Source organism: Grus americana, chromosome 4 (assembly GCF_028858705.1).
Source record: "Grus americana isolate bGruAme1 chromosome 4, bGruAme1.mat, whole genome shotgun sequence".
NCBI lineage: Eukaryota > Metazoa > Chordata > Aves > Gruiformes > Gruidae > Grus > Grus americana.
The window spans coordinates 55392492-55536670 of record NC_072855.1 but is presented as its reverse complement, the minus strand read 5'-3'; the positions used below and the strand labels follow the sequence as shown (position 1 = coordinate 55536670).

General features: G+C 38.0%; 3 protein-coding genes across 7 annotated transcripts; all 3 read left to right on the top strand.

Annotated features, from left to right (window-relative positions):
- Positions 1-79255: 79255 nt before the first annotated feature.
- On the top strand, positions 79256-86711 carry LOC129205960 (radial spoke head protein 6 homolog A-like). The gene is made up of 6 exons (XM_054824474.1): positions 79256-80023; positions 80529-80760; positions 82430-83179; positions 84321-84465; positions 85255-85372; positions 86037-86711. The coding sequence occupies exons 1-6, from the start codon at positions 79305-79307 to the stop codon at positions 86275-86277; spliced, it is 2205 nt and encodes a 734-aa protein (XP_054680449.1). The 5' UTR covers positions 79256-79304; the 3' UTR covers positions 86278-86711.
- A 333-nt stretch (positions 86712-87044) lies between these two features.
- On the top strand, positions 87045-127131 carry CENPE (centromere protein E). Its single transcript, XM_054825666.1, has 44 exons — positions 87045-87167; positions 87506-87597; positions 88443-88532; positions 89201-89319; positions 90930-91049; positions 91999-92080; positions 92279-92346; positions 92422-92493; positions 94054-94105; positions 94920-95007; positions 95200-95326; positions 96011-96130; positions 97431-97589; positions 97953-98097; positions 99386-99480; positions 99777-99833; positions 99911-100078; positions 102306-102380; positions 102640-102762; positions 103126-103260; positions 103872-104049; positions 104505-104659; positions 105559-105873; positions 106726-107037; positions 107238-107396; positions 108672-108878; positions 109743-110027; positions 110139-110297; positions 111173-111394; positions 112013-112171; positions 112384-112605; positions 113641-113778; positions 114683-114883; positions 114967-115113; positions 116615-116827; positions 118034-118243; positions 118765-118974; positions 121215-121436; positions 122066-122269; positions 123252-123364; positions 123858-123955; positions 124522-124684; positions 125051-125313; positions 126207-127131. Exons 1-44 carry the CDS (start codon positions 87112-87114, stop codon positions 126302-126304), a joined length of 6696 nt encoding a protein of 2231 aa, XP_054681641.1. The 5' UTR covers positions 87045-87111; the 3' UTR covers positions 126305-127131.
- Positions 127132-129101: 1970 nt separating this feature from the next.
- BDH2 (3-hydroxybutyrate dehydrogenase 2) lies at positions 129102-143066 on the top strand. Of its 5 annotated transcripts, none has more exons than XR_008577161.1 (11): positions 129102-129134; positions 130831-130911; positions 132452-132530; positions 135654-135750; positions 136275-136383; positions 137585-137645; positions 138339-138452; positions 138982-139040; positions 139708-139800; positions 141046-141736; positions 142190-143066. XR_008577161.1 is itself a non-coding variant. In XM_054825672.1 (11 exons), exons 2-10 carry the CDS (start codon positions 130840-130842, stop codon positions 141097-141099), a joined length of 738 nt encoding a protein of 245 aa, XP_054681647.1. In that variant the 5' UTR covers positions 129102-129134; positions 130831-130839; the 3' UTR covers positions 141100-141146; positions 142190-143066. The 5 variants fall into 5 exon arrangements, 3 of the variants coding, with proteins under 3 accessions (XP_054681647.1, XP_054681645.1, XP_054681644.1); XR_008577162.1 differs by lacking the exon at positions 142190-143066 and adding an exon at positions 138850-138881 and having other exon boundaries at positions 141046-141090; XM_054825672.1 differs by having other exon boundaries at positions 141046-141146.
- The last annotated feature ends 1113 nt before the right edge of the window (positions 143067-144179 follow it).

Genomic DNA, 144179 nt, shown 5'->3' with positions numbered 1-144179 from the left:
GAGGAGAGCTTGTGATGCTTAACATTCATAGTCTTTTAAAATGCTAAGGTGATGCCTGATTTCATACAGCCTTCTGCCCCTTTTGATCATTTACAACTGTTTAAAGAAGAGGTAAAGTTTTAGTATGCCAGAATGAAACACTAATTCAAATGGCAAATTTCAACAGAAACCAGATTTCACTGGGTATCCAGTATCTGCAAAATCAAAGGTGATGAAGAACCAGGCCTCATATTTTCTCAATTACTACCATAAAACCTCTAAAACATTGCCATTTTCTTCAAAACCTTGGCCAAGTTACAAAAGATGCTATTCATAAAAAATTAACAATCTCTGATGTGGCTTACGTTGACATTTGTATACCGCAAAATTAAATGTCCAGATTAAAGAATACAAATCAACAGAATTTCATAGTTTTGAGACTCGCTAAAGGTCACCTTGTTCAGAATTTAATGCAAGAATGAAATACTGGTGAAAGTTTTCTTATAATTAATATCCATATTGAAATCAAGAAGCCGGAACGTCTGCTTCCTTTTCATGAAGTAGAAAAATACAGCCTGTGGCTGGGAGTCAGATCGATTCGTGCAGTGTTTTTACCTCTGCTGGATCTAGTATCAGGCAGAGTTATAACACTATCCCCAGCCTCATCTTCCAGGCTAATTAAGATATTACTTACATATCTAGATAAAGAGAGTGTTATTTCAAGATGAAAAAAACCCCATGCCCTGAATGAGAAAGAGGATAGAAGGGAGGAAGAAAAATAACACAGTCTAAAGATGTTTAGGTTTTACAGCTTCCTTCACTAAATCCCTTTCCATCAGAAGTTCTTTCAATACTTTTTCATAATGTGGACTGTATCTAAACAGAGGAATGCTGAATACCAAGCTATCTGCCCATTTGTCATCATGTGACACCTCTGCTGCAAACTAAAAAAAAAAATGAGAAGGAAAGTTATTTCTATGAGATCAGTCAACTTTCACTGAAAATCTAAATTTTTATCCGTAGTCATCATTGTGGTAGCTGAACCATTGCTCCAAAAACTTAGAGACCCAAGAAACACCACAGTTGATTGCTGCAACAAAAATGAGAGATCAAGACAAGTGAGAATTCTGGGAAGTTTTAGGTCTAGGTGAAAAGGTGTTCTTTTTCAGGTTACACATAAATATACAGCAAATTGTTTTTCTAATATATTTAACTTATATTCTGGAAATGCATGCACACAAAAAGTAGAAATAGTCTTTAAAATAAATCTCTGCCTCTGAATTGAAATAAAACACTGTGAATATTGCAAACATTAATGTGCTAAAGCCTCAAAATTCCCGTTTGTATGTTGTTCACATTCAGTTTTCAACTTTCTAGGATCTTCTTTAATTATTACAAATGATTTTCCAAATATTTTATATGAACAATTATTAGTCATTACATCACTCCCATTTAAGCATCTCCATTAGAAAGGGAAACACAGAAGGTATACTGGAATCTGTGATGGTATTTTAGAGAAAAGAATGCTACAAAGTTTCTTGCTGAGAGAAGATGAAAATAGAGGTGCAGTTGCATCATAGGTCAAATCAAAACAGTTTCTGTGCAGACAGTGCTATGAAAGCTAGTGTTTGCTTATTTAGGTATGGGCAAAGGAAGGGAAATTGAGTATCAGGAAGTTACCCACGTTAAAATGCAGGGAAAGTATATAGAAAATCAGAAACAGAAATGAACTGTTACCACTATCTCTTTTACCCTGTTCAGACTTTAGTCAAGCAAACTCCCACTGACTTCACCACAACCAGAATTAGGGGAAAGATAATTAGTCGAGTCAGTGTCCCATCAGCACGGTATATGTTTTCAGATGAAGGCCCGTGGCTGGCTCTCACAAGCACAGGCTTTCACCAAGCATCTTTTCTCCCAGGTTCCGAGCTGGCTTCAAGAGAGCTTTCCGCTGGTGCCCCTTCATTGAGGTGTCCAGCTACGATGAGCTAGAGCTCAAGGCAGCTAGGTTTCATCCCACCCGGCAAAGTAGCCTATATGCTGTGTCTAGAATGGAGTCCAGCATGACAGTGGTGTTTGACACTAATGATGGAGACAACACCCACGCCAGCCGTAAGAAAAGAGCAGCTCCAAGGGATGCCAGTTTCAATGGCTGTTCACAGAGGAATTCCAAGACCATCTCCACAGCCTCAAGTCTCATCAGTTCACTGCACACATCAGTAGATGATTATTCCTACGCATTTCATGGTGACAGTTGCTAGAAGGGCAGCACCAGACAATGCTCTCCGACTTCGGGACTAGATATCCATACCACAGGAAAGCAAACAATTCCACTGATGAACCCAAGCTATAAACATCGTGAGACTTTTAAGCATTGCTTACTTTTCTGCTCTGGAGAGAAAGAGGAACTTGAAGACCTATGTACACATCAGTCTGAAAGCATAGTTGCACCTTATACACGGCAATGTTTGTAGGGATTATCTAAAATAAACCAACAGCAGAAAAAAAATATTTTCAGCTGTATCTAACCTGTGGCATTGATGTTTCACTTACTGAAATGTAACAGGCTTCTTATTGGAGGTGAAATGTATGATGTTTTCTGAGTGCATTAATTCTACAATAACAAAATTACATAAGATCTGATAAAAAAAATTCTTTATAATGAAGACCTAATGAGCCCCCAGTCCATTCAATTGTTTTACAGTTTAGCCCTATTCCCACACAAATACACAAAATGAACTTCACTTGAATGAAGTTCAGCTCTGTCTGCAACAGTACAATTTTTCAAATACATATGAAAAATGTTTTTTTAAAAAGGATAAAATCTCTAAAAGACTATGTTAAATTCTACTTTCTATATTACTGAACATTAGACTCCAGTGGAATGTGTACTTCCAGGAGGATGTATTGCTTAGATGAATGTCCTGTAGCTTTGTATCTTAGTGCTAAGGGTAAGATCTTCCTCCAGTGACCCTAACAGGACCTTTGTGATTGACTTTAGAAGGATCAAAAGATTTTAAACTGGAGATTCACATATAAGAAAAATGCCACTGTGGCAATGAACTCTTCTCTGCACAAGATACAGTAGCATGTTTCACTATGAAACAACTTCCCAAGGAAAAAAATATTTGGGTTATTTTCCTAAATTTTCATAGCTAGATACATGTAAAAATACTCTTCTGTCTGCATCTGAAAATATATTAGGCATTATTACACAGTTTCCCACCCAATTCAGTCAAAATCCACTGACTATCACTGTTGCAAAGAAAGCTGAACTTAATGCAAAATGGACCAGAGGGCAGCCCCTGGTTTAGGTAAATGGCTATATTAGTTGCATGGATCAACTGGTTGTATGAATGTTTGTTCTCAAACAGTTAATCAAAACTTAAGCAAAAGAGCATGAATGTCTTCCTCAGTTAGTGAGACCAGCACAGGGGAATGTATATGCGATTCAACCAAATACAGCACCAAAGCTGAGGAATTAAAGAGGAGTTTGAAGAGAGAAAGGCTTGAGCTGGATTTAGCCCACATTCCTTCCCAGGGATGCCCAGCATTGTGATGGTGAGCATATCATAAGAGACTAGTAATGAGAACCGTGTTTGTATTGTGATTCATCCGTATAGTCAATTGCTATATTCTGCTAAGTGTAATTTGTATTTGTATTGTGATTTCAGTGCATTGCTGTATCACTCTGCTAAATCACAATCCTGCGTAAGGTCAAATATCCTCAAATAAGTAAATCTGGTATTTAACACCCTCTACGTGTGGAATAACTGAAGAACCTGGTCATAGAGTATTGTACTCTGATAAAAATGTATCACAATTCCAGATTCACACTTTTCCTATCCAAGGCCTGATCTTCAACCTACTGAAGCAAAGAGCTCTGTTCATTAATGGCTTTCTTTTTAAATGCCAGTTCATGCTGTTCAACAGTCTGCATTTCTGAAAAAACAGTTCTATTTTCCATCATGCCATAGTTGTACTCTCACTTTTCCTTTTAAAAAAAGCATACAGTATTCCAGCAAGTGTAATGCAATGCCTATGAAAATATTTTTCTATTTTTTCCGCTGAAATACTCTGTTTTAAGAACTTAAAATCTGCACAGGTGTTTAACAACTCTGCTGAGAAGATTCAGGACAGCCGCACACACCAAAAAATGAACCTAAGCATATTAACCTGATGGTGATATATTAAAAATACACACTGTAAAGTCTGTAAAGTCCTCTGTCTGCTTTTGTACAACTTGTGAGGAACATACGTACAGAAAATGTATAGTTAAGTAAACTCTCTTTTCTAAGAATGGCTATTACAAAATCAGTGTTGATAAACATCAATACATGAATGTAAGTTTGAACAATATGGTTGTAGTGAGATTATTGTTTTTAAATGCAGAGTATAAATCTTAGAAAACTGTATATAAAACTGTATAACCACAAATGTACAAAACATCATCCTCATATTGCTTTTATGATCCTTGGTTGACAAATATTGAGGAAGCAATGGTGGCTTCCTCACACCTGTGTATTTAATTAGGGAGACAATTTCACTTTACTGAGTGTTTTAGGATATGACATTCTGGACAAATAATTCATTGGTAATCTCACTATATTTTGATGGGGTGGGAGTGTCGAAAATACTCTCACTAATCCTGTAGTTCTCCTCTGAAGTTACAGGATATTCCTGTACAACAAATGAAGAAATCTGTGCTCTTATTCACAGCATTGCTTTAACAAAACATTATAATGATACATCCTGCAAATCCATCTCTGTCTCAGCCTCAAAAACCAGGAAGGATTGCACAGTTAAACAAGTAGCACAGCAAAAGCTGTGACGGGCAGCAGGTTGCATTTGAATGACTGTTTCTGAACAAACATTTCACTAAGTGTCCTGGTCACTGTAAAACTCATTATAGGCCTCCTGACACCCCTCAGTGAAGGCAGAGGAAATAAGGTCATCCTCAGTTTGTGCCAATAAGATTGCTCAAAGTAGTAGCCTGCATGCAGTGCACATGCTTCTGCGTGATTGCTGCATCACTGCAGCAGTCTTACATCTGGCAGCAACCTTCAATCCACATGCTTTACTTTTGCTGAGAGGTGAGTTAAGGATAACATACAGACACAGAGCTAGCTTCCTACTGAGAGGGGCATACTAATACTGTAAACCAGCTACAATTCGACAGCCTCAGGAAAGCTCTTCTGATCTTAAAGATCTTCTGAAACATGAGTCCTTTGCACATATGAGTTCCGACTACTTCAGCCCAGGCTCCTACTTGAGTCTGTCTCCAAAATGTTTATCTGATGAAAAGACTTCATTGCTCCCTGAACTGCCATTTTGCAGTGAGGTTCCCTTGATATAAGACAGCTTTAACTTTCACATCTCCAGAGACAGTATGTTCAGCTTCATTTTTCTCTGTTGCTCCCTTGACATGGGCTAAACTTGTAAAAAAATTTTTAAAAAAAGCCAGAGTGACTGTTGTGGTTTTACCCCAGCCAGAGGCTGAGCACCACGCAGCCACTCGCTCACCCTCCCCACATCAGGATGGGGGAGAGAATTGGAAGAGCGAAAGTGAGAAAACTCATGGGTTGAGATGAAGACAGTTTAACAGGTAAAGCACACAAGCAAAGCAGGACAAGGAATTCATTCACCACTTCCCATGGGCAGGCAGGTGTTCAGCCATCTCCAGGAAAGCAGGGCTCTGTCATGTGTAACAGTTACTTGGGAAGACAAACACCATCACTCCAAATACTGCTGCCTACCCCACTTCTAAACTGAGCATGACATCATATGGTGCAGAATATCCCACTGGTCGGTTTGGGTCAGCTGCCCTGTCTGTGTCCCCTCCCAACTTCTTGTGCACCCCCAGCCATCCCGCTGGCAGGGCAGTGCAGAAGTAGAAAAGGCCTTGGCCCCGTGTAAACACTGCTCAATAACAACAAAAACATGTCTATATTATCAACACTGTTTCCAGTGCAAATCCAAAACATAGCCCCATACCAGCTACTATGAAGAAAATCAACCCTCTCAGCTGAAACCAGGACAGCAACAAAAAGCTAAACATGGCTACGTTTAAACGCAGATCTTCAAAACTCATTTCATGAACACAGATTTATAATACCTTTGTCTCAAGTCTTCCATATAAAAGCACGACATTGAGAGGAGAAATGAACTCTGAGTATGCTCAGGGTACTCATACAAGATGCTTTCAATAGATTGCAGACTGTAGCTGTTTGGCAGGAATCTCTTGACAGCCAAATCCCTTCCAGTCCACTGAAGTCTTATTGTGAAGGTGAGGAGGCATTGGCAGAACCGCATGGCATGAGCTATTTGCAGCACGGTTATGTCGGGTAACTAAAAGTGTCCATTGAGGAAGGTTATTGACCAATACTAATATACATTTTTCAAAAATAACATACAAAAGGAACTAGTATAGAAAAGGAGAGCAAAACACAAGTTTTAGAAGTTGCCCTCTGATCTAGATAAAAACATTCAAATCCTTCAGATGTGGATGTTTCTCCTTTCATACTGGTGAATTTCTTTCACAGCAGTAAACAAAAACCTCCTGTTTCACGCACATAAATTGCAAAAGCCTTTCAAGCTGTTCTCTCCAGGAACTACAAAGTTTATGAACACATTTGTTTCTGTTGCATTTATTTCAAGACTTTTGAAGTTGCCCCAGCTCACGTAGAAGTTTAAATCTGCTGTACTACTTCCTCTAGTTCAAGATGAGGTTTAAATTTAGAGTATCAATTACTATGTGCTGGTTGTTAATTAATACCTCCGCATATTGCTGCAAAAGATGCAGGAGATACTGCTTAGGATACACCACTGTTTACAAATGGTGCATGAGTTCCTTGTACTAAATAATGCATTCGGTTCAATTTAAGTCTTCCTGTTCATGAGCAGATTCAAGTGGTTCTATGTTCATAATTCAAAATTATTTATTTGTGGAGTGCAGTCAAAGATAATTCTTTATCAGTCCATGAGCATTTGCTGTGGGTATTTAAATCCAAATTGTTTCAGATAGGTTCATATATCATATGGCATACTGTTATCGGCTAATGGGATTGCCTCCCTCCTATCTATAACACTGAAACATGCATATTGAATTACAACTGGAATCAGATTTCCCAATACAAATGGTTACATTTACAAATACCAAACTTGCCTGTTATGTCTGTAACATAGCCTCTGGAGTCACTATTTCCAAGTTTCCCAGCATTAAGTTTTTCACTGCAATATTTGTGATACAAACAAAAAGGGACACCAGCAGTCACATGAATTGTATTTCCAAAGCACACTCGCTTTGAAAATTCACGTTGCTCAGCCTGCTTGGACTTACATGCTTTAAATTATTAAAAAATCTAATAATTTCATCAATAGGCATTCACCAACTGAACGCTACAAATCTGTTAACACTTGAAATAGCAGCTCTTCCATGACATTGCCCACAAATACATATACAAGTGAGAGTAACAACGGATCAAGTCTGTAGATACTATGCACACTAAGCCTTCAGGCAAGCTCCTTTCTGAATGCAAGGGAAAATTTCCTGCAGAGCTGCTCCCAGACTGGCAGAGGTTCTGCCAGATGAGGTCTGACAAGCCGAGAACAGGGGAAGCTTCCAGCATCAAAGGACTTCACAGAGCAGCCCAGCCAGCAGCTCGTTCCTGTCTGCAGTATTGAAACCTGCCTGAACAACTTGAATAATCGTAGAAAGCCTTGGTTATAGTTATATCTAATTATTGTAAATTCGTGTCACATAAAATAGACATATTTCTCCTCACAGCAGACATTTATAAGCCTCCTTTTTTCTCCCACCAGATCCTGTGGTTCCTCAATAGTTTTCCTATATTATCCTAAGATCCCAGTTCCTAATCCCTTCCTCCTAGTCTGATCCTGAGGCAAAACACAGGAGGCACTGAGGGGACTCTTCTCTGAGGTAGCCTTCATTTAGCACAAAATTTAGCCCAGCTTGCTCTATGTCAATCTCTCACATAGCGTGATCAGAGTACTCCGCCTTCTGGCAATATTGGATGGTTTCAGGAGACTGTAGATGTTCCCTCATCACAAAAGAGATCAGCCCTCAAAATACTCTGGTGCCACTGGTCAAACATCCTCTTAGCACTTCCTCGCAAGCCCTGATAAGACATCACAGAAAGACGGAAAGAAACTACAAAGAAACCACAGACCGTCAGTGTCAGAGGATGTTGCGCGCTTGACTTCTCAGTCATCATGGCAGCTTATCAAACTGCACCTAAAAAGGGATAACTGGTGGCAATACCCATGATGAGTTTGGCTATAGGTTGCAGAGGCATTGACAGCCGCATAACGTTGTCCAAGGAAGAGAACTAATGGCTTTACATCCCAAAGAAGAAAGAGTAGTATCCCCCACTGGGACTCCAGATACAAGTTCAAAACCAACTATTCAGGTAAATGGGTTTGACAGACATAATTTGCAAGTGTAGTGTTGCAGTTTACTGATCTATTCTGCAATACCTCAGACTAATTGTGCAGGCACCTTTTATACCTTGTACAGAAATTAAAAAATATTATCAAATGGCTAAGGTATATATGTATGTGAAGTTTGACTCTTTGGCCCTGAAAGGCTGAAAAATTATTTAGTAGAAAACCACCATAATGCATTTTGTCTTTGGAAAGCAATGTCTCTGTCACTCAGAGTAGTCAAAGATGAGTTAAAATGCAATAACCCAAGAACAATAATTGACTCTTCCAGGAGAAAAGGTTGACAGTAATAGTTTTTCACTAGCATTTAAGTAAACAGCTTAATAAACTAATCACAGAGTATCAAGTAAAGTGATTTTTTTTTTTAGTTGGACTATATCTTGTCCTTGAAAAAATCTGTGGAAAATTAATTTCCTGAAAAAAAATCTTATTTTAACATGCCAAATATCTAGTAAAATTGTCCAGCTTCAGAGTCCAGATTTAGCAGAGCTGTAAGTGAAATAGACTGATAAACAGAATTTGTCAGAGAGTCCCACTAATATATTTGCAAATCTGGAAAAATAATTGTCCTAGCTCTTATGAACTGCATTTTTGTTATCTGAATGCTGAATTCACAAACCATAGAATGGTCTAAATTTTGGCACAAATTATTATATGTCTGAAAGATCATATCAGAAGCATGTTTCCATGCCCATACTGTGCAAACCACTATGATGAACATCAAACACTGAATCAGCTTAAAAACAACAGTCTACAAGTATATTACCATACAGGAAACATTTTTAAATAAATGGTTTTTAAAAATAAAATAACATGAGCAACTGAAGAAAATAGAAAATTATTACCAAACAAATCCAACAGCCTAAAAAAAAGCTTCTAATGTGTTCCTGTTATTTATTTTTGAAGATAGTCCTTTTCAAACAGTCTAAGCACTAGTGCCCTGTATTCCTAAGTATCAGGCTGGCTGATTAAGAAATTATCTTTAATTAGGTGTCTGTAGCAAGGCTGTCTGTCCTACTAGGCTAACATGATTAAGTTATGCCAGTTTCTGTAGACAGCAGCATGCAGGGAAGAGACGTAGCTAACTTTACGCCCGGCCAGCTCCCACTCCCAGATCACACTATGTCACCCAATACAACAGTGGGATCAACTGGAAGTCTGCTTGTTACAGCTCTATACAAGGCACAGGCTCACAGGGCAGGTCAGGAGGATTTAACCAATTTGCTATGTATCCTGACTGCACGTGCTTGGTTATTTATTGTTTTCCTTTTAAAATCTTAGTATAAGTACATTCAAAAAATAATGAGCATTAGAGTATCAATTACCCTACTATTGGAGGCTGTATAGGAGCTAGTGGAAATACCAAAATAAGTTACAATTTATTCACTTTCTGAGGATATGCCCATAGGCATGAATGGAAAGGTTGAGTTATGAATGACAATGAAAGCCAGCAAATGAAAGGCCAGTTACAGTCCACAACAACTTAAGTTATTATTAAACTATTACATTTACATTTAACATTTATATTTTAAACCCCTTTGGCTCTGCCTCTTCCAAAGGAGATGGAAAAACTCCTCACACACCCTACCCACCTCCCATCTACCTGTCATAAGAAGATCTTTGGGGAACCTCTCCGTGTTTCAACTCAAAAGAAGCCTGACCCTGAGACCATGAGGGAGCTGCAATGCAACCTGACAGGTTTCCCAGCATGGCTGCACATCTGCAAGCTCTGACACAGAGCGCTCTACAACTTGTCTCGATGCAGACCTAGAGACCTGAATGAGGCAGGAGCAACAGGTCCTAATTCTAATCGCTTTCTACCAAGCAATTCCATTTGCCTTGCCTGCCACAGTGACATACCAAGGTGGGTGTTACACAGAAATTCTTTGAAATAGAATAAATAATGCACACACACACACACAAGTTCCAGGGAAGGAAAAAGACCTTGAATGAAATCTATGGGTTTCATCCACGGAGAAGAACTATGCAATTTCTCAACGCACCTCGGCTTCTCAGTGGTGGCTCTGGGGCCCTTTCGCAGAGCTCAGATCCTTACAAGAATTTTCGAGTGATATAATAAATACCCAACAGGAATGCAAGGCCCACAGCTCCTGCCTGAAGGTGAGGGCAGAGAAAAATGGAATAGAATAGATAGGAATAAAAAGCTATCTTTTGCCTGCCAGCCATGAATTTGAAATTTTGGAAAGCGTTGCCTCTGGACAGATGTACACTGGTGCTGGGGAATACCAAAGGTAGCAATTCTAACATACCGCTCAGAATGAGGAGCCTGAACGCTGACATGCTGCAGAGTGCTAAATCATGAGGCGAGGAGCCGGATTCTGCACCATGGCAGAACCTCAGCTGGAGCTACTTGTGTGTCCCTAGCAGAGATCCAGCAATCACACTACCCTAGCTGGTGCTCTCAGCTGTAGTAGTGCTACCGATCCTCAAGCCATTCTCCCAGTTTTTACAGAGCCTTTTATCTTTTTTTTTTTAAATGTGATATAGTTTCCCCAAACTAACAGGAAACTTCATCTGCTATCTGTTCATGGGGAATATTTAATCAGACTGAAGAGGAAGGCACAGGATTTTGTTGTCTGTGCTAGGATCAGCTCTTATGAGTCAGCCAATCCCCAAATAAGTAGCATAACTATCCTGAGAGCAGCTGACACTTGTAACAGCTGACATCAGCTGGATGCTTTTAAGAGCTCAGCACTGCACACACAAATTAAATTAGCATATGTCATTAACTTGTTACCACAAGTTATTGATGCACAGGGTTGGACTTTACCATGATATAAATAATCAAAATCTACTTTGCTCTCTTCTCTTTCCATTTAGCTTGGCTGAGTGCTTCACAAAATCACACTCCTGCAGTGTAAGAAACTGATGAAATTAAACCCTTGCAAAAATCTGAAGTTTCGTGCATTTCTCCAATAGATAAAATAGTGTTAGAGCCATCAGTTTCGTGTTTCTGCCTGTATATCTAAATTCCTCCTATTTTATCTTGCTCCACTAGTTGGCTATTATGTGTAGACTGTATTGGCAAGGCAGCCTGAAAAGGGTCCTACTGAATTACTGAGACCTCCATAAGAAGAGTGTGTTACATTCAGGCCACTATAGCTGAGAAACATTAGTCTGCAGCTCTTCCTCCTCTTTGGTAAGAAGGCTTGTCTCAAACTCTGTAGATGGGAAAGGGATAACTTGGTTTGTTCATAATCTTAAAGATGAGAATTCCAGAAGATGGTTTGGTACTCAACAAGAAAAAAACCCATTACTCTAACACAGACTCAAAACAGCAAAGAGCAGCTGATGGTTATAGTCATGTATCTGTATTATGTTTCTCCCAAAGTGCATTGTGCCCTTAAATGATTAATATAAATGCTTTTAAATAAGACTCTAAGAAATATCTGCTTATTCATTTTATTTCAGAGACTTTAAAAAAAAGGGAAGAAAAAAAGTGGGGAAAGGGGCAGAACAGGGTAGGAAAAAAGGGTATTAATCTTGCTTACTCTGAGAGAAAGCACTCAATCTCTGAGCTACAGAAATCACTAAATGTACATTTTTAAAGCTCAGCATTTTCCTCAATAAACACACCAGAAAATCTTTTACTGGAAATAGAAAAGAAAAAAAAAGCATATATCAGGACCACTTGGTTTCCCACAAATGCCAATAAAGTTGTTTTTTTTTTTTATTCCCCCTCCAGGTCATCTATGTCCTTATACTATCAAAGTACAAACATGTCTATATCCTTCTAATATGGAAAAGCAATAGGAACCCAAAAAATGCTTAACAGAGATACTTCTTTTCCTATATCAAACTGTGTACCTGCAGAAGGCGCTGGGTAAACATGACACTGAAACCTATGATAGGCAATTGATATGTCTCATCTCATAGATGGTAGCATGATAAATTATTATTTCATAATCATAATATATAGGCATTGTATTTATTTCTCTTACATTAGTAACATAATACTGCCAAACTTCTTCCCATGGAGAAAGACCCACTGTGCTGCATACCTCACACAACAGAAAACAAAAACATCTGCTACTTCAATGAGCTTACAATTTAAATGTAACACAAGAAATGATGGGCAGATGAAAATAGGTTTGCTAGTAATACTAGTCAACTTGATTAGAAAAGGCTTTCAAAATGTCTCCTGGTTCTCTCAGTGGAAAAGTACAATGCCTCTTCCCATTGCAAGGTTAACATTGAATTTACAAGATGATCTGAGGGGGAATCTGGGACCAAATACTGTATTCCTTTCAATTACATGCAACAAAGTTAATCAAATTACACAGGGTTCACTCTGATATAACTGAGGAAAATCCACTCAGATATTTTCATTATAGAAGTTCATTTGTATTCGTTCAGGTAGAAAGAAGAAAACATAAAGCATTATTTTTCTTAGTTTTGCTCCTAAGGCATCCATTTACATGGAAATTGAGAATTTGTTAAAATTATAGCGTTATAAATGACACGATTTTTGGAAAGAGATGAAAGAAGAAAAAGCACTGCTAGCATCCAATCATTTATGAGAGTTTAGGCATTTTCACTAAGCTCTTCAAATGATTTAATTTACTGAATGTAAGAGGAAAGGCTTCTCCTGATGTGCAACAATGCATGTTTGTAGAGAAACCTTAGAATTATCAGAAATGTAGCAGCCGGGGTCTGGTCTCAAAACCTTGTGACATTTTGAAAACACAATGCATGTTAAGGGTGGAGGCAAATCCTTACTCGTGGACACAGAACACAGCCAACAGAGGCAGCAATTTGCACAGCAGTCTTTGGGCTTCTGCTAGAACAATTTTGTCTCTGTTTCATCCTGCCTAAGTCTCTTGGAACTACTAGCTTTTAATGCACTTTTTACCTTATTGACAGAAGTTCTACGATCTTTCTCAAGTGACTTTTGTTCTACAACTATCGGACATTTATCCTTCAGTACACACTAATACTAGCATCATGCATGGAAATTTGATTGCAAGGCAACACAGACACAGTCCTAATATTTCAAAAACACAAGCCCTGCTTCCTAGCTGCATAAAAGCAAGAACATGTAATAGGCAAAAATCACTTAAATAGACAAAATAATTAAACACTTTGAATGTATTAACAAGCAAGAAACCTGCTTTTCTATGTACTCTAAAAGCTATTAACAAGCATTATTCTGCAAATGGTCTGCAGTGTTTTGAGTTCAGTATGGCATTGATATTATTAAGAAGATATAGAGCTTCTCAAAGTACACCTGATGCCACAGCTGACATGGGAGAGCACTTTTAGTGGCTTGAGTGACATGGACTTACTACAGCTGAACTTAAACAGAAATCCTCACCATTACAGTTGGAACTCACTAGCCTCTCCTCAACCAAGCAGCCAAGGGTTGAAACAAAAGTTCTAAACCATCACACACTTTTTCTTCTGTATTTGAGTTGTTTAGTTCACACCAAGGAAGGTCTTTTCACACTACAGAAGAGCTTCATTCTCTAAAGTACTGAGAAGTTCTGATTCCTGACAAAGTCAAGAGGGATGCTTGTAAAATAGTTCAGCATCCTGCCATAGACGTTTGACACTGCACATCCTTGATCTTAAAGTGGTATAAGTTGTGACATTATGAAATAGAGATGAAAAGGAAAACATTTCAGATCAATCTGCTTTTTGCCCATTGAGATATTTTGCAAATATGAGGCAAACACACAGAAAGTAAGCTGTTACCTCAATGACTTGGCTATAGACTGAAAAGTCATAACATAGTTGCTTTAATCTCTGTGAAACAGCTTTCAGGCGCACGTGTCACAAAATGGATTCAAGGAGCCATTCATTCTTTATTCTCATCCACACAACTGTTCCTCTGCAAAAGTATCTAAATAGAAAGAGGGCTGAGTGAGAGGTTTTCTCTCTGTATAAAAGTCTAAAAAATGGCTTGCCTGAATGACCATCATATAACTGGAACATTCCGTTTCAGAGGGAGAAAAAACCACTACTACACGTGATAAAACCACTAGCACCAGAGTAAGAAACAAAGAGAAACAACTCATCTAATGCTACAGACTGGAAAAGTACTCCTGTCTGAAGGATGTGAGAGTCTTTTCCATTTGTCTTACCAGATAGCCATGAAAGCCTCATGAAAATAAAGTCTCTCTATAGAGACAGCAAGATAAATTGATTTTACAATTAAATACCCATTGAAACCCAGTGCTCAGGTTATCCATTAAGATTAATGTTGTTCACTTTTCTGGGAAGGAAAGGATGACCTTCTGAAACACAGGATTACTATTTTTGAAGCAACACTTTCGGGCCATTAAGAAAATCACTAATTTTAATGGCAGGGAAACCTCTTATTTCAAACAAAGAGTATGAGAAGGTCAGAAGAGAAATGTAAGTAGGTCGGAAGAAATACTACACTACTCAAAAACCTTTGGGATTTTTATTTCAGCCCCATTGACCTGTCAATCAAAAATCTTGGCAAGATGAAAATCCCTTCCTTCCCAAAAAAATATTTTAACAGTGCTTAGCCAAAAAAGAAGCCTTGCTTGATACCTTTGAACATTTTTAGTATTTTTTATGAGATATGAATAATTCTAAAAAAAGTAATTTTGAGGAAAAAAATACATTTTACTAACAGAAATACCTGGTTTACACATTTCAAAACTTTTCAGTATTTTTAAATTAGAATGTTTATAACAAATCAGTGTTTTCTCAAAATATTTTTTACATAAAACTTCTGTCCTTCTCTAACCAAAAGATGAAAGAAAAAATTAATCTGAAATTAAAACAACTAAAATTTCGCTGATGACATAAATTAAGCTTAACCTCTTTAACTGGTTGAAGCTTCCTCTGATTAAAAATTATTATTCCTCAAGAGGCACTTTATCTATATGATATGGAAGCATAGAGCTGTGAAGTTCATTAGTAGAGAGAGAATTGGAAAAACTTTGAAAGTTATCCTTCTCTTTCACACAGGAAGGCTATGAGCATCTGGAAAGTCTGTGTGCAGGAAAGCCTGCCCTAGGAAGAACTGGAAGGGGATTGATTAAACCAAAAAGAAAAAAAAACAAACCAGTTTTTTTGCATAACAAGGTACTGAATAATGAAATCTGAGTGTATTGGGTTTGCATGGCAAGGTTTTGGTAGCCGGGGGTGCTACAGGGGTGGCTTCTGTGAGAAGCTGCTAGAAGCTCCCCCTGTGTCTGATAGAGCCAATGCCAGCCGGCTCCAAGATGGATCCGCCACTGGCCAAGGCCAAGCCAATCAGCGCCTCTGTGATAACATATTTAAGAAGAAAAAAAAACCAGTTAGAGAGAGCTTTTGCAGCCGGAGAGAGGAGTGAGAAGATGTAAGAAACTCTGCAGACACCAAGGTCAGTGCAGATGGAGGGGGAGGAGAAGCTCCAGGCGCCGGAGCAGAGATCCCCCTGCAGCCCCTGGTGAAGACCATGGTGAAGCAGGCTGTCCCCCTGCAGCCCATGGAGGAAGGATGAGGGGGTGTAGAGATTCCACCTGCAGCCCGTGGAGGACCCCACACCGGAGCAGGTAGAGGCACCTGAAGGAGGCTGTGGCCCCATGGGAAGCCCACGCTGGAGCAAGCTCCTGGCAGGACCTGTGGACCCGTGAAGAGGGGAGCCCACGCCAGGGCAGGTTTGCTGGCAGGACTTGTGACCCCGTGGGGGACCCACGCTGGAGCAGTTTGCTCCTGAAGGTCTGCACCCCGTGGGAGAGACTCACATTGGAGCAGTTTGTGAAGGACTGTAGCCCGTGGGAAGGACTCACGTTGGAGAAGTTAATGAAGGACTGTCTCACATGAGAGGGACCCCATGTTGAAGCAGGGGAACGATTAAGAGGAGTCCTCCCCCTGAGGATGAAGAAGCAGCAGAAACACCGTGAGATGAACTGACCGTAACCCCCATTCCCCGTCCCCCTGTGCCGCTGAGGGGGGAGGAGGTTGAAGCCGGGAGTGAGGTTGAGCCCGGGAAGATGGGAGGGGTGGGGGGAGGTGTTTTAAGATTTGATTTTATTTCTCATTCCTCTACTCTGTTTTGCTTGGTAATAAATTAGATGAATTTTCCTCTCTCAGTTCAGTCTGTTTTGCTCGTGATGATAATTAGTGAGTGATCTCTCCCTGACCTTATCTCAACCCACAAGCATTTCATTATACTTTTTCTCCTCTGTCTAGTCAAGGAGGGGGACTGATAGAGCAGCTCTGGTGGGCACCTGGCCTCCAGCCAGAGTCAACCCATCACACTGAGATATACTTATTATATTTTTCATTCATGGCAAAAATGTTGCTCTTTTATCCACTCACATTGTTGTGAACATCATGCATGTATTTCATTTGCCATGTCTCTATATTACATCGTATTTTTATAAGGCAAACTATATAACTGGTAACTTGAATAGTTTTCAGGAAGTTTTAACAGTTCTACTCCTTCGACAATGCTTACGAGTAGCTTAACAGTTGAATATTTCCATCAGATATAAACCTGCCCAATACGGTGCAAGAATAGATTCCTAACCTGCATTTTAATTTTATTTTAATCCAGATTTGATCCCAGCTTTCTCTCACACCACCATAGATAGAGTAAAACACGACGTGCCATACCTATGTCTGTACCCAAAGGTGTTTGAGCAGCTCACCAAATACCACCTTTAAAAAAAATCAGAAACTTATAAGTACGTGTAATGGAAAGCACTATATCACACAAGACGAGGCAGAAAGCTATCTTAATCTAAATGTGAAGCTTAGAAGCTGAACAGTATAATGCACATTCTCTGCGTAACTCAGATACTGAAATGGATGAATCACAGGCACAAAAGAAAAAAGCTCTCTAACAAAAGTATCACTGAAAATTATTCTTGAGCAGGTATCTTACAAAATGCACACACCCCATCATTATAAGAACAAGAAGTACAGCAATCACTCACTGCCCTTATGTACCAAGAGTTATTAGTTCACATGTGCATGTCTAGGACATACTTCTCTAGCTAATGAGCATCAGAGAAAGCATTTATTCAGCCTCAGCTATTCCCTTATGATTGCCAGCATTCACCATTTAGGTCAGGGCATCATTTCACAACTAAACAAAAGTCAAAGTCATCATTACAGAGTATTATGTAGCAGAACACCTTACAATTACAATGCAACTAAAAGAGCATGAAAAAAACATAAGGATCAAATCACAAACCAGCTTAGAGAAGCACAAAATACCTCCAAAGAATCTGAGACACAGACTTTTCCATGTTTCTAAGAAAGCTTTGATTCATCTACCAACTAAAACCATATGTCTGTGTAGCTATTTGGGCACATAGCTAGGTGCTCTGAGACACAACTAAGTAGCTAGATAACTAACTAGAACATCTTCATTCTTCCCATTGCAACCAAAACTTTTTGGCCTCAGTAAATTGGGAACAAAAGTTAAGAACAATTGATAAAAGTTGTTCCCTTTTCCCTTAGGAGCTGGTGCAACATATTGAATCTTTAAACTAATGTTTTTAATTACAATGACCTACCACAGGCAAATGCAAAAGTTTCAGAGGCTTTGAACCAGAAACTTCACCGGCACCCATTAAAAGTTTTGTTGTAGCAAATAAATTACTTCCCCATAGCATTTGATTAAAGTATTACAGGGAACAGCAGGACTCAGGGAATTCTTTTGAAGTGTATGTTACTTTGACAGAGATCTGTAAGTTTAAGCACACAAGATGAAAGACAAAAAACCCAACACACAGATTCACAGAGCAAAAGGAAATACAAAGCTTGTAGGTGAGGTGGAGTACCATACATCACTCTTCTCAGCTACTTGTTCACCCTCTGCACTTCATTTATCCCCCTGCTAAATTAATAGTATCATACTCCATGGGAAAGAACACATTGGCAGGCTCCCTAGCAACAACAAATACTGTAGTTTTATCTGCAATGCATTACAGATGACCACTGCTGGTTTTCTACCACAGAAATGTGTCTGAATCAGGCAATAAATAGTCAGGAAAATAAATAAATCCTTAATAATCTCTTTTTAGATTCAGTTCTATCCAACCTGACTGGATTGGTTCACAATTTTTTCTTTCTGATGTGTAAGCTACAAACAAAATCAAAAGGTAATGCAGATTTTTCATACACACTAAATCAAAACAACAAGAAGCAGCGGAATTAATATTATGATGAAGTCATTGATTTATGAATATATATTAATTATAGAGCCACTAAATCTCCCAGCTAATAGGTTTGCTAGAAAAAAAAAAGTTATTTCTTACAAGAAAGCTGGAGAGGGACTGTTGACAAGGCCCTGTAAAGATAGGACAAGGGGTAATGGCTTTAAGCTGAAAGCAGGTAGATTTAGATTAGATATTAAGAAAAAAATCTTCATTGTGAGGGTAGTGGTCTTCACTGGTGAGGTGGTTTTACAGATTCTTTTGAGGGAAATGAAGCTGTATGTTGTCATTTAATGTTTAAGAACTTTTGTGGAATATGAGTCAGGATGTGTTGCAAACATATTATACCAATTATTTATTTCTGTTTCCAATAAATATCTAGGTTTAATTTTAATTCTCGCAAAAAATGCATATCCATGTAATTGGTTATTTTCAAAAAAGTCAAGAACGATATCTCTGCAAATTGAGGAATAAACTGTGTTCACAGTGATGAGGTTTTTTTATAATCATACAAGTCAGATTAATAGATATGTCATCAAGCTGTTGCTATTATTTTGCAACAGGTGAACCAAACATTAGTAGATTTGACAGTGGTTTACTCACTGAGATGTCTTATTGTTAATGTGACAGATTTCAAGCTGTCATTAACGGTTGCTAAAATATCATTCAGAAATCAGCATCAGGCACTAAACTTCAAAGTGAGTCCTGCTGTTCAGTGATTACCACCTCTGGAAAACTTCCGTTTTAAAATATTTAACTTACCATTAGATGTTTAACATAACTTGCAGCAACTGAAAGCTTTGCTTGAGTCCCTAATCTCATTAATTCATAGACAGATGCTACAGTAAACACGCGCCATCGTAAAAAGCAGTAACTAAAATATCAGTGTTTAGGACTGTCATTCTGTCGTGATAAAGAAACTTGAAATGAATCAACTGTTGGACCACACAGAGCAATGCAGAGGTACTGCTATACCAGGCTGAGTGTGAAGTAAAGCAGTACACCATAAGGATTCTAAAAGAAAATGGGAACAATGCCCATGTCACATTCGCAGTGCACGTAATAGTGAGGCTCTTGTGATAATACAGTACTCTAGTAGCCAGTGGAAGAACTCATGTCACAAACATTTTGACTTTCAGCTTAAATGACTCTGACAAAATAATCTGCATTCTGAAATTAAAAGGAAGTCTTTCCTTGCCCAGTGGAAACAGTCTACTGGTCTATGCTTTTGGCTGGATACACAGGAAGAAGTGTCTGGTCTGGGATTTCCCTTATGATCTGGCTTTGGCAAAGAGCAAGCCAAAATCATCTTCCAGTGTTACTGGCTTAACTATGGGCGCTATGTGAGACACTGCTTCTGTTTCCTTACTACTTTTTCTTTTGGGTGCTAATAAAAGACTGGTGACTTTGTGTGGCACTATCTAATGGGAGATCATTGACTGCCCCCAAGAAAATTTTATACTGTCTCAATGTCTGTTAGAGATGCACAGACTAAGAACTGTAGCTGAACTGTATCTTCCTATCAGTATGCATTCACATTTTTGCTAGCAGTATTTGCTTTTCATCTAGTCAGTAGAGTGCCTCTCTTCAAAGACTTGATAGATAAAAAGAGGCTGAACTTCTCTTCATTGTAGGCTAGATAGTGAAAGAAACCCATATGGTGTCCAAAGGCTTCTTATGAAGATCCCAGAAATTATCTCCTCTGTTTCTCACTGACAGTGAGCACTTGCTCACTTCTTTAAAGCAGCCTATCTGCATTACTGAAGACTAACCCACACTCACACCTGAATATCATAAAAAGACACAAACAGAAAGCTTACATGGTATGTGAACTACTGTATTGGGTTTGCGTGACAAGGTTTTGGTAGCGGGAAGGTCTATGGGGGTGGCTTCTGCGAGAAGCTGCTAGAATCATAGAATGGTTTGAGTTGGAAGGGACCTAAAGATCATCTAGTTCCAACCCCCCTGCTGTGGGCAGGGACACCCTCCACTAGACCACGTTGCCCAAAGCCCCATCCAACCTGGCCTTGAACACTGCCAGGGATGGGGCATCCACAACCTCTCTGGGCAACCTGTTCCAGTGCCTCACCACCCTCACAGTAAAGAATTTCTTTCTAACATCTAATCTAAATCGACCCTCCTTCAGCTTAAACCCATTACCCCTTGTCCTGTCACTACACTCCCTGATAAACAGTCCCTCACCATCTTTCCTGTAGGCCCCTTCAGGTACTGGTAAGCCACAATTAGATCTCCCTGGAGCCACCTTTTCTCCAGGCTGAACAACCCCAACTCTCTCAGCCTGTCCTCATAGGAGAGGTGCTCCAGCCCTCTGATCAGCTTCATGGCCCTCCTCTGGACTCTCTCCAACAGCTCCATGTCTCTCCTGTACTGGGGCCCCCAGAGCTGGATGCAGTACTCCAGGTGGGGTCTCACCAGAGCCGAGTAGAGGGGCAGGATCACCTCCCTCAACCTGCTGGTCACACCTCCTTTGATGCAGCCCAGGACACAGTTGGCTTTCTGGGCTGCAAGCGCACACTGCCGTCTCATGTTGAGCTTCTCATCAGTCAATACCCCCAAGTCCTTCTCCTTGGGGCTGCTTTCAATCCATTCCTCGCCCAGCCTGTATTTGGTACCGGGGGTTGCCCTGACCCATGTGCAGGACCTTGCACTTGGCCTTGTTGAACTTCATGCAGTTTGCATGGGCCCACCTCTCCAGCCTGTCAAGGTCCCTCTGGATGGCATCCCTTCCCTCCAGCGTGTCAACCACACCACACAGCTTGGTGTCGTCAGCAAACTTGCTGAGGTTGCACTCGAACCCATTGTCCAATGTCACTAACAAAGATGTTGAACAGTGCTGGTCCCAGTACCAACCCCTGAGGAACGCCACTCATCACCGTTCTCCACTTGGACATTGAGCCGTTGACCACAACTCTTTGAGTGCAACCATCCAGCCAATTCCTTATCCACCGTGTGGTCCATCCATCGAATCCATGTCTCTCCAATTTAGAGACAAGGATGTCGTGTGGGACAGTGTCAAATGCCTTGCACAAGTCCAGGTAGATGACATCGGTTGCCCTTCCCTTATCCACCGAAGCTGTAACCCCATCATAAAAGGCCACCAAATTTGTCAGGCACGATTTGCCCCTAGTAAAGCCATGTTGGCTGTCACCAATCACCTCCTTATTTTCCATGTGCCTGAGCATAGACTCCAGGAGAGTCTGCTCCATAATCTTGCCAGGCATGGAGGTGATACTGACCGGCCTGTAGTTCCCTGGGTCTTCCTTTTTACCCTTCTTAAAAATGGGGGTTAGGGAAGCTTCCCCTGTGTCTGACAGAGTCAATGCCAGCAGGCTCCAAGACAGACCCGCCACTGGCCAAGGCCAAGCCAATCAGCGCCTCTGTGATAACATATTTAAGAAGGAAAAAAAACCAGTTAGAGAGAGCTTTTGCAGCTGGAGAGAGGAGTGAGAAGGTGTGAGAAACTCTGCAGACACCAAGGTCAGTGCAGATGGAGGGGGAGGAGGTGCTCCAGACACCAGAGCAGAGATCCCCCTGCAGCCCGTGGTGAAGACCATGGTGAATCAGGCTGTGCCCCTGCAGCCCATGGAGGAAGGATGAGGGGGTGTAGAGATTCCACCTGCAGCCTGTGGAGGACCCCACGCCGGAGCAGGTGGAGGCACCTGAAGGAGGCTGTGGCCCATGGGAAGCCCACGCTGGAGCAAGCTCCTGGCAGGACCTGTGGACCCATGGAGAGAGGAGCCCACGCCAGGGCAGGTTTGCTGGCAGGACTTGTGACCCCGTGGGGGACCCACGCTGGAGCAGTTTGCTCCTGAAGGTCTGCACCCCGTGAGAGAGACTCACATTGGAGCAGTTCATGAAGGACTGTAGCCCATGGGAAGGGCCCCACACTGGAGCAGGGGAAGAATGTGAGGAGTCCTTCCCCTGAAGAGGAAGGAGCAGCAGAGACAAAGTGTGATCAACTGACCGTAACCCCCATTCCCCGTCCCCCTGTGCCGCTGATGGGGGAGGAGGTTGAAGCCGGGAGTGAAGTTGAGCCCGGGAAGATGGGAGGGGTGGGGGGAGGTGTTTTAAGATTTGATTTTATTTCTCATTCCTCTACTCTGTTTTGCTTGGTAATAAATTAGATGAATTTTTCTTTAAGTCCAGTCTGTTTTTCTCGTGATGATAATCAGCGAGTGATCTCTCCCTGTTATCTCAACTCACAAGCATTTCGTTATACCTTTTCTCCTCTGTCTAGTGAAGGAGGGGGACTGGTAGAGCAGCTCTGGTGGGCACCTGGCCCCCAGCCAGGGTCAACCCATCACAGCTACATATTGGCATCTGTCCAGCAACTGCCATTAAATCCACATCAAGAAAAATGCCTCTTCTTCCTGTGGGAACTTAAATATTTGACATGGGGAAAACATTGTTATGGTTTGTTGCCTTTGTTACCTTTCATACTTAAGAGAAAAAGAGCAGTATATACTTCAAGGTTGTTAATCTTACACTTTTTTGAGAGGGTATGTGTGTCACTTATCAAGCCTAGCTAGACATATGAGAAGGAAAGATGGTCAGGAAGACTAGTTGAACTAGCTGAAGCAAACAGTATGGGAGACAGGAAGGGTTGGTGTGTACAGAAGACAACTGTCTTTCTCAGGTTGATTTCTAAGGGCCAGTCTTGTGTTTTCCGTTAGCACTCTAAGTTGTACATATGTTAGCCTAGGTAATTACACCAAGATTGTCAAACAATGAAACTAATACAATGTATTGTGTCTTTAATGCTTTTGCCAGTATGCACTTTTGTTTAAGGTGAACCAAAAGACATAAAGTGATTAAGTGTAACAAGAAATTTCTTCCTTTCAACTGAATTTAAGGTGTGTACATGTGAAGGACAGCAGGAACTGAGTCTGAATAGAAAGATCAAAGATAATGAACGTATCTGTAAGACAACAGTAGGCCAGATCTCCAGTAAATACAGGAGCCAGTTCTAACTACTATTCAACTACTAAGCCAATTCACTCCTGTAAAACAACTAGCTCACTTCCTAAGTGATAATAACAATTTCAAGAAGGTTTCAGTCAGACATGCTATAAATGGAAAGAAATTGTACAGGTAAGAAATCTTACTCTCACAAGCATATGTCTATATTTGCTCCTGCAGTGAAGCTAGGAAAACTCTTCCTTGCTGAGGCACAGACACTTCTGCTAAGTCATGTGTTAATGCATACCTTAATATTACTCAATAGGGACACTAAAAATAAAGTATCACAGAAGGAAACTGTCCACTATACCCAGCCTTCAGGCTTTCCCCTACCAATATACAGCTTTGTTCTTAGTTATATATGCTGACCTAACAACAGCTGGCAACAAATACACTTGGGATCTTTTTCCACATGAAAATCAATTAACATCTGTATTAGAAAATAGGCAAATATATATGAACATAGGAATCACTAGAGATATCTTAGAAAAATCATCTACCTGCAGATTCCTAGACTACATTATAATACTGAGAAAATATCAGAAGCAGTTTTGGAGCAGAAGTGAAAGATAAAAGTGAAAATTTCTGTACCAATGTCATTGTTTTCCACTTGCATCAACTGGCTGCCTCTCTGTAATAGAAATTTCATTGTTTGTTCATAACAAAAAAGCTATTCATGTCCCAAAGTTACTAAAAAAAGAAATCACTGATCTTTCAAAGCTATCGCAAAAAAATTCAATGTAGTTTACATAGGATTTTTTGGTTTTAAAGATTCATATGAATATTTTTCAGCCTTCTCCTTGCCTGGATGAATACACAGTCCAGTTTGCAAAAGGAGAATATATTTTCTCCAAGCAGGTTGTTAACAAGAATCTACTTACTCTTCTATAGGCTTTGCTTAGCTTTCAGCTGTTAGAACAAAGAATATTTGTCAAATCATCAATTTAAAAATGGTGACATATTTTACTTGCCCATTCCTCTTGTAGAAAATCATGATGTTCTATCGTAGAAAAACAAGTGTTAGCTAATCCACAAAAATTTGAACATTAGAAATTCCTAAATGCAGGCAAAACATTAATTTGTGTTGAGGGGTTTTTCTCCCCCCGCCATTCACTGAGGAATTTTTCTGCTTAAATCTAAAATGGGTCTCAAGCTAGACTTTCTCTCAAAGCCGCTAACCAAGCAAAACATTTTTGGAAGTTTAATTTTATAAACTTCCTTTTGCTATTCTGATCATATCAAGAACACTTATATGACATTACTTAATAATAACAAACAGAGCAGCTGGCTAGCATTATTTGAGGCATATTGAGTAGCAATAACGATTCTTTTACAAAATCAATTTATCAGCTTTAGACCAAGTACTATCTCATGTTGCTGGAATTTTACTCCTTTTTTTTCCCCATATGTGAACACAAACTCCTTCATATCACTGTTCCAAAGATCAATTTTTCTAACAGTTTCAGCTTATTACTGATTCAAACATCTGCCTGCTGGCTTCGCTCCTTAGTTACCTCATTTACAGAGTGTATTATCTACTTTTTTATCATGAAGTCAGATCTCATCTTTGCTGTGAAAATGCTTTCTGGTTTTTTTCCTCCAAGAGGGATCTTACGGTTTCTCTCATGTTTCCCTTACGCATTGCCCCCATATAATGCCCCAAACTTAATATCATTGTTGAACACCTCCTTCCACTCTGTCACAATGCCTACAAAGGGCAGGCATCTAAGTACACGATCATTTGCTTATACTCAATAAATATCTTTGTGCTTTCTTCATGCCTCACCTGTTTTTCTTTTGTTTTCTTCAAAAGTTCTGAAAATCCCATCAAGTAGAATCTGCAATGCCAAGCAAATACTCTCAAATCAGCTTGAATGCACCAGAGTCTTTTTGCTTAGTTAATATAACTGCAGAGTGATATTCCACCCTGGATCCTGGGCTGGGGCTTTACTATAAATAGCAAAACACACAATTGTAATGCTGCCAGGAACTAGATAACGCATGCAGAGCTAAATCAGCACATGTCTGCAAAGCAGTGAATTGCATTGACATAGCTTCAGTTATATTTTATGCAATACTTAAGACAGTCAAGTATTTATCTCTAGACCAAAAATGAAAAAATTAATTTTATTATTCTGCAAAGCAGGCCTTTCCCAAGGAAACTGGACTCAATCTCCATTCAATACCATTTCATCACCTTTTGTTTACAAGCTTTCCCCTGACTATTCTTCACGTATGTTTTCACTTGATTCTGATTTGCATCAAAAAAACCCTTTACTTGGACATTAAAAGAAGCCTATGTCACTTCCACCATGTGCCATCTTTAAATCTTTCCTATCAGCTGTCTTGAATGTGGCATACTGTTAATAGTAAACAGATTAGCAGAATAATGAAGAGTTCAAATTATAGCTGTACCAGTAGGAAAAGGTGTAAAGGCTGATATGAGAGCAGTATCTTGACAGTTTTGACTCTGAGTGCAGAGCAGCTGTATAAAACAGGACTCAATAAATAACAACAGCAGCAGTCACAACAGAGCAGAACTACTGTGAAATAACTATGTTGAAGGAAGAGAAAATACCTTGACTTACAAAAAAGGAGGAGCTGGGTACTACTGAGTGCATAGCATCCAGGATAAGAGAGGCTGTGGATGACACAAAGGAATTTCTATTCAATTTTCAGCTTGAGGGACAATTGCAGCAAATAACTTACTGTGTTTCTGTGTGAAGGTATGTGCGCATGTGCAGAGATGTTGGTCAGGAACATTTTGTCAAGATTTGTAAAGTGTTGGGAAGAGATGAGAACTGAGTGAGGGCAGGCATCAATCAACTTCTCAAACACTAAATTTCTGTGGTTTGAAAGGGTTCTCATGAGTTGACTTCACTCATTTTGGCTTCAGAATAACTATTCTCTTACATTCTTCATGACATAGGCACAAGTCTGTGCCTGAGGTCTCATTCTTAAGTGAATTTTACAGCTGAAAGTTGTTTTTAATATAATTTTTAGTCATTTAATAAAGAGCAAACATGGAAATCACAAGTAAGGCAAAATTACCAGCAATGCTAAAGCCTAAGCTAGCACTGTAGAGTTTGCCACAATGATTATTAAAACCATGAAGTAAAAGCTAAGTGTTGAACATTATGAAATGATTATGTAGAACAACATGGTCTGTACTTATTTGACCTAATCAAGCCTTTGTTCTTCAGGACATAAAATGTTCACCTTTAATGCCTATGAAAGTCATTAAAGCTATGGAGTTTTATACTTACAGATTTTCATATAACTACACGCACTTATTTCTCTTTTTGGCATCCATACCTGGCTCTGTGCTTCCAAGAAAGCAGTATGAGACTAGAGAGACACTACATTTTATCTCATGTGAACACCTTCATGCTTCTGTATCTCAAAAAGATTTTATATATACACATATACAAACATGTAAAAAGATATTTGTTCTTGCTGCAATAGGCACTCTGAATGTACTGTCTCCCAATCACTTAAACTTTTCTTCTGCAAGAACTCATTAAAAATTCAGATTTGTGTGTTCTAATTTTGATAATCAGCATTAGAGTTGAATATTATTTCTATACAAACTGAATCAAAGTCAAATATGTAAAGCTTGTAATATTTATGTTTGCCTACTGCTCCTGCCTGAAATTACTATTACCCCATGACTGGCCTGATCACAATTACTGTATATTATATCTTCCTTCATTAGTTAAAATGACTTACATTAAACGCCGCATAAGATTTGATTCACATTCTGCTTTCACTTTGGGGCATCTGAAGCTGCAGTATTAAAGCAGAGCTTTTCTGTATCATGATACAATTTCTATAAGCTTTTGCATAATAAATACATTAAGGCTTGTTTCTCCATTAGTCATGTATTGCAAATAAACTCCCAAGAAAATGAAGAGTGTATTATAACTGACTAAAGTCAGAATATCTTTTCTTTTCCAAGCCTTCTGCTTACTGCTATGGCTAATTGGACTAGTTGCCAGGCACCTGTATGGTGCCTAAACTTCCGGAGTAGCAGGGGAGCGCACCACACACATTCTGAGCATTGTTAGTCCCTATCAGGATACAAAAGTGAGCTTCACAATGCTAGCAAAAAAAAAAAAAAAATCCTTGAAGTCTGCAGACATATCCCATTTTCTTCAATAAACTTGTAGGTGATGGTTGGTATATCAGACATTCTGGTAACTTAATAGTGCAGCAATTAACAGTTTGGAAGGAAGTAGCAGTTCATAATTGAACTGCTCCCCACTTTCTGATGGGCTGAAGCTTGCTTTGTTTCCTGTTTAAGAGCAATCACAAGCATGACCATTCAGGAAATGCTTCTTATTCAGGTGTTCAGGAAATATATAATCATCTAGGGCTTTGTGACTGCCCATAAATGACACAACAAATTTTCTGTTGACACTAGAAGCAGGCCCACTTGTTACCTACAAAGCATCAGGGCACAGCCTTTGTGACTACAATCATATAAAGCACCTGAAAGTCTCCTCCTCCAAAAGTGTTAGAGACTTTAACCCCTGTTTTGTTAAACAGAACAAAAGTAACAGCATTTTCTTGAATATGAAGCCAGGATTTCCTACAAATCCAGGATTTCATTTCTGAGAGAAAACAAAAATCTGTTACTTGAGTTTGCCCCACCTGGGAGAAATTGGAAAGAGGACCAATATTTACATAAACAGTAAATAAGAAAAACACAGGAAGAATTCAAACAAATGTCAGAGCCCTTATCAGAATTCAAAGCCAGCCAGCCCTTGGAATAAAGTGAGCAGGGTAAAAGTTTAAGCTAATTGAGTTTCAACATCTTTACAGAGTGGATGGTAATAACTCCTGGTTTCCATTTCCAGAATTCTGCCACAGAATATTCTTGTATGCTGATTAAAGTTGATCCCAATGAGTAGCACGGAGTGGAAGGTGTCCTAGAAGATCTAGCTAATGTGTTTTTAAAAAAAAAAAAAGGAAAAAAGTACGCAAATACTGCCACAGAAGTACCTGACAAGCTTCTCTAGAAAATAGTTTTACTACTGAACAAAACACACTTGAGAAGAATTATAAGGAAAAAAAAAGTTCCTTTCCTCCTCACCACCTTACTGTAGCCCACTCTCCTCAAGTATGAATCCACAGTCTGCAGACTCCCTTACTACCTCTGCTTAGCTACCACTTTCTGTTTCAGAGACCTGTTCTGTCCTGTACCATCTACAGCACTGGAGAACTACATCTTGGCTTATGAATTTACATAACAATGAGATGAGCAAGACCTGACATCCCGCATAATTTGCATCCAAGAAGGGTGGAGAAAAAGACATTGCTGATGGTGGTGAAGTAGGAAAGGGCTTGTCCTATGAAAAGTGATTTCTTTACACAACAATAGTAATTATGGGACAGGAAGCAAAAAATGGTGAATCCAGCAGGTACTTTAACCTGCTGTCCCAGAATACAGAAATATGCTTGTTGAGGGAAAAAGTGAAAAGTGTGTGAAGAAGGAAATGTGGCAGTCTAACAAAGAAACAGGTAGGATACCCTACATATCCAGGGCACGAGTTCTTTTAACTTACCTGTAAAAGTCAAGTTTAGCGATAAGCTTCTTAAAAATTATGTCTTTGTGTTACTGTAAAACCAAAGAAATTCTGCAGTAGACCACTAATGACAATGCTGTCTCCCATAGCCTAAAGAATCTTTATAACATGTAAATAACCTTATAAATAGCCTTTTCCTATCTGGTATATCTTTTTTCAAGCTTGAACCTGCATGAACAGCATCTTCCTCAATATGTTGTCTCTAATAGTGAATTGCAGACTCCAGCCATCTAGTAGATGTGTAGCCTCTTATACCTTCAAACCCTGTTTTCTAAACTCATACAAAAACATCAGTTAAAACTGTCACTAAATAGCTTATACTGAGGAAAAGTTAATTCTCATTGCTGGAGAGTGTAAACAAACTTCTTCAATCAGGAAACATTTCACAAAGCTGAGATTACTTCCAACTTTGTTTTTTTCTCAAATGTAAAGAAAAGGACTTCTAAGATTTCTCTATATCTCAGCATCCACTATCACTGGCTTTCCCCCAGAAATGTCTTTAGCGCATTTTGACGCACAAAATCCAACAAACACTCTTCAGACAAGACTTAGTTAACAATACAGTCTGAGTTAATGCATTACTGATCGAAATCTTTTTACTGTGTATTGATTGTCATAAAATTAAAGGCATGTTCTTACAATAAACCTGAAGTTAAGTCCATGGAACTTAATTATATAGAAAAATAATATTCTACTGTGTTAGAGCTTTTTTTCTTTGCAATCTGTAAAAGCAATCCTTTCACTTTCCTTGTATTATTTCTTTATATTATAGTGTCATTGCTGAGCCTAGATGACATCTAAAATCAATAGTAAAACCATGTTACTATAGTCTTAAGAATGCACCTAAGGGCCCAGTCAGTCTTACAAGCAGTTTTAATTAACAAGGATAAATTGATGTCAGTGCAGTTCCTCAGGACAAGTAAGGGTTATCCATATAAATGAGGACTTTGAATTCACCAATGTTAAAAAATAGAAGTATACCTGCAGCATTTCTTTCTTTAAAGTTTTGTCTTTAATTTCATACATCTCTGGACACAATTTTTTTTTTTTCAAATCTAGGTTTTAGGAGAGAGGGAATTTTATACAAAGAACAAAACAATTTGCTACAAATGCTTACATTATTTACAAACTATTACGATTTCCCTCACAGAATCTTAATCAAGTTTGCTACGTACTGCATTTTACAAGCCAACTCGTCAAGACCATAGCAAACTTGGACTCTGACACCTAACAGTGACTGATATCAAGCCTAAACTGACAGAAAACTTGCAAGCATTCAAAGGCTTGAGCCTCTAAATCCTAGTTTGAATCAAGGAATGACAACTTTTTCATTATTTCCTCTTAGCTTGCAATTCTGAATTAAAGTAATTAAGTTACTGTTGCAATTATACTTCTATGGTTACGTGGTCACAATTAACAGGACTCTACATTTATCCTGTTTCATTGTGTAGTATGGGGAAATACTAAAATGTAAGAGAAAATGGATTATATTTCCAATGTCTAACCATGAAAAAAACCCTGATCATCCTTTTGTTTCACTGAGTCAAAGGTCAAATTCCAACCAAGAAATAACTTGTATCATTCACACTAAATGCTTGACTTGCATTTGAGCTACTACTATTGCCAAAAAAAAAAGTGGCACCTACCTCTAGATACCCGTTCTAGAGGAATATTTCTGCAGATATCTTCCAAAACAAGCAGTACTAGAGAAGTGATCAGATTGGGGAAAAAAAAAAATTGAGCAGGATTTTTTTCCCAAAGGAAATATTGAGTCATTGTGGAAAGATTAGTTCCATTAATGAACAGGTGATGGAACAGAGGCAGGAACAAAAGCCATGGAGCAGCAGTTGCAGGGTTAAGACAGCTGAAATAGCACTGTTGTCAAAGCTCAAATCACAATCCCCAAGTCAATGTTACTAGATGTCAGCTTTGGATAGCTGCTGTCTAAATCTTCTCATAGTTACGTACTATGCTTCCATTAAATCCCCAGGACTGCCTTCCTCCAGATTTTTATCCAGGTAAAAAGCACACCTGACATATGAGGGACAGAAAATGTAACCTTCTAAACCAAAATCTGGTGTTTGCTGTAGTCAGTCAAGTCCACTCTTCTTCCTGAATCGTTAAATTTTTAAAACTGTTCCTTCTGCATATTTCTTGTATCTTCTATAAATATGGCTTCCTACTTCAGAGGTTACTTCATGTTTAGTTTGTCTGGCTTTTATACACTAATCAGTGAAAAAGATTAAAAATAAAAGAATACTGACAAGTGAATTCATTGAATGAGTAGGTACCACTGTGTGTTGGGTTTGCATGGCAAGGTTTTGGTAGCCGGGGGTGCTACAGGGGTGGATTCTGTGAGAAGCTGCTAGAAGCTTCCCCTGTGTCTGACAGAGCCAATGCCAGCCGGCTCTAAGATGGACCCGCCGCTGGCCAAGGCCAAGCCAATCAGCGCCTCTGTGATAACATATTTAAGAAGAAAAAAAAAAACAAACCACAAAACAGTGAGAGGGAGCTTTTGCAGCCGGAGAGAGGAGTGAGAAGATGTAAGAAACTCTGCAGACACCAAGGTCAGTGCAGATGGAGGGGGAGGAGGTGCTCCAGGCGCCGGAGCAGAGATCCCCCTGCAGCCCGTGGTGAAGGCCATGGTGAAGCAGGCTGTGCCCCTGCAGCCCATGGAGGAAGGATGAGGGGGTGTAGAGATTCCACCTGCAGCCCATGGAGGACCCCATGCCGGAGCAGGTGGAGGCACCTGAAGGAGGCTGCGGCCCGTGGGAAGCCCACGCTGGAGCAAGCTCCTGGCCGGACCGGTGGACCCGTGAAGAGGGGAGCCCACGCCAGGGCAGGTTTGCTGGCAGGGCTTGTGACCCCGTGGGGGACCCACACTGGAGCAGTCTGCTCCTGAAGGTCTGCACCCCGTGGGAGAGACTCACATTGGAGCAGTTCGTGAAGGACTGCACCCTGTGAGAGAGACTCCATGCTGGAGCAGGGGAACGATGAGAGGAGTCCTCCCCCTGGGGATGAAGAAGCAGCAGAAACACCGTGAGATGAACTGACCATAACCCCCATTCCCCGTCCCCCTGTGCCACTGACAGGGGGCGGAGGTTGAAGCCGGGAGTGAAGTTGAGCCCGGGAAGATGGGAGGGGTGGGGGGAGGTGTTTTAAGAGTTGATCTTATTTCTCATTCCTCTACTCTGTTTTGCTTGGTAATAAATTAGATGAATTCCCTCTCTAAGTTTGGTCTGTTTTGCTCATGACGATAATTAGTGAGTGATCTCTCCCTGTCCTTATCTCGACCTACAAGCATTTCGTTATGCCTTTTCTCCCCTAGTGAATGAGGGAAGTGAGAGAGCGGCTCTGGTGGGCACCTGGCCCCCAGCCAGGGTCAACCCACCACACACTGCTGTGAATTCTCTGACTCACTGGCTACACATTTATTCTTGACAAACTGCTTGATTTTGGAACCCAAAACCTGGACTATTTTTTAAAGCAAATCTGCTTTCTGCTAGAAAATTCTGTTGGTTTGCAAGCCCTAAAGATAACCCTGCATATGTAGAGCCCTGTATGGTTTGCTGTCAGGTGTAACTGTTAACTCTCAGTTCAGCAACCAGCCTCAACAAGGCTTATACAGCTGCAAGAACATAGTGCAAAGAAAACATACCGGGTTTAGAGCACAGACAGGCCTACATTGAGATGAAGAACTACAGACCAGGAGCTGGCAGTGCAGAAATGGGTAAAACAGATTAGGAAACGGGATGGGAATGGAGATTGCTGGTGAATGAATGCAGTGCATCAGAAATCATACATCCTCAGAACTGCAGGAGGTGGCGACAGGGACAGGTAGAGTAGTTGAGAACTGTTAGGACACATAGGGCAAAAGTTCTTTGGGCTCTTAATCATCAACAAAAGATAAAATTTGTGTTGACAAGCACTGAGGCTTTGCACTGCCTTGAGTTAGTGTGGTAACCCACCTCTGTCACCATGAACCACATAAAACAGCCGTATGACTGTTCCCTTCTGGCATCGAATGAGGCCAACGTTGCAGCCCCTGATCAGCACTGCACTGATACAATAGTGGTGGATGGATTAAAAATTATAACATCATTTAAAAAATATACACAGCATCTTCACATGCCACTTGGCTTCTCAAATTCTACCTTATTTACCTTTCCTCAAAAAGCAGTTTGGAAGCTGGTAACACTCCTGAGTTCCTTTGAACAAACATATTTGATACATTTGAGCACTGATTTGGGCCTATGCCCTTGTCTGATGCTTTTGTTTCTTTACAAAACTTCAGTAACTACTATACTCGGACTGTTCCATGTCATAACACATTTTGCCTATACTTTTCTTCTCTGCTTCACAGCTTAGTTTCTGGATTAGAGTCTCTAGAGAACCACAAAGTCTTCTTACCCCCTATAATATGATAGAAATAATTACACTGCAGACTAAGGCATGCTCAAGAAGTTGATATTAGTACGTTCCTATTTTGAATGAACATGGGACACATAGCAGAGACAGCTGTTGAGCAATTTGTCTGGAAAAAGATTCTAAGAAAAACAGCAAAGAAATTCCTATAGATGTCTCCTGCATAACGCACAGGAGAAAACGTTATAAAGCATCTCCATGAGAATAAATTATTTCCATAACTTGAAGGCTAGTTTTCTGGGAAAATACATTTTCATTGACTAAAAGTAGCAAGTTCTTTCTTGCTCTTGTTCCAGAATTCCCAGACAAGTAACAGCCTAAAAGACAGAACAAATACACTAACTTGACAAAAGTTTCTCCAGGATATGCTGTCTTCCAAGCACAGCAGTAAAAAGGCAGAATTTAGTTGCAATGCTTTATCGTTTAAATGATGAAGAAATCAGAACTTCCATCAGGCTGTTAAAAGAGGTAAAGCTTGAAATATTTAAATCAAAATGAAGAAAAAAATGAAGCCTGCCTTTAGACTCATCCTAGCACAGAACAAGGGCTAGAGGATTGTCACAAAATCTGCATATATAGAAACTTCATTAACAAATTATTTTTTTTCCCCCCACTGTTTGCTACATGAAGTGTTTCAAGACCACGGAGTAAAGGGTAATTACAAAAAGAAAAACCCCAAAAGCTTCTTCCCTGTGGACTACAGAAAAGCTACTGGCAGTGAATCTGTCTAAATTTCACATGGAATAATTGAATATAGCAAAAATAATTAACTGAAAAGATGCACCTTGACTGAGATGCCCCATAGTAGTACACATGATTAGTGAGATCAGCTCCTGTCTGCATGCTGCAAATTAAAAATTCCTCCTGTGAGTGATGCTTTTAATACGCTGTTTACTTTTCCTCTTTTCATCAGTAGATCAAAGAAAGGTTAAAGATACCAAGAGAAAAAATCTAGTATATACGATCAATATATTTACCAGTCTCTCATCATCAGATTTGGAAGTGTGACAAAATGTCAGATAGAAAACAACTTTTGCAATGAGTTCTTTAAAGCAAAACAATTTAAATAATCAGAGCAAACTCTGACATTCTTTCCAGAGACTGTCACATTGTTTATGCTCAATTCTATTATAGCAATATATAGATAAGGCCATCTTGGAGTGTAGTCTTTCCTTGTCCTTAAAAAGGACAATACTAAGTTATTAAAATAACTAAATAATCTAAATTTATAACATACATATTTTGAAGAAACAAACAATTTATTGAGATTCTTTCATAAAAAAAACATTGTAGATGTTTAACTATGGATACCTTCTGTATTAAAAGTGTTCAGATTTTCTGAAATCAAGGTTAATACTACATCTTGTCTAATACTTCTTGCTTTCTTAGGGCTATTAGTAAATACAGTCTATTGAGGATGGGACATACTGCCTGTGTGTTAGAAGGGAGTGGAGTCCAAGGTACCTGGTGCAATTCAAGAATGTTCAGGCAATGTATTTAATATTTATCAGACATTTATTTTGTAATTGAAGTAGCAATTATTAAAATAGACTCCAAACTAAAATCATGTTGCTTTTACAGGAGTAAAAGCAGACCAAAATCTTCCCTGGCTTTTTGTTTTAACATAACCAATCTTGAGTGGTTGTATAAACGCTTTACTAAAATTTGTAAGAATCATTGCCAGCAACGGCTTTCCCACCGAGCTATAGGTGTCAAAGAAAGCCTGTAAAAAACTGGTTTTCATCTGCTTACTAAAAGTTTTTTTCATAAAGATGCCTCAATAATATTATTACATGTAGTTGGTTTAGTCTATGAAAATTCTCCCAATAATTTTAGACTGATGTAGATGTTCAAACTCAGAAACATCCCTGGTGAGGGCTCTTTGTGAATTAACTCCTATCAGCCCTAACTTGACTTCAGCTTCCATCCATATTTGTATAAAGAACAGTTTAGAACAGAGAAATTACTTTGACCAGAGCCTTTTCTGATGTATATGACCAATTTACCTCTTAATTTAGAAGGGCTGTACTGCTATATAGTAAGTGTGATTTTATCCTTTTTGCTTTGAACAACATTAAAATATTGTTCAAAGTCTAGAACTAGAGACAGTTAAAAAGTTATGGAAAGTCTCTATGTCAGTTCTCCATTGTTCTGTTTCAGTGACTGCAGCAGAACTAGAAACAAGACCTAGCTTCCATCAGCTGTTCCCTGACCCACAGCCTTTTCTCTGAGCATTCTCTAACACCACCCATCAGTGCAAGACCCTGATTTCTCCATCTGCCTCCACCTTGCTGAAAAATACTCCGTCAGCTACTGGCATGTTTGGAACGGAATTCCACAGTACAGACATTCAGCATTTGTTTAAATAGACATTAAACAGACTGTTCTATATGACAGTTTTGGATGCACTAGCAGATATATTTGGATATATTAGCAGGTCATACACAGGTGTCATACACACATGTACATACTCTTGCTGAATTAGGGGCTTGAAATATTTCTATTTTTACCTCTGATTTTTCCAGTATCACATTTAAGGTATTTGGCATCATGCAGCAGGCAAACACATCATAGTCATCTTTATCAAAAATAGTCTGCAAAACTGTTATGCAAATGTATAGGAAAACCTATTTTGTCCCATCCCTTAAGTTTCAGAAACATAATTGTCAAGATATATATTTAAACAAAATAGCTAAGCACACTCTGCTGGGGAAAAGCTGAACAGCCCTATTTCTATCTTAGTGAAAGCTATATACAGCTGAGGAAGAAGGGAGGAAATCCACGTAATGACTGAAAATCAGAAAAATGTATTTGTCTGAAATATAGAAAATACTGAGATGGAGATAAGGACTAGCCTGAAAACAAACAGGAAGACAGAAGCACAACCAATACAAATCTAGTTCCTAAGGGGCCTGATAAATTCTGAAACATATTGCCCTACAACAGGAAAAGTCTAATAACCAGAGGAAAGTCACATAGCATACAATCATTTCAGTCAAAAAACCCAAAAAGTGTGATAGTACATCAACTGTTACTTCTCTTCATGTCTGTGTTTGCCTCAGCATCAATTTCTCTCACAACATGAAACTTGACACATCTGTTTGTTTCGTTGTGTGCTTTTTTTTTTTTAATTGGGCACAGTAGATTTCAGATAAACTTGGAGAGGAATACTATTGAATGGACTTTCTGATCAGAATTACTTTCATGAATTTGTTATTTCACTTGTTTTAGATGACTTTATCTTGCTTCGAAGTGTTTGAATTCTAAGTGAATGCCATGAAAATATTTTAAAATCACTGAGCCCACAGGTTTTTTTTTTAATCTGTCATTAACATTTATATCATAATTAATAATACGACTTTAAAACATATAAATTATACCCTGCTAGGCTAATCTAAGTACTAAGACACATGAACAAGTTATGACATAAAAACTTGCCACATGTGTGGCAGCTAAGCACTACACAGCTGCTCACTCCCCCCATGGCAGGATAGAGGAGAGAATCGGAAGAGCAAAAGTGAGAAAACTCGTGGGTTGAGATAAAGACAGTTTAATAGATAAAGCAAAAGCTGTGCACACAAGCAAAGCAAGGAATTAATTCGCCACTCCCCATCAGCAGGCACACCTCCAAAGGATCTTAGTTTTATCTTCCAGAGAAGATTAATCCAAAGACACACTCCAAAGACTAGCAGACATCCCATCAACAGGACTAGATTAAACCTACTCCAAAGCAGCTCCCCACCTCTTAAAAACAAAGGATGAATGTCAGGTCCTCAGCACCAGAAATGTGTCTCTACAGATCTCTTGCTCATGTAGACATAAGCGATGTCTGCTGAATGGCATCTTGTTTCTTGACAGCAGTGACCAGCATTACCTTAAATTACTTCTGCCTCTATAAAATTATCTATTATCTGACCTTTACGTAACTTATGCAACTGGAAATCACTCAGTAGAATGTAGCTTAGATTGGTGATAAATCCAGGCACTTTCAGGCAGAATTGTCTTATAATACTCCTGAAAAAGAAATATTGAAAGCCCTTTAAAACTCCTGACTGTGCAACATTGCATCCAATTGTAGTAACTTCTGCACTGTGTATGGACATCTTACTGCAGTTTTACATGGTCTTGTTTGAAGCATTTATGAAAACTAGAATAGAGGGTGACAAAGTCTAGTCAGAGAGGATTATAAAGATATTTGTAGCCTGATAGTCAGCTTTATTCTGGAAAGCCAGAAAGGGTTTGTATTTCTAGAGACATGTAAGGTTGTGCAGAAGTTGCAATGAAAAAGGATCTCAGACATATCTATTCAAGAAAAAAAGTAGATTTTAGAGTGGTCACAGACATAGTACTTTAAAATATTTCACAGATCAGACAAATGCCAAGGATTCATGCACATAATCCATGAGATCTTTTCCTGAAATATGGGTTAAAGAGAGTAAACTGAAAACTCTTCATAGTACATAAAGTAATGAGCTTCCAGGTCCTCTACATAAGTGTTAAGCGCTAGTTTTCAGAAATCAGGGATGAATTCTATCCCCCCAAAATGTAATTCTTCTAACATAAAATACTTTGTTACATTGTGCTGATCTCTACTTGATTTTTAATATTAAAATTCCAAAACAAGTTATTTCCAAGACAATTTCCACATAATTTTGGTAAGTACAGCATATTTTGTTGTAACATCATCTGATTTTTGGCTCATGTAACAAATTTATGACAAGAGTGACAACAGGTGACAAATGTTGCAATACTAGTGAAAGCAAAATTCCATTTAGAAAGAAAAACATCTGTATTGTCCAATTTTTTTTCATTTCATACCTCAAGACTCTGATCTGATTTTAAAAAAATAATAATTTCTCCATATATTTTAGTGCTTAGGAGCCTCAGTCATGGCATTCATTCAGTACACATTACAGCATCAGAACATTGTTACCAGATCAACCTCAGAGAGACAGAAGGAGCTCTCCAGAGACCTTTTATTTCTGCATGGAGAATGGTTGAGACAACTGCATTCCCAGAATGGTGTTACAAATTTCTTCAACATGGAGTTGGATGGAAAGACTCACAAACAAAATGTCCTATTCCATTACATGTTTAGAGGAACTCAAGGTTAAAAGTAGTCAATGTTTTTCCCTTAGCTTAGCTAATGAAAATTCATGATTTGCAATCTAAAGACCATCTTCTGACACCTGTTTTACAGCTGTGTGTACTGATAAAAGTAGGTAAAGGCTAGACCAAAAGGAAGAACAGGGAGATTATGCTGTCTGCCTGAGCCATAATTGACCTCACAGGAAAATTCTGTAACAGAGCATCTATATACTGCCTCCCACTCACAGATGTTTGGTGAAGGAATGTGCAATGCAAGGCACTTTGAACTGAGAAACGAGAAAAACCTCATGCCTTCTTCGCCAATTATTTTATTATTAAAAATACTAAAAGAAACTAGCTTTGCCTTTCACGTATTCATACTTTTGTTATCCCTACTCATTGTGTCACACCTAAAATGAGATCATCCAACTGACTGAAGCAGGAACTAGGTTCTCTAGATTTGGTCAGCTTCCCATCTCATTCAGAGTGCAACAAAAAATAACAATAACCTCCTCTGAAGAAAGAGTTACCCTCAGAATCACAGAAGATGAGCAATCAGGTGTAAAGAATTTCAACAGATGTTTTTCTGAGGTTTAACTTCCCTTTGAAACCATACAAAAAAGTTAAATCTGCCTGTAACTGGAAGAGATCAAATGTACTAATGCATCCTAAATTTAGCAAAAAGTTGGATTTATTTCTGTGAGCCAGAAAACAACAAACTCACATGGTTCTAAACACCTATTCCCCCACCTGAAACAATTCCACTGGGACAAACAACTGTTAAAGGCACTCTTCAAATGTATAAAACTATAAATATGTTTATCCTACTGTTAAACAGCAGGTGATGTTCAGCTTTAAAGTTTGAGACTGTCATTAGATACCTTCTGCTGGCACTTCCTGTCCTCCTCTTCCGGAGATATCACCTTGTAGAGTAAAATAGAGCTGGAAGAAGAGTGGTACCACCTTCCTTCTCCCTTACAAGCTCCTCTGCCTCCCTTGCTCCAAAGATGCAAAATAGAACTATAAGGGCAACATTATTATTCTTTTTCATTAACCAATACCTTAGGTCTTCATCCTAGCTTTTGGGATTTCACAAAATTCATTCCTGCCTATCTGAAAATAGCAGATATTAAAGTAGTCACACATGTAATCCACGCAGGAAGTTTCCTGACAATGTGCTTGCTGCTCTGACAGTATCTCCATAAGGAGCAGAGCATTCTCAATGCTGATTGATTTTAGTGGAAACTGAAGATGGAACAGAAGTATTAAAAAAGTGCTTATTTGGAATTTCATAGCTGTCACAGCAACAGACTTGTATGAGCTTTTAATTTGCCTCACTGTTCATTCATCTACAGTGAAAGACTGAACTGGTGACAAGCAAATCTCAGACTCACCATAGCACTTACAGGATATCATAGATCAAGAGAGCCACAAGCTTAAGAAAGTAAATAAGGCAGGTTTGCAGGTTTAGGATAGACATGTCCTACATCAGCAGAACATGTAGCATCACAGTGGTGTTCTTACACAGGTATTAACCAATAATAAGAAATTAAGATTGGGATTCGGCTTCTGTTCTTGTCCCCTCAAAATCTTTTAATAGCTATGTGATAAAACAAAACTGCCAAGGTGAACGTCTGATCTCCATTACATTCTCACTCCATTTACACTTCGAAATTGTGACAATATTTGAGATGTCACTCCTATTCATTAGTGTATAATACCTGAAAAGCAGCGTACTGTCTAAAAATACTCTATTGCAAGACCTACATTCTTCCCTCAAAAGCAGGACATTAATCTTTGTTCAGTTGGAAATATATCCACCTCCACAGCTCGATGATCTCCAAAATCTTCCAACTAAGTCCTTTTTGTTACAAAACCATACTTCAACTTCATTAAAATAAGAGAACATCTTCAATTAACACACTCACATCTTGTTGCTATAAAAAAAATTTGTTGCATCATCTTCAGAAATAACAAAGACACAGCTCTGTAGATACATATTTTTACTAATGGCAACCTGGCCATGAAGCAAATGTAGCTAAAGTTTGCAAGATTTTTGATATGATAACATAGTACAACCTCTTATATGTAATGCACAATTTTGATTAGATATAGGAAAGAAATTCTTCACTGTGAGGGCGGTGAGGTGTTGGAACAGGTTGCCCAAAGAGGTTGTGGATGCCCCCTCCCTGGAAGTGTTTAAGGCCAGGTTGGATGGGGCTTTGGGCAACCTGGTCTAGTGGAGGGTGTCCCTGCCCATGACGGGAGTTGGAGCTACGTGATCTTCAAGGTCCCTTCCAACCCAAATCATTCTATGATAAATCTCCAGCAAATTTCCATTTACATATAAACCAAACAAATATAATGACAGTCTTACACAATATCAATTTTTAATAAAAACCTCTGTTGTTACACTGCATTATCAGTAATTATCTTATGGCTACAAACTAGGAGTACTTATATGCCCTATTAAGTGCCTCCCTCCACATTAAGACTGCATCTCTCCAACAGCTTCCCCCCGCATTCCCAAACATTATGGCTATGCTTAACAACATCCATTTCACAAATATTTGTGAGGACATTGCTATCGACCTATCTACCAGCAGTAAACCATTGCTATTGACAAACAAACATATAATTAGCTTCCAGGAAATAATTGCTTTAAATTGTTTTCTCTTCATGCAACTTAGCTTTTTAGAAACATGGAAAAACAGTTTCATAAACCTTCAGATTAGAATAATATTTTCTGAACTTTATATTTAGCATTTTCTCTTATGTGCAATAATCTGTGATTATGCTTATTTTTTTAAATATCTCACTAAGACTGTATATCCTTTGAAGTTTTAAAGTTAAAATACTTCGGTTTGAGATTTCACAGAGCACATGATGCAAGAGTTATCCTAGCCTCTCTCATCTGGGTCTTTACACAAATTGTCTCAGTGACTTTTGGTTTTGTCCATCCTAAGGTAACAGAAGACTGAATCCATATGTGCAAAAGCAGAGTAAAGAGTAGCAAGGGCTGTCTTTAAGAATAAAAAATTATCAAATAGCTTCAAATATTTAATTGTACATGCAGATGTAAGAGATAAGGAGTCATCTTAACGCTGATACTGGTTTCAGAAAGAAAATTCTTCAAATAGTTCCAATTTGATTAATTAATCCTGGAAGAATGTAAACTCTTCCCATCTACCAATATCTTCGTATGCACCATGTTTGAGATACTGAAACATAGAGAACTTGGAAAAGCCCCAAACATGCTACTGCCTCTAGTCAGACTCTAATGACATGAGTTTGTGGTTTTGTTTGTATTAGTACATCACACTACATTATTCCCATAATTTAAATCCAATTTACATCCATTCATACTACTAAATTATGCAGGATGTTACAACCTGACATTGAAAATCCAGTTTGTTTCAAATTATTTTCCCCTCAAGAATGAAGTTTGATGCTGGGAGTGTGTTGTGGTTTAATCCTGGTACGCAGCAAAGCACCACAGAGCTGCTTGCTCACTCCCCACCCCCAGTGGGACATGGAAAAGAATTGGAAGGGTAAAAGCATGAAAAATTGTGGGTTGAGGTAAAGTGAGTTTAATGGGTAAAGCAAAAGCTGTGCACACAAGCAAAGCAAAATAAGGAATTCATTCACTACTTCCCATCGGCAGGCAGATGTTCAGTCATCTCCAGGAAAGCAGGGCTCCTGCTTTCACATCACACATCACAGTTACTTGGGAAGACAAATGCCATCTCTTTGAATATCCCTCCCTTCTTCCTGCAGCTTTGTATGCTAAGCATGACATCATATGTTATGGAATATCCCTCTGGTCAGTTGGGGTCAGCTGTCTTGGCTGTGTTCCCTCCCCACTTCCAGTGCAGCCCCAGCCCTACTCACTGGTAGGGCAGTTGAGAAGCAGAAAAGCACCTTGACACTGTGTAAGCACTGCTCAGCAATAACTAAAACATCCCTGTGTTATCAACACTGCTTTCATCATAGATCCAAAACCATGTACAAGTTACTATGAAGAAAATTAACTCTATCCCAGCCAAAACCAGTACAGAGTGTCAGTCTCCAACTGGCAGTGAGCTAAAAAGTTTTGAGTTTCAAAGTTAGAGTTGTTTTTCTTTTTTAATCATCAAAAGTTTGAGGCCATCATTAATGACACTGGTTCTACAGTGATGTTACCTTTTGCTGTTCAGTCTCTACTCAGTGAACTCCTGTGAGAATTCTGTCTTGTCTTAACATCACCTTACACTCAAAGTGCAAGGACTGACTCCCTTTGTCTTCTGGTGTACCCCAATTTGATTGCACAAGACTTTTCCTTGTACCAGTCATCATTTTGACCATGAAGATGTTAAAGTGAAATCAGACTATTTTTATTTCTATCCCATTGATTCTAATGAAAGATGAAAAGGATTTTATTTCACTATTCCCCACAAAATTACATATTATAGACTACAATCAACAGATGCTTTCAAAAGAGACTATCATCTCACTCTCTTCTCCCTGAAAGTCAGTTCTATGTAGATACAAGTGTTATGTCAGCATGAAAAAGGGCAAGAAAAACTTGACTAAAACATGTCATTGCTAAATAAAGATAGAAACTATTGTCTTCTGGAATATGAGCTCCTGTCCTTCTCAGGGGAGTTTTTTAGATTCACACTAAATTAGATCAGTTGGTAACTGAATTACTTTAATTAAGATACTATCACACTGTATTCTTTCTGATTAATTCTGATAAGATTTGAATTACTTTGTTTGAACATGCATAATTTTCCTGCATAAATTGCCTTTGAAAAACATTCAGCACAGTTGTCTATGAACAATTTAGTTGTAACCTCCAGTCTATCATTTTAAATTTTATCATTTAAAAATCTTAGTTTTAATCCTTATGATTCATCTATTGTTGAGTTATTATTCAAAAAATATAATTTCTAGCTTTGACGAATTAGTGTCTAAAGGCTAAATTGATACATTTGTGTTCAAAGGCTCTTCAGAAAAAATTCCTTATCCAACAACTATTAAAACTGTTGCTATGACAGTATCCAAGATCTGTAGCCTGTCTCTTAGCTTTATGAAGTTCTATATTCCCATTTTCTTAATCTTTTTCATAAACATCATATTTGAAAAGTCACACCTCTTAAATTCCCAGATTGGGAGTTCTTCTATTCACATTGCAAAGAATTCTTGTATTCAACTCTGCAAAATAAAACCACCTTGGCAAAAGGGAGGGAAGGTGGAATAAGAAAAGCAGTAACTGAGGAGAGATCCTGGAGAGTGCATAATAGTATGGTGTGGTGCATTCTAAAACCATTGTTCCCTCTATAAAGCTATTCTACATGTTTTGTAGCTATCAGAAGACCTAGCACATTTCATCCTCCACTGTTATGGAGGATGGTCTCATCTCTATTCCCCTCCTTACGGAAAACACTAGAAGTCCAAATTTAGAGTTTAGAAAGTATTCTGAGAACAAACTATGTGAATGTAAGGATCAGGTATGAGTTAGGCATTTATTTTGCTCGTATTTTTAAAGGTCTCCACCTTTCTTTTTGTAAAGATTCAAATATTGATTAACTGACTTTTCAAAGAAAAATCTGTATGTATACCTGGTAAGTAAAGTACTTTTCACATAATGTCTGATTTTCAATGTCACTCTAAAAATGCTAAGAGTAGAGCCATGGGAACAGCACTCAGAGCAAGAATATAGACTATTTCTACTGCATTTTTATATTAACACCACAAATTCCTTTTTATGTGATATTTCTGTCTGCAGCAGGCAAGTTATATTGTTGTTGCTGCTTTAATTTAAAAAGTAAAATTTTCTGTAAATAAAATCATATCCAGAAAAGAGGTTAAAACAACATAACAAAACAGATCACATAAAAGGGCATAGCTTTGCAAAGAATGTTTCAATTATGGAAACCCAACCCAATACTCCAGCTCTTGTTCCCTGAAGAAACTCTAAGGAAAGCAGCAGTTTAATTTTCCCCTCTCACCTATTACATCATTTTAATGGAACTTCTGCAGAGCTGCTCTGGTTGCAGCGTGAAAAGGTATTGAGGTGGACTCTACTGGGAGAGCTTCCATGGGTTTTAATCTATTTGCAAGATTCTGGGGATATTTGTTACCTGTTTATTCCACTGTCCTGACTGCCCATTTCCAGAACTTCTAAGGAGAGAGGATTCCCATGAATTTCTCAACTTCTTCACTGAATAGCAAACACCATGGAATTTCATGTGCCATTTCCCGCAGTGAGTGAAGTATCCTTCCCAATAATGTAAGCAATCTTTTAAATGTATACTCTACAGATATTTTGAAGAATGGAGTTTTAGCCTTTGAAAACTATGCATATTAAAAGTCCAGCTGTAGATAAGGAATTTATTCAGTTAAATTATCTCTTTTCTTACCCTTCAGCACCCTCATACACAAAAAATCTCAAACTCACTTGAAGGAGGCCTGGTCACCACTGCAGCATTGGTCACTTTTCAGTAAATTTGACTCCAAGAGAGAAAATAATTAGATTTTTTTTTTCTAGAAACAGTATCAGAGACCTAATTAGAAAAGAGACTTAAGTTATTACATTAAATGAAATATTTGGCAGTATATTTGTCTTACTAGCTTATGCACCAGTTTGAAACTACTGCTGACATATTGACATAAATTCTCAGAAGAATTCTGCAGTTGTTTAGACTGAGACCATTCCAGTTATTAATTTATATGACAACATTTATTTCTGATATGATCATTATCCTGTATGGCCATTCTTAATGTTTATATAGTATACAGATATAAGATGTGACAAGTTCTCACAGAGATAGTCTTTGCATTATGCTCTGAGCCACCGCCAAATAAAATTAGCTCATTCCACCTGCTAAAGATGCTTTCTGTTCACTCTGGCAATAAAGGTTTTAAATAATCATTCTCAGAATTATTTCTGTTGTGTGACTGGCATGTCATCAATATTGAGCAATGAGCAGAAAATCGTGCTCTATGTTGACTCATTTTTTGTGACAAATTCACGAAAACTTGTTATGAGTACTAGTAATTACCTAAATATTAGTTTATAGAGGATAGCAAATCAAATTCAAGTTTTCATGTCAACAATAATTCATGAGTTTAGGGATTTTTTTGTTGTTTGTTTAGGGGGGTGAGGAATGTTATTGGTGGTGTTTTGGGGGAGGTGTTTACACTAAAATATGGATAATGTATTGACTTAAGTTTAATATTCCTTATCCATTAATTTTAAGGTTTAAATCTCATGAACAATTATCTGTGTATGCCTTTTTAATTCTGAAGTAGCCAGATTGCTTGGTTAAAGTTATTTTACCCATGTTTTAGGCTTGAGTGGACAGAAACAACTACATATTTGAAAGATAAATCCTCTTTCATCTGAGATCAATTTTACATCCTAAAAGACAGAAAAAACTTCCAGATCTCCCAAATTGATATGAACTAGAACTGAGTCGTACTTTCAGATTCAAAGGGAAAAAAGCAGAAAACATTTGTAACTCATTTCATAAGGTCAGTTACTACATTTGGTTTGAATTTTTTCCTGACAGAATTTGTCAAGATACAGGCAAGACTGGTTCTGACCATGATCAATTGCCATTTACAGATGAAACCCAATAGGAAAAAGGCTGAAAATAAAAATGAACTCACAACAATTTCTTATGCAGAACTCCTTGCTGACTTTCATAAGAGGAGTCTGAGAAGCTACTGTATTATCAGTGTAAATTCCAACGGGTAAACTATGTTCTCTTCTATGCTGGTGAAGTAAACTGAAAACAAAAATTAAAAGGCGATGTATGGATTAAAGCCAGTACCACATACATACTACTGCAAGGAAAAAAAAAAAGAATACAGGCAAGTACTCAGTAAAGGACATATAACTGCCTAAATGGTGGCCTTCTAGAATCCATTCAAAATCCTGTTATTGCCAACAGGATCACAGTTAGATCAACATACTGTTTTGTAGTGCTGCAGATTTTACATCACCACCACCCTCAATTTGCTTGGCATGTGAGATTGCAGAGTGCACTAGCCTACATTAAGCTTGGTGTTACTATCAGAGGTAGGATTCTAACATTATCTCCTTGGTCACCCAGGACTCTGGATAACAGCCATCTTGTGGTCCACTCCTCCTCCACCCCCATTCTCTTACCTAAATATACACCTGAAAAAAGGACTTAATTCCAGAGTCCCTGTAGAAGCAGCAAGAAACAGCTCAGAAGCAGCTCTAATTGGTGTGGAAAGTATCAGTAATATAATTCATTTTTTGATAATTGTAAGAGTGATGTGAAGGGGACATTTATCAGACATGGATTTCTTTTAAGCCTGAAAGGTCATGTTTGGAAGTAATTGAGATGAGTGACTTTGAACTTCCCTGTCTTCCTCTCTGTCTTCTCTTTGTAAAGACTGTTTTCCTTCAGTCATATCAGTAGTCTTTGAAAAGTCAATATACTTTTTTTTTTAATCCAGCAACTTTAGAATTATTTTTAGATTAACTCTGTCACGAGCTTTTAGGCTTTGTGTTGTCTTTCAGCATACAGGCTGAACTTTAATTTTTAAGGAGTTTTTCTGTTAAGCTACTTCTGAATAAAATCCTACTCAATGCCTTTGAGATGTGAGCAGGCTCTGTATTAACAAGTGTGTAGACCACATGCCTTCTGTTTGGATCCACATACAGGCACTAATTCAAACCTCTGGTTACAAAGATAGTTTATCTACTAACCTTTCCTTGCATTTACAGAGGAAATTAGATGAATTATTTTCAAAGATTAAATTTATTGTCAGTGGGAAGCATTCCTGCCTATAATACTAAGAATTCTCCTGTTGCCCTGTCAGGCAGCAACAACAAATCACATACCATAACCCTATTCATAACTATTAAGTTTTGTAGGGAAAGCTGATATGCAAGATAAAAGTTGGTGCTGCTGTTGACTTCAGCTAAGACACTGTAGTTTCCATTTGCCCAAGATCTGTCCTCAGACAAAAATGCTATAAGAATTAACAGTATCTTATAGTAAATTTTGTGGGGTGGGATTTGACATATACCAGTTACTAGTCCTTAAGACACAAAGCTTTGTTTTAAACAGGCATTCAAATTTCAGTACTAATGACAAGCCTCTTGGCTTCTAAGGATTTGACTAACAGGGCTGCAAACAATGGAACAACTATCAGCTTTTGTGTTCCAGCACCTGCTCTTTGTAGACCAAGTAACAAACAAAAGGTCTATTCCTTCACAAGTATTTCAGACAAGGGTCAATAAAAAGAAGATGACCTCAGATCTTATCTGAGCTGATAAACTAAGAATTATTTACAATTGTGTATCTGTTATGAGCTCTCAAGAATAGTTGAGAATTCATACATCTCCCTTAAACACTTTAGCTTGAGCTCTTTCTTCACCATGAAAGGTGGAAATCAGAAATTATATTCTCCTTGGCTTCATCTGGAATGCTGCAAGAAAACACTCCCTAGGTATTTTGTTAATATGCAATATGATCAATCCTCTACTTTCCTATAAGTTAGCAGCAATTAAACAGTCATACTGATACTAAAGTGTGACATGTCATTGAGGCCCTAAGTCAGCATCTGCTATCATAGAGATTATTCAATAGTTTACAGATTCAGACAGAGCATGTTACATCAGTGACTCACATTTTGAAGATTTATGCATAATCACAAGGATCATACAGTTGTTTAAATAAAGACTATGTTCATCACAAAATCTCCACTCATGTGCCATAAGACGTAATACTTCATTTAGCAATAATTTTTTCTTTTTTTTCCTTTCCCCAGAAAAATTTGTATTCAAGTACTTTGTTACATCTTGAGCTGGAATAGACAGTTGTTCTTAATGCACAATAGAACTTTGCTATTTTAAGTATATGGCCAAGCTTTCAGCCCTCCCTTCAGCCTTCAAAAAAGAAAAGCACCTTGATAGACATGCATGAAATTTCTCCTAGACACAATGTCACTCAAGCTGCCTGAAGGGAAATAATTTATGCCCACAGTGTCAACAACCATGAGAAGGAAAGGAAATTCAACCTCTGAGACAGTAGAAAGAAAAAAGTTATTTAAGCATTCCAAAAAATCATTAAAAAAGCAAATCACAGTTCAGGGTCTTTTTACCTAACTTTAGTTTTTTGCTGTTGTTGGGGTTAGAACATGCACATTTCCCTTGCTTTCTTCAAAATAGTTCAAGGGTAATAATCAAAAAGTACATTCTTTCAAGTTTTAATGCTGGGAGAATATATCTGTTAAAGCTTTTTCTTCATGAATAAAGATAGAAAAATGGACAAATTCATACAGAAAGACAAACCAGCAGAGAGAAACAGCTTGTTAGAATTAATATGCTTGTACCTGGTGCCATGCTGGTGCATTTATTTAGGGATTTGGATTTTTTCCACTTTAAAGCAAACACTAATAGTAGTTTGAAACTAGATCAAGGCTAAATCTTTATTCAGAACTCAGGCAACATTCCTACCACAGAATATTCAGGTGTGAGAAATTTCAGCATTTCTCTCATTTTAATTTTATATTCTTCTAAATCACATGTCTTTTATAAATGTCCTACCTCAAACTGTCAGCATTACATTACAGCAATAAAGTGACTTATTGCTGACCTGTTATCTTTGAAATTCCAGAATGACATAGAAAGTCTGAAAAATTGATGTTATTACATCCAATTCTCTTCTGGAAGAGCAGATCAGACTTCTATGAATTATCAAATTTTTTTTTTTTTAAATAAACCAATGGTCATCTAACTTATCTTTTCATGGATCAGTTCATGACTGTTTCACATTACTATGCATATATGAGGAAAAAGTCTATTAAGAGATAATAAGCAAAATAATTTAAAATGTGTATCACGAGGCACAAAACTGTTTAGCTGAAGTAGAAATTGGCTTAGAATAGAATGAAAAAACCAGGAATTATTCTATATATGCAAGAGGCAGAAAACCAGATTTCAACTCCAAATCAAAATGGCAAATTGTGTTATATCTGTGTTGATATAAGCTTCCACTACTGAATCTTAGGTATTGAAATGGCAGTTTAATACAATGTAACTTCAACCATACCTTGTTGCTGTTGAGACTGAGCAGTTCCCTCTACACAGCAGTGTAATGAACACCACACAACTTCGGTTTGCAAGGGTTTTGCTAGGTGGCTAGTTACAGTTTGTCTATCTTTCAGGCATGTGATTCTTTATAGGTTACATGTAGTGCATTTGAGAAAAAGTTAGGTGACACAGGTTCACATGGTTTAAAACCCCTAAAGTTATAGTAGAAACAAGTCTAGAGTAAAATAATGGGTTTTGTTTCAGTTTTCATACATGCATTCACCTGACAAATTTTCCAAATGCTCATTACATAGCTGAAAAATTCCTCTTCCACTCACTCTCGTAAAGGGCTTCAGGGCTTCACTTGTGAAAACCGTTACTTGCATACGACAGCAAGGTTCCCTGTATGATCATATTTGCCAGGATTTTAGTTGCCTCATTACCAGCTGGACCTTTTGGATGGTAGAACTATCATTTGCCCAAAGTTTTAATTACTGTGCTACTACTAATTGAATTACTGAATCCCCAGGCATTCCACAAAACCAGGCTCAGTTTTCACCACTGTATTCCATTAATCTTCTGATAATCTCTTCTAGCTGAATTATTATTTCAATTTTACCATTCTTTCTATCTTACTTTACCCTCTCATTCCAGTAATTTTTCACCCTGTTGTCAGTACTGGTACTACTACTCTCATTTATTAACACTACAGAAAAAAATTACTCCTCAGTCTCCCACTGAGACTGCTGCTTATTTTCCAGTGTTAATTACCAATATAGTATTTCAGAGACATTTTTAAAGCATGACAGTCATGACTAGGTGTTACTATAAAAGCAAGTTGTCTAAATATTTATCACAACTGAATTTTGCGCTGTATACAAGTAGAATCAGTTGAAATGGATAATTAACTTATCATGCACAGAAACATGGTCAGTAGAGCTCAAAAGAAGAAAAAGCCAAAAAAGCAAACCTCAGCTGCCACCACAAACCATGAAACCTAACATTATACATCATGCTTTTGACTTCTCTAGGCAGCTAAGTGAAGATTCCTTTTGTATACTGTATTCCTGTATTAACAAATTTCTGATCTTTCTTTTGAATGGGCATTAGTATTCTATTACACTAGTGCTTCAAGGCTACCTATTACACTACTACTTTTAAGTAGCTTCTCCATTCCCCAAAAATGAAGGATTCCAGCCCTTAAGCACCAGGTCAAATTGCAATATCATATTGTTTGAGTCTTCAAACTAAAGTTCATACAGAATATAAGTTGTGCTGCAGCCTTTTGTCCACTTTCTTCTCCAGACCAACATTCATGCTGATTTTGTATGTAAAACCTGTGTTCCGACTTTTCTGTAAAACAAACTTCACAAAAGATATTATCTTCTCCACTAAGTAATTTGCAATTAGACCAAACACAAAGTCTCTGCTAAAAGATTATAACAAAATATACCAGATATTGCTTCATTGCATTTCATTAGAACACTACTTCCATCAAGATATTTACTTATACTCAATGTGCAGTAATAAACATAGGCCAAGCTGCTAGAACATATCATTGGCAGAATGATTGCTTCAACCACCTGTTTAGTTCACAGACCTCATAGCTTCTGAATAGAAGTTCCTGTTCACTATATCTCTGTGTCCATAATTTAATTCAGTCTCTTTTTTTTGCTGTGCTTCCACAGGGAAAATTAGTTTATACTAGTAAGTTTATTAATATAGATTGGGATTGGAGTTAGTAAATTGTCTTGTAAAACACAAAATAATATTCTGCAATACAGAAGAGAAAACTTCTTTGACTTTAATTACTAGTTCATGAGCTCAAATTGCTATATGTTTTTCTTCTGTTGGCCTGTCCATGAAGCATGAACTACAGACAGAAAAAAATATACCTTCTTCACTCAAATTAAGTCATACAACATACCTGTCAGCATTTACAACACTGCTATACAGTTAGCATGCAGCAGCAGCCCACCATGCTTCAGAATCATTTCTCCTAACCATTTGGGAAATCTTTGAGAAACATGAACATGTTGGCACTCCAGAAACTGATGCATTTGAGTTTTCTCCCTATACACAACTTTACATGTATTGACATCAAGTACCCATTCCCTGAAACACAGGCTGAGACCACTGCAACACAGCTATCATCTGTCAGGTATTTTTTCACTCTCGCAACCAACTGACAACACGTTGCATAAATGCAGGTTTATCATTTCTAGTGTGCTGGCCAATAAAGAAAAAACTAATTACCTGAACTGGGATTAAAAAGTTCCTTCTATACTTTTCAGTGGGACTCTGACCATTTTCAATTGCTGCTTCATGTCATGGCTGGTTTGCAACTGGATGTTTTCATCCTAGTAATTTGTGAGGCACATATAAAGAGCTGACAACACTAAGTACTGAAGAAGCAGCAAGCTGTCCACTCTAAAGACAGACACCCTGCTTTATCTGTAAGATGATATGCACGATTTTTAGCAATACAATTTGAAAAGGAATATTCAGCCTACTGCACAAAGGTAGGGGATAAAATTGTTTCATTCAAAGGAAGCAGGGCTTGTGGGAACCAGTCAATCCCTTTTTCTTCCCAAATAGTCAAGGGGTGAAAGGGAGGTGGGGGGAAAAAAATTAATTCTTTTGATTACTTAATATCCTTCAACCTACTAGCCACCTTCTGTATAGTCTTCACAGAGAACTTGCATCTACTACAGGTTAAAAAGATACTAAAGACATATGAAGTGAGTACAAATCAGATTATTTCATTCAGATCCAAAGCAAAAGAAAAAACAAAAGCCTTAGATTATTCTGATCATTATCTAATAAGGACTTGGCTTACAGTTTTCAATAATTTAGTGGACTCTGTGTGAAGACAGGCTGCAATCCACCCAGAAGCTAGCAGGACTTTGAGAAAGAAAAGTGAATCCATTGGTTAGGTGGACCCAAGGTGAGACCAAAGTCTGATTTAAACAACTTCTACTGATTCAGACTTCCTTTCTGTCTTAGAGCAAGTCACTTCAGATTTGGCCCAGGATTCACTACAATATTTAAAAGCTAAAATTCAAATATAAAAGTTAAATGCTTCAGAGGACTAAAGAAATCTGAGACAAATAGAAGTCATTCCACACAGAACCTGATCTTTGTCACTTTGAAATTCATTCACCCCATGCACACAGAGACCCACGCAAGGTAAGCAAAAGAGCTTACCCTACAAAAGACAACTTCAAGTGGTCAGCCTGAATTACATTAAAGTCCTATCTCCTTCCCCTCAGTCTTGTCACACACTCAGAATCCTGAATGACCCTTATCCAACAGAGGAAGAGTCTCCCTCTTGTCTTTCAGAATCTAGTTCAAAACATGCTTCAAGACATAGGTTATTAATCCTAACAGTCATCTATGGAGAAAACACAATAACTTAAAAGCTACCCTTATGTGAGAAATATATATTTCTTAAAAATAAGGCAGTATCATACAGCAATACCTCCTTCTCTTGCAGCTTATTCCAGTATCAAATTCCCTTGGGCAACCATGGGATTTGCAAACCTCTTATTAACTATGCATATTTGTGAGCATCTCTCCTTTCTACCTCTTACAAAATTTTTAACTAAGATTAAACTTAAGGACTGCAAAAGTTATTCTCATTTGAAGGATATCAAATATCTAGATGGAGGGGAGTCCCTGGCTAGGTTCAGGGAAACGATGAGACTTTAGAGTTCCAAGGAAGTGCAGCACTGTAAGGCCGGGGGGGTGGGGTGGGTGTCTAAAGGGACTGCAAAGGGACTGTCAAGTGCAAGTAAGGGCTGCTTGAAGAATACTCCTGTAAGAAACAAAGCCTGTGGCTGTGGTCTCCTGGCCTACTGACCAGTGTCACAGGATTACAGTTACAAATAAAGAAAAAGAGAAAGCACTGAGCTAGATTTAGAGGGCTGCTGGAAGAGGGCTGTCAAAGGAAATGGGCTGCAAAGTTTTCCTCTGTGGATTACTGGCTCTGTAAATGGAGTGCAGTCCCTAATCTATGGTTCCAGCTATGGCTCAGTTTAGGGTTGAAAGAAAGAGTGCAGAATCACCAGCTGAAGGTAACTCTGCAAGAAGATTAAAAGATACTTCTTTGTCCTTAGTGGACTATTTCAGTAGATATTGTTACTGGTTTTATTGCTTTCTCAATCCCTTGTTAGAGAACTAGGATGGGATGGGGAGCACAATTTCAGTTTGCTAAAACTCATGAGCTACTATGGCTGATACAATGTTATGGCAGAGTCAGAGAGCAAGGGCGGAGTACAGGAAGACTATTAACTTTCACTTCTAAATAAAATGGCTGTCACAGAAGAGAATATATAATTAAAAAATATTAAAAGGTGTTTAGCATATTATTCTTTTGGACCTGTAAAATAACACCTGTCCAGACTCACTAGCTAGCATGCTTGCTAACCATGGCTCTCAGTATCCAAACCACAGTGCTGTATCCACCCTTTGTGAACAGAGAAGCACAGAACCTGCCTACTGTGTGACTCAAATGTCAGGTCTTTTCCAGTACTACATGGCTTGGTGCAATCTGTTTGGAGCACTCAGTTTTGGGTTAGGTATGAGAAATTAATGACTGAGAAGTAAGAGACTCTGAATCTTATTCTGTGTTGCCTAATTGTACTAAGAAAGATACTCATACATCATTATTACAGGGAATATCTCTGAATTCCCTGTACATTATTGTAAAACAAATATTTTCAGGAAAAGTAAACATTTTGAGGAAGAAAAGCAATAGGTGCTATATATAAAGTCATGACATAGTTTTCCTATAAGATTTCTAAAATCCTACATTTACATATGTGCAAGTTTGGAAATGATAGCATTCAACAGAACAGGTTATTTTATTTAGGAAATTAACTCTAAGTGTGACAAAAAATTTTTGCAGCTATTTTGACGAAAAGTCATCCAAATACTAAAGTGTGCCTTTTGGACACAGGAGATCTTGGTACAACTCCCTCTTCAGTCAGAGGCTGTCTGTATCCAGATACATAAAATTATTTAGGTAATTGAAATTAATGGAGGATAGATATTTAAAAGAAAAGAATGAAAATCTGTGCTTTTCTGTCTCATTTCCTCAGTTCCTTGTTTTATTATTTATTATTTTTATATATGTGTACAATATATATAGTATTCTGAGTCATATGCATTCCAATGCAAACATAGGAATTATCGATTAGAGCCTTACTAAGAAAAACTATAGACAGACAAATAACAATATGGTTCTGTATTAAAGAATTCACAATGCTACATGCTGATCCTACAATTATTTATGCACAGCTGTAACTAGTCCACTGACTGAATTACAATTCCAACAAGTGTTTCTGCAATCAAACCCAAATTATTTGATGACTGTCAACAAGTGGATATACCACCCAGACAAGAATAATTTCTGAATCATTCCTGAACTAAAGCATGTTAATAAAATCCCCTTTAAAATACTTTCATGATTGTTTCCCAATGGACAACAAAGTATTTATGCACCAGAGTTTGATTTAAATGGATTCTACTAGCTAGCACTCTTCCAAATGCAATCACAAAATTCTCTAGCATGGTAGAAGCTAATTATCCAATTTCTAATTGTGACTCTTAGTTATGCTACTGCTCGTCAAAAGGAGTTCTGCTTAATCCATATTTCACTGGAACCTGTCTGCACACACTCAATGCAGGAACAAAAGACTTGTTACATCAATGAGTATGAAAGGAGAACCAGAGCATCCCTAGTTATTCATCCAGAGAGAAGCTCCACTTTTCAGGACATGATGCTTCATAGGGATTTGTCTGCTGATACTTTGACACCAATCAAGACTTTCCACTACTATAACCTTTACGCTCCACAACTGATGATTTGATGTCAAAGCCTATCAAATTTCATAATGAAGATGCTTTCTGGAGGTAATCTATTTTATTGCAATTTTTTTATGTATTCTTTGAGCGGCCAACTTCTTTGGCCAGGTGTCTAACACAAGAATTAACTCACTAGTATAAGTTCTTGCCAGGAAGCATAGAAGTATTTGCTATGTGATCTCCCTTGGTTAAAACAATGCAAAGATTCTCCTTTTCTGTAGTGACTTCCATTAAGGAATTCCAGCCTCATGACATAAGACTTGTGTCATAATATAAACAGTTTCTGCAGCTGTTGGGCTTCAGTGACTTCAACAAGGAGCTATATTCAAAAAAATGATTCAAATGAAATGCAGGCTTTTTCAGTAAGACCATTTTAACACTAACATACATTCACATCATATAAACCATGGTCAGTCAATTTTCATAACTTTAATGCACACATGCTTTAGCACTTGTCATGGGGAATTGTATTAGTGGATTAGTTCTATGCCTGATGCTTCAGAGACAGCCCAAGAAATTCTATAGCAGGCAATTATCCGGTAACCTCAACAAGAAGTACATGCTTACTTGGTTTATAACATCAGGCAGAAGGTCTTGAATTTAAGGTAATTCATCTGTTCTTCCTGCAGTCTTTCATCACCACCTCCATACCCCTCACCTTCTCTATTCTTTCAGAATAGAGTTTACACAATGTCCTAACTCAAGTTCCTGGAATGCATAGAGAACTGCTTCCTCATACAAATGTTAGACATGCAAACCAGGAATGAGGCACTGCTGGGCTTGCTACTCACAAACCAAGAAAACCTGCTTTGTAATATCTTGGTTAGTGATAGCTTGGCTGCAGTAAGCACAATATTGTGGAGTTTGGGATCCTACTGAGCATGCTGAAGGTTAGTACTAAGACAAAGGCTTTAGATTTTAGAAGAGCAAACTTCAGTTTGCTCAGAGCTCAGTTGGGAGGGATTCCACGGGAAGCTTCCATGGAGGATAAAAGAGCTAGCAAGTGCTGGGAATTTTTCAAGAACACTCTCCTGGAACCACAAAAACAGTTCATTCCCTTTAAAGGTAAGGGAAGTAGGCGGAGCAAGAGACACCCTTGGCTTAACCACAACCTTCTGAGTCTGCTCAAAACCAAAAGGGAAGCATACCAGAGATGGAGAAGCAGATGAATACACATTGAGAACTACAAAAGCATTGCCAGGGCATGCAGAGATGCAGTTAGAAAAGCAAAAGCTCAGCTTGAATTGAAATTGGCCAGAGATGTCAAAAACTACAAGAAAGAGTTCTTCAGATACACAAACAACAAGCAGAAACAGAAAGAAAATATTGGCCCACTGTTAAACAGAAGAGGTGAACTGGTCACCAACAACACTGAAAAGTTAGAGGTTCTCAACACTTTCTTCACCTCTGTCTTTACTAGCACTGCTGGGCCACAGGCCTTAGGAACAAAAATCCAGGTCAATGCAAACACACACCCACCATCAGTGAAGAGCTGGTGAGTGAATTATTATAGGAGTTTGATGCTTACAAATTGATGGGCCCTGACATTATCCACCCAAGGGTGTTGAGAGGTGGCTGACATCATTGTGAGGCCACTCTCCATAATCTTTGAGAAGCTGGAGATCAGGAAGCATCCCAGAAGACTAGAAGACCAATGTCACCCCCATCTACAAGAAGGTATAAAAGGAGGACCCAGGAAATAAGCCCAGTCTTACTTCACTCTCTAGGAGAGCTATGGAACAAATCCTCTTGGAGGCTATCACGAGTCAGTGAAGCACATGATTGGGAAAAGCCAGCATGGATCCACCAAAGGCAAGTTGTGCTTAACCAACCTGATCGCCTTCTGTGACAAAGTAACCCACTTGGTTGATGTGGGGCAAGCAGTGGACATTGACTACCTGGATTTCTCCAGGGCTTTTAATACTGTTTCCCGCAGTCTCCTCCTACAGAAACTGATGCATTACAGTCTAGACAAGTGGTCCATGTGGTGGGTGGGGAACTGGCTGACAGACTGCACCCAGAGGGTGGTGGTAAACAGCTCCTTTTCAAACTGGCAACCTGTCACAAGTGAGGCCCCCCAGGAATCAATATTGGGCCTAACACTGTTAATTTCTTCATAAATGATGTGGATGACGGGATCAAGTAATCTGATGACATTTCAGATGATACCAAACTGAGTGGGGAAGTGGACACTTCAGAAGTGAAAGTCACCTTGCAGGAAGACCTGAATAGGCTGGAAGAATGGGCTAACAAGAACCTTACGAAGTTCAACAAGGACAAGTGTAAGGTCTTGCACCTGGAAAAACATAATCCAGGAGTGCGGCACAGGCTGGGATCTACCCAGCTGGGGAGCAACTCTGTGGAAAGGGACATGGAGGTCCTACTGGACAACAAGCTCAATAAGTGAACAGTGTGCTGCTGCAGCAAAGCAAGCCAACAGGATGCTGGGTTGCATCAACAAGGGCATCACCAGCAGAGATAAAGTAGTCACTATCCCACTCTGTGCTTGTCAGGCCACACCTGGAATACTGTGTTCAGTTTTGGTCCCTGCTATGCAAAAAAGATGTCAACAGGCTGGAGAGGGTACAGAAAAGGGCCACAAAGATGACAAAAGGACTGGGAAGCCTGCCATTTGAGGAAATGCAGAGAGAATTGGGTTTGTTCAGCCTTGAGAAAAGAAGGCTTAGGGGAGACCTCATCACCATGTTCCAGTATTTAAAGGTTGGCTACAAAGACAGCTGAGACTCCCTTTTTACAAGGAGTCACCTGGAAAAGATGAGGGGTAATGGATACAAGTTACTCCTGGGGAGATTATGATTGGACACAAGAAGAAAAATTTTTATACAATGAGAACAATCAGCCATTGGAATAATCTCCCCAGGGAAGTAGTGGATTCCCCAACATTGGACACTTAAGATTCAGATGGACAGGGTGCTGGGACATCTTGTCAAGACCATGTTTTTGCCAAGAAAGTTTGGACCAGATGATCCTTGAGGTCATTTCCAATCTGGTACTCTATGATTCTAAGATTCGTCTATCTTTTTTTATACTGTTGTTGCTTTTCATATACATAATAGATCATTAGTCTGCTACTCTTATAGTATTTAATTTACAAATTACCTCTTTTCAAATAAAGAAAAATCAAAAGAAAGATAAGGAAATCAGGGATGGAGTATTATCATACATCTGAAGATACTGTTTTAAGGGCACATTTTGGTACAAAAGAAGAGAACAATTAGATGTTAATAGCTTGCTTCAGAGTTGCTAAGTGCCTTGTCAACACAAACACACCAGGTCTTCACCTTGCTATGTTTTCCAGCTCCCCATTTAGCAACTCTAATCTACAGAGCACTACAGAACCACATCGATGTGCAGTGTGGTCACTGGAGTGGCTACTTAGGTCAGTAAAGAGGACCCCAGAGCCATGACTTCATGACTCTGAGATGCTTCTGAACTCCAGAGCACTCCATCCCTACTCATGGCTACTCTTGCACTGTAATCTACAGCTGAGTGAATCCAGTGCATTACTGGGAAGTCAATTAAGCACAATTGTGTGCTTATCCAAACCTTGCTGTGACTGACAGCCTTGTTTTCTTATATGCCTCAGACAGAGGGCTGAGATCTTTGAATGCCTGTGGCTAACAGCCCACAGATTTATTAGCAGCATGCCAGCTGCATTTATGTTGAGGAGCAGGGAATTTTAGGGCACTCAGCCTAGCAGAGGGAATGTAGTTAGGAATTGGGCTCTACAGATCTGAAAGAAATTTAGAGTGTGAAAAACTCTGCAGCTCACTAAGGATCTGTTGGTAGAAGACTAGAAAGTCATGGAGAGACCATTCTCATACACTTTCCAACCTCAAGTTAAAAAAGTCTTTGTGCATTTGAGTAGCAACGTCTTCATCTCAAGGTATAAAACCACGCCAGATTAGTGATGTGAAAGGAAAGAAAAACCAGAACATGCACTATGTTAAAATGATTACAGCATCAAAAGTATAGTCTCTTGATAATTCAGTGAAAGTTTACCACATCAAAAATATTTGCAGTAGTTTTCCTAAAGAATATTCTTGAAAGCTTTATGAATTAAATATGTTAACAGATAAGTGTCAGGAAGCAATACAGAGCAGAAGAGTTATAGAAGACTAGCAAAGTAAAGCTATATACATATGCAATGGAGTGAAGTTTTACCAAGTACAGCTAACGGAACCTCATTAATGTCACAATTTTTATCCGATTTCTAAGCTTTCTAGTAGGGAAACAGAAACCACTACCAGGTCTGGTTGTTTCTGCTCTAGTAATTACTCCATCCAGAAATTTCAATAAGATGTACCTTCTCTGGAAATGTTAAATTTTGAAGATACCTCCCTCTCTTCCAGGCAGACTAAAAAGCAAGAGCTTTTTTTTTTAGTTATATTTTATGATCTTGCTGCACATAATTAAATCCTTGCAACTCACCTTAAATACTTTATCTTCCAGTAAAATCAAACCAGTCAGCTCCCAATTTTTGCCTGCTATCTGACCTTCCCTAGAGTGAGCATACAGAAACATTTAGAAGTCTATCAGTTCTCACTAACCTAGTGAGAAAGATTATACAAAGCCACAGAAACCATAACTGAAAAATATTTCAGTATTAATATTGCTAGTTAATCACTGACAAAGACTTAGATGAAACATTCACATTGTTTTGTCCATGGACAGATACAAATAAAACCACCAAATATATAGTCAGATAGCTGCCTGCTTGTACACCATAGTCACTGATATACCACTATGCACAACATCCAACATATACTCTGGAACAATCAACACAAATTTCCAACCAAGTATCTGGCATAATCTGATTGCCATGTTGATCAAGTCGAATTGGGGCTTGAAAATGAGAGGGAAAAGCCTAACTGCTAGTTTTCAAACACTTCCATTTCTTTGCATATTTATTAAAGTCAAGATGTGTTAGGTAGTCACTCAAACATAGAAATGAAATATGCAAAACACCCATGCACAGTAGAGTAGATGCACTCTGCTTTGACATGCCAAGAGTCAAGCAGCTGGCTCTTGTTTTGGAGGCATCTTGCTGAGGAATATATTTTGCTTTTATTTAGTTCAAAGTCTGATAAATAGTTGATGCAATTTCCATGTCTAACACAAAGTAAAACTAGATTGAAAAAATCAGAAGCCAAATTTGTATATTCACTTTACATTCATGCTTCAAAGCATAATACAATCTGAAGCTGACAGTGTTTATCTGACATAATTTTAATGTGTCAGGGGAGCACAGAAAGATAAATCAATATATTGATTTTTCAAAATGTGTTAGATACATGCCTGCTCCTAATAATTTAATGTGGCATTTCAGCTGCTGGAAAACAGTATTCTGCTCTCCTATCCCTTTGTACCCCTGAGAACTCCACAAAGACAACATGCAGTAAAAGATTACTAACTTTTCATGAGTCTGGAGCAAAGCTTACAAGACATTCATAATATCTTGGTACAGACTCCACAGAGATATCTCTAGAAAGCCAAGAAACAGCAATAAAACAGTTTTCCTAAGTCCCTGATAGTCAAACACAGTAGCACTGGAGGAACAGAGAAAACAATAAAATCAGGCTCAGTGGGTAAGGAGAAACACCTGAGCCAGTTTAACACAGCTACTGACATCCCCTACTCTGCTTTCAGTGGCATGCAACAACATTTAAGAACCAGAGCTAGGAATGACAGCAAAATCCTGTCATACCAATCAGATTTTGGCATGAAGTGTTCATAGCTGTTTTCTTACAGCCTTAGCCCAAGGTTCTTGAGACCCTTTTCACCGGCTTTTTTTATACTATGCTTTTCAGCTTACTTACTGTTATTTTAAAGACTCATCATAGCTACCAGCTCCACTTGAAGCTCTCATTGAGAGCCATATACTTAATACCATAACTGGATGTGAAATCATTAACAGAAGGGATGAGAAAGCAGCTAGTCTGTAATCACTAGCACTGACTGTATCTTGCAATATTATCATGTTTCTAGGTGATCTGACACCACTAAATGACTTAGTAACACTTTTTACCTCGTGTGGAGTCCAAAACCACAGAGCTATGTAAGAATAACAAGCAGTAGAATACAGTTTTTTTACTCAGCTATACGAATAAGTAGGAGTAATATAAAGTACTAACAAATTAAAAAGACTCTAGTCTACAGACAAAAAAAGGATCTGTTGGGTTTGTATGAGCTCTTCTGATAAATTGCACGTCAAAATTTGCACATTTGATCAAACATCCTGCCAGCTTTACACAAGGTGATTTGGCAAGTACCAACAACCTGAATGGTGACAGCAGATAAAAGCACATTAGCATTATTTGGCATTTTACCACTCTGAGAAAAGTCTTCCTTGCCTTTCAATAACATTCCATTTTATTCTGTGTCTGCAAACTACCAAAACCCATCAGGTCTCTTCAGGAGACTCATCCTGGAAAACAAAATATTTCTTTTCAGAGTATTGGGGGCGGGGGGAGAAACTGGATGATAGGCATGTTACTTATCAAGTTGTTACACTCCTGCCTAAGGTCCAGCCAAAACCAGATCCCAATTTACTATGATTAGGAACTTGAGGATACCTTTTTCTTTCCTTCTTCCTCCCCAGGAAAATTAGCTATGTAGCTAATTTTCCTCACACTTCCAATTCTCCAACTAAGTGGCTATTCTATGCTAAGTAAACAGCACACACACACACTGTATGCAACTCAAAAGCAGTAAGGTGACTTATCTTTCCTGCTCTGTAGGAAAAGGTGAAGTATAATGTATAGCATATAATGGATAACAAGTACAATTTCCCTACAGCAATTCTATCTCAGCATAACAAAAACAATGATCAAGGATTGAGCAAGATTCCTGGTAATATAGGAAACATGGGGCTGTGTTTGGATAGGTATACTAGCAACCAAGTATTGATAAAATTTTTACCTCACCTGTCCTTTTGGTGAATAACCACTTTCTGCAAAAAAGGCTGATGGATTTATTTACAAAAGGGAAGGAGAGAGTAAACCCATGCAAACAAAATGAGGTAGTCACTGGAGAATGACCCTGTTGGGTCTGATGTTCTTTATGACCATTCTAGTAAAACACTCAAAACCTATTTTCATGGTGGTTCATTATGCATTCATTGCAGTATGCTGCTTCAGTGGAATTATTGTTATGCTTAAATTTAAGTGATTGAGGGGGTGTCTAGCTGATCTCTCACAGGCTGATGTTCTAACTGCTTTCTGGGTAGTTCTGCTTGCATGCATCCAATTGTAATATACATAGCTGTGTGGATGCAGCTCAACTATAGGCAGTATACCCCTGAACAACAGTTATTGGCTCAGGTTCAGAGTCACACTCATTGAAGTATATTGTTTTGGACAGCTTGAAGTGCACATGAGGTGAGATTATCTCTCAAGTCAAATGATGCCATTTAGAGTATTGTATTAGATTAAGACTAGAGCATTTAGTATCTTATAGATCTGAACTCTATATTTGGTACATCTTGCTCCACAGTCAAAACTGTACATACATCTAGAACTTATAGATGCAAAGCCTGCCTTAAAAAGTCTTGAAGAGTTATCTATCTGTCACTCCTGAGATAGAGTTCATAATGCTCTTAGCTTTCTTGCTAGAGGCATTGATCATTCTTTTGTCTGCAAACTACATTTTTAAAATTGCTACCTATCAAGAAGTGTTCAATGCTCGTCTGTGCTATTAGAAATTACATGCTGCACGTCCCTATGAGGAGCATTAAAACAATATCTCTCATTCAAAGATAGCAGTCAGAAGGATGAGAAGCTTATGAACTGTTCGACAAAACAGTCACCATGATCTATCACCACTAAAAATCTGCTTGTTTTGTTTAGGGTAAAATTGAGCTGTGGAAAAATCCATTACTACAACAATTTCCCTAAACTAAGAAGGACAACATAATGGGTACAAAGTAAGATTTCAGCATTAAAAACATTAAGAGGTTTAAATTATCAAAAACTTTTAAATTGTATAAGTAATCAAAAGTGAATCTCGGGAAATTAAGAATTGGTTTCTTTCAGTCATAATGGTACAAATAAATACGATCTGGCCACCCACACCTCTAATTTTTATAGAAGAAAAATATTTTCTTTTCCAATACTCTCCCCAGAAAGAATAGTGCTCATCTCTCTTAATGCTGAACTGCTTGTTTTGTGTTCTTAGACAGTATTCAATATTTGTACAGACAAACCCAAGATCCTTAATATTGGATTAAGGGATTACGTGCAGTGGGGTTTGCAGCCTTTTTCATTTTCTCACTCCTATCACACCAGTATTTACTGAGTTGAAGTGTGCTAGAGGCAAGTTCAATTTCCATCGCTGCTCAGGGGAGTGATTAAATTTAGCTGATGCTGAGAAACAGAAATTCAGCATGATGAACGTAGCAAGACTTGACTGCCAACCCTATGAGAAAGGATTAGTACCACAAGCAAAGCAGAGCTACCAAAACACCTGCAAAAAACCCTTACATTTAGAAAAAGTAGGAAGGAAATGGAAATTTAATCTTTTTCTAAAAAAGCAAAACCAAAACACTATAAGCCCAGGACTTAAACACCTTAAACTCAGTTGTGTATTTCAATACCAAAGAGCATTCTAATAGTACAATTTCAGCTTCATTAGAATAATACTTAATTTTGAGAGAGTTTGGAACATCATTTGAGATTTGGATTTTGTGACTAAAATGCATCTTTTTTACAAAAGAAATCTTAAATTTGAGTTTCACTGAGCTGGAGTTGATTAAAGTTTTGCAGCATTTACTTATTCCTGACAATAAGACACTGGCTGTCTCTGTTAGGGAGAACTACTCCAACATTTGCTTCTGGCAAACTAGACTTACCTTTCCTATAACCTGAAACTTTCCCACAAACTGAAACAGCAGTTGTCCCGTCTCTCACGGAATCAATGAGCACTTCGAAATTAACCATTTCACACAAAGGACAACTTCTACTCATACATCAGACTGAACACCTTGTTTTGGACTTACACATTAGTCTAGTTCTTCTTTCTGTAACATAATTAGGTTTAACTGACTGCATTGCCTTTTTAAGACCAGGCATGTAATGTATTGACCCAGCACAACCACAATCCAGATTTTTATTTTTTTTTTTTACATTTTTACCATTTAGAAAGAGCATGGTGTCATCTCAAAGGCACAGTGTCATCCCTCTTCTCAGAATGATTAGAATGTTTTCCAAAACTGAGGCAAGTACATGATAAAAAGGGATTTTTCTCAAGGATGAACACACAAGGGTGTTTTGGGGTTTTGCTTTTGTTTGGCTGCTTTGGATTTATTTTTTTAAGAAAGCAAGCAGATCCTCTGGAAGTGAGGCCTGCTAACTTGAGTCAAAACTAAGGAATAAAACAGGCCCGAAATTATCTAATCCCATTTTCATTAAATGGTGATTTTGAAAGCACATCCATTTTGAATTAGAAAAAAAAAATAAAAATGAATGTTCTTCTAATTAAGCTGAATTACCTGTAACATCTATGGCAGATCCAAGCATATCAATACCAACAAAAAACCTATTCATCACAAATTGCACAGAATCATTTTTATTTAAAAGCAGCTCAGTTTGATAATTTACCACCCACAATATGTGTGTGGCTTAACGTCTGCTTTAAAGAATGCCTGCATACACAATTAATTTACCATTAGCTCTGAGCACCTAGAAACCTTGGAACTGATATATAGGTACTTTGGCTTTAGCAAGGCCTTTTGGATACACCATACTCCCAAGTGTGCCATTCATACCAGATCCCTTCAGAAGTTGTAAATGGTGAAAGCTACTAATCACTGTCATCCCATATGCCTTGACCACTTAATGGCAGGGAATCTACTCATTTCCTATGCCAAGTGGCTCATACCAAGTTTGGAATTGTTTTGTCTAAAGATCATAACTAAAACTGTAACAACAATGACCAGCCATTTACATACCTAACAGCCACAGTGATTCAGGGCTTGTAGCAGAAAAAATATCTCACCATATCAAGGAAACTGGCAAGCTTCAGGCAACAGCTGTTCTTCATGGGCAAGAGTGCACTGCTACAGTAAATCAGGGCAGATCTCGCCTAATATTTGTGCAAGCTTTTCTCCACATACGAATTAATTCTCAAAAATAGTTTTTACTAGCAAAATATACTATTGCTTGGCCCATCTGCCTAAAGCAATATCATGGTTTGCCTTTTTATTTGTTCATTTAAACAAATTCATATGGTATGGGGAAAAACAGTTATCAGAGATTAGAGTCCAGTTTCCCCTTCCAGATGGTCAATACTAATATCAGCATATGAACACAAAGCTCTAAGAGGCCTCCAAATACTGTAGCACTTTGTTTTTCCCCATTAACATCCACCTTTAGTTAAACCATGTATACTATCATGACCCAGCACAGCATCGCCACATTACTGTATTAATATGTCTAAGCAACTTTGCATTAGTATAACTGTGCAGGTAACTGCTTATCAAAATAGTTCTACTGATCCAAAATCGTTCCTGGTGTTAAAAGTCAATGGGTCAGTTTTATGTCATCTTAGATTGCCATGAGTAAGATTTTATGCTTACTTTAAAATTTTTGCCTTTTAAAACTCACAAAGCTGGAAAGCAAAGTCTTGATTCTTTCCCTTAAAAAAAAAAAAAAAGGAGAGTCAGGGAAGATGCTTGGACACTGTTAGGGAATGTTGCTATTACATCCTCGACAGAAATACTAGAAATCCATGATTTGACAACCAAAACCCACTTCCTTCATCTGCAAAAGCCCAGCATGAGATCTAGGCTATTTTTTACCATGTAAGAAGCGAGGAGTGAGAGTTGTACTCCTTCCTAGCCTGAGCCTCCTAGAAGGCCAATCACTGGAGCCAGTGGAACTGCATTCAGTGCAATCCAGTTCAATAGAAGTTATAATGCAGCTTGTTTTCATAAAATAAAAATTTAAATGTTTCTAATTTCAGAAGTTTAGCATATCAATGGATGGAAATTTGCACATAACACACAAGTAACAATCTATTCTTCACATTAGGCTACAGTACCTCTCAACAATTAGACTTGAAGACACCTGAGACATTGACCATCTATGGTCTATGAGCCAGTTCTTGCTACCACTGTGATAATGTTCCAGTCCCAAGATTAAAGTAATTTCACTTTAAATACTCAGTGACAGAAATTTCATATATAAAATCTCTTCTACAACAGAAGTTGAGTTTATTAGAATATTTATGCTCTAAGCCATACTAAAACTGTTCCTGCCATAATTACACAAATGTGATGCAAGAAAACCCTCTGCACACAGATGCCAATCACCACAGCAGCTGTTGCAAGGATGAATTCCTGCCCTCTGCAACACATGGGCTGGTATTCCCATTTGCTTGCACATTACCACCAAAAAATAAAGCAAATAGACCTGTAATTGCAAGACACAATTACCTAATGACAGAAGGGAACGAGCTCCTTGATTTTTGCACACAGAGCCATCTGAAAAATAATGTTTGTTCTTGTAGCTCCAAGAGCTACAGAGGTTTCCTAACTGCTCTCTATATGAAGTTCAGAAGTACATCTTTAAAGAAATGTTACTAACTTCTGCCATTCAGCTTGTTGGAAAAACAAAAAATGTATTTAAATAGTGAATTCTTTAATTACAAACACATACATAGACCTCCTCATTTTGTTTCTCACCTATGTCTTATTAGATGGCATTTAGATGATATGCCATAAATATGTGACTGTCAAGTCATTTGAGGAAGTCTTATCTACTCTTAGGAGGTTGATTGAACTGTCCACTGCTGAGGCTTTTATAGCATCAACATCTGTGACATCCAATCAGCCAGTGAGCAAATTCTGCTGCTTGTGTACATTATTTATAAGTTGGTGAAGGATAAAGCTTACAACATTTATTTAGTTTTAGATTTGTTTTCAAGCTACAAATTCATTCAGCCATAGTAGAGTCAGTTCACATTTTTAAACTTAGAACAAGAGTTAATCTTCTACAGTGCTCTACCATGTTTAGAGATTCAAATCTTCCATGTAAATAAAACAAGATTTGCTACTCTAGATACAACTCTTTCACACAAAGCAAGTGGACAGGGTCCAGTGTTAGAGAAATACAAAATAGCAAATACAATGAAGTCATGGGTGGACAGTACAGGCAAACATTTCAATTGGCTAAAAATCCAGATTTAATTAAAACAGTATATAAACACTAAAATAAAGGCTGCTATACAATCTATAACAAGCCAAACATTATCTCATGTAACTAATTCCTGTTACATTTATTGTTGAGTATATTAACTGAAAATTGATCTGTGGTGTTTGAATTTTGGGAGTCATATGATTTATTTATTACGCATTTATTAAAGTATTTTACATTCTATCCCCCAAAGGCACTAGCAGAAAAATCTTTCAAGAAAGAATTTAAAAGGACCTTCTTATAGATGAAAAGAAAAAGCTCCATCAGCACAAGTATTTGATAAATAGAAACAAGTGAACTATTATTTAACTTCATCACAAGTGTCAGAGGCCTAAAACAACAATGTTTAATTAAGATGATGTGTGCCCCAAGTCTTCTCCCAGGAAACTGGTGAATCACAGCAGATTCCCTTCATTGCCAAATATATTTGCAGAATTATATGAACACATCTGTTAAAAATAGATGAATGGCATAAAGTCTCCTGCTGTTAATTCAGATTGATTACTTGTTAAACATAATTAAATGAGGTAGGAGGGAGGTTGTTAACTGTTGTTTATATTAGGATATATAAAATAATGGAGAAAAGCAGTTTTGGCATTTAAAGAGAGGCTGAAGTACTGTTTGAACAAAGTTATACATTCCAGATGAAACCCATGAAATAACTGTAAGAAAACAAAATGTTTCCCTTTCATTTTTTACTCTTGTGTGCCTACCAATTCAACAGATTTCAGTGCCTGAATGATATAAACCAGGAACGGTGGACCCTTTATTATTTCTGACAACTGATAAATTATATTCTCCTATCATTGAGCAATGACTGCTAAATTCTGTTACCTCACTTTGCTGCCTTGTTTACAGAAACAAATGCATTACTAGATGAAACTCACAATCCTGAAAGTACATTGCATATAATTAGAGAGGGGGTTTTTTTCCTATAGATTTTGCCTCCTGTATACATCGCCCTTTGAATCTCAGAGTCAGAAGGAATTTAGCCAACTGAAATTGAAAGAGTGTAAACCTGAAGTGATAGAGTCAAATTAGGTCTTTTGTTTCAATTGTTTTTTTTAACCTTACCATGATTTTGCCTGCTAATGACTGTACATCTTTCTGGGCTAGATCTCAGAAGCCTACCAGGAAAATGTCGGTTTCCTCTTTTAATTGTTTATTCAGAAAGCTCTGATTCAGGAAATCCATTTTAAGAATACAGCTATTGTTACTGCAATTCCAACCTGTTTCCAGAGTGGTACCTCCACAAAAGAAATTAATATTACCTTTAACAGTTGAATTTTAGGCATGATGTTTTCCTGTCTTCTGGCACCTTATTAGCCAAATCAGTTTGCCTTTCCTGAGAGTTAATCAACTTGTTGATTAGTAAAAGATCCATCAGCTTGACACTTCACTCTTGTTCCTGCACTTTGGGATTAGAACAGGTAGAGGAAGTTGGAATGGAAGAAGATGGCAAGGTATCATCAAAAATATCAAGAGACAGACACCACAAGAGAGATTTTCAGCTAGCAAAAGCATGCTCTTTCACAAACTGCAATAGAACTGTTGTGATTAAAACCAGTTGAGAATAGCCTTATACTTTCAACTGTATCCATTTAGAAAGTCAGTATTATGTCTATTTCTCTTCCTCTCAGCATCTTTGCCCAAAATAAATAATAAAATTTCTTTACAGTTACAAATGGGGTTCACTTAAACACAATACCTTCAAACAGTGACACTTTTAGAAGTGGGGTTTTTTGCTAAAAAGTGCTCTTCTGTCCCATAATTCAGGTAGTAACTTCTGTATAATTAAACTAGAATGAAAACTGGCAAGCTATCAGAATGACTTTTCTGTTAACAGCGGACCAAAACATTAAAAGTCTCAAATGAGGGCAAAAGCTAATTTGTAACCTTACTGTACTTGTTGCAGGAGAGGAAGAGTGGAGAGACTCAATAACTCAGTCACTGAGTTCTCCCTAGCAGGAAATTAATGAATAAACTTCCGTTCCTCTCCCCATCCACCCCAGGTGAATGTGTTAATTTACTCAGAGCTCATAGACCCTAAGTTATGAACTGTAAGTCACTGAAGGGCAAGGTCCACATTCAGGAGGAAGAGCTGGAATGGAAGACAGATGGTAGGTAAATGAATTTATAGCACATGCTTAGGGGAAATTAACTGCTGCGTATGCAAGATACACCTATGTCTACAGTGACAGCTTTCAAAAAATCCTACACCACAACTTAAAAAGGAAACAGATAAGGCTTAGGGAAGAAATGCAGCTTCTGGAAGAGATCCAGAATTTCAGAAACTACACCATTTCCCAAAAGTAACTCAAACATCTACTTGGCAAGTTTTACTATTACCGTTTCTTGATTCCCATCATTTTTGGATTTGTGTTTTCATAATACAGACTGAACCCTTGTAAGAATTTTAGCATTAAGAGATTTAAAACTCAAAGAATTAATACTTCTATTTAGAAACCTCCCCCCTTCCCATTTTTGTGGCACTTTAGTATTAAACAAATGAAGAGAACAGCAACATAAACTCTACGATTTTAAAACTGGACTGAATTTTTTTGAGAGCAATCTCAGAATAATCCAGTAGTTTTATTGCCAGTTTTAATTATTCAAAGTTAACTTCTTGATCACAAAACTATTGATTAAATACACAGTGAAAGGCTGATTAAGAATATACATCAAGAATTGCTGAATTAATCATCATACAGATATCAATACAAGGTCTATATGTCATTTAAATAAAGTTCAAACTCTGGATTACATATTAAAAGAAGTTTTGAGTCAGAGCTACTCTAACATCTCAGGCTGAGGAATTGTCTCTTTTCTAACAGGTACAGCATTCACAGACCTGGTAATGAAACCAACTGGATGCTATTTTAATCTCCAGAGAAAGAACAACATTAACAAGATATATCTTCAGGCTCAGAGGAAGCAAATCTAAAGTCAAATGGTACATAATTAAACCTGTTAGCTCAGAATTCCACAGCCATGATATTCTTTTGAATACCAATAACAAACTAAAGCTATTCATCCAACAAATTTGATGTTTGTTTCAAAGGAGTACCTCACAACAGTAAGTATAGTTATTAAATCTCAACCTAAATACCAATTACCATGAGTTGTCAAGGAGAGTGGAAATGCAACACAGGTAGGCATATTAAGCCTGCTGAATTTGTTCCTGTTATGATTTACTTTCAATCTGTAAATACACCACCTTGTAAGAGGCTTGGGTGGGTTTTTTTGTTCTTTAAAATTGAAGCATTATTCTTATTACTCTATACTTATTTGTGAAAAAAAGTAAAATTTTTAATGCATAAAGTTAGTATGTCCTGTGGAATATCATTAATGAAAAACCCATAATGTAAATTCCTAACAGACAGGAGTTTGAGCTATAACTGTCTCACTGAGGTACAGGGAATTTCACTAATTACCTCTATAATGGAATCTGGCCCTCTGAATGAAAGCACAGTCACTTCAGGAAGCAAACCTTGCTTGATTAACAGCAAAACTACTTGATTAACAGATGGTGTTTAGACCTAGATTCTTTAAAGAGGGTTTCAGGCTCTATTGTGAATTATTTTAATACCTTGACTTTTTGCTCCCCATGTTTTCTTCTTATAGTTATTACTGTAACCTGGAAAATTATTGTTGGCTATGAAGTATTAGCTCTAATTGTTTTCATCTTTTTATTGACTATACTGGAATATCTTAAGAAATCATTCATGACTATGCTCCAAGATCATGGTTTTGCTTTTTAAGAGATAAAAAAAGCAACTTTGAATATTAAGCTTGGAAAAGGATAGTAGAATTTTGCAGTGTACTCAAGTCCCCTCAGACAGACCCAGTTCCCTTATTTGAGATGCAGGGAATACAATCTGAGTCTTAGCCTGAAGGGAGTTGAATTCAGGTCTCTCCCCTTCTGAGCTCTACCTAGGCTGGTAAAAAAGGGTGCATGCTCCCAGCAGCTGTTCTTTAGAAAACAAGTCCTACTTATTTCTTTGGCCAGTGAAGGAAAAGGGGGGAAGTTACTTTCTATTTCAGACTCCAAATTCATAGATCTTCTACTGAAGGAGATAATGACACCTTTCAGTTCTGAAAAGGGTGACTAAAGCCAGAAGAGATGGATAATTTACAGCATATCATGACAGAATTTCCACATCGTTCAGTTAAGCAATCCTTGCTCAGTGCATGGATTGTCATGTCTTCCAAACACTTTACCCTATGGATATTAACCCTAAGTAAAGAGTTCTCAGTCTCACTCCAGACAGCTAGAAGTCAAATGTGATAGCCCTTAAGTTTTACATACTTAAGGGCACCTTTTAAGATGCTCTTACAGTTTCTTACATGGACACAATATTTTTTCATATTTTGACAAAGGAATGCAAGTAAATTTATGGTTTAATATGGATGTTTTGAACACTTATTAACATCAACAGCTAAAGAAGCAGTTTTCATCAACAAAATATAGAAGGAAGTTTCAAACATAGGTGAGCAAGACATTGTTTACAATGGTTATATAAATATTTTGCAAGAAAAATAGACTAATAGAATCTATTCTACTATCTAAATTCATAGGATATTTTCTATCAAACTTATTTATATGTAAAATAGGATGGAAATTGTTGTACCAAATATCTAGTGATATTGCAAAGTTACTAATATAAAATACAGGGAAACATCTCTGACACTTCATAGGTACTCCTGTTTACTTCATCTAAATATAGTCTTTTGATTGCTGATGCAAATTGTTGCTTTGGTTTTGGTCATGCTTTTCGTAGGTATAAAAAAAGACATGGAGACTAAGTGAAAATAGAAACCCTATACAAAATAAAGAGAAAACAAAGAAAAGAATTAGTTTAAGTGAACATATTTGTTCCTAGAGTAAGGATGTTTACAGGAAGTTCTACATCCCTGGAAAAAGAAAATGAGGCAAAGTTATCTGCAACAATGGAGACTGAACCTAGGCATCCAATTTACAATGAAAACTTACAGAAATTATTTCCAGAGAAAATGGTTGATCTAATGGTATTTCATGAAATAGAAATCCATCTCTATCATTGTTCTTTATTGGAGATCATCACAAAGTCAACTTCATAGGCTTGCTTCCCCATTACGCTTTTAGTATTATTTCAAATGAAGAATGCAATTGCATTATGAACTCAATAGATACAAATAAAACATACTGTTTCTGAGCATACTTCTATCCTCAAGCAAGTCAATTATTACATATCACACAGCCAAAATAGCATAATATAGGACGACTTGCTTGGATATTGTTGAAAAAACATGGCCTAAAAAGTTATATTTTTTTAAAGTGATATTTAGTAGCATGGATTTTCCTGACAGGACTGCAATATAAAGATGTATTTTTGAACAGAATTTCATATTTATTGAGTCTAACATAGCAAGCTCTTCCTGTAAAGAACTGAAGTGTAGAGTTACATGTCTGACTAATCCTAGTGAAATACTGAAACTTCTTCTGTATATCCTTAAGTTCCACAAAACATCCTAGCCATCTCCAGAGTCCCTAATGAAAACAATGCTGTCTACACTTCTGAAGGATTTTGATTTTAAAATTTTTATTTTCTAATTATTTGATAAATTGCAAAGAATATGCTCAGATAGTCCTCCTCCTAATCATTTGGAAGGGCAAAATGTCAGGCCTGGTTCTCCATTTCCTCATGTTTTGTATAGTTTTGTAAAATACTGCTGAATCATTATACCCTGTTTTATACCACTGCTGCAGATTAGAGGGTTTACCACAGTTGGGGAAAAAATTATCAAATCCATTCTCTCTACAATGAGAAGTGCTATAACACACACAGTTAGGGAAAAGCAAAATAGAAATTGACTGAAATTTATAATACTCTTGAAGTGATTACACTTGCTCAGCTTCACATAAGAATAAAACCATTACATATAATCATTGTAAGTTGAATGCAGTATCTAATAAATATAAAAGTTTGTTTTATCAGTCAAATACAGTAAAGGTTACAGATCTGCAAAGTAAAAAGTGAACCTCCCTTTTATTAATGACTAAATCATTACGCACTCCCTTTTAACTGTCACTTAAATATTAACAAAAACAAAATCTCCAAGAATGTTGAGCAAAACCTCCCCTCCCTTTCACCCCCTCATCCCCTAAGAAAGGAGAACTTTAGATGCACAAGGAGAAACAAGCATTATATGTTTTCACAAGCCTGCAACAAGCCAGAGCAGAGGAGGCTATTCGAAGTTCATTCACCACACTATTCCCATCTGGTAACACTGTTGCAGCAAAGATACTAAGCACCAGCCCATGTTTCCACTGTTGCAACACCAGAGTCACCAGGATCTATACAGGTCTGAGGAACAAGTTTGAGTAACTTCACCATAAACCACTGAAACCGGTTCAGCTGAAGAGAGTAGTACAGAAACACACAATTATGCATAGAAGGCACTATCTCACACAGACATTCAGATTTCTCTGCATAACAGTCAACAATCAAGTAGAAGCCGATCTGGCCCTTCATAGATCCAAAACAGGCCCTTGAACTGTGTCACAGCTGTAATGTGCTAGCAAAGATCATCACTGCTTTTTGTCCCACCTTAGCAAGTATCACACCACACAGCCTCCAACATCTCCAGTTGTGATCTAAACAGACTTGCAGGAAATGGACAGTTCTGAGCACCAAAGTATCTAGGCTGACACTGATTAAACCCAGCGTGTGGCACAACCGCCACACCCTCTTTACCAGAAAACTAAGCTTTCTCCTCATAAATAGCAACCAAAAAACACCACAGTCTGGTGGTACTGACAGGTAAGAAGTAGTGTACCAACATCAATGAAAGTTATAATAAATTAGACATACAGCACCCAGAATGCATTAATCATGTGGTCCACTGCAATTTTTAGTCAGTCACACAGAACCTAAAACCAGAGAAATACAATCACCTTCAGTAATAGAAATCATAATCACAAAGACATTGCATTCTGGTATCTGAAAAACTATCAACTTCAATTTTCTGCACTTCTAACAATAGTCCTCACCATGTCACTGTAATAATGTAGTTTGAACAAAGGCTTTATTTACAATGTAGGTTTAGCACTCATTACCAAGTGATATAAAATTTTTTACCCCTTTGAAATTTTGCTGGTCCACACCAATGTTGCTGCCACTGCCTAGCTAGAGTTAAAAGTCTACCGAACATTATCCTGTAACTCACAGTGATTTTCTGAACCCAGAGGATGTAAAACACAGAATACACACCTCAGGATGCAAACTCATGCTCAGCCTTAATCACAGCAACTCTCCACTATAAGTCAGGACTAGAAAAAAATGTTTGTCTCCCAGCATGTAACGAGGTCTATGTCAAAAAAGATAATGAAGTGACAAAGGACCTAATCTTACTTTCACTGAAGTCAGAAACAAAACCCCCACTGACTTCAATAAGAGCAAAAGCCAGCACTAGATCTCCAAAAATTATTATCCTTTTCAGAGCACCATATGCATTTCCTATCAGTCCCCTGCAGAAGGATGACGGTCTCTCAGCTTTGCAATAATATTACCTCATAGAAAAGCATCTCAGGCTGCCAGCACTAATCTAATGTCTATGACCAATTGAGGAATGCAGTTTGACTCCAGCATATAAACCAAGAAAAGAATCAAGCACTATGGAAGAAGAAAGAGGCATACCAGCAGTAACGACTCAATAGCAACTTTGTAACTAACAAAAAAGTCACTACCTTATTTTAAGGAGCTCTTGTATGAGCATCTATTCCTCTTTGCACAATAAATATCTAAGATTCACAGAATAATATTTGCTTTTATATATGCAGGCATTTAGATATTTAGCAGGAAGTTGCTATTAGAAGTGATATAAAAATTTCAATCAAATGGAAAACTATATTCTGAAAGTGATGCAGAAATACATTTTGACCCTCTCTGGGTTAAAAAAAGTAAAAGAAAAAGCTGTTACACAATTAAAACTACTTGCTGTATGTTTAACTAAGCATAAAAATTGCATGTGGCTTTTTTGGAACTGCAGGAGAAGCAACTTTCACTGGCTTCTAAACAGAAGAGGTTAAAAAGTAGTTATGTAGTTAATAGTCTTTTCACAAGAATTAACAAAGGTAACAAGACAGAAGCTGCCTTTTTCAAGAACCTTTCCTCTCGAAGTCATTTAGAAGCAGTCAGAGCAAGCATAACTATTTAATTCATAAAATAGTATAAAGGAAAAGCTAAGGATCATCTTCATATACTGAGACACTTTAGTCTTGACCATGGCATGCAGTTTGAAACCTATGCCATACCAAATCCAACAAGAATCTACTAATTATGCCTTCCTCTTAAGTGAGCTGATAGCACATCTGGCAGCTGCTTGCCAGAACAAGCTTCACACAGGAAGCAACAGCAGCTGATTCCCAGTGTACAGGCTGGAATTCAGTGAAAGTTGCCTTGTCTGCAACACAGTAAAAAGCAGCTTCACCTCAGTAGTTACAGGTGCTACTTATTGGTCTGGTGAGGAAGGCATTCTCCTAGGAAGACACACATGGGATCTGAATTTGGGCTTTCCAATTCAATAGTTGTTTCCACAGAAATCAACGGAGCACAGAAGGATTACCACATGAAATGGGAAGCTCTGTTCAGATTGCCTGTCATTCCCTTCCCAGTGCAAGCGTGTTCAAAATTCACCAATGAAACTATATAGAAATGCAACAGATGTCCAGTTCTACATGCAACATTTTGTACCATCCTTGAATCTCCACTTTGAAATCAGCAACAGGCAAGAGTTCAGTTTTTAAAAAAAAAAGTAGTGAAAGCCAGACTTGAATTCATAGGACAAGAGACCATTGCTACCTGGCCACAGTAGAGACAATACAAATATCTCCTTCGGAAGGAACAACATTAATACTTTAGTTACTGTTCAGCTAATTAACTCAGGTTACTGACAGTGATTCTGCAGGAATATTGCATATATCCATTCCCTACTTTTCCGTATCAAGAGATCATCACTGCACCTTGCTGAAACCTCCTTCTGCACCGAGGTGCTCTTTGCCCTGAGCCATTGTGCATTTTACACATGTCCTAACTTGAACAACTGCAAAGGCAGAGAGGAACATTATTACAAGATACAGGTGTCCCTCGTTTTCTCTTTGCTGAAGAAGATTGAAAAGATAAAGTTGTCCTTTCTTGAGCAGCTGCTTCACAGAACATCACAGGTAGAAAGATAACTTAATTTCATACAATTTTTATAGAAGTGAATTACTGAAATCAAGTTTTCCCTCCACATATGAAATAGATACCAAATAAAAAGGAATTCATCATTTGCAAATACCGTACCGCCCCCTGCAGTCAATGTGTAAGTTCTGCAAATACATCTGCAAAACAATGAGCTTCCGCACGTTCCTTGCAAAGATCAGCAAGTCAATAATGAAGCCTCTACAAGTTGAAACCCAGCAGAAATAACATTTTTATGATATTGCCTTACTTGTTGGAATCACAGAACTTTTTAATTCTTCATATGAACGCTCTGTTTAAAGGATGTGGAAACATGTTTTGCTGCTGTTTCAGAATGGGTCAGATTCCACAGTGATACTTCCGGCATTCGCTCTCTTGAAACTTGACAGAAATTTGCAGTGCCCCATCTCAGAATTTTTTCCTGTTTACTTCTAAGAACTATTCAAAATAAACTGCAATTTTAAGAAGTTGCTTTAACTGATCCATCAATAACAGAAGTATATTTTACAGTTCAGGTATTGCACTACTTTATTTAACACAACTTACAACCTTAATAGGGCACTTTGCTGAGATTTGTACAGCATCAACTTCTTCACATGGATACCCTAAGACAGTATTATTCTCCTTGTTGAATTGCTAGAGAACACTGACAGTTAACCCTTGGACCAGCTGTAGATATTTGCTAAAATGTAACTCCTTAAAAGGCCTTTTTTAAACCTCACCTGCTCTATACATTTGTTTCATAACCTCCTTGTTGAACATTAGGTATGTGTTTAGCTTTACTCAAACAGTAAAAGTTCTTCACAAATTTAATTACAAGCAATTAAGGAAACAATTTACATGAGCAAATTTTACACACATGATGAGGGCTCTGGATATGAACATTACTTCAGAGATCTGTTCAAGTAGATAGCACTGTGGCAAATATCTGATAGGACTACAAAAGCATAAAGCATTGTGCCACTATTTCTGTAAAGCAAATCGCAAGTAACTAAACAGAAGTTAGCAGGTTCTTCCTCTGTAACGTGACATTTGTCCTTCACATTTTAGTGTTTGAATACTGTTGCAAAAGAAATTACTCACTGGCCAGCTGTCTCCTTAACACTGATAGCATCACACAACAAAACTGTTTTCTATCAGAACACCTTCATTCCCACTTAATTTACATCTGGTTTTTTTTCCCTTGGATCTGTGAATACCATTTTTAAGTGACTGTCAGAGTTTACAATATTTTTGTCCTCCTAAAAGAAAAAGCTTTGTACCTTAGAGTAACAGCATGATATATCACCACTAAAATACAGAAGGTTAAACTACATTTTCTACTGCACACGATGAAAGCAATTAAGGCAAATGAATGTCACTTTTTAAAAATCAAAATTAAGCTTTTGAAGTTCCATTCTTCTGCTCTCAGCAGAGACCTGAAAGATTCTTGTACCACAAACGTTCAAGACTGTACTGGCCGCACTTCACGATTTGCGAGTGATGATGAAAGGAAACGAACAGGGCTTGAAAGCCTCTCTAGAAAAAGTACTAATAGCTCGGGCAGCTTGCTGGGATTTCCCGCCTAGCAAACACACCAAATCCGCTGGACTGAGGGAAGCGAGCCCTGCAGGAGCACCCCCAGCCCGCTGCAGGCGGTTCCCCTGGGGCCCGCCCACAGTGAGAGCCCCCTCAGGGAGCCGCTGCGTCTCCCGCCCGGCGCTGAGAAAAGCTGACGGGGACGACAGCCCCCTCAGAAATCAGGTCGTTCTCCCAGCCACCTGCTGCTCCTCAGCGTGCGGCGACGCAAGCGGGACACCCCCCCCAGCCCGCCGGGTAACGGCAGGAGGCACCTGAGCGCAGCCTGATCGGCAGCTCCAACGGCCACCCGGACACCGAGCGGCTATCCCGCGCGCGCCTCCAACAGTTTCAACCGCCAGCCCCGGCACGCGGGGCTCTGCCAATGGCTTCAACGGCCTCCCTCGGCGCCACTGCTCCCTCAGGGGCCCTGGCTGCAGCGGGCGCAGTTAGCGCGCCGGCACAAGCTGCTGCCCCTCGCCGAGCGCGGGGTCCAGCAGGACAGCAGACCCGAGTCTCGACAAAAAAACCCCGCCGCGGGCCCACCCCTTCCGGCACCGCCCCGCCGGGCGTCCCAAGCAACGGCGGCCGGTTTACCTCGACGACGCTCCGCCCCGCGGGCGGCAGCCGTTGCTACGCGACGAGCGGAGCGGACGGCGGCTGAGGGACGGCTCGGTGTCCCGGGCCCGGCCCGCGCCTCCCCGGACCCGGCTATGGCTGAGCCTCCCGAGGAGCCCCCGCCCCAGGCTGTCCCGCGGGAAGGGCAGGAGGAGCCAGGCCTCAGGGAGCACCTGTGGCCCGGACGCAGCCCCGATCAACCCGAGCCGTACACTTCCCACCAGCCTCAGCAGTCAGAACCGGGACCGGTTTCCTATGAATACCAGGGGGTGAGGCAAGGGGCCGATCAGCCACAAGGACTGAGAAAGAGCATTTATCAGCCACGTGCACCCGACCAAGACCCCTACCAAGCACAAGACCAAAGAGAAACTGTCGGCCAGACTCATGCACCGGGACAAGCACCATATCAATCACAGACCCCAGTTCAACATCTCTATCATCCATGGGGAGCAGAACAAGCCTCTTACAAGCTACAGGTGCCAGAAATAAACATCAGCCAGAGTTACATGCTGGGACAAGACTCTCATCAAGAGGCAAGGCAAAGCATGTATCAGTCATATGCACTAGGATTAGACCCTCACCAAGCTGAAGAACCAAAAAGTGCCTATCAGACATATGCAGTAGGACGAGATCACTATCAAGCCTATGGACGTGGGCATGGCCCCTATCAACCACACGAACCAGGTTATGGTCTCTATCAGCCAGGATACAGTCTGTATGATGATCAGATCCCAGATCCCAACTCCCGAATGCTGGCAATTCAGAATGCAAAAGCCTATTTACTGCAGAGCAGCACAATATCTGGCCTGAACTTGTAAGTCTGAAAAAGGGACACAATTGAAAGGGGTAGGAAGTATGAGTGGAGAGAAAAGTAGTGTTGGTAAAAGGGCAAAGGGTTATGTTAAGAAAGGGAGGGATACCAGGGGATATATATAAAATGGGGGAATATGTTACGAATGCAATAATTCATTGCTATGTGATACTTGTGTGTCCAACATCTTTCAGAATCAAAATTCCTAAGGGAATTTATAAAGTTCAAAGGGAAATTGATTTGATTAAGACCAAGTTTAAATTCAGCTTCAGCTCCTGAGGCAGGTGCAGTATATACCAAAAATGGAAGATGGGACTACTCCTAAGTATATTATAATCAGGCTAGTTTAAAGTCTAATTTCCCATAATGCTCCATGATCCCCTTTCATCTAACTATTCCAATGATTTCTCCAAAGCTCCAGGTGATTTGTTTCTACTTTTGATATTAAAAACATAATATTCTAAGACTTTTGTACAGTAGGCCAATAATATTTACATTTACATGACAGATATGATCATCTTGCTAATATGCTAACAAAGATCCTGGATGAACAGCCCACAAATGTAGTAGACATAATTGAGAATATCAGCAAGGATGTGAAGTGGGCTCAGTTTCGGAAAAAAATGGACACTCTTCGAGATGAACATGAGATTCTTCCAAAATTTGAAGCTGCAGAAAAGCGCAAAGCTTTGTTCCTCAAGGCAAATGGAGAAGGAGATGAAGAACTGGAAGAAGAGATAGTGAGTTATTATAAGAGAAAAATAGATGTTGTATATACCAGGGAATAGGTGGGATGATGGCTGGAAGGGAAGGAAGGAATTTGTGATCTTCCTTGTAGTATTGCCTCTCACAATCATATAAATAATTGCAGCCACAGTACCATGTACCCTCTTCATAGTTGAGACGGTCCAATGTCTGGTTGTGAAGAAGAAAACTCATCTGGTTACTAAGTTGGGATTTTTTACTGTAGTAAATCTAATACCCTGAGCCTTTAAAATCATAGATGTCCTACAGATGATCACTTTCAACAGAAAGTAAAGTTTACAATATCTCCCGTGTGCCAGCTCAGCATGGAATACTGCATCCAAATTTCTTTTCTTTATCTAAAAGTGATATTTCTTTACCTAAAGTGACCATAATTCTGGACACCAGTTTGAGAATATTGTGCACACCTGCTACTGTAAAATAGAGAATGGAGAATTTTGTGATCCTTCAAGCTCCAGCTGTGGTTGCAGTCTCTCCTTCTCCAACTAAAAAAAAAAAAAAAAACAAAACCAAAAACCAGTTATAATGAGAACTACTAGAATTGAAAAGCCACTTATTAAAACAGGGGATTTTTCATTATTCAATTGCTTATATGCAGAAGCATTTGTAACCAATGAAAAATTAAGAGAATTCTTATAATGACCAAGGGAAACTAATCAACAAGATGTTGATTTTCATATGAAGTTACCAGTATATATTCAAATGAATTGCCATTGCAGAATACAAATACTAACAACACAAAGAGATAGACTTTGATCTTTTCCATAGCCTATTACTTATTTTACAGTAACAGTATAAGATGGTAAATAATGGAAAAAAGTAGGGTATTTCACATTGGAATTTTGCATTTTTCATTCTCCTGTATATCTTGCTTTGATATAAGAAATCTGGAAGGGCCAAATAAATTCCATATCAAACTAGCACTACTTCTTCCAAATTCCCTACCCTGCCATGTACAACTTTTAATACCTTTGTCTGTGTGATATAATCCCCTACCCCCCTGAAATGGGAGAAGGGTGATAAAGTGAATGGAAATACTTAATGAAATCTTTATTACCAGTAATGAAGTTCTGCTTCCACTGAAGCCAGCAGGAGTCTTATTATGGACTTCAGTAAGAGCAGGGGCCAGTATTTTAAAAAATGCAGGTAGCTTTATGCCAAGGTGTTCAAAAAACCAACACTCACTCCAGAGAAATATTGCTGCTCTGGTGTCTAAATATATAAAATACGTATTATATTTCCTCCAAATGCATCTGCCACAAATACAAGGAAACACAATAACACCATTTGTGGGCATCAAGGCCTCTTACATAGCTGACATGCCCTAGCACTGAAGTCCTTTGTAGGTCCAGTGTGAGAATTCTGACTTCTTAATTTTGCAGTAATTAAAAGTGAGTTCGAATTTTGAAATCCTGTATTCTAAAAGCTGCAGTTCATCTGTGTTCTCTTCTTTACCCATAAAATGGCATTTTAAATTTTTCTAAATTATAGTGGAAGATGTAGTGAATGAATGTCTGCAAAGCATTTTGAGAGAATGAGTGGCACTACAGGAAAGTGAAGTATAATGTACAGTGGATAATGTTTGATTTTTCAAATAGATAATTATAGTATTCTTCAGTTCTAACTCCAGATCTTCTTTCCTAGGGAGAGATGCCTCTACCTAATGTAATGGAAACAGCCTTTTATTTTGAACAGGCTGGAATAGGCTTGAGCAAAGATGAATCCTATCACATATTCCTTGCCCTTAAAAAACTAATTAGCATTCAGCCAATCCAGACCTGTCGCTTCTGGGGCAAAATTTTGGGCCTGGAGATGAACTATATTATAGCTGAAGTACAGTACCATGAGGGGGAAGAGGAGGAGGAAACAGAAGAGGACGAAGTTATTGAGGAAGGAGGGAAAGGGGTGGGTGAAGATGAAGATGAAGATGAGGAGAAAGAAGATGAACCACCAAAGTCCACCTATAAGCCCCCACCTGTCGTCCCAAAAGAAGAAAATGGGACTGGGGCTAATAAATTTGTCTACTTTGTCTGTAATGAGCCAGGCAAGCCATGGGTGAAATTGCCTTCAGTGACGCCAGCCCAGATTGTCTGTGCCAGGAAAATCAAGAAGTTCTTCACTGGTAGGCTGGATGCTCCTGTTGTGAGCTTTCCTCCTTTCCCTGGAAATGAAGCCAATTACCTGCGTGCACAGATAGCTCGGATCTCAGCAGGAACCCAGATCTCTCCCATTGGATTTTACCAGTTTGCAGAGGAAGAAGGAGAAGAGGAGGAGGAGGGGGGAGGAGGAAGAGAAACATATGAAGAAAACCCTGATTTTCAGCCTCTTTCTGTAGCTGAACTGGTGGATTCTCTCTCCACATGGGTACACCATAGACAGAGTATCCTAAAGCAGGTATGTTCTGGCGTAGCTTACATGGACCTCGGACACCATTCACACTATAGTACTTGTAGGGTTTCAGAACGTAAATGAAAATCCTCACCTGCACATTTGAACTATTCACCAGAAATGGTATTGGACTGAAATATTTTTCTACAGAAAATATATTTGATATAGTATATAATACATAAATATGTTGCACATATTTACATATTGCATATATTTTATATATATATGAACCTTCTAGGTTTAGTACTTTTTTCAATGATGTGTTCTTGAGATTGAAAGCTATCTTTAGATAACAGTATGGAGTTGGACCTTGATAGATAACAATTTCTGGTAACCTTTTATATAGAGTTTTCTCTTTTGAAGTCCTTACTTCACAAAAATGTTTAAATTCTCTTTTCCTGGGTAGGATGCTAAAGTGCAGATAGCTTATGATTCTATGCTAAATGGAACTTATTTGATGTTTTCTTCTATTTTTTGTCACTTACTTTCTTCTGTGAAACAGAAATAGCTTAAAACCAAAATATTGTAAATAAAATTGTAGCATAAAATATTCATGATAGCAGGCTAGTGCTGGAAAGAGGTATTACTAATTTGATGATCATTGCTGGATGACTTGCTGGCCAGTCTACCAATTCAAGAATGCTAGTGTAAAATAACAGCACATGGTAGGAAATAATGTTTTAAATTATTACCAGCAATAGTTGTAAAAATAAAACCTATATGCATTAGAATCTTAAGGACATTATGTTACGTTCCCCTGACTGGTAGCTAAATAACAAGGCAGACTTTAAAAGGAAGGGGCAAAGTCTGTAAGCTAAGCCTCTTAGTTTCCAGTAACTGGTAATCTAGCAAGGATATAAACCAAAACGGCAGGGAACTGAGGACTACCAAATAACAAAAAGCTGATGACAGAGGTATAAGGTTATTCTGGAATAGTAGGCAGGGATGAGGGAGTAATGAGAGATATAGGGAACACTCTGCCAAGAGGATACAATATTCTGCCAACAATATACCCACTGTAGAATATACACTTTTCTTTCCCGCCCCCCCCCCCCCGTGACAATTGGCCTGAGCCAATTGTCTTAACTGGCTTGCATTCTTTTGGCAATTGTCACATGTATTTATTATTTTACCATATCAATTATAGGGTCGTTGTGTTTGGCTTAATCCTTTTCAAAAATCAGAGGAAGAAGAAGAAGAAGAAAATGAAGAGGATGAGAAAGCAGAGGAGCCAGATGAACAACAGCAAGAAATAGGACCTCCTCTTCTCACTCCAGTCTCTGAAGATGAAGGTATTCCTCATGGAATATGAAGTTTTTGACAGAGAACCACTAGGAATGTTGGCATTTAGGTAGTAAATATTTGAAGTTATAGGTTTCTGATGCTTCATGGAGCAATATAGTTTGCCCCTGTAGGGTAAGCACATTCTTTTATAAAACTGAAATAATTTGGTTTACTAGTTAACAATCTTGTTGATACTAAAGGGAAAAAATACCTCAGACTTGTCAGGCTACTGCAAATTCAAGACAGCTCACTACATGAAATACATTCAGCTATTTTTCATCATCTTTTGGACCAAAAAAAAGTGTGTGTGCATGTCTAAATAAATAAATACACAGATGCATAGATATACAAATAAAAATTTAGAACCCGTAGCGTAGTACTGCAGCAAATCATGGCAATATGGGAACCTGAATGTTAGATTACATCAATAGTCAATGATTTTCCTACTCTCCATTCTTTGATCAAGGTGAAATATAACTATATAATTTATACATAAGTGATAAACAGTCCTTGACAAAATAAACAGTGGTGAGTACTACTGCATTTCAGGAGCATGATCTTTTCTGTATGTGGGTCTATTAGCATTCCCATGCTACCTACCCATACATACAAACCACCTGTTTTAATACAGTGCCTACATTTATTGTTTCTGACTTCTGGCTCTTGTAACATGCAACTTAATATAACCATTGCTTGAATTCTGTGAAAGTCCTGTAGCTCTTGTAGCTCAGTCTTAAATATTTTATAGAGGCTTGTAAGTCAATTTATTCATAGAATGTGTGTTTGGCTGCCTCCAGGAATTCAAAACATCCCTGCTTGGACAGCTCAGCCTTCTACAAACTTGATCCCACAATATGCTGTTGCAATCCTCAGGTCTAACCGATGGCCCGGAGCATATGCCTTTGCATCTGGCAAGTGAGTAGCTAGCTGACGTGGTTACAGCACAGACTGTATGTGCTAAACAGAGATATGCGTTTAATGAAGTCAAAGTTGCTTTATTATTAATTCATTGACAGAATTCTAACTATTCCATAGATTGATGGCCACTTAAACATGTACAGCAACAGAAAATATGTATTTAAGACTGAAAATTAATAACCATTGGAAAGGCTAGTATAAAATTAATGGATGTAAATGCCCAGTTAATATGTGAGCCCAATCCTTGATTTAAAACCTATATTCTTGAGCCTGTGGTACTTTTTACAAAAATAGCTACATTCTGTGGTTCTAATGTTCGTTCCATTACACATGATACAGTCTTTACCTGTACATGCTTTCAAATGGACGCTGGAGTTGGTGTCTGAAATGGCCCTATGTTACCAATGTGAAGTTGGAGTCATATTGCAACATAGTGCAGTGACGGAGTACAGCCTTCATCATTTCAGCATTTGGAGATTAAGTGGAAGACATATCAATCAACAGTTACAGCAGTTAAAAAGAGGTGCCATCTTTCAAATATTTCTGTTCTAGGATATCTGCGCCACAGCGACTTTTTGCACAGCAGAGTAAGGAAGCCTGACAATATCTCCACTTATGTTTTGTTGGGAGGAGAACGTGATCTTTCGCTTTTCTTTCTCAGGAAATTTGATAACATCTACTTTGGCTGGGGTCACAAATACAGTCCAGAAAACCACGCTCCCGCACTGCCTCCACCAGTGCAAGCAGAATACCCCAGGGGGCCAGAAATCACTGAAACAAGAGACCCCACTCTGGAAGAGGAACTGGCTTTCAAGGCTGCGAAGGAAGAAGCCTTAGCTGCAGCTGAAGAGGAGGAAGATGAGGAAGATGTTGAGGATGATGAAGAGGAGGATGATGATTAAAATATGGGGGGGGAAACATTTTTATTTTAAAAGTTTAAAGATGAATAATATTTTCATCAATTAGTCCTTAATTAGTTGACTTTAAAAGAAATACAATAGGAGCACGCCTTCTTTTGTGATTTCTGTAGGCTCTTTACACAGGTACCTTCCCTTCCTTCCCTCTCCCCCAAGCCCACCCGTGCTGGCGTGAAGACTGCATTGCTTTCACTGGAAGACAACACAATAAAGCAGCGGTTTTTTAGAAGAGTAAGCAAACATAGGCCACTTCTGTTTCCTATAATAACACCGCTTTGAACTACCTACGTACCTGCCACCCACCAAACGTTCTTGTTGTTTTTCTAACCCGCACTTCAATACCTATACAAATTTTACTTAAACCAAAAAAATAAAGTTAATTACGTAACACTATCACTTTTGTCTGTGAAAGCATACTATTTAAATTCAGTAGAAACCTTATTAAGTTACTATCCGAGTGCACAATGATGATATTTCCCACAGCAGATCGCTGTCGCCCACAGGGCGTCACTCCTGCGTCGCGGCAGCCCTGGCTGGCACCATCTCTCGATGAACAGGGGTGTGTGGCGGGCCAGCTCAGCGGCTGTTCCGCCATCTCGCCCTCACTACGCTTTCCCTGGCCTCCCCCGTCAGCTTTTGGCGAGTGGTACGCTCCACCGTGGCGTCTGCCCTGCGCGGGCCAATAGGAAGCGATCTCGGGAGAAGTTCAAACTGCGGTAGCGGTTGGGGTGTTCGCCTGGGTGCGAAAGGAGCGAGTGGTTTCTCTGTCACAGGCGGCGCGTGCCCGGGAGCGTGGCTCTCTGCCCAACGGCCGCGAGGATGGCGGATGAGGGAGCTGTGACGGTCTGCGTGCGTGTGCGGCCGCTCATCGATAGGTGAGGCTCCGTCCAGGTGGGGAGGGCTGCACCCGAGCCCCCGGCCTGAGAGGAGGCTTCAGTGCTACCCGCGGCCTCGGGGTTCCTCGGCTTCCCTGGGTGTTGCTGAGCTCCCCTCACCTTCAGCTGGGCCCCCCGAGAGCGCCGCTGCTGTCCTACGAAGAGGGGGAGGCGGGGGCGTAAATGTGGCGTCCGTCCCCCTGGAGGAAGGAGGGAGCCGGAAGAAACGGGGCTGGCGAGGACCTGGGGGAGAGAGATGCTCGCGGTGAGGGGGTAGACCTGCGTTATAGGAGCAGAGTCTTAACCCAATAAGGTTAACAGGGTATCTCTTCTTTTAGAGAAAATGCTCTAGAAGATAAGGTGTCACTCCACTGGAAAAGTGAAAATAATACTGTTTCCGAAGTCAATGGTACAAAAGTATTCAATTATGGTAAGAATATGGAAGTGATTATGTTATTTCGATGCTTATGTGGACCTTTGTTACTGTACTACTTGTATGTGTGCTAACATCAATGACCATAGCTTTTTGCTGTGTCCGTGAACTTTTTCTCCAATTTCATGATTTTTGCTGTTGGGCTATGTAGGATTTCTGTTTTAGTCAGTACCAGGAATATGCTTTTGAAGTCAGCTTTCCTCATCCATGTTGTTTTTTCTGTTCTGGCTCATGCTGTAGAGTGGTTTTGGAATATGTGAGCTGGATTCTTTTCATATGAATTCCAGTTACAAATGCACTAAACTAGGGCTAGTCCAGAGTATTTAGGGAGAAGGGGAACCCAAAACTGAAAAGTGCCTAGTGTGGATGTTAGATCGTCCTAACTGCCTTACTTTGAGTCTCTTCCTATTGATCCACTCTACTTGCTAATATGAGTATAGCCATGACAAAGATTTTTCCTACATGGATTCAATAAAAGCATGCTCCAAGCTCAGAGTTTAACAAGTAGTCTGTCTTGTCAGGCTTACAATCCTCATAGATAAACTAGCCATAACTGGTTTTAGGATTAAATGGGGTAACTATTTAACTGTGTCCATCATTCTTAGGGGTTTTGAGTGTTTTTTGACTTGTCTGTTCACTGTATCTTTCTTGGTTCTGGGCTCAATATTTCTTAAAAAAAAAAAAAGCCTGCCTTACTATCACAATTACATTTTATGTTTGAATTATCCTACAATCTGATGCCTATTCATTGGATTTGAAGTCAGCAATAGTAAGATGACAGGGTTTTTTTTGACTTGCAATACAATGGATTTAGATGCTTTATTTTAATTTTTTTTTTTAAGATCGTGTCTTTCACTCAAGTGACAACACTCAGCAGTTATATGAAGGTGTAGCTGTTCCAATTATACAGTCCGCTGTGCAAGGTTATAATGGTAAGTTTTAAAAAACTGTTTAAATCCTGTTTGTAATTGTGGTTTTACCCCAGCCAGCAGCTGAGCACCACGCAGCCACTCACTTCCCCCCCCTCATTGGGATGGGGGAGAGAATTGGAAGAGTTAAAGTGAGAAAACTCATGGGCTGAGATGAAGACAGTTTAATAGGTAAAGCAAAAGCTGTGTGCACAAGCAAAGCAAGACAAGGAATTCATTCACCACTTCCCATGGGCAGGCAGGTGTTCAGCCATCTCCAGGAAAGCAGGGCTCTGTCATGTGTAACGGTTACTTGGGAAGACAAACACCATCACTCTGAATGCCACCCCCCCTCTTCCTCTTCTCCAAGCTCCTTATAAACTGAGCATGATGTCATATGGTATGGAATATCCCTTTGGTCAGTTTGGGTCAGCTGCCCTGTCTGTGTCCCCTCCCTTGTGCACCCCCAGCCATCCTGCTGGCAGGGCAGTGCAGAAGTAGAAAAGGCCTTGGCTCTGTGTAAGCAGTGCTCAACAACAACAAAAACATGTCTATATTATCAACACTGTTTCCAGTGCAAATCCAAAACATAGCCCCATACCAGCTACTATGAAGAAAATCAACCCTCTCAGCTGAAACCAGGACAGTAATGCATTTCATAGGTAATTAGTAAAATTTAACTATCTTTCTAGGCACAATTTTTGCTTATGGACAGACTGCTTCAGGGAAGACATACACAATGATGGGAAATGAAGATTCTGTGGGCATTATCCCTAAGGCAATTCAACATGTTTTCAAAATTATTTGTGAGGTAAGCAATTCCATTAAATTGAAGTGACCAGAAAGGACTAGTAATATCTGTGATTGTTACAGAAAAATTAATTTTAGATCAAGGAGCTTATGAAGGAACTATATATTATATTGGACCATATGTTGCAGTTGTTTTGCTAGCCTTACAAAGATGAGTTGTTTAAAAAAAGATAATGGGACTCTTAGTTGGAATCAAATCAGAAAAAAAATGAGGGATGTTGTTAAACTTGCAAATATACTAAACCTTGATTACAAGTATAAATAGATGCTCAGTCATTAACATGGTAGATAAGGTAATGTGAAGCTTTGTATTCTTTATTCTGTTATTTTAAAACTTGGAAAAATTAACAGTATTAAAGACCTTTTAAGTGGGAAGAATATGACACTAAATTTACTTATTTCAAGCTTTCAAAAGATTCATAGACTAATTGCTTAATGCTAATAGGAAGTAAGGAGAAGGTATAAGTTAAAACAGTGATTTCCAAAATATCACCTGCAGAGCACTTGCTTTTGCCTTTAGGATTTCAGGTAATCATTATCAGTTATGTGAAATTGTCCCTCCTCCTTTGAAGAGGTGCAGAGTATGTTAGGGGTTCCATACAAGTAACTGAAGCCAAGAAAACTTTCCATGTTGCTGTAATCCTTGAGTCCATTGTGCAGCCTTTCCTCACCACAGTATTCTCTACCAGGGAGGCAGGGAAAGAAGGAGCAGCAAAGTAAATCTAAGCAAGCAGAGAGAAGACCCTAAGCAGGAGGAAATTAGATATGAAAAGGGCATTTAAGTGGGGCGACTATTGTCACACTTCTGTAGGGCAGTGTTGTGGTTTAACCCGTCAGGCAGCTAAAACAACCATATAGCCGTTCGCTCACTCTCCCCCAGAGTGGGATGGGGGGGGGGGGGGGAGGTAAAACTCATGGGTTGAGATAAAGACAGTTTAATATGACAGAAAAGGAAGAGAATAATGATAAAAGAATATACAAAACAAGTGATGCACAGCACAATCACTCACCATCTACAGACCACTGATGCACAGCTAGTTCCCAAGCTGTGATCTAAACCCCCAGCCAGCTTCCCCGAAGTTATATACTGAGCATGATGCCACATGGTATGGAATATCCCTTTCGCCCGTTTGGGTTAGCTCTCCTGGCTGTGTCCCCTGCCAGCTTCTTGTGCACCCCAGCCTCCTTGCTGGCAGGGCAGTATGAGAAGCTGAAAAGTCCTTGACTTAGTGTAAACATTGCCTAGCAACAACTAAAACATCAGTGTGTTATCAACATTATTCTCAGCCTAAAATCCCAAATATAGCACTATACCAGCTACAAGGAAGAGAATTGACTCTATCCCAGCTGAAACCAGAACAGCAGTTATCTTGCTTTTATAACCTACTAAAAGTGATACACCATTGATGCAACTGGAAGGAGTTGGGATAGAAGAAAAGTTATTCTGCATTGGTAGATGCTAATGTGTAAAGAGAATGGGTGGGGAAAGAAATCCGTGAAACGATATTCAAACATGCCTTTGAGTTTGGAATACTTGCATTAAAAGGTGTTCATTGATTAGTCTTCTCTTTTTTTCTTGGTGGGTTTTTTTTTTTCTTCTTTCAATATTAGATTCCAGATAGAGAATTCTTGCTAAGGGTTTCTTACATGGAAATCTACAATGAAACCATTACGGATTTGCTTTGTGATACCAGGAAAAAGAAGCCTCTGGGAATTCGTGAGGATGTTAATGTAAGTGGATGTTATGTAGTGTAAATACTGTGTCTGTCTGGAGTGAAAGAAAGTTAAAAAAGCAGCCTTCAGAGTCATCTAGTTGAAAACTTTTCTGTGTCACACTGTGTTATCTTCAGAATTAGCAGAAGGACACGATGTAGTAGAATAACAACAGTGAAGTTGGGCTTGCTGTTGCTGGTTTATCTTTATAAATGTAGACTCAATCCATTAAGTTTTCCAGGATAGTGTATTTAATTTAACTTTGCCAGTGAATGCTTGGGAGTTGTCTAGCTAATAAAACTTCCACAAACATGATATTAAGCCTCTCGCTCAATGTGTTAGAAGTATTCAACATATATACAGAGTGTCTTTAATACTATCTTCATATCATCTATGGAGTAGATACACTTCTACTGTAATCATAGAATAACCATCAGGCTAGAACTAATCAATAAGATGATCAGTAGGGAAAAATAAATCTATATAAGTGCCATCTTCAGTTTCTTTATGTTAAGTTTTGTAGCAAATAATAAAAATTGGTGGGGTTTTTTTTTTGTTGGTTTGGGTTTTTTTCCTCTCAGTGCCCTAAATGATCAATGCTTTTGGAACTTTGGGAAGAAGGGAGATTTATCAGTTGTACAATTATGTCCTTATAACATTTACTGAAAAATATACTCCCAGATTCCCTCAGAAATTGTCCAGAAGGATATTTCCCTTACCAGTTTTATTTTTAGAAAACTTTCTAATCTCTGTTGTTTGATTCTTGTGCCTTGAGACCTTTGTCGGAGTGGTAACCTAAACTTCCCCATTCCTTGTGTTCAGAGTAAAAAGACATTCAACTGATGTTGTTTCCTTTTAAGAAGGAAGCAAACTGGAATAAATACCGTAATAATTGCTGGTAATGTTAACTTAATGTATTGAACTGAGTTAGAGTTCAGTAAAATTTATTACTCTTTTTGTTCTTAAGAGGAATACGTATGTAGAAGATCTGATTGAAGAGGTGGTGGTTGCCCCGAAACAAGTTATGGAATGGATCAGAAAAGGAGAAAGTAAGCTGTTTAGCCAATGTCAAGTGTTATCTTAGAAAAGTGCTGATGAATCAGATAAATCTAGAATCATGGGGTATCACTTTGAGATTATATTCAGAAATCAATGTTTTTCAGATAGCTTTAAAATTGTACTTTTTGTCTGTTATCTCCAGTTTATCAGAATATAACCAGAAGTATTCTAATATTTCTTTCTGACAGAAAATCGCCATTATGGAGAAACAAAAATGAATGAACACAGCAGCCGTTCTCACACTATCTTCAGAATGGTAAAAACTGTTTCACTATTAGGAGGGGTTTTAGTATTTTTGAAGTGACAAAACCTTTATTGCACCCTCTTCTAGATCATTGAAAGCAGAGAACGAAGTGACCCTGCAAATGCAAACTGTGACGGAGCAGTGATGGTATCCCACTTGGTAAGCTATACTCCAAGAAGTTATTAAATAGACATTCAAGTAGAGAATTTACTGTTACCACTCGTTTGAGAGAAGAATATTACTTTATAATGACATTACAAGCATGCTTTGTTGTTGTGTCAGATGTTTCCTAAGCAGAAATCATGTTTCTGATCATCTGTATAGAAGGAGACTCCTGGGGTGTTATCTAGAGGATATCTTCCTGCTAAAGGGAATTCTGACATGGGAATAGTTCCTAGGCAATTCATGCTGGATTGGGAAGTATTATGCCCTTCCCGGGAGCATAAGGGACAACTACTTGTCAGAGTGCTCTTGCTTTTTGTTAAACACAGCTTCCCCTACTGACGAGTTCCTGATCCCTACACGCAGTTCCTGACCACTGACAAGTGCAGTGAAATAAATTCTCAAATGGGTAACCTTAAGGCTTCTCTTATCCTTACATTTAGTTGTAGTTAAAACAACATGTGGCCTGCAGCTGCAATGGCCAGAAGATTCATTTTTTCAAAAGCACTCCCACTTAGCATACACTGCTGCTCTCCAGGAGAGTGTTTTGGTTTCTGAAGCCTTCTCTATACGGTCTTTCCTTGATTCTCAGAAAACAATGCAAATCAACTGGAGGAATGAAATCAATATGAAAGCCTTTGAGCTTGCTAAAATCTGCATGTGCGCTTTTATTCAGAATTGGGAATACCGTTAAGTCAGTCGCATTGTGGAAAGAGCTTTCTGGTTTGGCTTCATATGAAAAAGCTCTGGGATCTGAATGTAAACACTGCTCATGCAGTTTGCTCTGAGCAAACTACCGCCCGTTTCTTTTTCTCACCATAGCTTAGGGGATCTACTCTTCTTACACCACCCTCTGCCCTGTCTCTCTTTCAATTGACTTTATAGTAACCTCTACTAACAGGGGGGCAGATAGAGGGTTTTTTTGGTCTGTTGCTGTTTGGTGGGGTTAGTACAGGACTTTACCCTTCTGAAACAGAAACCACTTAAAGTGAGGGCTACTTGCTCAGGCAAATCATTATGGGATGCTGTAAAGTTCTAGTTGACTTTGAACCAGACTAAGTGAGGCTTTTCCTCTGGTATGTAATTTCTTCCTTTCCTTATCCCCACAATGGCAGGCAAGGAGAGACATACAGCTGATTCAGGACAGTGTGCTAGATAATCTCATCTAGGCTTTCTTTCCCATGAAAGATTGGACCAGATGATCTGTGATTCTATGAAGCTTCCTACAGCTTGAATCTGTAGTTAACCTTTCTGTATTGAGAAGCTATGTTTATCTTTTGCTTATTGAGGATAGGGGGAATTTGAAAGCTTGAAATATTGTTCAGGGTGGTATTAATAGAATTCATACAAACTTATCACATGTCCTTACGTACCTTGAAAGTATTGATTGGTATGTGTAGAGTAGCTATGGGTTAGTTCCAATAATGACAGATCTCTTGGGTTTTTTTCTAAGTGTAACTTAGTTTATGAAATTTTTAGAGATTTATTATTGAATTAAGAAGATCTAAAATTAAATTGCCTCAGAACTAACCTGTGAAATATTTAATGAATTTGCAGAACTTGGTAGATCTGGCAGGCAGTGAAAGAGCTAGTCAAACAGGATCTGAAGGTGAGTGTTAAATAAGGCTCTCCTAATGACCGCTTCTGTTAATTAACCTTTATGAGAGAGTATGATAGAAGGGAAATTATTTGATCTATGTGCTATTGTGTTACTTGCTGTTTATAAATAATCTCTTTTTCCCCTCGGTAGGGCAGGATCTACTCAGAAAAATACTGAAAATGCTGTAAAGTGCAGATAACTAGGTAGCAATATGGCTTTTCTAGAGTAGCAGCTCCAGCAACAGTCATGCACTGAACTAATAAAATGAAGATTCTCTCGTGGTAAAGAAATCATCAGCAAATTGTAGGGACTCATATGTAAAGGTGAAGTGCGAATAGGTGGCTCACTCTTTAGCTAAGAGGAAGCTTGGTTGTTAACAATGACAGTGTGAAGCTCCACAAAAATGCCTTTATCATAGAAAAGTTATTTGAGAGGAACGCAAGTTAATACTCTCTCTTACAAGGAATAACTAACCCAAAAGTCTTATCTAAGGTGGTTTGGTATACTTACACATGTAAATATGGGCATTTGCAAAATTTAAACAGGAAGCAGAGTTAAAGTTCTTATGGCCCCAGCTACTTACTATGTAAAGATTATTAATGTTTATTTGTGATAGATTACTATCTTATTTTGGTGCATTTTGGCTATTATAAAGGATTTGATACTGGCTGCTGGTGAGTCATAGTGCATTGTGGCACTTGAGATTTAACTCTTGGATAATCCCTCTGAGTGTAACATAGCACAAAAACTTGACTGGTTGAAAATGTATCTTAATGTTTTAAATTTAAAAAAAATAATTAAAAAATTACTGTGTGATACCTAGGTGTCAGACTGAAAGAAGGCTGCAATATAAACCGGAGCTTGTTCATTCTGGGTCAAGTTATCAAAAAACTTTGTGATGACCCTTCTGGGTAAGCACTTGTGTTTGTATACATGTTTTAAGAGAAGTCGCTAATAAACTAAGCAATTAAAATCCTTTATGTATCCTATTTTATGTAGGTAACTACTGCAAATAACATATTCCCTCTATAAAAGATATTTACTGTGTCTTTTCCGTACAAAAATATGAATTCTTTCATTTTTTCTTCCCTCTGTTTCTACAGCTTCATAAATTACAGAGACAGCAAGCTGACTCGAATTCTGCAGAACTCCCTTGGAGGAAATGCTAAGACAGTTATTATTTGTACAATTACTCCTGCTTCTTTTGATGAAACGCTCAGTACTCTTCAGGTAAAACTTCTCACCTGTTTTCAAGCATTATTCTGACTCAAGGCTTCATTGTAGACAGGTTGGAGGAGTGGAAAACGTAATCTGCTGGATCTGTAGTATCTCGAATCTTCTAAAGGTCCTCTGTGAACTTGGAACTTGAAATATTTTTTGTACACAGCATCTTTTTCCAGTTGTCATCTTGTTACCAGGTTGTCTAACTAGAGCTTTCTGGCAGCTGGAACAAAGCTCCTTCTCTTACTTTACAGGCAGTAGATAACCTCTGTTTTCTCATTTGCCTTTTCCAAACACAGTTAGATCTACAAGTTTTTGCTTACACAAGATGTTAGATAGGTCCTACAGAAAAGGAAGGTAATTAAACTGTTCTTGAGCTGTATTCTTTAGGTAGGATTGTCTTCCTTTTTGGTGCTCTCTTGAGCTTTTTATTAAATAAAAAATAACTTGGTATATTTTTACTTAAATGTTAGGCTTCACTTTTTTTAGTATTAATACCAAGCAAACAAAACTTACCTCTTCAAAGCTTAGAAATCATGAAATATAAGCAAATATAAATATTTGTGTCCTTTATTATATGTTGGTCTCTACCTAATAAACTGTCCCCTTAATTCTGTTGGGAAATATGAGACAGAATAAATCTTTTGATATATTTGTTCTCTAACTATTGGTCATGAGAGAATATTCTTGCAGTTTGCCAATACAGCCAAAAGAATGAAGAATACTCCGAAAGTCAATGAAGTACTTGATGATGATGCCCTCCTGAAGAGGTATCGCAAAGAAATTCTGGATTTGAAAAAGCAGCTGGAGGAAGTATGTAATAAACTTATAAAAATTAATCTATCCTTAGTAGTGATGGCTATTTGGAAACATTCTGTTTTAAATCAAAACCAGTTAAATTTGGAGGGGTAGGTAAATTGTTTAGAGATATGTCACTTCTCTTCAGAGAATAGAAATTGGAAAGGTAAAGTTTAGAACAACTGATGATAGTCAACATATCTGTGTGAAAGCTAACACTGAATGAGAACAACTAACTGAACTGCTTTCTTTCTGTAGGTTAATGTATTTAAATATAAATTTGTCGTGCCTTATAGCACACTAATATTGTCACAGATCAAAAGGAATAATGAACTGAGATTCAATAACTTATTGAGGTTAGATTCCAACTTAATATGTTTTTTTACCCCTTACTGATGTTTAACTTCAGTTTGAGTTGCAGAAGTTGCAACTGTGACAAAAACTTATGTCATGTATAGGCAGAAGATACATTTAGAAAATGAACAATAGTAACTTCCCACCAAACAGTGTAGTCTCGCCTGTGTTGATCTTTCTCCAAAAATCTATGGAGTTGAGGAGCAATCTTGCAAGTCTTGTTAGAGTACAGATCACAAAATATAAAGCACAGGAAAATTGTAATTCTGAGCATACTGTTTCAGTGAATTAAATCATCAAAAGATGAATTGGGGGGGGGTTGCAAATAAAAAAAAAAGTCATAGGAAAAGCTTAAAGGAAAAATAACTAACCTCTTTTTAAAGAGAAATGCAGTATAAACTTTCACCTTAAAGTGCTTGCTCTCTTCTGACATAGCAGGTAGTGAGGAAAGTACTTAATTAAGTGCAGAAGAGTTTGTTGGAAAATCCCATGTGAGCTTCAAATTACTCTACTGTAAGCTTATGATAAAGTTGTCAAAACTAGCTACTGTAATGCAGTTGCTTTATAACAGAATAAATTTTCAGTACTTTAAATTTTAAGAGGCCACATGCATTGGGGTAGCTTGCTGTTCTTTGACAAATGAACCGTAGCTCTCGGAGCTTTAGACTTCTGGCGCCTTGGGAAGATGACCTTAAACTATGTTACACTTCAAAGAATGCTTTTTTTGCCCGTACAAAAATCTGAGGCTGTATTGTTTTGGCGAGTTTTAACCCCTTTACTAAGTCTATAGGTAAGTTTGTAGACTAAATTGTCAGTTACATTGTTAAAGATTAAAGACAACTCTTCCAGTGTTAAAAGAATATGTGTGTAGTTGCTTTTAAATATTAGTAATTGTGTGTCTTCTGTAGGAATAGTTTGTGCTCCTAAAATGTCAGTTTGATTAATATTCTTTTTATTGAAGGTGTCTTCAAAGACTCAAATTCATGCAATGGAAAAAGACCAATTGGCCCAGTTATTGGAAGAAAAAAATTCTCTTCAAAAAGTACAGGAAGATAGGATACGAAACTTAACTGAGATGCTGGTGACTTCTGCCTCCTTTTCCTCAAAACAGAATTGTAAAGTAAGCACCTGTTCTAGATCTTATTTGTTAACTCTGAAATACTTTGCAAAAGGTAATATTAAATACATAGTGTTATATTGACAATGAAGTTTGAGAGGCAATTCTCACGTAATTTTTCTTATTTTGGAAGTGGTAATTTTCAAAGTTAACTTCTGAGTGAGTATCAATTCAATGTTGCTTTCCATTAAACAGACTGCAGAGACTTTTGCTTTCAAACTGTTATGCTGTTTAATTTTTAAGAAACTTCAAAACACTGTCTGGTTAGCTGCTGGTACTGTTAGAACTAGTTAGCCTAATGCAACATCTACTCTGTACTTAATGCTTTGGTTGTATCACTTCTGTAAATACTTTTTTTTTTTAAAGGCCAAGAGAAGAAGAAGAGTTACTTGGGCTGCTGGTAAAATAAACCAGGCGAATGTGAGCTATTTTGAAGACTTTGAAAAACCAAGGCTCACTGAAACAAAAAAAATGAAAATGTCTCTGTCGACACTTACAGACATGGAGGATTGTAAGTATCTTCAGGAAAAAAATGAGGAAACTCTGCAAAGCAGCTTTCAAGTGAGAAATAATCTCTTTTTAATAGACTTAAGTGAAAAAGCAGATTAATTTGCTAACAATACACAAGTGACATTTAGTTGGCAGTATACTACTCAAATTATGTTCCATGAACCCAGCTTTGAAAAAGTTACCTGGAGCCAATAAGGAAATTATACTTGTCTGCCAGCAAAGAATGCTGCCTGGAAGAGAAAGGGTTTTAGCACAAAAATGCTGGAGGTTCTTGTGCTGGAGATAAGGTTAATTTTATTTAAAAAGTGGGAGTATGAGTCTCACTATCCCAGGTGAAATAATATGTAGCAAATTCCTGTTGGATAACTTTTGCAAGCATTAGTTTCCCAAAGGAAATAAGTTGACTCTATGATAGCACCAATTTAAAAAAAAAAAAAAAAATTGAAATCAAAAAACCACAACAAAACCAAATGTCCCTGTACACACTTTCCAAGGAAATAACTTTTTTTTTTCTCTTCTGGATATTGAGCTTTCAATTTCTTAAAACCAAAAGAGCTGTGAGGTAAAAGGGAGGGTGTACAAATACTTCTGTCATGCAGCCTACCCCAATCCCCCTGTTTTCTGTAAAAGTAGGCAAAGTTGTTCTTTAACACAGACCATCCATACGAACCGTGTTCTCCCCCGAAAAAAAGGCAGTGGAGGAAGTGTGTGTGAGATTCCAAAATCCTCAACAAGAACCCAGAAGTCATTACTCAGATCAGACTGAGATACAGAAAAATTCAAGGACTTATTAAGGGAGCGAGGGACAAAGAAAGTTGAACTGAAGACAAGAGAATAATTGGACAGTGTTGTTGCTGAATTGTATCTTCTTACAGCCTTATTACCTATCTTTCTGTCAAGTTTTTTTGCTTGTGTGTGGATTGTCAGAGTGTTTTCTGTATGGGGGAGTGGTGCTTTTCTTTAAATCTTGCAGGATACTGTTGAGTGATTCTTTCCTTGATGCTTAAATGCTTTTCCTAGTCTGTAGTTAAGTATATATTCTGGATGAGCTTTAATACTCATTAACTTGTGATAAGTTGGTCAGTTTAAGCGTAGGGACCAGACTTTGTTGTTGTTCCCTTTCATAAGAGAAAATCATGAGATTCAGAAGTCCTGCTTGATGTGCTACATCTTTGCTATTGAATGATTATTTCCAATATGATAAAAATTCTTTGATAAGAAAATAATTCTTGATGTCCAGCTTAAAATTTACTGGTACTCTGTATTTTTAATGCATCTCTCTTTTTCAGCTATTTTAGAGATTTCTGAACATGACAACCAAGGTCTAATGGTTCCTGATCAAATTTCGGATGTAGAATGGATCGCTGGACCTAACATGAATTGGGTAACGTCATGATCTATTTTGGTTGTCTAATACAGTGCATATACATTACATGCTTCTCAGTAAGATCTGTAGAACACCAATATTCTTCTATATGTCTGAAGAATTATTATAACTAGTTAGAAAGTAAGTCTCTTGGTCAACTTTGTGAAGTTGTGGGGTGGTTCTATGGTGGTGAATAATCCAGTTAGCTTTGGTATTTAAAGAGGACCAGCCATGAAAAGACAAGAAATAAGGAATATAGTACTAAACTTGCTTGATCTTCTAGATCAGTTAACTGAGAGCAATTCTTTTTCTAGACTCAGAGAGACTTTGAAGAATCTGTGCAACTCTGTGAAGCGTTAGCCCTGGAAAAGGTAAGTCTGTTCTGTATTTTCTAGAAATGAGACTGACATTCCAACAACAACTTCTAAAGTTTCTTCTGCTTTTTCAGGATATTGCTGTAAACGAGATCAATGCCCTGCAAGCTAACTTTAATAACTTAGTATTGGAAAATGAGCAGTTAAAATTAGAAATAAATGAAATGAAGGAGAAACTGAAGGAAAAAACAGAAATGGATGAATTTGAAGCACTGGAAAAACAAACACAAAAAGATCATGAGGTAAGGTACAGTGAAATAAATACAGACAGATAAGAGCTGTCTATGCTGAAATGTTTTCTAGATTTTATTCAGCATATATATATACTTGGATATACTTGTTAATTTACAAACAGATGGTGTTATAAGCTACATTCAGCAACAGAATGACTGAACCCAGGATTTGAACTGAATTTACTCAGTGTAAAACTCAAACTTAGATTTTGGGAGAGTGTCATACTGGTTAAATATATATTTGTGGGTACATATGTGTCCATACATTACTTTTATATATGCATGATCTGAATTTCACTCTAGATTTCTGCAAGAGACAGTTGTTTTGCTGTATTAATACATTTGAGAACTGTTTTGAAGTTAAAGTATGGTTGCTAAACTGTATTTCACATTTGTTGTACAAAACATCTTGGTTTACAATCCATGACATCTCTGGCTGGTAATCCATTGAACTACATGAGCATTAACTTCTAAGATATTATTTACTTTAGTAATATTTAAAAATAATAGTGTGAATAGTAAAGTCTGTAGAAAACTGAAACACTGTATTTTGTGCCAGGAAGTCAGAAAAGGTAAACCTACCTACTGGATAACTTATGATATGGGAAATGCTGACTTTCAGTTCTCTTCACCTCCTTGTGCTGTTAGTGGAAATGTACCTTGCTTGTCCAAATGTTTTATGCTTGGATTCTATAACCTAAAATATGTATTACTTGTATTAGGTTCTAGCCGCCCAAGGGCTAGACAGTGAAATAAGTCACAGTGCAAAAAAAACCTCCAAACAAAAGAAAAAAAACGACATAAACCCAAACAAAATAAAAAACAACCAACCAAACCCACAAAACCAACAAATTGAGGTATTGAGACATGGATGTATTATTCTATTTCCTTACTGATACCTTCTCTGCAGACGACTTGTATATGCTAGTCTGTTTAAGATCCTCTGACCGTGAAACTAAGGTTGAAGCTGAAGTTATATCCTTTCGCATTGTTCTTCTAGGTCACAATTTAACAAGATCACCTCTCATTTCTGTTGTTCCCTACAAAGATTTATGGAGCTTAAACAAAATGTATCCATATAGATTATGATTTAGCTTGTATTTAAGGTTCTTTTTAGATGACCCTTTTCGTATGCTGGACTGACTATGCTACCTTCCTTATCAGCCAACAGTTAACAAATCCTCAGTTACAATTTTCCCTCCAAAGCTTTTGTGTATCTGATAACAGATGCAATGTTCTAAAGTAGCTTCTATTACAAGAATTGCTTTTTGAATGATTCATGTTTTCAGCTATGTATCTGAAGACAGTCCGTGAAATGTAAGCATTTGTTGATACCCACGTAGCAGGTTAATTACAGCAATACTGAAAGGTCACATACTTCACTAAACACATTAGTTGAGATCCATCAATTTAAATTACCACAAATGTATACAGGTAAACTCTATTAGTCTAATAAACAGTAAATTACTTCTGACAGTAGTATTGTACCATATCTTCTACAACCATCCTCTGATTTTAAGATTACGAGTTGGGTTTTCTTCTCGTTATACTCCTAACTATCTAGAAATATTCACGGGAGAGTGCTTGTTTTAAAGCTTTTCACTGATCTTAAAATTATGGATTGGATTTTCCCCTTGCCTATGCTTGTGACTATACAGAAGGACTTGTAGATTTGTGCTTATTGTAAAGCTTTTCTAACAAAGACCAAAAGAAGAGTTCTTCCATTTTTAGAAGTGTTTTTGTATCTAGTCTTCTACTTGTGCTTCCTTTCAGAGGATGCCACTGAATGTGTTCGTGGCTTGCTTTACCTCAATTTTGGCACCTTCTCATTCTTGTTACTTATGATTTAATCTATTCACTATCTGCACTGTGTCATAAAAAGCTGCCTAACGTGACTAGAATTTGAATTGTCATATCTGTAAAATTTCTGCATTAATTGCTTTCATTGCATTGCTCTTGCTTCTCGAGCTGTTGCAGATTAAATTGTAATTGAATCCTTTCTAATTACTGGGAAGCTAAAACAGAGCTTTGCATTTCATCTATCCATTTGAAAGGATATGCAGCAACTTGCTTCGTAGCTGTTTAAATAGATATGCGTGTGTATATGCGGTTTGGCCACTAATAGAAAAGAAAACACAAGATAGACCTTGCTTATTTTCATGGTGTTAACAACTAAAACTACTGGTGTGGGTGCTTTCTAACAGCCTCTGCAATTTTGCTTCAATTTGCTCCACAGATACAGCTAATGCATGAAATTACCAACTTAAAGAATCTAGTTTCAAATGCTGAAGTGTACAATGAGGAGCTTGAGGTGAGCCTGTCCATGAATTTACATGCAATAAGACTTGTATGAAATGTGCTTCGTTTGTGTATCTTGAAATACTGTATCTACTGAGGACAACCTAGACATCATTGGGCTCTGGATAGTCGTACCAGCTATAAAGAGGATATGTCTAAAACCCTTGAATGCTTACTACGTACAAAGCAGGTTTTTGTTAAGTTCTCATGTGAAAAAACAAACTAGGCACTAGAATTGTCCTTCTCCCCTTTTTTTTTCTTCCAACTTTTAGGCAGAAATAAACTCCAAATTGGAACAGCTGAAAGAGAAAGAGAACAAAATAAAGATATTAGAGAATCGTGTGGAAGAATTGCAGAAAGCAGGAGTGGAAAAAAAGGACACATCTTTTTCAGTGGTAAATTTGAGTTTTCTGCTGGGTTGAGATGGTTTTGGTTTTGTTGGAGGTGGGTTAAATTTAGGTATAACCTTGGTATAATTGAAGTCTGCTTCCCTGCAGATGTTAGGACAAATTTTTTTTACAAACCTTAAAATGCTAATTACTACATTAGTATACAGCAGTAGTCTGGTGAAGTAAAACTAGGGAAAATGCTGCTCTTGTTCCCATGTCTCAAACAAGCCTGCTACTGTTCCTTTTAGAGTAAACGTAACAAGTTTTCTGAGCCTGTATTTACTTTTTAACCATGTTATAATGAATACATTTGTTGTATTATGCCTATATATTTTCTTATTTCTTTGAGCGTTTATCTGTCTTTTTCAGGGAGATTCTGATAAGCTAATTGAGGAAATTCAGCAGCTGAATAAATCCCTCTTAGATAGTGAAACCATAGCCTTGGATGCCAAAAAAGAATCTGCTTTTCTCAGAACTGAAAATTTGGAGCTGAAGGAGAAGATGGCAAGTACTTGTTAAATTACATTAATAGTTGTATAAAGTGCTGTTAAGGGCCTATCTGCCTCCAGACTAGTGAAGAAGGCAATTGATAAAGACAAGATGTGGTAGAGTATTTGGAGAAAGCTAAATGACTCATGCTCCAAGTAATGGTTTTATTATGAAATTCATGGAAAATGGGTCCTCAGGAGAAAGATAAAAAGAAAATAGAGACTTTTTCCACAGGAGTGGTGGTTAGTTTTAGGTTTACCAGTAGAGAGATTGAGCAAATGAACAGTCTTTAGGGAGTCACTAGGACATAAGGCTCCAAACCTAATTTTACCAGAGAACAAAACAGAATAAGGGATGTGAACTCGGAGAAGTGGGATGGAGCTTGCTTTGAGAAGTAAAGACAAAATAGTAGCAGCAGTTATGGCCTTGACCTCTAAGGTAAGGTGTGTTTTGTTATAGGACTCTGACACTAATGCAGCTGTTAAACTGTGACTTATTCTGCCGTATTTATCAAGGCCAAAGCTGTTCAGAGTGAGAAGAAGAAATCTGATAGATGCAATATTTAAATGTTAAGCAAGTAGACTTATTTTGTGTGTGAATTGCATTTTGTTTTTGTTTTCCTGAAGAATGAGCTCTTAAATAATTACAAGCAAATGCAAAAGGATGTTCAACTCTATCAAAGCCAAGTAGAAGCGGGAAAAGCCAGTTACAAAAAAATGCAAGCTGACTTGCAGAAAGAGTTGCAGTCTGTATTTCAAGAAAACACGAGGCTAACTTCGCTGATGGAGGGTAAAGTTCCAAAAGGTACTGTTTCAGGTGGTGCTTTTTTCCCCCCCCTTTCCTCCCTTTCCCTCATAACGGTGGGGGGATAGGGAAGACTTGTGCTCTTGCTTTCTCAAATATTTGGCGCTTCTGTCACTATAAAATATTAGAGTATCTGGTACTGTTGGCATATAGTAACTGCTTTAGCACTTTCTTGAACTATGTGGAAAACTTATGGAATATTTTGTATTTGGCATAAGGACTGTCAGGTTAATGAATGCTGTCAGGGAGAGTCTAGAATAAACTGGATGTCAACCTAACAAGTGATGACCAAGTTTAGATGAGTAGTTTCATCTTTTAATCATTGGCCATTGTAAAATACACTTTTCTAGAATAATACCGATAGCACATCTAGAATGCATTATAAATCTTCTGCTTAATTTAAAACATGCTTTTCTTCTCTCTCTCTTATTAATCTAAACTTGTTAATTCTCTAGATCTGCTCTCTCTTGCGGAGCTGGAAAAAAAGGCAGCTGACTTAAAAGGAGAACTAGAAAAAGCGTTGAACGAAAATGCACGTCTCCAAAAACAAGTAAATGAGCTATCAGAATTTCAGTCTCTACCAAATACTATTGAGATACAGCAGAAAGAGGTAAACAAAAGAAAATCTACCTTTTTCCTTGTTTTTATATTGTACTTGACTGGTAACATTAATGGAGGCCTATTGGATATGAAGTTTTAAAGCTAAAAGTTGTCTTGAATCGAATAACATAACATTTCTAGTCCAGCATCTGCCTGCCTATTTGTCATGGTCACCACTGATAACTGCGTGTATGTATAATGGTGTTTAATCCTGGTTTACTGTTTTAAAACCAAATTTTTATCTATTTGGGCAAAGATAAAATTTCAAGACCTCTTAGCGGAAATGCTACTTGAGGAGTAAGAGATTTAACTTGCAAATTCTGGAAAACTTGTAAGGAAATTTTCTGTTTCCTAGTGGGTCAGGGCTTAGCAGACTAAGTTTGCTATAAATGTGTCACTTTCTAGATTTCTTTACTCTTAAATACCTGCTGCTAAGTATGTGCACTGAAAATTATCCAGGGCAAGCTATCTCACAAACTCAGGAATGCTTTGCAAAAAGTTCCAAATGCTTCAAGTGTTTTACTTCCACTAGTAAACAAAACTTAATTAGATGTTAACAACTCTATATCACGAAGAAAGTATTGATACACCTAAATATTCAGTTTAGGAGTTATAGCTAGGAGTATCAGTTCAGTCCCAGCTCAAATACAGGAAAAAGTAAACATTTAAAGAACATCTAAAGAGTTAGAGGAGAGGTTTCAAGGGTCTGGAAGGGGCTTCTCTGTCTCGCTTCTTTTGAAGGATTGTTTGCTAGACAGTTCTCTCCCAACAAAGCAAAACTCAATGTACTGTGCTGTGTGTTTGCCTGTACTTTATTTCCTATATCTGCATATGTACATGGTTTTTATTATACAGCTATGACAAATACTGATTTAGAAAATGCTATTAATATTGCTTTTCTGTTGGCAGATTCTTGAAAAATGTGAGGAGCTACGCTTGTTAAAATTGGAAAGAGAAAAGCTGCTTTCTGAAGTAGCTGATAATGAAATTAGACTTAAACATATGACTCAAGAAATTGGAAAATCAAAAGACGATCTAGCAGATGCACAACTTAAATATGTAAAGTCTGGTCAGGAATATGTAGCACTTAAACAGCGCCATGAAGAACTAGAGCAAAAATATGTAGCTGCATCAGAAAACAATGAACAAATGAAGCTCCAAATAGATATTCTATCTAAAGAAGCACGGAAGTCTAAAACAACTTTGGATGAAGTTATATTAGAGGTCAGTGTCAGCTTGTTCCTTTTTACATATAAGACATGAGGAATTAATTCACAGTATTAAAAAAAAAAAAAGAAAAAAAAACCTTTTTGGAGAAGTAGTCTTAAAGTTATAAGTAACATTATCATTGAAATTCCTTTATTATGAGTGCATATTACTTATTCTATGCCATGTGTATAAGGCTGTGGGATTATACAACTCAATAGTCTTTTTCTTCATAAGCAAAAAAATGCATATGTTGCTCCAGGTTATATGTTCTTCTTGATGTTGTAATTCTTCTTTTCCCATTCTTAAGTTCTATCGCTAGTATGAAAATATTTTTTTAAATATGCTACTATGACCTACTCTATAGTGTCATAGAAACAAAGTTTCCTCATTGGGAACTGAAGTCTGTTTAGAACAGGAGATATTTCAGACCAAAGAGAATCACCACATAAATTTGCAATTAGAAAGGAAAAAAACATTCAAGAGGAGGAAAAGGGAGCTAAAGATGCTTGGGTTTTTTAATAAGGCTTTGGGCACCGATATGGCTATCATATTCCAGCTATGGATTTGATAACTCCTAATGTGATAATTCCTAAGCTATGCTACAGTCCTATTTGTGGTGTTATATTTTAGTAAGACTTTTGCTTCTAAGGAGAAACCACAGGAAGGTTCCATAAATAAATGCTTATTTAATATGGGCAAGAATATAAGCAGTGTCTTAAAGTGAAATGATAAGCTTCCTATTCTGTTGTTGAAAGCTAGCATGTCTCGCCCTTTCTGAGCTAATATAAGATTCTGTGAGAACATGTACATATAATACAGTTTTGCATGACAATGGAAGTGTCTGGCCTTTTCCTTTACAAACTAAAGCTCTCTAGCAAAACGAAAGAACTGGAAGAAAAGGCAGCAGAGCACAAACAACTTCTGGAGGTAAGAGAAGATTATATCCGGACTCAGCAGAAGTTAAATGAAATGGAGCAATTAAAAGAGCAAGAAAAGATTATGGAGTTGAGGCTGGAAGCCAAGGATTCAGAGATCCAGTCAATTCTTCAGCAGCTTACTGACTGTCAGGAAGAAATAAAAGCTGTCACCCAGGAAAGAGATTACCTGAAGGAAAAAGAGGAGTCTCTCCAAGCTGAGACAGACCAACTCAAAGAGGATATAAAGGACACCGTTTCAATGGTAGGAATTCTGTCTTTATAGAAACAGAACATACATGTTAGGTGGAAATGTGTAAGAACACTTATAAACTATATTGAAGTATATAGGGGAGCAGGGTTTTGTGTGTTTGGTGGTTTGTTTTTTTGTAAATCAAGGAGTACTTCCTAATGTTGCAAAATAGCTCAATTTTTTTTGTGGATTTTCTTCCTTTTATTCCTAAGAATATTTTGGCACACGAAGAACTGAGAAACACACAGAGTTCTCTCAAGCAATCCCAGGACACTGTTAAGAAGTTGGAGAAAAATATTTCTGAAAAAGAATCTCAGATTCTGAGTGTTGAAGAGGCACTAGGGAAAACCATTAAAGAACTTGAAATACAGGTAAAATGTTATGTAATAATTCAAAATAAAAATGCTTTTCATGTGTTTTCCAACACTGAAAACATGACTAGTTAGTCTGCTTCTAGTCTCTTCTGCTTGTCCTTAGAAAATTTCTAGGCCTTTAGTAGGAAGTGGGCAAGAAAGTAGTACTGCCTGATCCAGGTCTTTACCAGTTGGTTTATAACACTTAGTCCCAATGAGAAGTGTAGCACACAGTTGTAAATGTCATCTCAGTTCCCGAGGTACAGCAGAAAGCTGAGCCACTGGTTTTTTGTGCCTGTTAGTTCAACAACTGACAAAGAGTGCTGAGAATATTGTATGTTACACAGTTGCTTTCAGTGATATGGTTTCTCTGGAGGGAGGATCCATACTATGAGAGACTGAATTTTTTTTGAAGTCTCCCCCTCTACTCCACTCTTGCGAGACCCCACCTGGAGTACTGTGTTTAGCTGTGGGGCCCCCAGTACAAGACAGACATAGACCTGTTGGAGCAAGTCCAGAGGAGGGCCACGGAGATGATCAGAGGGCTGAAGCAGCTCTCCTGTGAAGACAGGCTGGGAGAGTTGGGATTGTTGAGCCTGGAGAAGAGAAGGGTCTGGGGAGACCTTGTAGCAGCCTTCCAGTACCTAAAGGGGGACTACAGGAAAGCTGGAGAGGGACTGATTGTAAGGGCATGTAGTGATAGGACAAGGAGTAATGGCCTTAAGCTGAAAGAAGATAGATTTAGATAAAGAAGCCCTTCATTGTGAGGGGGGTGAGGCACTGGAACAGATTGCCCAGAGAAGTTGTGGAGGCCCCCTCCCTGGAAGTGTTCAAGGCCAGGCTGGATGGGGCTTTGGGCAACCTGGTCTAGTGGAGGGTGTCCCTGCCCATGGCAGGGGAGATGAAACTAGAAGATTTTTAGGTCCCTTCCAACCCAAACCATTCTATGATTTTATATCAGCTGTCAGACCCAGTAAGTCAATGGTTGTCAATTCAACATTTGCATGTTTTAGAACAGATGTATAAAAATAATCCAACAGGTGTTTCTTATTTGGCTTTTCCTCTAAGAATTTTTCTAGGTAAAAATCTGGCCAGTATTGCAGAAGAGACTGCTTAAAGATTAGCATTTAAAAGAAAAACAAGTGACAAAGGCTGAAGACTAGGTTCTGGAGTTTTTCTAGTTTGCTTACAGTGGTTTGTTAAAAATACTGTAGCAGAGTGAATCAAACAACTTTTGCATTTAATTTTGGTTTTGAATTGAGGAAATAATGTTTTTGCACATTTTTTTTCTAGATGTCACAAATGACAGAAGAAATAAAAATCATCACATCGGAGAGAGACCAGCTTGCTGAAGAAAAATCAGAAAATAACTGCAGAGAAAGTGATCAGCTTCAGGCACTAAAGGAACAAATCTTTTTCCTTACACAAGAGAACAAATCATTGCAGGATAAGCTGGACAGTTTACACTTGAAAAAAGAAGAGCATGGGGAAGGAACTTTGGTAATTATGCTAAGGCTGTAATGAAAAGCTTGCTTATTTCAATTTTTACTTGAGTGAAAATAATTTGCAAAACAAACTGGAGAAAAGGATCCTTCTACTTGACTGCAGACCATTAAACACCAGGGTTACTATTGTTCACTTGACACGTGTTCCACCTGTATATGTGTATGGACAACTAGTAGTAGGATATGACAAGCATTTTTCCTGTAAATAGAATTTTAATTTGATACAGGATGATGATGTTGATCTGCACAGAGATGTAGTTCTGGAAGTAGCTGAAGCTAAAAATTGCTTATCTGGAAAGAGTGGTTCTGCTTTTTCAAAGCATAGACAGAACTGACTTTTTTCCTGGCAGTGTATGTTGGAGGGACATTGCAGCCAACATTTTCCATAATTGGACATGCTGATTGCACATGTTATGTGTATATATACAAAGTGTATAGATAAATATACCCCAAAGTATGTGCATTTTTTTATATATTTATGGGGTGAATGGACAAATTTCAAGGAAATAATTACCTTGACACTATTATTATCTTCTGTTCAGACTAGAAATATTGATAAGGTCTCTGTAGTTTGCTTTGGGGGGGCTTGTGGGTTTTTTGATTCTGTTTTTTACCCCCTCAGGCTTAAACTACTTCTCGTAATTTGTTTCAGAAGTCCTCACCTCAAATTTTACTTTTACATGTCTCTTATTTCAAGAAACTTGAGTTCCATGTTGAGTTCAAATCTTACTCTGAAAAAAAATACAGATCTCTGAAACTTTGCTTCTGTTTGTTTTACCTAATCAACCTGTCAAAGATCAGATATGTTTCTCTTAAAGCTACTTCCCCAAATGTGTTGACTTCTATCTCTCTAAAATAGATACCACAGATTCAAGAAAAATCTGTTGAGCAAGAATTATTTCTTCTGAGAGAAGAGTTGAGCCAGGCACAAAGGAAATTGCATGAAATGGAGGAAGCGAAGGCCAATGGATGTCAAAAAGAATCTGAAGAAATGGGGAGAACAGATTTTATTCCAAAACTGCATGACTGTCAGGAAGTGAGGACTCTGACAGAAAGAGGAGATGATAATCTTAAAATGCAACTGGAGAATCTCCAAAATGAGAGAGATCAGCTAAGAGAAACTATACAGGAGACAATTAACATGGTAAGAAAAATAGTCTTATGCCTTTAGGGTAACAGCTTTAGTAAACTTCTGCCTTAACTTTTGGAAGTGTTGTTCAGGCTTTAATTTACTTTAACTGTGGTGTGTCCAAAGAATTCAGGTATGCAGGAAGAGTTGAGATGTGCTCATAGCTTGCTCAGACAGCATCAGGAGACTATTGTGGAGCTGAAAGGAAATATCTCGGAGAAAGAAAACCAACTCTTGAAAGCACAAGAGGCATTGAAGGAAACAACTGATGAACTGCAGCAGAAGGTCAGATGCAGTTTTGTCAAGTAAACTAAAAATTCTATCAGGGTTGGCAACTCATGTTCTCTGCAGACTTCAGTTTGTAAGAGTTCAGTGAATGTAATAATGAAACTTAATTAAAAACTTGCCTTCCCCCCCCCCCCGCCCCGTACTGCTTCCATAGAAACAGAGACAGTAAAAAGGTGATCGAATACAATTTCACCTGCAAGCTACAACCCTTACTTATAACTAAACATGCCTTAGTGCTGAATGATGGAATATTATTTGGAGTCAATACTGCTCTTTGACCTCAACACACTTTCCAAGTCTTAAAACTTTTTAAATTCTAGTATGTCTTTTAGCTATGTAACTCTGAAGATACTTGAGCAACTAAAAGGCGATTTAGCTCATTCTTTAACTTGCATTATTATACATTTCTTATCTAATTATTTTCATGTCTGAAGCTATCATGGCTTTTAAAAGACATTAATGTCTGTTAGAATCAAGACTATCTGCTGTGGATACAGCAATGGAGTCATTTTTATGGAATTATAATGGTCTGTAAGTTTTTACACATTCACTTTTGTCTACGAATGAGACAGAAGCACTGAAATTTGATTGACTTTTAAGCAAAATTGTTACATCTTTACTATAGCAGTAAGCTAATGGAAGTGTCTTCTGTAAAATAATTCAATTATAACAACCCATATGTTCAGATAGTGCTTGTGAAATATGATCCAGTAACACTCTTCCTAAATCAGAACCTGATTACTGGGACAACAAAATTTAATAAATTAGAATGTTACTGGGGTTTTTTTCCCCCCAAAATAACTATCAAATTACTTCTACCCATGCTAGAAATGATTAGAAATATTAATACTGGTTCTTATTTGTTGTTTCAGCTCACTGAAGTAACTGAAAACCTGACTCAGGTCTCTTCTGAATATGGCAAGCTACTGGCAGAAAAAGAACAAATAGAAAGAACAATGAATGAGCATATCTGTCAGCAGCTTGAAAAAATCACTTTACTTAATCAGGAGAAAGATGAGCTACAGCAAATGATAGAGACTTGTAAAGCAAAAAGAGATCAGTTAGAGGCTGACTGTCGGGAAAGCCAAGAGAGAGTACGTATAAAATCTCTTAAATAATTGTTTTAAAGAGAAGTTGTACTACTCTGAATTATTTCAGTCACGCAGCCTTCTGCTATTCAGTATCTCTTCCTCTCCCTTCACTTGTTCATAGTGGCAGTAAGCTAAAAATTTAGTTTACTAATCCAGCCTGGGTTTTGGAATCTATTTTTTTCTTCCCCCTCTCCCCTCTCCTCTTCCTGCCCTTTTGGTCACTGTGCTGCTCCGGGCTTAGGCACAGTGGTCTGCCACCTGCTGGACGAACACTCTGCATCTAGCACTGAACAGTAGAGGTGTAATTCAGGCTTATTGATATCAAAGGGCTTAATTCTCCTACCACTTCAGCTCATTCTGGACTGATGAAAAGAAAGCTAAACCTAAAAAGAAACTGATCAGCTATCCTATTTCTCCCTCCTGATGTCTTATTTCCTGGCAGATTAGTGACTTCAATATTTGCATGAAAATTATGCTTCTGTTGACACACTATTTCAGACAAATTTGTTCTGGTATGTAGTTAACAAAAAATCAAGCCGATAATTCCTAAAGTTAAAAGGAAGCTGCTTCTTTTCTCTGCCTTATACTGAGTGAACATCCATGTAATACCTTGTTCTGCAGTCCTTAAAAGTTCTGGCGGAAATGGAAAATCTTCAGGAAGAACTAAAGCATCAGAAAGAGCAAGCTGATATCCAGAAGAACCTGCTAGCAAATGGAGAAGAGAAACTGCAAAACACTGAAGAAAAACTAAATGAAGAAATAAACAAACTGAAAGAAAAGGCAAGTACAGTAATAAGAAACTCTTAGAAATTATTTGGAGAATGTCCTCTCAAGGACTCATCAGAATAACAGGTATTTACCCATGATAATTTGTGCTCTTTTATTGGTCTGATAGATGATGTCATGATAATACAATGTAGTAACAGGAGAGGAGTTTTTGCTACTATTTATGTGTTGATTTTATACTTATTTTTAAAAATATCTTTTAATAGGTAGTCGAGTTGAATGAGGACTTAAATTTGGCAACTAAGGAAAGGCACCAGCTGCTGAGTGAACTGAAAGAAAAGACTGAGAGTGAAAGCAATAACCTTCAACGGCTGGAGAACCAGTGTAATTTGTTAGCACAGGAGAGGGATCAGCTCCAGGAAATGCTGGAAGGTATTCAAGCGGAGAAGAGCAAACTGGAGATTAACCTGCAGGAGAGTGTTGATAAGGTGCTTTATCTTTGATTAAAGTATAATCACTATAAACACTTGGTAGAGGAAGATGGTTAATTCTTGAAGCTGTCTTGAAAAATATCTTAAAGTATTAATGTTATACACCCAGACTGAAGAATATTGATGTGCTTTAACTTCTGTCTTGTGGAGTAGTATTTAACGATGTATGTAAATTCTTTTGAAAAGATTATCTGAGCCTGCTTTATTTAGGAATAAATGAGGAACCAGAAAAATACATGGGTTTCATTACCAAAACATTTAACAGGCATTTTTTAATCAGTTGGATGACGTGGTATGTTCCATAGTCCAAAGTTTTGAAACTAAAGCTGGCAAATTCTGACACTCTTATTTCTCTTCTGGATGAGGCATATCTTCACAACAGTGAAGACAAGTGAATTAGGTGGTATCCATTGAGCAGCAGTCCTTGCTCAGATATTGAGTGATCACTTCAAGTATCTCTAGTTAATTTGAATCTATGGTGGGAGGAGAATTTTCTTACTCTCACTACAGATATCTTCCAGTTCAACTGGTTTTGAGTATCAATTGTCTTGCTGTAAAACTTCAACTTCAGTGGAAATTCAGAGGTTTAGTGAAAGGAATGCTAGTTCTATAACAAATTACGACAGATAATTTAACAGTACTCTGACAACAGTCCAACTCATAAAACTGTGTTGTGTAATAATTTCTAGATAGTTCTTGATGTGAACCCTACTCAAATTACATCTCTGCTTTGTGTTACTCATCTATGTAAACAGGGATTGCAGAAAATATGTCCAAACATGTTTGTAGCATACTTCATCTAATTTTTACACTGCTAAGGATTTATCAATATGCTGGTTGACAGGCTTTGCTTAGTGAAAGGAGAAACTTTCAAAGCCAGCATTTGAAGTTGTACTCAAACTAAAGCAGGTGGGGTTTTTTAATGCCAAGTATTTTGATTCCTATGAAATATTGAGTAGCCTAGTATGTGAGAGGTAGTCACGTGCTATCTCAGAACTTAATTTTATATTTGCTGTTTTATTTTTACTCCAGATTCTTGAAACTGAAAAGGAATTGAAGTGGCAACAAGAACTCCTCAGCAATGAGAAGATCAAAGCCGAAGAAAGAGAAGAACATTTGTTAAAGGTTCAGAGGCGGTCAGAGATTTTGGAGGACAGCCTAACAAACAAAGTGAGGAGCTTTGGTTTTAGTAGCTATTCTGCAATTCTGTCTTCTGATGCTTTATTACTGATGTGTTAAACTTTTGCTTAAGACAAATCCTATTTAATTTCTAATTCTCAGCGCATCATTTTTATGGGCGCTAAATAAGTGTGAACGCAGGCAAAGGATTTTGTACAAGTTTCTTTAGTGATATTTAGAAGTAGCATCAACTTGCCTCAGCCTCATAACCAGCTGGGTTGGTCACTTCCTTAGAATGGGCACCGATTTATCCAATGTGTGCAGACTTAATATAGTCATAATTGTACATGTATTTATTCAGACTTTAAAAGGCACTAGACAGTATGAACCTAAGTGCATTTGGAGTCCTTGGTGCTTTGCACACTTTCAAACTGTATCTGTTATTTAGAAAGTTGCACTTAGCTCTTGCCAACTCAGTCTTTTCGCAGTTTTTACTTCACTTTTCACCTGTCAAACTTGTCCTTTTTCTGTAGATCAAAGGCTATTATATTTAAGGATTGCTTCCTATTAGCAAGTGCGTTACTCTTCTAATCATTAGAGCAGATATAAAGACAATTCCATGGCCCGTTCTCATGCTAATCTTCTATTTCTTTTCATTTTCTTGTGATGTGGACATATGTTGACTGACTCTTTGTTTCCTCTTGCTTTACTGAAGAGCGAAGTTGACTAAGGTAGAGTTCTCTGGGTGTAATGCTATTCCTCTTCCTTTTAATTTCTGTTTCTGAGTGATTAGAATGCTATTTTTTTTAAACTTCTCTTGCCGTTAGTGTGAATTTTAGAGTTATTGGAAACTATGTTCTTTGGATTTGACACATCTGATTTGAGTGCTTCATAGGGGTGTATACCGACCAGGACCAAATCATAATTCTTGTTTTTTCTCCACTATTTATTATAGATTCAACAGTTAACTGAGACACTAAATAGCGTGTCATGCGAAAAAGACCAGTTATTGGCTGAAAGAACTAGTCACTCTTTCCAACTTAAAGAACAAATCTCATCAATTAGTCAAGAAAAAGATGAACTACAAAAACTTCTCCAGGATGTCAGATCTGAGCGGGACCAGCTAAAAACAGAGCTGCAAAAAAATTATGAGATGGTTGGTGTTGCAAGTTGCATGCCTAAGTTGTTCATGACTTTTCTTCTTGAATGGCACTTTAAATATTTATGCTTTTATTTTAGTGTGTTGAAACAAATGCAAAACTAGAGTGTGCTCTAAACCAACTGAAACAGAGAAGCTTGAATGATATATCCATTCAGGTGAATCCACCAGATAATGCAGAGCAGATGGTTGACGACACCCTGAAGGAAAAAACCTTGCAAATTAAGGTAAACTTACTTCTCTCCTTATTTTAAGGATGCACGTAAAACCTTAATATCATTTGTTCTGGAGCATAAGCCTTGCTTCTGTGTATAATCCATAAAATTTTTTATATATCTTGTTGCTTGTATATCTTGTTGCTGCAAACCATTGGAACAGTTGACTTGCTGTTGCTGGTCAGTGGCTGTGCATCCTGTTCCAAGAAGGTTAAATTGAACTTCTCAGTTGAGACTTCTCATTGGATTTCATTACTGTCCAGCCACCCCGTGAAAATAACTAGTCATGTAGAAGCGGTTCACCATTTTGGTTTTGCAAAATCCGCTCCCCCCCGCCCCAAATCCTCCCTTTCATTACTCCACATCAGAAATAAACTGGCTTCCAATTAGTTTCATTAAATAGCTTCTCTCCTCAAAATAGGAAGCTCCTGTAATTCCTCAGAGCTCTTGTTAATTAACTATCCTGAGTATACTTTCTCACAGATGTGAGTAGTACTATTAACCTACTGAAAGCCTAAATAAACCAGGATTTATGAATATGTATGAAACACTTTAAAGAGTACTATTGTAGAGCAGGCTGTACATCTGCGCAGCAGATTTGGGCATCATTCTATACCATGCTAGAAAAGCCCTGAGTGCTTCTTCAGTTAACACCAAAAGCAGTAAAGGACCGAATTGTGGTAATCAGTTATGCATTGCTTTCTCTATTCACACTCTTTCTATCCTACATCAGCAGTAGGGAGCTAATAATGAGGGAAGTAAGCAACATCAACTGATCACTTCTAATGGCACTCTCCCTTTCTGACTTTTATAATAGGTAAGATATTGTCTGCCTCTTTCTTGTGCAATTTTCTCAAGTATTTTCAAAATAGTTGGACAGGGCCTATGTTAGTTCCGATGTTTTTACTGTGGAGTGAGGAGTTAAACTGGTGAATCCTGCTGCTTTCAACTGAGAACCAAATATGGAGGCAGTACACCTAGGAAGTTTTATACTTCCTTTAAAATGTATAACCTAGCTTTGTGTGTGATACTGGAGTTGCAGTTTACTAAGAGTGTCCTGAATCCTAATGCATTTCTCAGACTGCTCAGTGCTCGATCACTTCTCCCTTTTTATGCAGAGTGCTAGCAACAATTCCACGATCCCTTTCTTTCAGCAAAGGACCAAGTAGGTCAACTTGAGAGCCCATCCTGAGGGCAACCCAGCTGGCAAACTTGTGAACTGGCAACAGTTTTGTTTCAGGCCTGATCTACAGGTCTTGTTGGGGCTAGGCAACCTAAATCATGAAAATATTTTGAGCTTGTGAAGTATGATTTTTCTGGGAAACTAATAAATTCTCTGCTGTTGTGTCTGGCTTAGTGTTTTTGTCTTAGTCCTATTAACTTTTCTGTTGTAAAACCAATACGTACTGTAGGGGTTAATCCTGGAGTCTGATAGTTTATTTTGAGCTTCTGTTCATAGCTAATCACTCATTTTCTAATTGTGACAGAATGTATTTGTTTCACTTGCATTTAGGAGCTTCTTGAGAAATTCCAGAATATGGGGAAGAGGTACGAATGTCTCTCCACAGTGTCTCTGAATCTAATGAATGAACTGAATAGTCAAAAAGCACTGATAGCTGTCATACTGACTCAGCTTTCATTGGAACAGAGTAAACAAGTCAAAAGACTTCAAACTGAAAATGAGAAAATAAACAGTCATCTCCAGAGTTTATTGAACAAACTGAAGGTAACAATTGAAAATGCTGAATGTGTGGATGCTTCATATTGCTTTGGGGATTTTTTTAATAAGCTTTCAATATTAACAGCTGGGATTCTATATACTCTAGCTTTGATTTTTGTGAATGCATATCTTGTGGAAAATAAATTGATAGTAAATGCTTTACAATGCTGGAAAACTGGAACTATTTGGTTAAGTTAATCAACCTTAGTTTTTGACTGTAGTGTAACTGCTTTGCACAGTATTTCATTACCATTAATCCATTTTAATTAGGAAAATAAATTTTCTTTCTATACTCCATAAATCGAATTATGGGCCCCTAAGTATGTATGTTATTGTGAGGCAAAGAGACATGCAAGATGCCTTGGAGATGTATATTTACTCTGCAAAACTACCCAAGTAGTTTGATAACCTCTATAGCCTTGCAGGCTTTCCCCAATTTGTAATTCAGTGGAGAAACGGATTCCAATTATCGGAAAAGGAGTTATGGGAAATTGGGAAATAATTCCTGTTATATCATTTACTGTACTTCTGCATAAAACTTTGTTCTGTTTCTTTATTTACCATTAAATATTAGGGAGTTTTTGTTCACGAGGGGAGGAAGGGCTGGGGAGAAGGCAACATTTGTATCCAGTGTACAAAAATACTGGATGTGATCTTGAGTCAGCTGACTCTATAAATATCATTAGCTAAATAATTTAACAAGTATTCCAAAGAGCCTTATTCATAACTTAACTTAAGGGTTTTAGGTTTTGATCTTTTTTCTTTTTTTCCATAGATGCCTTTTAACTTTTTATGGTTAAAGATGTTTAAGATTTAAGTAGTAATGTGGATTAGAATAAAGCTTTTAAATCAGCATGGTGATATTTTTCATGTAGATTATCTGCACCTTTCACAACTCTGAGAAAATAAATACAACAAAGAATACTTTGCTTTTCAAAGTCTAGAGTCATGGAAGGGTGTCTGAAACATTTTAGACTTCCTGGCCTTTTCAGGAGTCTACAAAAAATATCATGCTTTAGAAATGCTGACCCAGCTAAAAGTCTTATGCTGTTGCTATACAGCATGTGCGAACTTAATTTTCTTAGTCATGTTTTAGTTGTCCTGGACACCTATGGACTAGGAGAGTAGAATTATGAAATTTGGAATTTTAGCTGGATGCAGAGTACCATTTTTAAAGCATACTTACTGATATATGCTGTCTTTCTACAACAGTTTCTGTTCAGTCGTGTTTGCTCAAAGAGAAGAGAATATCATACTACTGTTAACAAGTATGAAATGGAATTGCTTGAGGAAAAGAGAAAACAAGATCAGCTACGAACTCAGATTCAGTGTCTCGGGAAGATTTATTTGAATCAGAATGAAGTATCTTCTCAAGAGTTAAACATCAGTGAAGTGCTGCAGAGTTTGCACTTGAATGCAGAGGTAACGTTTGAACCAATTTTCAAACACACTTGTGTATTTCAAGGCATGGGGTAATGTGGTGGTGCTAATCTAATGCCATTGCTTTTAGCTGTTAAGACTTCACTTAAGGGGAGGGTGGAATTCATATTTTTTGTGCTACTAATTTCATAATATGAAAATTTGGTTTTATAAAATGGCTCAAAGTGAAATTATTAGGTTATAAAATAGTGAGAATGTTATTTACTCATTTGCCCTGTAAAATACATACTACTGATACCGAGATGACTTTTAAAACAAAGGGAGAAACTCTTACTAATGTGCATATTTTTTCTGCTTTCCCCTTCCCGCTTGTCCCAAGAATGTAGATTGTCTTCTCATTTTCCCAGTAGGGTGCACCTTAGGTATAGTGAAATTCCTTTTATATGATAATTGGACACTAAAACAGACTTCCTGCAAATATTGATAGCTAAGAGAGCAAAATGTGTATTTAGACATGTAGTTATCAAAGCAATGTTTAAACTTGAATCCCTTTTTTTCTAAAGAGCATTGTCAAAGATGTATCAGAAATGGAAAGTGAACTTCTCAGCATAGAGGCAGAGTTACAGCAGGAAGAAAGTGCTAGAAAAGAAACAACACAGTTCTGGGAAGCTTGTTCAGGAACTCACTGTGATGCAGAGGAACTTAAAGAAGAGTTAAAGAAAGATAACGAAAGGCTTTTGCAAGTCATTAACTTCTGGACTCCTAAAGTAAAGGTAAAGTTAAATCTTCTTTAATTAGAAATGTATTTTGTGTAAGCACTCTAAGTGCCTCTAATCTGATGGAAAACAAAACACAATAAAAGGCTTTTTAAAGATTATTCATTATTATCAGCACTTACTATATTCTTACTTAACTGTAAGATAGAATCACAGAATCATTTAGGTTGGAAAAGACCTTTAAGATCATCAAATCCAACCATTAACCATAACACTGCCAAGTCCACCACTAAACCATGTCCCCAAGCACCACATCTACACATCTTTCAAATACCTCCAGGAATGGTGACTCAACCACTTCCCTGGGCAGCCTGTTCCTGTGCTTAACAACCCTTTTGGTGAAGAAATATTTCCCAATATGCAATCTAAACCTCCCTTGGTGCAACTTGAAGCCATTTCCTCTTGTCCTATCACTTCTTACTTGGGAGAAGAGACCAACTCCCACCTGGCTACAACCTCCTTTCAGGTAGCTGTGGAGAGCACTAAGGTCTCCCTTCAGCCTTCTTTCCTCCAGGCTAAACCACCCCAGTTCCCTCAGCTGCTCCTCATCAGACCTGTGCTCTAGATCCCTCAACAGCTTCGTTGCCCTTCTCTGGACACGCTCCAGCACCTCAATGTCCCTCTTGTAGTGAGGGGCCTAAAACTGAACCCAGTACTTGAGGTGCGGCTTCACCAGAGCCGAGTACAGGGGGACGATCACTTCCCTAGTCCTGCTGGCCACACTATTTCTGATACAAGCCAGGATGCTGTTGGCTGCCTTGGCCTCCTGGGCACACTGCTGGCTCATGTTCAGCTGGCTGTCAACCAGCACCCTCAGGTCCTCTTCCACCCAGCAGCTTTCCAGCCAATCTGCCCCAGGCCTGTAGCGTTGCCTGGGGTTGTTGTGACCCAAGTGTAGGACCTGGCGCTGAGCCTCATTGAATCTAAATGTAGGAATACTTAGAAGATTTTTAAAGATTACTGTCCTCATGCATCCAAACTTGGAAACTTGCTTTGTAAAAGACTTTATAGGTGACAAATAAATGTGTGGGTGATGTTGGCATTTTTTTATTAGACTAAATCCTGGAAACTCTAGGTAATATAGCTTTGCTTGCAGAACTTGGCAGCCTGATACAATCACTTTCTCCAGGCTTTATGCCCACAAGATTGTCTGCTGTCTTCAAGACAACTTTATCAAAATTATTTCTGCCATTTTTAAAACTTAATTGTAACTTATATTCTCACACCCTTTCTGACTTCAGAAAGTCAAGTTATTCTAGAGATGGTTCAGCCTTCCTTTCTCTTTTCTTTCCTTCTTATCTCTTGCTCCCTTTGGGGGTAAAAAAGACCAAGTGTTTTACCAGGTCAAGTACATCATGAACAGGGTTTCAGGAGATTTTAGCTCTCTGATTAAATGTATTGAACACTTCTCAATAAACAGGTTATGGGAGAGAATCCACTACCTTCTGATTAGTTGTTAGGAACAGTCTTCCTGACAAGTATCCTGGAAGTTCCTGCTGTGTTCGTACTATTATTCCTTCTACTAGTATTGAAGTATGAAGCGCTCATCACCCTTCTTCCCCTAGTGTTGTGGCTCAGTTCTGTCCCATTAAGTCTAGCCTGTTTTAAAAAGTTTCTTCCTTAGAGTTGATAGCCAGTCTTGACTTCAGGATTTCCCAGTGTTGGCAGAATTTTCGGAAGAATTCCGACAGACATATTATACAGATCAAAGCTTTTACCAAACAAACAAAAAAATCTAGTATAATTTTGTCACTTCCTGACAACTGTGAAGTTTTTCTTTACCTGGCATGTTAAGCATATGGGTTTCTAGAATAGTTCAATGTGCATGTTTTCTCGCAAATGGTGTTGCTTACTATAGTCAATGATACTTTCTAGTAAAAACTTCTGTGAATAATTGTGTTTGTTTCTGTTACTGACATCCAAGAAGTCTTTCCAATATAATTTCTTTGTTTCTGTAATGTTACTGTTTGTTTGAGTTAATGCAGAAATATTGGGAAATCTGCAATGCATCATCATCTTCTCTTGTGCCCCTTCCTGCCTCCCCCTCTTCTGGAAGTGAAACTAGACTTTTGAGTGTTAGTGATTCTATTTCTGATAGCAAGCATCTTCAAATGGGACACTGAAACAAGAATGTGAAATTAATACAGGCCAAGATACTTCCTGTTTCTTCATTTACCCTATTTCTAGCTGATTCAAAACAATTTTAACTTTATCTGTATAACACTACTTATTTTCAGATACTCCTTCAACTTTCTTCAGAGCTGGATGCCAGAACTGCCAATTATTGTAAAAATGCTGATGTTGAATTGAAACAGAGAAAAGAGAGAAGTGAAGAGTTGTGTCAAGAACTAAACACTCTTAAAGAACAACTGGCCCCTGGTGGCTCTGCCAGTCTCGCGTTAGAAGAAGAAAACTACAGGCTTAAAAATAAATTAAAGGATGCAGAACAAAATATAAAGGTACTAATATTTGTTTCTATAGAAGTTTGCTAAGTGAGAGTACTTTAAACTGAAAAGAAAATAAAAATTGGTAACTGTGAATTGGTGCCAGATAATATACTGGCCTACAGGGCACTTTATTTTTGTAGCTTTTTTATTTCCAAAGTGAAAGTTTGAGCTCTTGCCTGTAATGTGATTATTTTAATTGCCTGTTTTCTGTACACAAATAGATGCCAGTTTAGAAATCCACATGAAATGTTCCCATTTGGTTTTGAAGTATTGATTTTAATAGTATGATACTCTTGATGCTTCCTTTAAGTACATGATATTCACTGTGTCAAACTGGAAGCTGGAGAAGAATTCTATCTTTAATCCTAGGAATTGAGGACTCATTTTCTGTCCTTTTTTTTTTTTTTGCCACAGTTACTCTCATTCAAAGCACTTTTTTCCTTAGACTTGAGTGTTCCAGAATACTAAAACGTGACACAAAACAGTGAGGTAGATACCAAGAGTTGCCATAGGACCTGTAGTGTTGTATTTTTTTGGTGTGTGGTTTGGGGGTTTTGTTTGTTTTTATTAAGAATACAACCATGTGCTGTTATTGTTATATCTCTTGGCATAACTGCTCGTAACTGATTATATCTCAATAGGCTATGGAAGTAAAAATTCAAAAGTTGGAAAATGTAATAAATGAAGTAGGAAAAAATGTCAAAGAGAAAGATGACAAGATAAACAAGTTACAAGCACAGATAAGAATAAAAACAGCGACAAGTGAGCTCACTCAACTGCAAGCCAAACTGAATGAGACAGAGAATTGCCTCAGAACTGCTTTAGCAGAGAATCAGAGTCTCCAGGTATGAGCAAAATACTTATCATAGAATCACAGAATGGTTTGGGTTGGAAGGGACCTCTAAGATCATCTAATTCCACCCCCCCTGCCACAGGCAGGAACACCCTCCACTAGACCACGTTGCCCAAAGCCCCATCCAGCCTGGCCTTGAATGCTTCCAGGTATGAGGCATCCACAACTTCTCTGGCCAAACTGTTCCAGTGCCTCACCACCCTCACAGTGAAGAATTTCTTCCTAATATCTAATCTAAATCTACCACCCTTCAGCTTAAGGCCATTACCCCTTGTCCTATCACTCCATGCCCTTGTAAACAGTCCCTCACCAGCTTTCCTGTAGGCCTCCTTCATGTACTGGAAGGCTGCTATAAGGTCTCCCCGAAGCCTTCTCTTCTCCAGGCTACTTTACTCTCTTATTCTCCTCTGATCTCAGAGAGAGACAGTGCATGCTTGAGAAGAGCTGTAGATGAAATGTAGCTCTGTAAAGTCAATTTATTGTTCTGTATGGCATTTGTAGAGTAGAACACTCTACCCACCTATTTAGCATGCCGTTTTACATTCTACCAATGCAGCCTTCAGAGATGAAATTTAGAACCCATGTTATGATATTAGAAGCTAAATTTATCACTTGTATGTGATGCATTTCTGAAACATTCCAAAAAGTAATTTAAATTTTGAAACCAAAGCATGAGCTATTTTCTACATAATATGTTTGTATACTAGTTCAAAATTCACACTTATATCTGCAAGTAAGTCAGCAAAACTTGCTAAAATATGATTGCATGTAATACACACCATAGTTAGGATACCAACTAGCGCTATAGTGCTAGTTGGTAATGTAGGTTGTTCTTACTCCAGAATAATTTCCTGCTCCCAGTCTTGTCCTGCAAAACGTAGCAGATGATAGTAAAGAGACAAAGTAAGGAACCCTTAAATTCATTGCTAGGTAACAAGCCTTTCTTCATACTCAATCTCTTATTTTCTTTTCAGGCAAAATTAGATAAAGGTGCTGAGTTGTACAAAGAGGAAATTGATCATCTCAAAACACAATTGGTAAAATATGATATGGAAAGAATGAAACAATCCAACTCTTTTGATATGAAGTAAGTTCAAATTTTACCTTGTTACGATTCTCAACTACTTTGTTCTTGGCATCTCCTTGTCTGTTTCTCTCTTCCACAGAATAAGAAGTGACCATTCAGCTTTAGGTGTCCTAGTTTTTTACTGTAGCTAGATTATAGAGAAGTAAAACCATATGCATCTTGAGTTGATTATAAAGCTTCCCTATATACCCACCAAAATTTCTCAACCAACCCATGTTCAGCCATAATTGAAACAACTGTTCTGACAAAAGGAGGTGAAGAGAAAGTAGTAATTGAAATCACTGGGAGAAGGGATACACTGAGAATAATGCTAGTCCAACTTTTGGTTTTCTACACTACCTAAAATCAAACTGAAAACCAGGTTTATGTAATTTTACCTGTATAATTTGGGTATGTTTTGTATTTGATAGCTTATTTGGAAATCAAAGTAGCTCTTCTGCAACTGTAATAATTATTAAACCGAGGAATTTTTTTTCCTTCTTGCCACATATAGACTGGCTAATTATAAAGCTCTTCTAGAACACCAAGAACAACAGTTAAGAAAACTGAAAGAACAACTTAGAAGAGCACAGCAAGAGCAAGATGTTACTGGTAATTCAAGATTAATATAAGGGACTCTTTCATGTTAAACATTCAGTTTTAAGGTTATATGGTTAAAATCCAGAGTGAAATGCAGGCCTTTTACCTCAAAGGGTATGAAGAAGACTGGGTGCTTTGGAAGATGAAAGGGAAAGTAAAATGTTAGCTGCATGTACACTGCAGTAGAATCACAGCAGTTCTTGTGTTAATTTTTCCAGCCATGTTTGTGCTTGGGGTGGGATAAGCTGCAGCTGTAGTAGCTCATGTTGCCATTTTTTCATTGCCTGACTTCACATATCAATAGCTAGTTCAAATCATAATTAGGACATACCTGAAACTAACTAATTTAACTCTAAATGGCCCAATGAAGAATCTTTTAAGTTTTGTAATATCTCCCCTGGCAGTGTGAATGCTGGGAGATGTATTTCTGTATAAAAAAAAAAAAAACTGTTGTAATGGCACTTGTAACCTAGTGAGATTTTACATGAAAGACCATAGGAAGGAGTAGGCTAAAAATGTATTAACTTGGTTCTAAGCACTGTCCAAATAATGCACGTCTGTCTAAAACTGTTTTCTAGTGGTGGTAGAAAAAGAAGCTCCTCAGCAATCCCAAATACCCCTTACTTGTGGCGGTGGCAGTGGTATTGTGCAGAGCACACAAATACTTGTTCTAAAATCTGAACAAACTAAGCTACAGAAAGAGAACTTGCACTTGAAGAAGCAAAATGACCTTCTACTGAGGTAAGTATAAAGCTGATCAGGAACATAGCCACAAATGATTTGACATCTAAGTATGTCATTAGTGTTTCTTTCTGGGAGACCAATAGAAGTGAGTAATTATTAATTTTAGATTTTCTAGATTCTTTCACATAAACTTTTATTTAAAGCTTATATATATCTTTATGGCTTTTGCACTTTAAATTGCTTGTTTTCATAAGAATCTCTTAAATGCTAGAAGATATACTTAAATTGTATGTTGGAAGGAATTTTAGGTTAAAAATTTAAAAAAATTGTACCTCTGAAAGCAAAGACACTTTCCTTACTTAAAGGAACTACTTTAAATTTTTCTTAACTAAATGCTGGTTTGTTTGGTTTTTTTCTTTTCAGTAATGAGCTTCAACTGAAAGAGGAACTGCGAAAATGGAAAGAAAGAGCACTAAAATGGAAAGAACGATCCTCGAGAGAAATCACTGCAGAGCCAGTACCAAGGTCTCCAAGGAAGACGGTGTCATATTCCCTCAAAGAGCAAACGCCTTCACCCTCCAAGGAACCGATCTCTAAAGAAATTGTGACTCAGGACATAACAAAGCCTCTGCCACTGACTTGTCCAACAAATTTCTTTGATAATTCCAGCCTGGGTACGCTAACAGGTATGTAATGCAGTGATTGTCCTATAACAATTTGGAGAGGCAAAATATAAGGGGTAGTCTGTGAGTTGAGGGTAAATGCCCTGTATGTTCTATATTCAGGCCTGAAGCTTGCATGATAGCACAGTTTTCTTGAATGGTTAGTCAGCTGTTGAAGGACTGACCAGTTGGAGCTGTGAAGCTTATGTATGCTCTACAGAACCTAAATACTTAAATTGAGTCCTTCACCCTCTGAAGATTATACAAACTTTTTTCTTTTGGTGCAGTGGAAGTATTGATGACTGACTTTTTTAAAAGTGAATTAGCAGAATATCGTTACTAGATAGCTGATGCTCTAAAATGTTTTGCTTTTTAACTTTGCATTGGTTAAGCACAGACTTCTGGCAAAACTATTCAAAGTTAATTGCTGGTTAACTTTTTTCTAAACTTCTTCAAGATGGTAGACTATAGTCTTTGACACTGAATCTGCTGGTCTGCCTGGCTCCAGCTGCAGTAATAGCTGGTTTGAGAATTTCTGTTCCTCAGCCTTACTCAGGTTTTCTTATATCTGGCCTGGTGACTTCTGGGGAAATCCCCTAGTGATCTGTGCTACCATATTAATGCTACTGCCTTCATCATTACACGTACTTCTAAAAATTTTTGGAAGGCCTCAGCAGACATGTTGAAAGGTTTCAATGTATTGATGGCAGGCTTCCAGACAGAATATGATTCATTGCTGGGTTTTGTGATGGCCAACTTTGTAATAGTACAGATTTCCTCACAACACAAAGCTCCTTAGAGGCAAGCGTTGATAGTTGACATTTAAAACGCTAGTCAAGATTAAATTGCTGTATTCCTACTGCTTGTCTAACAGGGAAAGTTTAATTGTTACTTTAACGTTCTTGTTTTCTGTATAGATACACGACCTGCGGGAATAGAGCCCACAGAAGAACATCTTAAGCACTGGTTTGGAGCTTCAGAGAAAGATAAAGCCCCTGATTGCACCACCCAATAAAAGTGCTCTGTTGTAAGCTGCCTTTGCAATGGCTACAGCCAGAATCTGCATATATGAAAGATAATTGCTTCAGGTGAAAAGCCATCAGTCTCTTCCACAAATTGTGGGAAGAGCTCTGGTGACACACAAATCCCTTGCTGTCTTCGAGTTGCTAATTCACACAATTGGAAAAGTTGGAATGCAAGAACGAAAACAGAAAAGTAGTCATGTTGCCCACAGCTTGCTGATCTGATGACGTTCTATTTTGTTGGAGGTTTTTTTGATGGCAAAGGAAGAAAAGCCAATGTATTGAACAAAAAAAATGGAAACAGGAATGGATCACAAACTAATCTACTGTGAAACTTCTCAATCTCAATCTTAAACTTTTCATTCTCTTATTCCTAAAACAGCCCTCTTCTGGGTGGTCGATATTTGTATCTTCAGAGAGCTGTTGAGTTGGAAAGAACTATACTCTTTGTTTCTCAGCATGTGTGTTTTATACCATGCTTTCTCTAAATCCACAGAAACTGCATTTTCACCCCAATTTTGACCTATTTGGACACTGCAACTAACGTTACTAATTTGCTGTTTATAGGGCACACAATCAAGGATTCCTCTTAAACTTGTTACAGTACTTCTGCAGCTCAGGCAGTTATGATGCCAAGAGTATGCATTTTGCATCACCTTTCAATATTCTTCTAGTTCCTGTCTGAAGTTGGGTATTGGATTTTTTTAATAGTAAGCAATGGACTTGACACTTTTTTGCTACTCTGAATGGAAAATAAACTGGACAATCAGGGCTGCAAGATGGACTATTTTACTAGCCTGCTTATCTGCATTGAGACACCTACTTTTTTTGATGTTTTGTATAAGTTTTGTTTTGACAATAAACTTTGTGTTAAGTATTTAAAAATACTTTTGCTGGTCACTTGTGCTATGATCTAAGGATGTTGATTACAATATTCAGTGTCTAGAGATTATCTTTTCTAGAAATCTCACCACTTCATCATTATTGTGCTTCTTGTCTGTGTCTAACTTTCTGCAATAATTACTTTGTGTAAAAGTTTATTGTTGCACAAGTCTTTCACTGTTTTCTTAAATTCTTTCTACTTGAGTCTTTTTCTGTCAGAAAATGTTTGAAGTCTAAAAGATAGATCTTCCTCTCTTTCCTCCCCACACGCCCTCCACTGCCAACTAAGGAATTTGGTGCTCAAAACCTGAGATCAACTCTGTTAAGACTTGAATCATCGTCATGAGATGAGGAATTCATATCTAACAAAGATACTTGCATCAAAAGCATCATCCTTGTTTTATAGGAATAAAGCTCTAAATGATGCCAGGTCTCTTAAGTACTCTGTTTTGGGTTCCCCAAACTGATAAGCAAATGGTTCCATTGACATGTTGCTGGGCACTCAGCAGTTATGGAATTGGAAGAGTTGCACAAGGATTACCTGATGGAGGTACTTCAGAGATCTTTTATTAAAGAACCGACTATCTATTTACCTAGACTAGCTAAAAACTCTGCCAACTACTGTAACTACTAAGAAATTGCAAGTATTTATCTCTAAATCTCTGATGTGGAATATAGTTTGGGAAGCTTTTAAAGATATTGCTAGCCAAAAATACAGATTCTAAATACCGTTGTTGAGTTCAACACTGCAATGTCTATCCTTTCCTACTATAGCCAAAGGATAGGTAGGAACAATTTATTTCCTGACGGTGATAAGAGGAAAACGCTGGTGTTTTGTGTGGTGGCGGTTCTGTTTTGGGGTTTGTTGGTTGGGGGGTTTTAGTTTGGGGTGGTGGGGTTTTTTTTCAATGTCTAACTATGGTTGAATGATATTTCCTTTGACCACCAGCTTTTTTTTTTCATTCCCTCCATTTTTATGTTCTAATATGAATTAAACTGACTTTCTTTTCCTTCCAGAAGGGGGGAAACAAGGTGTATATATAGATCTACAGCTTTTATATACAATTTCAAGGGGTTTTTTTGTTAATTACTGCTTGCTTGGAACATTTCTAGATTTGGAGATATTTCTGGTGATTGAGCTGAAAAACAGGAACCTATTCGACGGATCTGTGTCTGAATTCAGTAGGCAAAAGGTTTGGGACAGATGGATAAATGCTGTTAAAAAAACCCTAGTCACTGAAGATTTTGTTTACAGGAGAGCTGTTTTACAAAGCCTTAGAAAGTTAGCATAGTTCAGCAGAAAGACAAGATAATATTACTAAACTTTGAGTATGTGTGTCCCAGTTTACACATAGAAATGGCTTTTCTGAGGAAAATGTGCCCAACTGAAGTTCAGGCAGGATTCCAAATTAAGAATTCTGTCAGGGTAGCTTTAGGTCTGGTGCAAGCTTGTAACTAAATTAGTTTGTCTTAGAGGTTTTTTTATTAACTCTGCCTTAATAAATGTAAGTTAAAACAATAGATACAAAAAGAAAAGGTAAGCTGGTAAATCACCAGTTTAAAAAGAAAACAAAAAGAACAAGTAATCATGCAAGTATTGTCCTAGTTTGGAATTTGATAGCTTGTATTGCTTAAGAGAGATTGCTTGGGGAAAAACATCCTTGTGGCTTTTTTTGGTGGGAATCCTGTTGATTTGTTTAATTCCTTAGGGAGAATGGACAGCTAACACTGGTGATCCTTTTTTGTGTTTTCCTGTGAAAATCACACTTAAAATCTTGAGTTTCACTAGATGGCAGCATCACAATTTTTCAACAGGAAATTATGTTCATATAGAGAAACTTGCCAGTTAGACTACAAATCCCAAGAAGCACAGCAAAAAAAAAAAAGTATAAAACTTCCTTCTGTACAAAGGTCAGTAAACAAGCTGTTTGAGATCTCTTGGTGAGTGACTATATTACTATATTTATTTTTAAATGCTTCATAGAATCAGTGTTGCAAATGTTCATAAAAACAGATTGTTAGATTGGAAGCAAAATGCATTATAAATATATTTTTCAAAGTGTTAAGATGATTTGGGGAGTACTTGGAGTGATCAGGTCCGTGGTGGTTTTTTTTTACTGAAAAGATGTGTATGACAACAAAAGAATAAGAGCTTTCTCTGCCTTGAGTGAGCACTTTGAGCTCATTGAGATACTCAGGACTTGCTACAATTAATAAAACCTTTTCCATAATTTTATGTTTGAGGAGTTGCGTTTTGGAAAGCTTGGTACATTAGAGAGAGAGCGCAACCTAGTTGTGTGTGTGTAATTGCACGTTGCTCAGCTTACTTGGTATTTTTTGCCTGCCTATGCAAAAAGGTGATAGTAAGACAGGCCCAATCCCATATAACCTCGTATAGCATACTGCCAGAGGCATCCAAAAAGACATCTTTTTACTAGCCAACCTAAAAGATGACTTTAAGTTATTGTGCTTTCCCCTAATTAGAAACATGCATCTGGGTTGCTGTTTGCTTAGGAGACTGTTCTTTTGGCTTGTACTTGTTTCTGTGTGTGCATGTGTGTCCCAGTTATGGGCGGGGACCTACAGTGAAACATTTCAATGTCTTGAAACACAGTCTGTAACTCAGTCTGACTTAAAATCAAAAAAGATAATTTTTTTATATTGGAACACAAAGAATTTTTCAGTTAAACTGCTTCAGAAGAAGTCTGATTTGTTGAATCTGTAACCTTCAGGGAAGGTTACTGGGAACCCAGTTAACAAACACCAGATATCGTACTCTGACTGCAACACAGTGACCTTACTTTGTAGGCAGTTCTTCGAAACATCCTATTAAGTAGTTTACTCCTTGAATAACCAAAAATCCTATTGGAAACTTTTGAATCCATAGGAGTTGAGAGGATGGCATTTGCTTTTGTTTGTCTGCAACTTTATATGCTGTATTTCTTTAAACGTAATGCAGCATTAGCTAGCATGTGCTTGGGCAGAAGAGGGCTACATTTAGCCTTTTGGCTGCTACACACTGTGTAAGGTGGAACTTCCTAGAGGTTCCTTAGTGCTTGCCCCAAGCATGCAAGGTGAGACAGGACAGAGCTTTGTTCCAGCCCCCACCCCCCTGCCTTGGAGCTGGGAATCTGCTGTGCTGGGAGATTCCTAAGACAATTCAGAGCAGACACCAAGGCTGAAGCATTGTGTGGAATTTATTGCAATCTAGGAAGTTGATAAGTTTGTAGCTTGAGAGGAGTAGAAGACAGACCTGCTTTCTAAGAACACAACAGACAGTGGAAGCACTAGATTACAAGCTATTGTACTTCTGTTTCATCTTGACTTTTTTTTTTCCCTGATTAAGGAAAAATAAACTCCAGTTTCTGTTCATAATAAAGCTTGTCTTTTGAGCTCAGATGCCTTTTGATCTTTTTGGTCCTTACTTATGGAGAGAAAACAAAGTTGAGGCAGTCCCTTCTGAGAACCCTGGAGGACTTAGTCACACTGCAGCCAAACAGGACAATCTGTGATATGATTTGATAGTAGAGGTACTCTGAATCATGCCTAGTTTTTGGAATGCATTCGCATCTGATTCCCAGGGAGTGTTGTTGGCTCATCTTTTTGTTAAAGTTTGTGACCTCATCTGTCTGCACAGGTCAGCAGCATGGGTCGGCTTGATGGGAAGATCATACTGCTGTCTGCAGCAGCACAGGGGATCGGACGGGCAGCTGCTATAGTAAGTTGGAAAATGTTTGTTCTCCTGTACCTAAGCTAGGTCTCTAGTGCTAGCTTGTCCAATGATACCTGCACCAAACAAGTTCTTGAATTAATAAACCATAAATGAAACCAGAACTACCCACTGAAAAATTAAGGGAATAATATAGTCACTCTACTGTATCATGCATGCTTTGTGCTGTTTGAATTTCTGACAGTCTTCAGCTCCGAGTCGTGATGTTAGGCAAGGATAAAGGCAAGATTTGAGAACTGCTGCAACTGCTTTTCTAACGATATATGGTTGGCACTGTCTGTGCCTTTAATCCAATATCTCTGCTGCTTTGTTCCGGGAGAAGATAAGGAGGATAGAGGGAATATTTCCTGTTCTAGGCCTGGATACTGCAAAGATCCCCTACAGTATAGCCAAGACATCTTATCTACATTAATAGTTGATGTAACCAAGTCTGCACGATACTAATGGCACAGCTACAACGTTGTTCACAATAAGCAACTGTGAGAAATCCTTTACAAACTTTATTTAATTACCGCTACGCATAATTTAACACATGTATTAACTTTCTGGTTACCTTTTTAATTCCTTTTGACCTGTTCTTCCCCTCCTGCTTCCTTTTCCCATAGCAGATAGTGAGATAACTACTAGTTTCTCTATCTCTGTGATGTAATCAACAAGCCAGGAAAAGCTCCTGTAAGTAGGATTTTTGCCAGACTAGTTGGTTCCTCGTGCGTGCAGTTATGAACACAGAAGACTGCTGATCTTGGCACTTACCTACTCCTTGAACTGAGTGTTTTAATGTAATTTTCCTGCTGATTTCACTTTATAAATACCCAACAAGGCTGCAACGTTTAATGCCGCTATCATCTTAACCTGCATTTGAGATGCTTATTTTGAAGAGTCAGGGCTACAGTCTGAGATGTCAGAGTACTTCTGACATGTAGGTTACGTTGTTAGCATAGTTGTTGATTTATCAGTGATCGCAATGCAGAGAAAGCAGGTTTTGAGGGAAGCACCAAGAATTAAGGAAAAACTCTGGTTAAGTATCCAAGAAAATTAATGCTGCTTCTAATATTGCTCTATTCCAATGATTTGGATGCAAAGGATTTTTATGAAGTTTATATACCACCATTCCTTTTTTGACTCGTGCCTTTACCTGTCAAATCCCATAACTTCATTTAAATCCAACAATATAGACAATTCTGGTCCTATGTGTTTGTAACGTGCTTGCCTAGTGCACATGCAGCTAACAAGGGCAAAGATAATACTGGTTGTCTTAGTCTGGTTACTGTACTTATACTTTATTTATGGATTCCTTACTTTAAGGAAAAGATCTTAAATCTGTCTTACATCATGTATAGTTACTTAGTTGTCCCCAGGATGTGGTAATTGATGTCCATTATTCCCTGACATGCCCAGAATGAAAAGTGAGAGATAGCTGCCTTCAGCCAATTTTCTCAAGCTAAAAAGGAAACAAGAAGAAAACAGATTTTATTTCTGGTAAGATCTGGAATATCAAAATATAAACTGCTTCTTTTGCATTCTTCAGGCTTTTGCTAAGGAAGGAGCCAAAGTCATTGCTACAGACATCAATGAGTCTAAGCTGCAAGAACTGGAGAAATATCAAGGTAAATGACCTACAGTAAGCATTAGTTCAACTCTTGCAAGTTGTGTTGTAGACTGGCTGAAATATAATTTGAGGATAGGGCAAACTTCACAAGGCCAGAAAAAATGGAAAATATCCAGACTAATTCTTTAGATGTTGGTGTTGCTTTATTCTGTGGTACGGTGCGGCATGGCAGATATTTAGCCTGTAAAATACTGCAACGTCAGCATATCAGGCAAAGTATTATTGCAGGCATGTGGAATAACTTTGAGTTTGTTATGTCACAGCAGCAGTTGATTTCTGCTTCCCAGAACGGCACCCATTTCAGTTACCATTTGCGATCAGTAGGCTAATAGTCAAACATATCACTTTAAAAGGCATGGAATGCTTTTCTCTGATCACAAGAACTAACATCCAGCTACACAAAAAGTAAATCTAGTGTCTTGCATTTCCATGGTCCATACTTCCTAAGGAATGCATTAATAGGATAGCTGTCTAGTAGAATTCGTGTGTCTTCAGAAACTAATCCCACTCACACTAGATAAGCCTATTCTGTTTGTACAAATGCTCAGTCCTGAAGGTTACTTTCCAACTGATATCACAGGAACGTATTTCAAGGAGCAGGTTTTGCATAGCTGTGTTTCTTAATCATAAGTGACACAAGTGTGGGACACTAGATTAAAAAAATTATTTTTTCAATCTTGAAATAAAAAATAAGATTTGGATATATTTTACAACTGAAAATGCTTCCAACTTAATTTGACAGAAGGAAGTGGATTTAATGAATTCCTATTACAGGGTAACAGTCAAATATGCAAAAAACACTTTTCTCTGGCACGTCTTTTGGAGTGAACATTGGTCTCTGTTGACTGGAGTTCACCACAAGCAATCCTTCTGTAATTCTTTGGGAACTTTAAAACTTCCAGGTTTATTCTGAGGGTGTTTAGGAAAGTGTTACATTTTGAACTGTTCTTTTTTTTTTTTTTCCCTTCTGCTACTGTATTCGCAAGGGAAGAGGTAATTTTCCATATATTCAGAGCCATTTCCTTCCTTTTGACATATGATTAGTTGAGTTATAATTTATTAAGGCTTGGCACATTGTAGTCTTTGAATTTTATCCAGGAGAGGTAATTCTAGCGCTGATGTCACCAGCCTGTAGTCTAATTGCATCATTATACGCAATTCTCTTCAGAAGTGTCTATAACATTTAACTAAGACCTATATAAAGCCTGTTCATGGACTTGTCAGTTTGGCTTCAGAAGAAACAGGTTTTTATCTATTTGAAATAAAATTCTCCTATAATTTAGACATCACTCAGATGCTTTGCAGATAGCTTTACAGTATTTCATGCAATCACGTACGCTGGACAAGACCTGTGAAGGCCATTTACTCCTGCCTACTGCTCAAAGTGGCTCTGCTTAGAGCAGGTGGCTCATGGCTGTATTGAGGCAAGTTCTGAACATCTCCAAGGATGGGATTTCCTCAACAGCCTCTGAAGATCCATGTTCAGTGTGACTGCCTTCATGGTTTTGAAATAATAATGATATTTAAAAAAAAAAAGCTGAAAAAATCCCACCCAGACAAACAACAAAAAAATCCTGCCACAACCCACAGAAACCAAACACACCTTGCATTCAGTCAGACTTTCCCATGTCCTAGCTTCTTTCTGTTGCCTTTCATCCTTCCACTGTGGGCCTCTGAGAAGTCTGGCTCCATCTCCCCTACAGTCACTCAGTATATGTAGACATATATATTAGACTGTGTCACTAGTTGCACGTGACCAAATCGGGGGGAAAACCCCAAAACCTGCTGTATTTTGGGGCACAGGTGTGTTCTGCACTAGAAGTCCCTTCATCCTAGATGCAGAATATGCTGTAGCAAAGAGGGTGATCAGCAGCAAGTCTTAGTGCCCTGGAAACTGATTGTACCCGCTAAGGGAATTGCTAGAGTATACCCTGGCTCCTCCTTTTTCACTCATCCAGGTTTCCTTTGGATGAAAAGTTCATGTATTTGAGAAGGGGCACAGCTCAATCTGTGCACGCAGTACAGAGCAAGGGTGCAGGCAGAGGGCATCATGAAGTATGCTTATTCCACCGAAAGGATTCAGCCTTGACATGGGTGAGAGAAGCTAGTTGTGTTAGGTTGCCGGCAGCTACTTAAGTAAAATGAGTTAAATAACACGGAGATTACATCATATTATATTACAGCTCATCTGGAAGTGTAGTTCTTTTACTTTCCTCTTTTCACTTCTGTCCCAGGAATGGCACTGCTGTGGGTGGCCCTAAAGTAGTTCTGTTAGAAGGGCTGATTCTTTCCAAAAGTGTTTGGACGAGTTGTGCCTGTCCCTGTTTTCAAGTAATTATGTGTCTCAATCTTTCAGAGGTAACTTCTCTGAACAAAACAGAAGGATTGTTTTTTTGTTATCAGTGTCTTTCTTGAAGGTATGGTACCAGCACAGCCAGTGCTATAAGCACTGACAGTGACAGCTGTCAGAGGCCAAAATAAGTAGACAGTTATAGTGAAAAGCAATGAGATTCCAAGCCTTCTTTTGTTTGATTATAAACAGGTTTACAAATATGTTGCTTATGTTTTTGCAGTTAAATAATTGCTATGATATCATTCCAGGTAACGTGAATGGCTTACGCAAAATCACTTTTCCTTATTAATTAAACGATATAAAGCTGATTCATAATATCCTTAACTACACATGGATAGATGGCATGTAATGTGACTGCGAGTGTATGTGAGACAATAACTAGTTCCAAGTAATTATAATAATGGGCACAAAAGCTTGTTATGATTATACAGGATCTATAATTCTTCAGCTTGAGAGTATAGTGGGATTCAAATTTATTGGAAATGGTTTTTATGGTAAATTATGTTAGCTCATCTGCTTGTGATGCTGTATGACAATCAAATCAGTTGATCTCTTTTTAATTCCCTTCTGAAACTTTAAATGGCATGACATGCTGTCCATTGCTGTCCCAATTTAACCATTGCACTAACTTAATGATTAAGCATGGCTCTTGCTCATTGAGTCTCCATGTCTTGGCCCACCACTGAGGGGGAACTGTTCCTGGCAAGCCGCTGACTTGAGTTGTAGGTGCAATCCTGATACAGTGAAGCAAATACCGTGTTTTTCTAGGCATTCAAATACGGGTTCTGGATGTCACCAAAAGGGAGCAGATAGAAAATCTGGCCAAGGAGATTGAAAAGATTGACGTCCTCTGCAACATTGCAGGGTAACCGGCTTCTAATTGATCCTACTATTTTTCCACTTTTCCCTGTCCTCCAGAAGAACTTTCTTTTACTCAAATGTGTTTTATTTCTTTTGTTTTAATGCATTTTATACCTTTAATACAAACTTTCATGTGTTTTCATCAAAACTGAACTTGTTGTGCGCAGCCATGTTACCCAGGCCAAGATAGAATGGCTCTGGAATTTGTTTTCCCCGCTCTGAGTGCCCTATACTGATGGCTTTGGCCCTCCTAGCACAACAAGGAGCAAAGCTGCTGGTCTGCTAGTGCTCTACTTATCTTTAATTTCCCTGTTGCCAAGCATTTCTTTGCACATATGGAGTCTGTCTTGTGTCCTTGATACTCATGAGAAGAAATATACTATTGCTTGATTTCTTTAAAAGAGCTCTTGTCCCTCCTTTTCAAAGTTGGCAGAGTTAGCTACTGCAAAATAGTAATGGCAAAGTGTGCATAAAAAGCCATAGAAATGTAAACCACAGACAGTGATCCACTTCATGCATTTATCCTAGGTTTGTTCATCATGGAACCATTCTGGAGTGTGAGGAGCAAGACTGGAACTTCACTATGAACCTCAATGTTCACAGCATGTATCTAATGATCAAGACATTCCTTCCTAAGGTAAGGCTTGGTTGCCCGTGATTTTTAGTCTCTGCTGCATTGCGTTTAAAGTGTGAGAGGTCTAAGGTGTTGCCACTGAGATAAAATTTGAGATAAAAATGCAAGTATCCAGTTTTGGATAGGGGAGGCCCTTAGATTATGGCGATCCTACTCTATAACATTCTCTGCATTGTGTAATCCTTCAAGCAGACAATCTGTTTAAAGGATATGGTACAGAAGATTAATTCAAGGGGTTTGCCCTACGTAATTTGTTATTAAAATCCTTCAACTGCAGAGCAGTGAGGGAGGTGTTGCAATACAATGCTACTGTATTATACTATAGCATACGGCTGCACAATGCCACTGCTACAAAATATTTATAAATAATGTAGATTAACACAAATTTTGTGGAACTCTGGAAATTATCTTGTGAAGCAGTTCAGTGATGTCTGATGCCAACATGCTGGTTATACCAGAACCATGCTAATATGCCATCTAACCATGCTGGGTAGACAGTCTAGCAGCTTGAGGACACTTATTGTGTTTAACGTAATAACTAGGTTCGGGACTACAAAAACTTGTGGACTGAATAAGGTGTTTGTATTCCTGTAAATGCAAAGGCCAAATGTGGAAGCTGTGACCGTGACTGGATGACGACTATTCTTTTCAGAGTTGTTGCAGTCCGCTTGGTTTGATTTTTGGTTGGTTGGTTTTTTCTTATTTGATCTTCATTTTCAAAGGTTGTTTATAACAACTTTAGGCATCTCAGGTTTTGGGATCCCTTAAAAGGTTACACCTTAAAGAAATTTAGCTACAATTCAAAGATACTAGAGTTATGTTTTAACCTTCTCCACAACAATAAGAGTTCGAATGGGATCAGTGAACTACTACGCTGGTAGATGCATGAGCAGATGTCTACGTAGGGTAACTTACTGTGGTGACAAGAGGGCAATGATTGAGGTGACTATCTAGGAAAAAAAAGCCTTTCCTGTCATAGTCTTCACCCTGAGATGACTTAGGAGAACCCAGTGAGTATTTTGGATTCTGCTTTACTACTTCAGTCAATAGATCAAAAAGAGATAAGCACCTATTCATGGCAATTATGCTTTGTTACCCTATCAGTTGGATATAGGGCTGTTCTGTGGGTTGTTATGGGCTATTTTGCTGGACCTGCAGATGACAAAATAGTTTGCATTTGAATGACATAAGTATTCTTTTGCAGGTGCTTAAACAGAAATCTGGAAATATTATAAATATGTCTTCTGTGGCATCCAGCATTAAAGGTCAGTACCTTGCTAGAGTTCCTTATATAAATCTTTAAAATAATGGGAGTGTAAAACAAATAGTGCACAACTTTGAATTTAAAGGACACTGCCAATCCTGTGACGGGATGCAGTTAAAAAAAAACAAAAACCAAACAAAACAAAAGCCAAACCCCAAAACCTGAACACATCAACTTGTGCATACACGCAAGGACACAGATGGAAAATTGCAGAAACACTATAAGATCCTTGCCTCTGAGCTTTTGAATCTGTCCTGAATGTTTTGTAGCATCCTTTTTACCAGTTTGTATTAACTAAAAAGGAATTACTTCCAGTGATATCTTGCTACATTGTTTCTCTGAAGAACATGTGAAGAAATGATAATGAGGTAAGCACTGTAGCTATGCTTCCCAAGGAAGCCTGCTGGTGACTGACAGATGGGTGTCTACTGTTCCTCAGTCTTCGTTTGTTTTGTTAACTTTTCTAGACTAGTCCCCAAACTTATACTATTGAAAGATCGCGTACTTTTGCTCTGATGTATGCCTGAGTAGAATTCTGGCAGTCAGCATTCCAGTTAGCCCGCTGTTACGGAGAGACTGCATGTGCTACAGGAAGTGCTGGGGTCCAGAAGCAGGTGCATATTGAACAAACTTAATGGTCTCTTTCTTTTTTTTAATATGTTTCTACACTGCCTTCAAACTGGCCTTCTACTAGGAGTTGTGAACAGATGTGTATATAGTACTTCAAAGGCAGCAGTTATTGGTCTGACAAAGTCTGTGGCTGCTGATTTCATTGAACGAGGCATCAGATGCAACTGCATATGTCCTGGTAAGTATTCTTGCATTATTTTGTAAACTAGGAGCAGATCCTAGATGGCCCGATCTAGTTTGACATTATTAACAAAGAATAGACTTGCAAGTGGCAACCAAAGTTACCAGCAATATAAAAGAACAGGACATGCTTGAAATGCTTCTGAGATTCAAAATAGAAAAGTTGTTACTTTTGTGGTTAAGCTGTATGGGTAGTCTGTTAACCCAGCTCATGCACATTATATATCCATTACACAGTATTTGAATTTTCAAAGATATAGTCTAGGAAGTTAGAAGCAGGCAAAGACTAGCTAACAGGATAGCCATTGTTTAACTATCTGAAAAAGCATTGTATCTAATTCTCAAAAGTTTTGCCTTCTATTGAAATTTAGAATCCTATGTTGATATTTTTGCAGTCTTTCTCCTGAATCATATTATGAAGTTACATGTAAGTGTTAAGATATACAAATAGAACCAATTAACTGCATTTTTTTGTCATGATTGTTAATGCAGTTGATTTCTAACACTGAATTTAAAATTTTGCTTAGGAACTGTTGACACACCATCTTTACAGGAAAGAATCCAAGCCCGGCCTAACCCAGAACAGGTGAGAAAACAATTCATTAGTTTGATCGTGTTTAACTCCCTTTTAAAAAATAACTATATAGGGACACTTGTGCCCATATTCAAGAATGTCCTCTATTTCAGAGTACCAATGAGAACATAACAGTAGTGTCTCCTTTCATAGTTTGGTCAGTTTGTACTCAAGACAGAAGTCTTCAAATGCCCCAGAAGAATATATTGCTTAGTGAATACACAGGGTCTGTCATCTATGGAAGCATTTGCAACCATTGGTTACTGTACCTAGTGCAAAAGTAGAAGACATTTTCTACTGTGGCATGTGGCATCCACAAACTAGTGCAAAACTATTATAGAGAGGGCATTCTGGCCTATGCATTTCAAAATCATTTTGGATGCTTAACCATACTGACTGGGTAACTGTAAGCTCTCATTTGAAGGGCCTGGGAACACCTACCACCAAAGGAAGAAGCACTTATGTTGGCTTTATTCTGGAACCAGAAATTTAGGTCCAGTCTCCTACTATATTTCAACCTGAAATTCATATCACTGTTAATTTTCTAATTTCTTTTTCTAGCAAAAATTCCCTACTCAGTGTACTAAAGGAAGTTATGACTTATGGCCTGTTTCCAATATTGCTTTGTACATGTCATACTAATCAGATTAAAATATACCAAATGCTCTTGTATATCTAGGCATTGAAAGACTTTCTAGCCAGACAGAAGATGGGTAGGATGGCTACTGCTGAAGAAGTGGCCCATCTTTTTGTGTACTTGGCCTCTGATGAGGTAAGTATGAAACTACATAATTTCCTGTAACAGAATTCCATGCTACTTTTGCTGCTTCACAATAGAGAGAATTTAAGAATATTTATATTGTCTTTGAGCTGGACTGTTACAAAAAATAAATAAAAAACCGCCCTGTCTTTTACTGAGTTCAACCTACAAGACAAAACCTGAATGTTGACAGTGATTGTTAATGCAGTAGGTATTTGGTACCATAGCCTGGTGGTTTCATGTCATCTGGGTAAATCGACTGACCTCAGATCACCCTGAATGATAGCAGAAAGGGGCTTGTCTGCTTTTCCAAACTTGCATCACAGCTAGCTCACATTTTAAGGAGGTAGAATTAATAGTAATCACCTACCTTCACTACTCAAGAGTGAATATTTGTGTGGAACTGCTGGAGATTTTTACTTAAAGGGCTAATGCTCAGAGTGAATCTACCCCTTCAGCATAAGGAAAACAATAGCCCCACCGAGGCTGTTATGCACCAAACTCTTAATGACCACTGCAGATACCGCCAACGCTAATGAGCACACATCAAGGTTATTTCAGATGCTACAAATTTACTATGAATCTAAAATGGAGTTGGAGTCCTCTGGACTTGTCCAGCAGTCCTACCGAGCATAACACAATCCTTTAATGAAATTATTTCAGTCTTAATGTTGCTATCTACCAGTAATCTGTTTCTCAATTTCATCTTGGCTTTAGCGTTTCTGTAAAGCTACTGGTTTTTTTCCAGTCTGTTCATAAGGTTTTCAACCATGTGTAGATGGAATTGTAGTCTTCCAATACATTCCAGTATACTTCATTACTGACGTAGAGAAGAATGTCAACAGCTCAGTTGCTTATCTCACTATCTGCACATTCTAAATTTTCAGTTAGGTCCCCTTACAATTATTGGCTGACCTGGTCAGATTCTGCTCAGCTGAACAGAGCTAATAACATCATAGTGTGAGGTATTACTCCTGTGGGTAAGATATCTGAAGTCTAGCTTATGTGAATTTGTACACTTGGGATGCATTCTCATCTTAATGCCTCTAATAATACTTTTGCTACTCTCCCCTGAGTTAGCTGAAAGGCTTCCATTTCTAAGTTTGTTTATATTTTATTTATTCAGTTATTTTTGTAAAATGAAAAAAGTGTTTGCATAAAAAGAAAGCAGGTTTTTTTAATTTAAAAAGTGTTTCTCTGTAATTAACAGCCATGAAAAATTAGTTAAAATTATTGTTATTTTTTATGTAATTTCAGTCTGCCTACATGACTGGTAATGAACTAATCATTGATGGAGGATGGAGCTTGTGATTGACCCTACCGGCAAATGGAAATTCATACCATATGAAAGGCAATAAGTGAGGATCACATTTCTCAATTAAGACAGCTTGCAGAGATTTAGATCACACCTGTGATGTCTTTCAAAACAAATTTGATACATTTTTACTGTGATCTGATCTTTCTAGATTGATCTTACTGATTCGCTTTTCCCTAAACAGTAAAACACTGGTGTAAAACATATCTGATGTGGTTTCAATTTATGGCAACTCCAAAAGCATGGAAGAATAGCAATTTAAGATTTCAGTTTAAGATGTCAGAGGGCAAGGAATATTATTTAAGGTACAAAATCTGAGTTCTGTTTTAAGCAAATCTGAGTGAAAGGAATTAACTACTACCTTTATTCTCATCCCCCAAAGTATTTGGAAGCTAGACATTCACAATTAGATTTCCTACTATCATTGACAGAGTATCCAGAGAAACCAGAGCGACTACTATTGAATCAGCCAAATGGATCCTGAACTAAGTGTGGTTTAAACAGAAGAAAGCAGAATTAATAGCAAATTTGAAGACTGGAACGTTTGAATCATTTTGTTACTGGTTTCTATATTAGAGAACATACTAGTTGCAAATTGTACTTGAAAGCACATTCTGCTTTGCAAATTCCAAAGTAAGTACTTTCTGCTCTGTACTATTGTTAGCAAAATGTTTTAGAACTGTAATACCTGTAGAAAAAGAGTCTGAATTGTTGAAAAGAATATGTCCCAAGCCTGACAACACTTACAGATCCAAAGTGGGTGGTGCAAGACAGTCAAACACTGTAGATACATGGTGTAGGGGCACATGAAGCTTCCTGGGTGTACAGCAAAGAGTCAGCGTATGTGCAGAGCTGGTTTGTGCAACTGCAGTGTCCATTTTCCAGATCATTATGCTTAAAGCATACAGAGACCATACAGAATCACATGTAGTTTTACAGTCAGTTAGAAAAGGAGTACATTAACTAGTACAAAAGAGGTCCTAGTGGGAGAAATAGAGACCAGAACTGTTTCATTAATGGTATAGATCACTCCTAAAATGGTCTTGGAAGTATCATTATTATTTTTTTTTCTCCTTCCATGTACAGAAAACACTATGCAAGGACATCACTCTGGTAGGCATGGATGGAGGTATGTGTGGGAGAAGTATTCTTGAATACACAGGTGGATCTTCATGAATACACTTGACTTCTGGCACACAAGCAAAAGGAGTGGATTTTACCACTCTAGGTAAAAAGATGTACTTCAAAAGGAGGTACTAATATTGGACAAATATTGTCAAATCTGTATGCTAGGTGCTAGGCTTTGGTATTCTATGACTTGATTGTCAAATACCAATATAATGCTAAAACACAAGGCTAAGTTTCTCTGAAAAGGACTGTTTCTAAAAGAGTTTGTGTTGATGTTTCTAATGTGATAGCATGTGGTAGCTTTGATTTATGAATCAGAAACCTATTATCACAAAGTCTTATGCTCTGGAAAAATATAGATCCTGACCCAGAGATATAAGGCAATGAATAACCTGAATGCTAAAACTGGTTTGTTGATGTACTGTTAAAATTGATGTGAATGGCATGGGCTGGCTGTCTATAAATATGGTTACCTTAAAAAATAAAAAAATAAAAATTGTACCTAGATCCATATATCTAGTTTGTGAATGAAGCTGTATGCAATTTCATATGTATTCATGTATTTTAAATACAGATATATATGTGGGGGAAGGAATTAAACAGTAAACTCTACTGAGTATGATTGATCAGTAATGAGAAAGCACAGAGAAAAATGTACAATATTTGGTGCATGTTTCTGTAACAACTGCCATGTTTTTGAAATTATTGCTTAAGCTTTGCAATATTAGCTGAAGAATTAATATAAATTATTTTCTTTCCAAGGTAATGTCTAGTTAAAATCGGAGTTCTTATTTGTAAAAGTTACATTTACTTACAATTTTAAAATGAGAAAGTATTGTGGTTTTTGGCTTCCTCAGGCTTACTACAGGTTTAACTTTTACCTTTAATCATGGTTGGAGCATTCTGATCTTGTGCAGTTTATTTTAGGGGGGTTTTGAGTATCTACTATTTCAATAAAGTGACCTTGGCAGCCAAGCAGGATCAAGTTGATGCAGAAATCCAAAGTTATCCAAAACGGCTCCACCAATGTTCACTGGCATAAATTCAAATGTTAAAAGTTCAGACTGGCAGGATACCTTTTCAGTGCTTTCAGAGTTTAATATGAAGGCCAAAGTCCTTCCTTTGTAGCAGGTTTAGAAGGCTTACCTTGAAAAGAGAATCTCCCCACTGCAGTAACACGGGAAACTTGCACTGTGTATTCTGGAAGTATAGTTAAGAGTCTGAAAGAAAATTATTATACATATTGCATATTGAACTTTATTAGTTAGCATTTCTAAGCTCACTGGTGATTGTAATATACAGATACTGCTCAAATGGTTTTTTTTGTCAAAGCACTCCTGCAAGAAAATTGGATGCCCTCTGCTTTTTATGTTGCACTAAAAGCACAGAGAGATGGATTTTTTTCAGTGGTAGTCTGAGAAGCTGGCGAACCAAAAAAACCAACAAAAAAAAAAAAAGTGGAGATTGCTGTCTCTTGCCTTATTAGCAATGCTTTTCATGGGTGTGTTAATAGCCACAACTTTGAAATGTGCTCTAATGTCTAGGAGTTTTTCAGCTGAAATTATTCAAGGAGAATTCTTAATGCTCTTGTGACCTTTTAATTCCCTGGTCTGTTTCCATGGAACTGGGTAATTCTGTTTCTTGCACTTTTTCTCTCAGATTTGTAGTCTGCTTAATTCTAGGAGCATTTGAATCTGCCTTCACATGTACCCAAGTGTAGTTTGCAAAACGAGGTTGAGAGAGGAGGTCTGTCTCGTTCCCTCGTGTGCACTTACAGATGAGGTGGGCACACTTGATCCTTCAAGAAGTCAAAATATGTTGATGGCAACACCACAAATACACACATTTCTTTTGCCTGCCCCAGTGCAGTTCTTCTGCATCCATCCAGAGCCAAATCGGCTAGAGATCCTTATCCTTTCTTTGCACCTGACATCCAACTGCTGTGCTG

Bases quoted from the DNA above. Each gene is read 5' to 3' on its own strand.
- LOC129205960 (XM_054824474.1), top strand. From the start codon at position 79,305: ATGGCTGAGCCTCCCGAGGAGCCCCCGCCCCAGGCTGTCCCGCGGGAA. The intron at 80,024-80,528 runs GTAAGTCTGAAA...TTTACATGACAG, and splicing joins ACAATATCTGGCCTGAACTT to ATATGATCATCTTGCTAATA. The intron at 80,761-82,429 runs GTGAGTTATTAT...CTTCTTTCCTAG, and splicing joins AAGAACTGGAAGAAGAGATA to GGAGAGATGCCTCTACCTAA.
- CENPE (XM_054825666.1), top strand. From the start codon at position 87,112: ATGGCGGATGAGGGAGCTGTGACGGTCTGCGTGCGTGTGCGGCCGCTC. The intron at 113,779-114,682 runs GTGAGGAGCTTT...TATTTATTATAG, and splicing joins AGGACAGCCTAACAAACAAA to ATTCAACAGTTAACTGAGAC. The intron at 121,437-122,065 runs GTACTAATATTT...ATATCTCAATAG, and splicing joins ATGCAGAACAAAATATAAAG to GCTATGGAAGTAAAAATTCA.
- BDH2 (XM_054825672.1), top strand. From the start codon at position 130,840: ATGGGTCGGCTTGATGGGAAGATCATACTGCTGTCTGCAGCAGCACAG. The intron at 138,453-138,981 runs GTAAGTATTCTT...AATTTTGCTTAG, and splicing joins ATGCAACTGCATATGTCCTG to GAACTGTTGACACACCATCT. The intron at 139,041-139,707 runs GTGAGAAAACAA...TTGTATATCTAG, and splicing joins CCCGGCCTAACCCAGAACAG to GCATTGAAAGACTTTCTAGC.